At 39.0% G+C, this 123,004-nt stretch overlaps 2 protein-coding genes across 3 annotated transcripts in view; one reads left to right on the plus strand and one right to left on the minus strand.

Annotated features, from left to right (window-relative positions):
* The window catches only part of QPCT (glutaminyl-peptide cyclotransferase), a 24,617-nt gene extending 11,418 nt beyond the window's left edge, over positions 1-13,199 (minus strand). Inside the window, exons 1-2 of the mRNA XM_003984318.5 lie at positions 12,976-13,199; positions 4,965-5,111 (exon numbers count right to left, since the gene is read on the minus strand). Coding sequence (XP_003984367.1) covers positions 4,965-5,111; positions 12,976-13,095 — 267 coding nt within the window. The 5' untranslated portion in view covers positions 13,096-13,199. The remainder of the gene's footprint in view (positions 1-4,964; positions 5,112-12,975) is intronic.
* Positions 13,200-33,615: 20,416 nt separating this feature from the next.
* PRKD3 (protein kinase D3) lies at positions 33,616-119,791 on the plus strand. 2 transcript variants are annotated; one of them, XM_023251955.2, is made up of 19 exons: positions 33,616-33,771; positions 40,832-41,790; positions 75,154-75,292; positions 76,829-76,960; positions 77,935-78,092; positions 83,236-83,428; positions 89,327-89,404; positions 92,160-92,343; positions 93,811-93,934; positions 95,610-95,687; positions 96,756-97,032; positions 99,892-99,944; positions 104,725-104,797; positions 105,850-105,956; positions 112,593-112,754; positions 112,993-113,091; positions 115,796-116,063; positions 118,176-118,261; positions 119,375-119,791. In XM_023251955.2, the coding sequence occupies exons 2-19, from the start codon at positions 41,503-41,505 to the stop codon at positions 119,546-119,548; spliced, it is 2,673 nt and encodes an 890-aa protein (XP_023107723.1). In that variant the 5' UTR covers positions 33,616-33,771; positions 40,832-41,502; the 3' UTR covers positions 119,549-119,791. The 2 variants fall into 2 exon arrangements, with proteins under 2 accessions (XP_023107723.1, XP_003984368.1); XM_003984319.6 differs by lacking the exon at positions 33,616-33,771 and adding an exon at positions 39,633-39,783.
* The last annotated feature ends 3,213 nt before the right edge of the window (positions 119,792-123,004 follow it).

Genomic DNA, 123,004 nt, shown 5'->3' on the forward strand with positions numbered 1-123,004 from the left:
ATCACACAGTGGCTGATAGGAAGCAGATGGAAAAGAAACACCACTTCCGAGACTGGCCGTGTCTTCCTTCAGAGTCTAGACTTCATGGTGTGGCAAGTTACGGGGAGGTCACTACTGTTCCATTCGCCCTTTCCTGCCTTCATTTCTCCTTCACTTCATGTTTCTCAACTAGGTTTCATTTATTTTATTTTATGTTGAAATATTGTGTACATCTTTGTAAGTGTGCCTTAAAGGATCTTTTAAAAAAAGTCAGACGACAAACTAACCATCAACAGGACTGGCAATTTGTTGCACCGTGAATATCCAGTAGGGAAGGACCGTGAGGTGACAAACATATAACCCATAATCACTGGAAAAGAATCGAGGCTTGGTTTTTGGCTGTTTTTTTCCCCCACCCCCAAGGAAATACAAGATTTTCTAGCCTAGCCAACTCTTGTATGGCCTGTCATAACGAATGTGACAAGACACGTAGGCAAAGGCTTTGGAAAAACTGTGGCAGGAAGCTTCCAGGAAAATAACCAAACCAGAACGAGGACACTGATTCCCCATTCAATTCTGTAAAAGCCGAATAAACAAACGGTTCCCTGATACTCATTCCCTGCTTTCTGCAGTGACACGGACTTTGGTCACAATGGCATGTGTACACAGTCCCTTACCTTTTGTATTACAAATTCACAAGTTCTCTTACCAAATAATAAAAAGAAATGTTAATAACCTTTCAAATAATTAAAAGAAATCGTCATTCATATCTCATTCACTTTGTTTTCATCCACAATTCTTAATACTGGGCTTTGCTCACAGTAGGCTATTGCTAAATATGGGCTGATTCTAACTAGTAAGTTATTCTCAATGAGAAAAATAAAATTATATGACATCAAGCTTGGGGAGCTTGAATAGAGACAAATCACTGTGCATCCAAGATCGGCTTTCCACAGAATATGAAAATAAGTTATTCCCAGACTTTAGGGAAGAGAAATTTTTCCATAAAGGGGTCATCTTTAACAAAAAACAAAAAACAGGCGTATATTCCAGAACATCTGGTATCCAGATGATGAACGATTCCAAATCAATAGCAGCCCGTATGCTTACAGAAATGAACTGAGATTTAAAAATATGTATCTGTTAGCTTCATTCAGCTGAAGTCTCACACACAAACTCATTTCTCAACTACTAAATAAGTTGTGGACATAATTTCTGATATCTTATGTTGACACTAAAATCCACAAAAGCCTCAGCAAATGTCCCCAAAAGAGTCCTCTCTGAAGGAATCTTTTTTTTTTTTACTCAGTGTAAATTTTTTTTTAATTATCTTAGCAACGAATTTCTTTATAAACAATCGTATTGGCTCCATAATCTCATTAGGTCACCAATATCCTTTGTTGTGCCTTTGGCTTTCAAGCTTAGTCTGCAAGTTCCCACTGCAATTCTCTAGAGTGGGTTCCCCAAACCACCTCTCTGCTCACGAGAATGCCCTGAAACCAGGTAGGGAGTGCTTCCTGAAACTGAGTAGCAAGAACCCAGGCCCGCCAGGAGTGCAAAGGGCAGTTCAGAATATAGATTGTATTTTGGACTATTCTAGATTTATTTTTTGGACGGGGAAGGGAGAAAAAGACAGAGAGAAAGAGATGGATGGATAGAGAGAGAGAGATGAACACAGATAGACGGACATTGAGTAGAGCCAAAAAGAAAAGGATACAAAGATAAAGGTGGAGGCGAGGAGAGAGAGTGAGAGAGGAAGAGAAAGTCAGACATAAATATGACATTCTACTTCCAGGAGGGAAGGCCCCAGGCATTGTAGGTTAACATTAGTGAATGATCCTGGGTCTAATTTAATTTCACTTAAATTCTTATTTCCAGGTTCCAAGAAACAATAACATTAGCAGCCCAGGTTTGTTTGGAGGAAGCAGATTCTACGATGTTTGTCCCAAGTCTACAAACATGTCATTCTCAGGATGCTGATTCCTGACACGGGGGACGTCAGGTACCTCCTCCTTCTTAGACATGTTGGTCTCCCAGGCTCCATGCTGAGTGCTCTCCACACGGGGCCCTCCACTCAGGGACAGCCCCACCTTGGGCTGAAGAAGGCCAGCTGCCACTTCTCACGTGTACTGTGCATCTACAGGGGATTTTAACCCCACAGTTTGTAGCTTGCCTCTTTTAGACAAAGTTTCTGGCTTGCTCCTTACGAAGATTTCATCATCCTGATTTTTTAGTTATTTTTTTTAATTCCTATCTCAGATAGAAATTACCAAAAAACCCCAAAATTTCATGCCTTCAAATTATTTATTCTACAAATAAATTATCTCCTAAAAAAATAAAACTTATAAAACTCCAATAGGCATCTTTAGGCTCCGGGATGAGAGGCAGTAAAAATGGAGACTCTGGGACATCGTTCTCATATTATTCTCTGAAAAAGAATCCATTGCAATGCACATCTTTATCGTCAACTGCACAGGTCAGTTCAATAACCAACTTTATATCAAGTCCACGTAACTTTAGATTTGAGAGTCTTCTCTAGCTACAACCCTGAAACGCCATAAATTATAAAACATGGAATCCAATGCTCCAAAAGGCCTCAGGAAAAAAGCAGATTTTCCACCATTCTTGTTTGGATTTAGTTCTGAGTGACAGGTCAAATTGAGTGCATTAGTGTGTAATTCCCTCATCAGAACCCAAGTGTCATCTACCTCATCTTTTTTTTTTTTTTAAGTTCATTTATTTTGAGAGAGAGAACTCGAGTGGAGAAGGGGCAGAGAGGAAGAGAGAGAGAATCCCAAGGAGGCTCTTCATGTCAGCACGGAGTCCAATGTTGGGCATCGGGGCTAGGAGCTAGGATATCATGCCCTGATCTGAAGTCGGATGCTTAACCAACTGAGATGCCCAGGCACCCCTACCTCAGTTTTTTAAGTTTATTTTGAGAGAGAGAGAGAGAGAGAGAGAGAGAGAGAGAGAGAGAGAGAATCCCAAGCAGCACAGCTCTGCAGAGCCCAACACGGGGCTCGAGCCCACAAACTATGAGATCATAAACTGAGCTGAAGTCAGACTCTTAACTGACTGAGCCACCCAAGTGTCCCCACCTCATCATCTAAAGTAGAAACCCCTCTCTTTCCACAGCTTAGATAGCAATCCTGGTGATTTTCAGGACACCTGGGTAGCTCAGTAGGTTAAGCTTCCAATTCTTGATTTCGGCTCAGGTTATGATCTCATGATTTGTGAGATCGAGCCCCACGTCAGGCTCTGCGCAGACAGCATGGAACCTGCTTGGGATTCTCTCTCTCTCCCTCTCTCTCTCTCTTTCTCTCTGCCCCTCCCTGGCTTGTACTTGCTCTCTCTCAACATAAATAAAAAATAAACTTAAGAAAAAAAGAAAATACTTGGGAGATGAAGTCCAGGAATATCATTGAAATGAGAGGTATGTATCTCACTCTCCAACTTAGGCAAGAGAAGAGCCAGAGGTGGAGATGTTTATGAGCACACACTGGTTCCCCCCAGCCACGGCTTTTCAGTGATAGGATTGTGAAGTCAAGCTGATTTGGGTCCAAATTCTGGTCTCATCACTATTATGTGTATAACCTTGAACGAGTTAACTCATATACCTAAACCTCAGGCCTTTTGATCTGTAGCACTAGGATAATAATAGTACCCACATGACAGCATGGTTGTGAGGACTGAATGCAAAAGTCCAAAGAACTCCATAAAGTACCTGACTTCAAAAAACAGTGCTCCATGAAAGTCAGCCATTATCATTATTATACCTTGCCCCGCCTAAAGGTTAGAAAGAACTAAGGCGCTCTTTGGGTCTCCACCATCTAATTCCTTAGGAGAAACAGGTGCTTGGTTGGAAGACAGGCGCCTAATGGGGCAGCAGACAATGGCTATCTGGGTTGGATGTCAGAGGCAGAGTCATATACTGGGTACAAGGGATGAGCCCAACGGCTGTGTTGCTGGACCTTGCAGGTGTCACTCTATCACAGAAGTGGGGTGACAAGGTCTTTTGCCTGGAGAGTTAGGCAGATGGAGTACTCTCAGAGGAGGATTTGAGGGGTCAGTCTCTCCCCATTCTTTCCTGAGCTGCCCCTTGAAATAGGGCTATTTTGAAAAACATTCATTCAGAGGTGGGATATCAGATTACTTAGGAAGACTGGCACTAAGGAGGCAGAGACACAAGGTCTAGCCCAGCTATGGTATACTTTACCCTCCATAGCAGTGTCTTTCAAACTGCAGTGGTAAAATCAGTGAATCTCGAAATCAGTTTACCGGGTCATGACCAGTATTAAAAAAAAAACAATACAGAACAAACTAGTAAAGTAGAATTAACAATATCAGAGCAAATCACAGGTAATGCAGGTAATAAGAGTGCGGGGTTTTTTTTTCATGAAACTTTGGTGTCAGTTAAATCTATTTTTATATTTGTGTGCACAAAATGTAAGTTTTTTTAACTTTGCTATTTTTTTTTTTTAACATGGATCAGAATCAGAAGTTTGAGAAACACTGCACTGGAGAAAGTAGCTTATAACTGATCTTGACTTGCCCTCCAGGGAGAATACAATTTTCCAAGAGGAATGAAGGCCTCATAGGACAGTAAACCCACTCTTGGCCAGAAACTGTCAGTTAAGGACTGCTTAGGGCTAGTGACGTTGGGTGGTTAGGGTCCAAGAAAACGTGCTGGGGTGCCTGGGGGTGTATTATAGCAATGACCAAGAGTTGAATACTTAGTACCCTATCTCATGTTGTACCCCAACAGAGATTTCACACCTAAATTGATTTAGATGAACATGTATCACTCAGTTCAGAACAGACATTTACTCTCAGTTGTTTGGTTTTTTGAGTTGCTTATTTTGGTGGATGCTATGATGAGATGACAGGTCTGAATATCAGACAACTCAGAACTTGGGACATAATATTATCTCCCACGTGCAAGCAAAGTGTTCAGCAACCTCCAGATTTGTGTGCTGCGTCCTCACCTGGCGAGCCGCATAGCTTCCAGGGGATCCCGGGTATCGCTCTATCAGCAACGGTCGTAAGTCATTTTGCCACATTGCTGAAATACTGGTGCCTTCTGCAACTTGTCGAAGAGATGATGAATTCAAAATGGCTGGTTGGTGATAATTCTGAGGATTAAATAACATCATTTAACTGGCTATCATTTCATAACATGGTCAGGACTTATCCTGAGACATTTGCAATAGAAAACTATTTCTTTTGAATCTCAAACTAAAGAGATAGGTCTTATGCCATAAAGTAAGTTAAACTACTCAACTTTCAAATTGGCCCATTAGATCTAGAAAGTTAAACTAACTGTTTTGGCAGCTTATTTTAAAAAGAAAATGGGGGCACCTGGGTGGCTCAGTCAGTTAAGCGTCCAACTCTTGGTTTCAGCTCAGGTCACGATCTCACACCTCGTGGGTTTGAGCCCCACATCGGGCTCCACGCTGATAGTGCAGAGCCTGCTTGGGATTCTCTCTCTCTCCCTCTCTCTGTCCTTCCCCTCCCTCTCATTCTCTCAAAATAAATAAATAAACTTTAAAAAGAAGAAAACCTAAAATTACATATGTACTTCTCATTATATATTTTCGTTGTAGAGCTCTAAACTAGATGATCATTGAAATTCCTTTCAGCCAGAGTTTGATGATTCTATAACCCGCTAAATAGTATACTTTTTATCTTCCCTTAAAATTATTTTAAAATTCTATTAACACTCACATTCATAGGAACATTTACATATTAGCTGAATTAACCTTAAAGAGCTAAATAAACATAAAAATTAAATTTCCTTTTTTTTAATGTATATACATATATTTTTTGAGAGAGAGAGAGGGTGCGCGCGCACGCACACACACACACACACACTCACTCAATGTGAAAGCAGAGGAGGGGCAGAGGGAGAGGGAGAATCCCAACCAGACTCTGTGCTGGCAGCACAGAGCCCAATGCAGGGCTCCATCCCACGACCCTGGAATCATGACCTGAGCCAAAATCAAGAGTTGATCGCTCGGGGCGCCTGGGTGGCGCAGTTGGTTAAGTGTCCGACTTCAGCCAGGTCACGATCTCGCACTCCGTGAGTTCGAGCCCCGCTTCGGGCTCTGGGCTGATGGCTCAGAGCCTGGAGCCTGTTTCCGATTCTGTGTCTCCCTCTCTCTCTGCCCCTCCCCCGTTCATGCTCTGTCTCTCTCTGTCCCAAAAATAAATTAAAAAATGTTGAAAAAAAAAATTAAAAAAAGAGTTGATCGCTCAACCAACTGAGGCACACAGGTGCCCCTCAAATTTGTACTTCAGATATAACCTTACACACACTATATTTTCTTGTGACACTAGTAATGATGAATCATCAATTCATTGCGTGTTTATCAGGCACTCAGTAATGGAATGTGTTACTCCTCCCCTAGGTAAGTGAGTGATTGATCAGCTGATTTCTGCCCTAAGGGGAATGATGAAGGTCATATAGGATATTAAGTTCTTCGGAATGCAAACAGAAACTGAAGGAGCCTTTTCTTCTTCACAGTTCTTTCCGGCACCAGTGTTGGTTAAATATGTCTCAGTAATCACATAGGTATTTCCTCTCCAAGTGGCTGGTGAGAAACTCTGGAATTAAAGAATGCTAATTGTCAATTACTTATACTCATCTACACGTTGCTATGTCTCAACATTACTCTCCAGTGTGATCATGCAGAAAACATGGGCTGTGGGTTCAGACAGACCCTCTCAACTCAGCCCCCCACCACTCATGAGGTGTGATTCTGGTGAGTTACTTAACCTCATTAAGGCTCAATTTCCTCCTCTGTAAAGTGGAGGTAATAACACCTACTTCCTAGAGTAATTATAATTATGTGAGCTAACATATATAAGCCACCATAGTAAACATTCAATAAGTTTTCATTCTATTACCTTCTATCATACATGAAAGAGGTATAGAATTTAGAGCTGGAAAGACACTTGGAGATGATCTAGTCCAACCTCCTGAATTTATGTCAGTGGAAACTGAGTTTTTCTTAGAGAGCAAATGATTTTCCCAAGGTCATAGGAGAGCTCCAGGTAAGTCCATGAAAAGATCCGGGTTCCATGGATTCCCCCTCCCATGCCCTTCTGCTCTGCCTCCCTGCCTCATCTATGAACCTCCAAATGTGGATGCTGTGCCCAAACATCTTAAGGTTTATCTTTGTTTACTGATAATACATTTTTAAATATACTTCATAAATTTGTCACCTCAGCCTTTCAATTCCCTGGTATGTTCAGAATCTCAGTACTTATGTTAACTCTCAGCACTTTGAAGTAGAAAGCTGAAGCTAACAGACAAAACAGCAATGTGAAAAGGGCAAAGAAGAACCTGGAGGCAAGAAGTGGGATGGTTTCTATGGTTAATTACTACTTGACCAGGCCAACAGGAGCCTGTCTGATCTCTCCTGCTGCCTCACTGCCCCCAGGCAGGGCCACTCGCCCCCAGGGCACCATGCTTCAGTCACCCTGGCCTCCATCCAGGTCCTGGGACCATCCAGGTCCCAAAGCAGTGTGAGACTCTGACCTGTTGAGGCTTTTGCCTCTTCGGTGATTTCTGGCTTCCAGGCTCTTCCCTCTGTCTTCACTTAACTCAGGTTATAATTTGGAGACCCCTTTCTTGTGTGTTTACTTGTTTAACATCTGATTTCATATTGGATATCAGCTCCATGAGGGCGGGAACTATCTTTACTTTCTAGTCTTCCCAGGGCCACACAGTGCCCTGGGCATATTGAGGACTCGAGAAATATTGGGTGAACTCATCAAATAAGGAATTGACAGAGGAACTACCTCTCTCAAATTGTCTCCACTAAGACGATGCTTATAGAATAATAAAGTAAAATGGGCATTATACATATCAAGTCAGTTAAATGTACAAGCAATCATAAAAACAGGAAAACAAGAAGCTACCTACTGCAAAGGGCCAGGAAGTGCTATGATTCAAGTTTTGTGGTCTTTGCTCTTTTTACATTTCTAACAGTCAATGCTTGTGATGCTTTAGAGTTGGTTTGGCCCGGGGCAGTCTCTGCGATAACCAAGACCTGTTGTGTCGGGAAGGCTGTCTGACCAGTGACTCCTTTTCTGTTTAGTGTCCATTACTCTATCCCAGATAGAGTCACCGTGGACAAGGTCCTTCACTGCATGTCCATAGCGGGAGGAAATCAAGCTCATGTTAAAATGGGCAGTTTATGGAGACTCTAGAGAGTTCTAAAGAGATTTGAGGAAAAGCAGGAACAAAATAAATAACCCTCCAGCATCACTAGCTGTAGCAGATATCCTACATGAAATATAGTTGAGAAACAGCACCAAAAAAATGCTTAAGCCCTTCTCTCAGAACCCAATAAACATAAAAATCTCTGCAGAGATCAGAGGAAGGAAAGAGAGGAGAAACCTGGACAGAAAGTGTGGGCTGGACATGAGGAAAGTAAATGAGGCAAAAACAGTGTTGAGCCTAGTGCTAAATGCAAACCCCCAATTAGTCTAGGATTGTTTCAGTTAAAAGGCACATCGACAAGTTACTTTAGTATAGGCATTCTCAGAGGAATGAGTCTCTATTACAGCCCCTGCTTTGTCTTTTCAGCCAGGCAGAAAGGACAATAAGTCTGCTTTGGGTGACAAGAATCTTTCGGCTAAAAAAGTGTGAACCAGATATCCTGAAACGTCTCCTCTAGGCTAATCACATGATGCTAGGCCAAAGAGGGTTTTAATTACATAATTTGTAGCGCTGGCCCAGCTTGCAGGGGGATCTGAGGTCCCAAGCCATTGAATTAAAGGGAGATCATTACAGAAGCCCAGTGATTTCAATTCTAGTTCCCATCCCATATGAGTGTCTCCCAGACAGCACTCAGGTTAACTCCTGTGTCTACCAGTAAATTCAACCCAGCCAGCATTTACAGACACCCTTCCAGTGTGTCCAAAGCCCCTGGCATGACAAATGCAGTTGTGGAGAAGTTGAGAACCGAATAAGGTAAAGTTCTGCCTTCTTTGAATGCAATGAGCCCTCTAGCTAAAAGAAAAGCAATGTAGGCTTTGAAACGACAATTCAGAATCAAATCCCAGGACCCTGGCTTACTAGCTGTGACAAGGAAAGGCTTACCTATCTGTAAGGATGTCAGAATACTCACCTATCAGGAGGTAGAAACTAAAAAATGGCATATTTTGTCTTTCTTCCCCTACCAACACCCAGCCTATCACTGACCGCCCTGTCCCCTGACTTGGAGTCTCCATTGTTGCTTCCCTAAGAATCATGGCGGGTAGATGGGAGAATGGCTAAGAGCTTTTAAAACCGTGGAAGAGGGGAACCCTAAACACTCAGAATATGTGTGACTCCAGAAGCAAAAGTGTGAAGGGCTGAAGACAGCAGTAGCAGCTTGCCAGAGATGACCATGGAGGAGAACCCCTAGGTGCGGCCAACCCTCCTGTATGTCTGGCCTTGCTTCAAAAACTCTGCCCCTCCACATCCAATATGACTTGAAATTTTCTACGTCACCCTTGTTACAATAAAGGAAGATTCTACCAATACACAGAGTCCCAACTTTATGATAGAGAAAGTTTGGAAACAACCTAAATGTCCAACAATAAAAGGATAGGCAAATTATGGAATGCTGATGATTTTGCAATTATCAAGTGATGCTTTCAATGGGTTTTATCGGTTCAAGGTAACACGCATACTCTTAAGCGACATACTAAAATATAAAACCATATACGGAGCATAATCCCTAGTAAGAAATAAGTATTCACATGTGTTATTTTAAAAATAAATAATTAGTGTTTATTGAGCATTTACCACATGGCAGCACTGTGCTAAGTGCTTTAGATGGCTAGCTCAATTCTCACAAAAACCTACAAGACTGATATAATTGTTGTCCATTTCTATAAATAAAAATACACACATATATACTTGTGTATGTGTGTACATATAAATATGATATATATCTATAGAAAGAAAGAGGGAAGGAGAAACAGGAGGTAGGGGAGAATGAGAGAGAGAGAGAGAGAGAGAGAGAGAGACTAGGAATAAAAACATCAAAACGGTTAACAGCAATCATCTCCAAATGTGGGATTATGGTCACAACAGTTTTCTTTTTAGTATACTTTTCTGTATTTTCCTGGTTTTCTAAAATGAGCACATGTTAACTTTATAATGGGGAGACTTCAATAGAAGCCATACTTTTTAACTAACAGCTTCCTTTAAAAAAAAAAAATGCAACTTTCCTAACAGCCATTCATCTTCCACACCTAAGGGAGGGCTGATTTAACAAGATTCCTTTTAACAGTCAGTTGACAAAGTTGTACCAAAGGAATGGGTCTGTACCAAAGAAATAGGATTGGGGATCAAGGATGGGACAGGATTCCAGAGAAGTAGTTTTGGAATAAGGCCCAAGCCCCAGATAATTAACCTTTAAGCTCCACGAGGGAGATCCAGAAAGGGGCTAAATAGGGAGAGAAGGTTCCAGAAAGAAACAATCTATTCTGGAATTCCATTTAGGATCCACTCTGACCCAGGAAAGGAGAAATAAGCTCTTCCTCTGGTCCCCCCAACCCTCCCACCAGCCCCACCGTCCTTCACTCCCTGGACACTGTTCCCTGTACCCTCAGCCAGGACTCATCTACCTTGGAGAAGAGAGTGGAAGAGGAAAGATGAAGGCTCTTCAGTTCGCTGGTGTAGCCATAGTCAAGTGTCCTCACCTATAAATTGGGGATGAAACTTCTCTCCTCCCAGGGGCACTGTGAGGTTCAAGTGAGATGGTTATACATGAGCGTCCCGGAACCCAGATGCCAATGCCTCTAAATATACACCTGTGGGCCCACCTGAGAATCTAACCATTTATACTACTGCCTCTATGGGAAAATGTTTGCAGGTTTCAAGCAACCCAATCACAGTCCCCCGAACTCAACCACCAAGTAGGGTTGAACTGTTTTATGTAGTAGATGCCACTGAAAGAGACACGCCTTTACTTCAAAGCAAAGGAAACAGATTTCAGAATCAATGTTTTCTTTACTGTACCTCACCTTTTGGCAGACCAGTGTACCAAGGGCACACCTCAGTGATTAAAATAGTTAAATGCCATATATAGCAGGAAGGCATGTGTTTTAATATGGACCAACTCACTTCCCAGGCCACAAGCTGTACCAGACATCTGAAGGACTTTATGTAGGCCTACCGAGTAAGGGAGGAAGGAACCAGAAACTGAGAACCGTCATGGTTAATCTTGTCATTTGCTCATACCATTTGAATGTACCCTTTTTTTTTTCAATGTTTATTTATATTTTTGAGAGAGAGAGACAGAGTGTAAGCAGGGGAGGGGCAGAGAGAGAGGGAGACACAGAATCTGAAGCAGGCTTCAGGCTCTGAACTGTCAGCACAGAGCCCCACACGGGGCTCGAACTCATGAGCGGTGAGATCATGACCTGAGCTAAAGTCAGACGCTTAACTAACTGAGCCACGCAGGCCCTTGCTTACACCATTTGAAAGCATCCGGTTTGCTAGTAGAACAGTAGTTAGAAGCTTCTTAAAATAAACATAAAAGGGATTTACCCTTTCAAAGACTTTTCTCAAAAAGTTAGTCTCATTAGTTTTAAACATGTCCAGAATCCAACACCTTCTCCCCCCTAGAAATACACCCTGCCTACAAATGATGCCTAAAGAACAGCTCATTCAAATACTCCCTATCTCACTTACTCACCCATTCAGATGTATCAGAAAAACACAGTTGGTGTGGCTCCACATTCCGGTTATTAATGCCCCCTTCCCAATTTCTGATCAGGAAGGTACCCAGGATGAAGTGAAGAAGGAAAGGATTTAAGTGTGTATGTAATTCAATGTTCCTTAAGGGACCTTACTCCTTCTGAACGCCCACAGAAATTTTTTCTTATAATGCAGTTATTCTTGAGTTTGCCTTCCCACTTCCTCACCAGGTTCCCTGTGGCTGGTGGTCTCCAAGTGTAGGTCGGGGCACATTGTGGGGTCTGAACCGTGAAGCTAAGTAAGCATAACCCAGAGAACTCAAGCAGGCTATTCATATGCATATGCACGCGGCCGGGTGCGAGTCCACGGGTGACCACACAGGGCCCGTGCAGTCGCCAGTGTGCCCTGTATTCCCAACGTGCCAGCAAATACAAGCATTCTGTAAGCATTTAAAAGTTCTGCTCAGCAACGCGGTCAAGGTTTATAACCCTGGACTGCTTTTTCTTACTATTTTTAAGGGCATTTTACTCCGATATCATTAAATATGCATAATTCCCTAGCAATTTCATGATTTCAAAACTGTTACACAAGAAAAGGAAATAATTTTGAACCTGTTTACTGCACGCAGAGGAAGCTTGCCTCCTAAGTTCCTTATATGAATTTCCACCTACAACCAGATACATTGCTCTGACAATTGCATTGACTCTCTTAAGGGGAAAAAAAAAAATTTTTTTTTAAGTGAAGCTGGTCTCCAGTTAGAGCTGCTCCGCTTAAAAAACCTAAAGCAAACGGTAACACGCGTCTGTCTCGAGACTGCACGGAAACTCCAGCGTCCCAAGGGCGTCCGCGGCTGCAGCGGTGGGGGAGCAGTAGGCACACCCCCAGGCGCGCCGGGCACCCCCGCGCCAGCCGAGCGCCGCGACCGCTGGCCTCCCGGGTCCCGAGTGGGCGGCGGCGAGGCGATGCGCCCTCACCTCCCCGCTCGGCCGCCGCCGGCTAGACACACTTCCTGTGCCTATCACTACCCGCATCAGACCGCAGCTGAGGGGAGGCTGGTGACATCACCCAGCTCCCGAGGCTTCTCCAAAGCAGTCCCGAGGCCAGCGAGGCACCCCGACGAGGACGCAGAGCTCCGATTCCTCCGGGTGCCCGTTGCGGGCACGGCTGCCTGGGCCGCGGACGGCGATTCCGCCTGCCTCCCCAGCCCCCTTGCGAAAGTGTGGTCGCCCGGTCCCCGGTCCCTGCGCGCGCGGCACGAGCCGCCCAGGTGCAGTCGCGCAGCGGCAGCCGCTCACCTTCTCCTGGGTCCAGTCTGCGGCGCCTCGGCTGACCCCCCGGGCAGCCAGGGGCAGGGCAGCCGCCAGCAGCAGCAGGTGGAGGGTGCCCACGGCGCGCCGGTCCCCGCCGCCTGCCATCTCCGAGGCTGTCTAGGCGCCGGCTCCCTGGGCCACCGGCGGTCACGAGCCCGGGAACGCGCGTCCTTCGCCGTCCCCCTTCTCCACCCTTGGGTCGACTGCGCCCGCCTCCCCATCGCCTCCCTGCCGCCTCTCCACTGCGCTGCGCAGGCCGGAGACGCAGCTCTCCTCCCCCCACCCCCAACCCCCGACCTTAGCAACCCGGGGGCTGGGCTGTCCTGGGAGGCGAAAGCTTCCGAAACAAGGGAAGGGAGCCGGCCACTTCCTTGTCTTGGAGAGGAAGGAAGAAAGGAAGAGACAGGGAAGAGGCGTTTTTATGATCTCCAGTGCCATAACTGGGAATAGAAAGGGGAGGGACAGTTCATCACACCCTATGAGGTTATGGAGTGTTTTCCCACAGCTCTGCAGGAAGGGATGGACAAGGAATCCACATTTACTGTACCAGGCACTGTCCTAGGTGCCTGGCTCTTCCCATGTCCCTTTATGTGATCTTCATAACCAACGAGGTAGGTATTAACCCCACTTTACAGATGAGAAAACCGAGACTCAAACCCTGTACAAAGCCTGAACTAGAACCCTCAAAGTATTTCCTTTACAATAGCCCATTATATCTTTTCTCTTTTCTCACAAGTAGTTGCCTTGCCTTATAGGCAACAGATCGTCATACTCACAAACTGAGTATGCTTGAGTGAATCTCCATAATAAATGAGATCGAAAATGTTCACAGTGGCTCTTTACATAGTCATCTTCCCCAGTGCATGCTCCCAAAAGGAATACCTAAATATAATTGTATTTACTTTGTAATATCAAAGATCACTGTTATCAAGATAATCTTAGGGAAAAGAAAAACAAAATAATATTTCAATTTTGTCTGTAGGTATGTAGTCTATGTTGTCAGGACATTTATGTCACCATTCTCTTTTTCTGAGGATCAGGGTGTAACCTGCCTGAGTCATCTCCCGGTAACCTATAGATCCCAGAAAAATCAGGACAAGGACACTGAAATAGATATATTTCCCAGAGATCAAAGGTCTGAAGGTAAAGGAGGCAGTCAGAAGACTCACCTGCTCTGTCTCCTAAACTCTTTTCTTTTTTTAATGTTTATTTTTTTAGAGAGAGATTGCGAGCGAGCGGGGAAGGGGCAGAGAGAGAGAGGTAGACACAGAATCTGAAACAGGCTCCAGACTCTGAGCTCTCAGCACAGAGCCCCACGTGGGGCTCCAACCCAAAGCCAGGAACCATGAGATCATGACCTGAGCCGAGGTCAGACGCTTACCCGACTGAGCCACTCAGGCGCCCCCCCTGTCTCCTAAACACGTGAGTTCAAAATGCCTGGAATCCACTGTTCTGCCCTCATCTGGAGCTGTAGGCGAAGACAGGATGGTACCTACTTTCCTGTTTATGTTTAAAATTACTAATCCTATTCAGGTCTGAGACTTCTAAGTGAGTGTTGAAATCTTTAGGCTTAAAATTAAATACCTTCTTTATTATGTTCAGGGACAGTTCTTCCAATAATCAGACCACTTCATAACTTTCTGTTAGTCTAATGTTCAGAACAAAACCACTGTCACATTTCCCAACATGTTTCCTCACTTGCTGCTTAGGCCAGCCTTGAAATCATGGATTTCCTGAGTGGTCGGGGAAGAAACCACCTAACTGTTTTTCTTACTCTGTTACCTTTTTATCTTTCCACAGTACGATTCCTGTACGAAAGGGGAAGTAGACATAGCAAACTGATAGGAAACAAAGTGTTAAAGTCACGCTCAGCGTAGGCAATTTAAAAATGTAAAGCAATTACAAAATGTAAAGTCATGCTCAGTGTAAGCAATTTAAAGTGAAAGACAAGTGAACTCGAGTTAAACGTTAACACATAATTTTATGATGATTTTCCATCCCCAAGCGTTCTCCAGTTTTCTTCAATTTTGCTTATATTTTAGTCAGTAGATGCTGGTGTAGTTTGGGATCTGCTGGAAGCTGACCCTGAGACAGAGTTTAGCATTCAGGATGTGCCCTTGGGACAAACCCCTGAGGCAGGGAGAAGGAGAGATAGGACTGGGCACGAGGGAAAAGTTAGCAGAGAAGGGGGTCTCCCCTCCACAGCCTCAGCCAACCCCACGGGGAGCCCTGGAGCTGAAAGCCGGGTCTGAGCGGTGAGCCAAAACGTCTAGGGCTTTCTCCCCCCACCTCAGTGGAGTGACTTCCTGAAAGCAGCTCTCTGCTGCCAAAGGAGCTGACAGCTAGAGGCCGGCTGCCAACAGCACTCCAACAGCTGGAGCAGAGTCCTTCCCTGAAGGGGCATCCGAGCAGTGCCTCTCTGTGTCCACCACAGATGCAGCCATGTGATGTATCTCGTACCAATAAGTGAAGCTGATTTTAGCAAACCGTTTCTTACACGTGTAGGCTTTTCTGACAACTCTCCAGAAAACTGCAAGCCTCTATCTGTGCATCCCTACCTTCGTTATTCGTATCTTTTCTTGTGCCTTAGACACTAACTGTAAAGGGACTTTACATAAAGACACTAAATATAAAGGGACTCCTTCACTTTTCCTTCACTCATTCTTCTTTTCTCCCTTCTTTCATTCTAGAAACTGTCAGAAATCTCTCGTATCTACCAGATGTTTCCCTGTTGCAGCCTTTCCTTTCTTCGCACTCTTCCTATGGAAGAAAGCCCATGACTATTATATCCAATAAAACCTTTTCAGGCCCTGTTTTTCGTCATGGAAAATAATCAGTTGCGTATGCAGTGATAGTACTAATCACAGGTGGGATGGTTATCATCTTTATTATAGTTTAGATTCTGTACTGTGATTTGAACATATTAAGGTACCAACTGCTATAAAAGATCATATCTGTGCAGTCGCCATGGTAGGATTTTCATATTGCTATAGTCCCATCATTGGACTAATGCAGCCATAACCACAAAGTTTTGTTAAAGCAATAGTTCTTGGGTGCCTGGGTGGCTCAGTCGGTTAAGCATCCGACTCTTGGTTTCAGCTCAGGTCATGATCTCACCGTTTTGTGAGTTCGAGCCCCACATTGGGCCTTGTGCTGGCAGCGTGGAGCCTGCTTGAGATTCTCTCTCCTCTGTCTGCCCCTCCCCTGCTCGTGCTGTCTCTGTCTCTCTCAAATAAATAAACGTAAAAACATATATTTTTAAAAAATAAAAATAAATAGTTCTCAAAATGTGATTCATGGACCCCTAGGGATTCTCCAAGACCCTTTGAATATCTGCATGATTGAATCAATATTTGTAATAATACTAAAGCAAAATTAGTCTATTTTACTATATTAACTCTACACTAATGATGCCAAACTGCTGGTAGCTTAGCATTTATCAAGAGAGGACACAAAACTGTACTATTAAAAACAACTGTTTACTTAGAAGTATTATTCACTGCTGCACAATAAAAAAAAAAAAAAGGAAAAGGAAAAGAACAGACAAAAGAAAGCAAAAGAGCCAATCTCACTTAAGAATATCACAATGAAGGGGCACGTGGGTGGCGCAGTCGGTTAAGCCTCCAACTTCAGCTCAGGTCATGATCTCGCGGTCTGTGAGTTCCAGCCCCGCGTCGGGCTCTGTGCTGCCAGCTCGGAGCCTGGAGCCTGTTTCCCATTCTGTGTCTCCCTCTCTCTCTGACCCTCCCCCATTCATGATCTGTCTCTCTCTGTCTCAAAAATAAATAAACGTTAAAAAAATTAAAAAAAAAAAAAGAATATCACAATGAAGGGGCATGTGGGTGGCTCAGTAGGTTAAGCATCCAACTTCAGCTCAGGTCATCATCTCGCAATTCACAAGTTCGAGCCCCACGTGGGCTCTGTGCTGACAGCTCAGAGGCTGGAGCTGCTTCGGATTCTGTCTCCCTTTCTCTGCCCCTCCCCCACTCAAGCTGTGTGTGTGTGTGTGTGTGTGTGTGTGTGTGCGCGCGCGCGCGCGCGCGCGCACGCGTGTGAGTGTCTCAAAAATAAATTAACATTAAAAAAATAAAAAATAAAAAGAATATCACAGTGAAGCCATACAAATTGTGGTTATTATGAAATCTCAACCCTTGAGTACCGGTCATTTTTTTAAACAGCTTTATTGAGATATAATTAAAATACATTAAATTATACAAACTTAAAGTACATAATCTGATGAGTTTTAACATATGTTTACACCATGAAACAATCACCATCATCAAGAAAATGAAAATATCCATCTTTTACCCATTGGTTATTTAAATTGTGTTATTTAGTTTCCAAATACTTGAGGATTTCCCCGATATCTTTTTGTTATTGATTTCAAATTTAATTCCATCATGGTCAGGGAACAGACTTGATATGGATGAATCTTTTAAAATGTTTTGAGAATTGTTTTATAGCCCAGAATATGATCCGTCTTGGCAAATGTTCCTTCTGCACATGAAAAGAATATGTATTCTGCTGTTATTGGGTAGAATGTTCTATAAACATCAACTAGATAAGGCAGTTGATAATGTTCTCTGAATCTTCCAATTAATAACTGGTTTACTTCTACTTGTTCTATTGATTACTGAGGGGCTGCAGCTTAAATCTCTGAGTATAATTGTTGATTTGCCTATTTCTTTTAGTTCTATTAATTTTTATACCATGTATTTCTAAGCTTTCTTATTGAGTGCATACATATTTAGGATTGCAGTGTCCTTTTGACAAATTGAACCCTTCATCATCATGGGATGACCCTTTTTATACTTGGTAATATTCTTTGCTCTGAAATCTACTTTTTTCCTAATATTAATGTAGCCACTCCAACTTTCTTTTGATTAGTGTTAGCATGGTATATCTTTCCCCATCCTTTTTACTTTTAAACTATTTCTCTTATTTACATATAAAGTGGGTTTCTTGTAGGCAGCATATAGTAAGTGAGGTCTCACCTTTTTTAGCCAATTGGACACTCTCTGGCTTTTAAATGGGGTATTTAGATTATGTATATTTAATGTGATTATCGATATGGTCAAATTTCAATGTACCACTATATTATTTTTTCATTTGTTCCATCTGTTCTTTGTTCATCTTTTACCACTTTTTCTGTTTATCTTGACTAACTTATTTTTTATTATTTCATTTATCTCCTTTGTTAGCTTGTCAGCATAACTTTTTAGTGGTTGTTTTTGGATTCATAACATATATCTTTAACGTATTACTGTCTACCATCAAGAATTATTATATCACATAGTGTACAGTATGAGAATCTTAAAATAGCATACCTCTATTTCCCTTCTTAGTCTTTGTGGTCTTGTTGTCAGATATTTTACTTCTAAATATTAACCTCACGATACACTGCAATTATCTTTGCATTAAACAATTACCTTTCAAAGAAATTGTTAAAATGAGGTTTTTACAAGTGCTTTTCATTGACCCACATATTTGCCATTTCTGATACTCTTCCTTCCTCTGTGTAGATACATATATCCATCTGGTATCATTTCCCTTCTGCCTAAAGGACGTCCTTTAACATTTCTTGTACTGCAGGTATAGTGGAAATTTTTGTACGCTGAAAAAAAAATTTGTTTTGCCTTCATTTTTGAAAGACATTTTCACTGAGTGTAGAATATTATGGTGACTTTTTCTTTTCTTTCAGTACTTTTAAGATATTGCTTCAACGTCTTCTTGCTTGCTTTGTTTCTGATGAGAAACTGACTGTCATCCTAGTCTTTGTTCTTCTGTATGTAATGTGCATCAGTCTGCCTTAAGATTTCCCCTTCATCACAAGTTTTAAGCAATTTGATTATGATATTCTTTGGTGGAATTTGTGTTCTCATGCTTGGGGTTCACAGACTTTCTTGGATCAGTGGGTTTTAAGTTTTCCTCAAATTTGGAAAACGTTTGCTATTGTTTCTTCAAGTACTTTTATCTGCCTCCTCCATTGGGGACTCCAATTATACACATATTAAATTGTTTCAAGTTTTCCCATGGTTCACCAGTGATCTGATAATTTTTTTGTCTAGTTCATTTGTATATATAGTTTCTATTTCTATATCTTCAAGTCCACTTCTTTTTTTTTTTTTTTTTTTTCAGTGCTTAACCTGTTATTAGTTCCATCCGGTTATTTTTTATCCCAGACATTGCTGTTTTCCTTCTCTGGAGGTTTGATTTAGATTTTCTTTATACCATCCATGCCTCTCCTTAACGTGTTCAACCTTTCCTCTACCTTCTTGAACATATAGAATATAGTTATATTAAGACAACCAGTTTTAATATCCTTATCTGCTAATTTATCATCTGTGTCATTTCTGTGTCTGTTTCTATTGATTGATTTTTGTCTTCATTATGGGTTGTATGTGGCTACTTCTTTGCATGCTTGGTAATTTTTTATTAGATATCAGATGCTGTGAATTTTACCTTTTTTGGTGCTGAGCATATTTGTTTTCCTTTAAATAATCTTGGTATATGAAACACAGTGGAGTTGGAAATAGTTTGATCCTTTGGAGGCTTGCTTTTAAATTTTGTTAGGCTGGAGCAGAGCAGCTCATAATCCAGGTATAATTTGACCCCCAGCTGAAACAATACTCTCTGGGCATTTACTTTTGCCCCTTGTATGCTGGGGTTTTTCCACTTTGACTGGTGGAAACATAAAATATTCCTGACCCCATCTGTGTCCTGGGGCTTATTTTGCCTGCTCCTTTTTGTTAGCTCTTTCCTCCACCTTGAATAGTTTCCTCACCTGCAGTTGCTATCCTGTACTCAGGTGAAGACTTATGGAGAAACCTTAAATGATCTCTGAAGTACTCTCTCTCTCTCTCCTCCACTCCGTACTGCAAATTCTAGCCACTTTCCCATGTTGTCAACCCCATTCTTGCATCTCACAGAGACCACTTGGTTCTGTTGGGATTCCTCCTACCGAGACTGCATCCTGGAAGCTCCTTAAGGTGGGAAGTGGGGAAAGCGCCCAGCTCATTTCACTTCCTTTCCTTCTGCCATCACTCTTCTGTGATATTTGCTCCCCAACATTGGAACAACGTTGTTTGATTCTTGTTTTTTTCAAGATGGGATGATAAATCAAGTCTCTTTTACTCCACTTTGACTGGAAGCATAAGTTGAGAGTATGAATCTTTTTCTGTTCTACATGACAAAATGGGAGGTGCAAATAAAGTACTCCTACCGCATACTGAAGGACAATTGTTGTCTCAAGGAGAAGCACTTGTGCAATTGCTTGAGATGCATAGTGAACTATCTCCTTTTTCAGAAAATTCTACTTTTTCTGGTAGAATGATAAGTTACTAATAACCTATGATTATTCAGATTTGGATATTTGGCAGACATTTGTTTAAAAATGAATAAAGTATAGGGGCACCTAGGTGGCTCAGTCAGTTGAGCATCCAACTTTGGCTTAGGTCATGATCTCATGGTTCGTGGGTTTGTGTCAGGCTCTGTGCTGACAGCTCAGAGCCTGGAGCCTGCTTCAGTTCTGTATCTCCTCTCTCCCTGGCCCTCCCTCTCTCTCTCTCTCTCTCTCTCTCTCTCTCTCTCTCTCTCAAAAATAAACATTTTAAAAAAATGAATAAAGTGTGCTTATGCCTTCAAGGAAACTAACTGGCAGTTTTTATCACCAATGAAAAAACTAGATCTTCCAAATAAACATTCGAATTTTGGAAAACTTGTATATGTTCCCATAAGCCTGACAGTTTCCTTATATGTGACAACTTTTCTGACCAAGTCAGTTATTTTAACAAATGTAATTTTTTTCAACGTTTTTTTTTTTTTTAATTTATTTTTGGGACAGAGAGAGACAGAGCATGAACGGGCAAGGGGCAGAGAGAGAGGGAGACACAGAATCGGAAACAGGCTCCAGGCTCTGAGCCATCAGCCCAGAGCCCGACGCGGGGCTCGAACTCACGGACCGCGAGATCGTGACCTGGCTGAAGTCGGACGCTTAACCGACTGCGACACCCAGGCGCCCCACAAATGTAATTTTTAAATAATACATAATTAAATTTCAACATTTGGAATATCTGTATAACTTAGTGAACCAATATTTTCCAAATGCTCAGTGCCTAATCACAGAGAGAAGATCGATTCAAAGTATAAGATTTTATTTATTTTAGAATTGCTTTTATACCTTTATTCTTCATTTCAAATGTAAAAATGTTAGAAATAGCGTACAGTGCTCAGAATATTATATGTGTAAGAAGGATATTATAACCTTAAATCAGTCTTACTTAACTAAGATAATCAAGATCAACAGATTTTAATGTAATGAAGTAAAAAATGTTTATTTATATGGTCTTAGATTCCACTTTGTGACTTTTACAACATTACCTTCTATCATATTTTGATTGAATAACAAAGATTATCCATAATTATCTAAAGAAGCTATTACAATACTTCTTTCTTTTCCAACTACATGTCAGCATGAGGCCAAATTTTCTTCATATCCTTCAACCAAAATAACGTATTACAGCAGATTGAATGCGTAAATAAATCCAGTTATTTTCTAATAGGTCAGACATACAAGAAAATTGTTAAATATTCAAGAATGTCCATTTTTTCACAAAATTATTTTTGTTTTTAAAAACAGCAAGTTTTCCATAAAAAATGTGTTACTTAACATACAGTTAAGTTTTCATTATTTTTTTTAATTTTTATTAAAAAAAATTTTTTTAACGTTTATTCATTTTTTTGAGAGACAGAGAGAGACAAAGTATGAGCAGGGAAGGGGCAGAGAGAGAGGGAGACACAGAATCCGAAGCAGGCTCCAGGCTCTGAGCTGTCAGCAGAGAGCCCGACACGGGGCTCGAACTCACAAACTGTGAGATCATGACCTGAGCCGAAGTCGGAGGCTCAACCGACTGAGCCACCCAGGCGCCCCTCGTTATTTTTAAATAACTCATGATTAAATATTTATAAAATGCCTGTTTTAATTTTCAATACAAGAGCTATTGATAGGCATAATTCACACAAGCAAAAGTTATTTTTGGTCTTCAATAATTGTTACTAAGGCACAGGAGTCCTGAGACCAAAATATTTGAGAGCTGCTGTATTTAAGCTATTTCACCTGGGAAAGATAATACATTAAGCCAACGGTTCAATGGTTTTAACTTGAGCTACATAGTGAAATCATGTAGAAAGCTTTTTTTTTTTTTTTTTTTAAATAATGCTTGAGTGCCACCCCCTGAAGGTTTTGATATGATTAGTCTGGTGTGTGGCCTGGGCATCAGGTCTCTTCAAAACTTCCCTAATGATTCTAGCAGGCTAAGAACCATTGCAGTAATCCCATGCTCCGAGAAATACATTACCAAAAATCATATAATCAGATTAATGATAACATTAATCATCATGTTGTGAAAGCTCTGAGGGAAATGGTAGTGAAAAAAAAAAAAAGAACTTGGTAAAATGGGACAATCCTAGACAAATTATGAAGTAGACAAGTTTATAATTTTTTTAAAAATTATTTTAGAGAGAGAGAAGGCACGAGTGTGGGAGAGGGGCAAAGAGAGAATCTTAAAGAGGCTCCACACTCAGCACGGAGGAGCCCAGTGCGGGGCTCCATCCCACAACTCTGGGATCATGACCTGAGCCGAAATCAAGAGTCAGATGTCAACCTACTGAGTCACCCACGTGCTCCTGAAGTAGACAAGTTTGGATCCAAACCTCCCGCCCTTCCCCTCGCTTTTTGCCCGCGCACAAGCCTCGCGCTAAAACACCTTGCCCTTTGTTCCTTGAAGAGCCACAGCGACTATAAAGACGCCCACATTATATTCCTGCCCAAATCTGCCCACCACAGCTTTTGATAATGGAACGAAAAATTAGAATGTTTGCTTCCTCAGTACAGAGTCAGACCTTTGCTGTTCCTCAGAAATCTCAGGAATCCAGATTTCCTGTAAATCTTCCCAGCTCCCTTCACCTTATCAGAGGTCAAGTCAAGGTGGCAATAAAAGTTAGGGAAAAAAAATCCCCTTTCCTCTGGTTTTCTGGCCCTCTCCCTTCCCAGCCATTTAGAATAACAACTCACTCTCCTCTCAAAGAAGGGGAGGAGAACATTCCCCTTGACCCCTGATTCCTTTCACTGACACTCATCTTGCTCCCAAACAAAATTCCTCTTACTCCTTTTTTAATTTTATCCTGCTTTTTTAAATCAATTTTTCTCTGCAAGCTCTAAAAACCAAAAGCCTTTAAGATCCAAAGAAATGAATTTCCAGTAAGGAATTTTCATCTCCTCACAGAGATGAGGGCAGAGAGAATCAAAAGATGAAAAACCAAAAAAAAAAGTTCATCTCTTTACTGCTCACAGAATAGACAGCTCTGATCTGCACGCCCAAATTGACTGTGGTTTCAATTAACCGATTGCTATGAAGAGTATGTTTTCATATAGTGTATGTTTGCGTATCCATTAATTTTTTTTTCTTTTTTTGCAGTTTAAGGATTAAGTAGGTGACAAGGCACCAATTTCTCGAAACTATTAATGCTACTATGTGAATGACAAAAAGCTGTTAGTGCACGAACTTGTTTGCATCAAAAATTACTAGCTAAATTTTTTGATGCAAGTTAAAAATATGATCAAAGGTGTTAGGCATGTCAATGATATATTTTTAAAGGTCCTCTAATTCTATATATGAGTATGATGAAAACCATTATTATTATCCTTGTTGTGAATGATAAGAAAATAAAAGCACAAAGAGGTCAAGTAACCTGCCCCTGGCGCATACAAAGCCAACCCAACTGTAGGTAGTGTACTTTTGCTGTAGCCCGTGGACTTTTCCAGTTTCAAAGGAGAAAATTTAAGTAGTCATAAAATCTAGTTTTTAATATGCTAAGGTAAGCTTGTCCTGAATGTAAACCCAGACGCCTTTGAAATCATTTTATTTCCAAGTGTTAAGCAGAGTACTCATTTTGTATTGCTTTCTCTCCTTTCATCAGATGTCTAATACCATACCTATTAATTAGAAGGGGAAATGCTAAGTTTTTTCTAAAAAAAAAATGAAATACTACAATGTAAATTAATACACTCTAAACCCAGGCACCCCTGAAGTAGACAAGTTTAGACCCAAACCTCCCACCCTTCCCCTCACTTTTTGCCCGTGCACAAGCCTCACACTAAAACACCTTGCCCTTTGTTCCTTGAATAGCCACATAGACTATAGACGCCCACATTATGTCCCTGCCCGAATCCATCCACCCCAGCTTTTAATGATGGAACGAAAAATTAGAATGTTTGCTTCCGCGGTACAGAGTCAGACCTTTGCAAAGACTAAAGCACTGGTTATCTTTTGCTTTGGGGTCATTTATGGATTTTCTAAGGTTTTATATCCGATTTATTTATGTTCTAATGATAGGAAATTGTGAGAATTCTCTACTGATGAAGCTACACTGTCTGTAATCAGAGTTAATTGTAAAAGCACTCCTTTCGGTTTTGTAATCCTGCAGCAGTATTAATTGGGGCTGTTAATTAAGCCCTTCAAAAGAACAACAATTCCAAGAGTAATTTTCAAGTCAGAAACAAACAAACAAACAAACAAAGAAAAATTGTTTTTCAGATTCAGGTTAGGCCCAGCGGCGTCAAATAAAGTAGGAAGAAAGGCTCTAAAATCTCTTTTTGCAGGATTCGAAAATAAAATGTTAAGAAAGCAAGTAAATATGATACAAATATACAGAAACTGGCAACAGTCATTAAACAAAAGAGTCAAGTGGACAATGCCACCATAGCTATTAATAATAATGATAGAAAGTTGCAACATGATACCATAACCCGAATTCTGCCTTAAACCACATATGTTCCTAAATATATCTTCATTTTTGCTTAAATTTAGGATGAATTCATTGTTTTATTTATATATCTGAAGACATTAGCAAAGTATTTCAAGTGTTTTAATAATTTTAAAACAGCATGGACTGTGGCCATAAAAAATCCTTTCAACCCTACGATTTACATATACAACATTGTTCAGACCATAATAAATTAGATGAGCTAATCCACCTTCAATTTTAATGTTTGAAAACGCATTTCAAGAGAGCGGCCATTGGCACGAGGCCAAGAGTATACCTGACTTTCCCTTTAAAAGAAGCTTAAATTACGGAGCATACAGTTTTAGTAAGACTAATCCCCTTCTGTCACTCGCCAAACCTTGATTTTTTGTGTGTGTGGTTCTCACTGGGTGAAGTCCCATGCCTATTATGGGGAACGCTAACGTTTGAATTCACAGATCTGTGAGAAAGTAGAAGAGATTGAATAATTGCCTTTCATAATACATTTGTTTAGTCTTTCAAGAAAATCGTTCCAACGGTCTAGGGTTGAATCTGTCTTACAAATTAGGAACAAGCAAAGTTGTAACTTTGGAAAGCAGGCTGGGAGGAAATTGTGCAGGCAAAGGAAGTGACCAGAGAAGAATGGTGCATCATCATTCCACTCTGAGGCAAGATGGTCTTCTTTCAACTCTACTCTTACATTAGAGAAAAGGAACACCAATGAGAAAACAAGCTAGTGGCTGAGACGGGAACTACATGACATTCAGGACCATGCTGTATGCATAGGATACGGTAAAAATTATTACAGGGTTTTTAGAGACGAAAGATATGAAGGAAACATGGGATGGTGGCTACGTAATAGCTTATTCCACGCATCTCTGTGTGACAGTGTTTCACATATTCACCTTTATTATATTCTGCAGCTAGTTATATAATACTATTATTTTACAGTACACACACATCTTTAGCATATGCTTTACATGTGTAGAAGGCTTGATAACATAATCCTTACAAAAACAGGGACCTGGAAGTGTACTAAATTCTCAGTAATTCTCAGTAAAATATTGAATGTCTCTGAAAACAAATACCTTATGATTATTCAGAGTGGTACCTTCCAAAACATATGAGGAAATATTTGACTTGTCATAGTGCCTAAAAACACAGCCCAACCAATAACAACAGGCAATGACCTACCTTCTTTAATTATTGCCCTCTTTCCTTTAGCTTCCATTTTTAATGTAATGAACACCATTAGTTCCCAAATGCCGGTCCCATGTTAACACTTGTCCATGACTCTCCTTAATGAGAAAATTAAGAAAAATGTTTTGTCAATAAGGTAACTGTATTTAATATTTATTATTACATTCTTCCTTCATATTTGATGCTAAATATTTTTAAATTAATGCAACAGTTGGTGTAAGTTCCTGAGTTAGTTTTGCTCTGTTATTGTTGTTGTTGTTTTTAACTGTGGCAAAATATACTTAACATAAAATTTGCTGTCCCCACCAATTTTAAGAGTGCAGTTTAGCATTAAGTACATTCACACTGTTGTGCAACCATCACCACTGTCTATCTCCAGAACTCTTGTCATCTGGCAGAACTGAATCTCTGAGTCCGTTAAATAATAATTCTCCATTCGCTCCTCCCTCCAGCCCTTGGCAACCACTATTCTATTTTCCTGTCTCTATGAATTTGACTACTCTAGGTACCTCACATAAGTGGGTATTTATATTTTTGTGACTGGCTTCTTTCACTTAGTATGATGTCCTCAAGGTTCATCCATGTTGTAGCACGTGTTAGACTTCCCTTCTGTTTCGAGATCGAATAATATTCCATTACATATAACCACATTTTGCTTTTCCATTCATCTGTCATTGGTTATTCAGGTTGCTTATGCTGCTATGAACATGGGTGTACAAATATCTCTTCAAGACTTTCATTTCTTTTGTATGTATACCCAGAAGCAGAGTTGCTGGGTCATATGGTAACTCTATTTTTAATTTTTTGAGAAACTGCTATACTGTTTTCCGTAGCAGCTGCACCATTTTGTATTTCCGTCAACAGCACCTGAGGGCTCCAGTTTCTCCACATCCTTGCCAACATTTGTTATTTTCTGTTTTTTGACAGCAGCCATCCTGATGGGTGTGACGTAGTATCTCATGATTTCGATTTGCGTTTCCCTAATAATTAGTGATATTGCAATCTTGCCTTATTTTAATGTTCTTAGTTGGTAAAACAAGAAGTTGGCAACTCGGCAAGGCTCTCCAGTTTTTCTTGTAAATGTCTTGGTCCTTGAAATCTGAACATCTGAGAGCCATCAATGTCTACTCTGTCTTCTCATCTTCCATTTACCTCCTCAATTCATTACAGTACGGCTTTGGCCCCAATCTTCTCCTGACACCTCTGTCCCCAGAGTCAACACATGATGAACTTATCATCGCCAAATAGAATGGATCTTTTTCAGTCCTATTATAATTGGTGAAAAGCATAGAACTCTGGAGTCAAACCTTAGGATTCTGTCTCCTTTGACATAGTAGGACCCCAATGAATGTAATTTCCACTCCTGGTCTTCCTGCAGGATAATTTCATCCCTTCCCATAGTTTCATTCTCCATCCTATGCACTGACTCCCAAATCTCAGGGAAGTACTAAGAGTGGGCAAAGCATACTGCAAAGAAGATAGGGATGTTATGTGGTCCCTGCTTTTCAGCAGCTTACAGGTGTTTGTTTGCTGAGAGACAGAAAGAGAGAAAGAGAGAGAGAGCGCACACAAGCAGGGGAGGGGCACAGGGAGAAGGAGAGAGAGAATCTCAAGCAGGTTCCAAGCCCAGTGCAGAGCCCAATGCTGGCCTTGAAATCACAACCCTGAGATCATAACCTGAGCCGAAATCAAGAGTCAGATGTGGGACGCCTTAGTCGGTTGAGCGTCTGACTTCAGCTCAGGTCATGATCTCACGGTTCGTGGGTTTGAGCCCCGCGTCGGGCTCTGTGCTGACAGCTCAGAGCCTGGAGCCTGTTTCGGATTCTGTACCTCCCTCTCTCTGCCCCTTCCCCACTCATGCCCTGTCTCTCTCTGTCTCAAAAATAAATAAACATTGTTAAAAAAAAAAGTCAGATGCTTAACCAACTGAGCCACCCAGGCACCCCAGGAGCTTACAGTGCAGTGAGAGAGAGAGTTGTGTGATAAAATGTCACAGGTGCTATGGAAGCAGCACGTCTGGAGCACAAGGAAAGGCATGGTGATTCTCAGTCTGTCTGAATCAGATAGGAAAGACCTCATAGATGGAGCTGGAACTGAAATAAGTTTCCAGGTGGAAACGGGGGAGACAAGTATCACATTAGCAAAAATACAGTGGGAAACTGTCAGTAGTTCACCACCGCTTGAGGTGGTAGGTATGTGAGGAATTGGGGGTAAAGCAGCAAAGGGCACATTAGGCACCATGCTAAAATGTTTGCATAATGAAGGCATTGGTTAGCTCCTGAAGGACTTTAGCCACAAGGAATCATATTCTGCACTTTAGAACTATTACTCTGGTGGCAGAGTGGAGAGTGGGCTAAAGAAAAGATTCAATCAAGGGGGGAAATGTTTTAGAAATCTCTTAGATGGCTAGTGAATCGGGTGAAAGCTAATGGAGGCCTGAGTTAAGACAGTCATAGTGAAAAAGGAGAAGAGGAATACAACACTAGAAATAGGACGGTCTGAAATTGACAGGACTTGGTCGCTAATTGGGTTTGAGAACAAGGAAAAAGAAGTCTAGGCTAACCAAGAAGTTTCTGTCTTAGATGACTAAATAGATAGTAGTACTGTGAACTAAGATTGGAAATATAGGAAGAAGAAAAGGTTTTAAGGAAAAGATGAGTTTAGTTTGGCACACTTTGAATTTGTGATCTTTCTATGGAACATTGAGGTAGTTATATAAAGGGATCAAGGCTATGGATAGAGATTTGTAAGTCTGTGATTGAAGCCATGTGAGGTGCATACAGCAGGTGTCCTGCCAATATTCACCCCGCCCCCACCATTCCCCCCACCTGTCCACTTAAGGGCTTCCAACTGCAAGCACCTGTGACTCCATTGGGAGCCTCCTGGGGGGTCCAGCCACCTCTGGGGGTCATGGGCAGTGACTGCTAACGGATATGGAGTTTCTTTTGGGGGTGATGAAAATATTCTGAAATTAGATAGTGGCAATATTGCATACCTTTGTGAGTTAACTCAAAACCACTTTAAAAAGGTGAACTTTTATAGTTTGTGAATTATATCTCAATTTTTAAATGACTGTGTGAGGACTGTCTGGTCCTATGGCTCAGCCTAACAAAACTATTTGGTCCACAACTATGTGCCATGTTTCATACCTCTGTGCCTTTGCTCACTGTTGCTTCCACTTGGAATTTTCTTTTTTTCCCCTCATTTCCCTCCCCCATATTTTCCAATTCTACTCCTTCAAAGCTCAGCTAAAATCCTCTTTGTCCATATGTTTAGCGTTCCCAGGTCAGACATATGTCTTGTACTTCTTTGCCACCTTCTAACCTTTTATTTTGCTTCCTATTTCTTTTTTACTCTTTTCTCTGTGTGATAGATTTGACATACCTTATTAATAAACGTTAGTCCCCCAAGATCAGTAATTGTTTCACCTATAGGTCCTGTCTAATGCCTTGCACATGGCAGCCTCTCCAAAAATGTTTATTGAATAGAGGCACCTGGGTGGCTCAGTCGGTTGAGCGACCGACTTCGGCTCAGGTCATGATCTCACGGTCTGTGGGTTATAGCCCTGCGTGGGGCTCTGTGCTGATAGCTCGGGGCCTGGAGCCTGCTTTGGATTCTGTGTCTCCCTCTCTCTCTGCCCCTGCCCTGCTCTCTCTCTCTCTCTCAAAAATAAATGTTAAAAAAATGTTTATTGAATCAATATATCAAGGACTGTAAAGTCTTTTTTTTATTTAAAAAATTTTTTTTAACGTTTATTTATTTTTGAGACAGAGGGAGACAGAGCATGAACAGGAGAGGGTCAGACAGAGGGAGACACAGAATCTGAAACAGGCTCCAGGCTCTGAGCTGTCAGCACAGAGCCCGATGCGGGGCTCGAACTCACAGACCGTGAAATCATGACCTGAGCTGAAGTCGGCTGCTTAACTGACTGAGCCACCCAGGCGCCCCAAGGGCTGTAAAGTCTTAAGGGGAGGCTAGGAAAAAAGGCATGTAAGGCAAATTAACCTCAACTAGACTTCAGCTGCACACTTCATCATTTAAGGAACTATGAGTTTAAAGTCTAGGGTTATATAGTCAGAATTCTTTCTGGAGGTATCTGAGATTGTGAAATTTGAGATATATGATCAGAGTACAAATTATAGTAAAATGTTCATCTCAGTAGAGTCTGATTAACTTTATTAAAAACAAAACCAGGGGGCCTGAGTGGCCCAGTCAGTTAAGCGTCCGACTTGGGCTTGGGTCATGATCTCCTGGTTCGTGAGTTCAAACCCCACATCAGGCTCTCTGCCTTCAGCACAGAGCCTGCTTCAAATTGTCTGTCTCCCCCTCTCTCTGCCCCACCCCTGTTCTTTCTCTTTCTCTCTCAAAATAAATAAGCTTAAATAAATAAATAAATAAATAGATAGATAGATAGATAGATAGATAAATAGATAAATAAAACAAAAACAAAACCAACAAACAAAACCATGTAGTGATTTTATCCTGGATGGGACACCTGAAGCTATTAGTGGAGAAAGTGATGGTTTCTGGTCAACTGAGCACCAGTGCAGTAGGATATTCCCTTGATGAAGGGAAAAGGACTTTACTCCATGGTCACAGGGATTCCTGTGTCATTTAAACTCTTCGCTATTATTTTAAATTTCCCTTCACAGACTCAAGCTTATTAACTTTTCTCCCTCTGTGCTTCCAGGAGGAGCTGTGGCACTCTGAAAAGCTCCACCTCTTAAATGTAATAGCTAACATTTATTGAGCATTCACTGTGTGAATTCTTAAAAGCGTCTTCCATTTGTTATGTCATTTAGGTATTGCACAGCTCATGGGATGACCGTTATCATCCAAGTTAACTGAGGCTGAGAAGGAAGCTCACTGATGTTGGCATGCCCATGACCGCACAGCCGTGGCAGAATCGTGATGCGTACCTGGGCAGACTACCTCTGATGCTCTTGCATGTGTGGTACACTCAAGGCATCTCTTCATTCTCACGACCCCATGGTGTACATAATTATCTCCCCTCATTTCACAGGTAAGAACACCAATTCTTAGTGAGATTGAGCGGCATGCACCTGTGACATGGCAGGGACTAGGTTGGATTCTGTCTTCTAAGTCCCATCCCAACCCTCTTTTAACTGGCTCTTTAGGGCTGGTGCAGTTTCCAGACTGTGTGTGAGGGAGCCCACTTGTCTAATTCCTTTGCTCTGACCAGTGTTGGTACAAGAGTTAATTTTAATACTGGCTCCTTATCCAGGTCTGTAGCGCTTGTGTTCTCTTTCTCAGTTGACTTTTAAGATATATTATGGCCAGTTTACAGTATTTCAAAAGCAAGGTTTATAGTGAATATTTAATTAAAATGAAATCCAAAGGCACATTTATGCACTATTTTGTCCTTCTTGGAGAAACATATTTTACAACCACAAAGATAAACAGGAATTACTGGGGATGAGCAAGGTAATTGGTTTTTGATTACAAATTACCTGACTATTAAATTTTAGGGACACCATATAAAATCCTGGGTGGAGTATATGCAGTAGCTTCTCCTTATAGTTACTTCGTTTTTCTAATCCTCCTTTTAGTTGGACAATCCTTTCCGCGATTCTTTGCATATATACTATGTTCTACATATATTTGTAGGTATAAACATGAATATATTTGCAGTTTATTTCTACAAATATCTTAGAACATAGTATGTAATCAAACAGTAAATTATATAAAGATAAATCTAAGTGCATGTAAAGAAAAGGGAGGTGTTATGTGTAATATACAGAGAAGGTGATATAAAAATGGATGAATGTGACTGGCCCGGAGCTGACGTTCAATAAGTGATAAATATTACTCGCCTTTATATCCATGATCTTCTACAAGTTCAGTAGGGGGAAAGACACATTCCTATGAAGGGGGAATCCAGGTAGATCTGATATATACTCAGTTAAAGAAATTGTAGTTTCTGTCAAGCAAAAAATTGCAGCTACAAAGATAGTCTTATGCTAGAATACATTGTTGAAAGATTCATCTGAAGTGGAGGAGACAATTTAGTTTTTAAAAAGAGAAGTAGAACAGTGGAAATAACATGCATTCTCTCTCTCTCTCTCTCTCTCTCTCTCTCTCTCTCTCTCTCTCACACACACACACACACACACACACACAAACCCTTAAATCTCTACATAATACCAGGTTGATTCGTTTAGAAAAGTTACTTCTAGGAAGAGTAACTTCTGTCCCTTTAAGGACCACGAGAGAACATGGAAGTCACTAGTGACATGGGAATGGCTGTAAACTGCTCCAATGAGGTCCTGGGAATCTTGCTGAGAGAGAGAGTATTTGGGGCTGGACTAAAACGTCTGTTGGGAAGTGGAAGGAAGAAAAAGGCAAAGTTAGGTAAGAGCGTTCTTTAAAAAGAATGTAAACTTGAGTGGAGTTACTTTCAATTTTAAAATAAAACAAGAGCAGAAAATAAGACTAAATATAAAATATTAGATCGAATTAGGTAGATACTACTGGATATGATATGGGACATTTAGCAGCTTCCAATTCCTGAGAATGTTTCAGAAAGGTCTTTTCTAAAAAATAGCTTCAGAGTACATTAGAATTATACACAAGCTCACTTGTCCCATCTTTAATATAATTTTTTTTTAAATTCCCATTTCTTAAGTTTAAATACAGGGGCATCGATTAAGATTGACAACTTAGTATAAGAAGAAAGGACCCACTTAACTTTCTTTTCTTTCTATTCTCAAAAGCTGCTTGGGAGCGTCGCCTGAGGATGGATGGATTGTTGACAGTAGCCCATCTAGCTTGTTACAAGATATTTTACTTAAGTATTTTCGAGACAAAATCTTGAGAGAAGGAGAACTAGGTCGTTTCTGGGACAACTGTCGGCTGCTCAGGGTTTTCTCTCACATTAAAGTTGTAATTTACCACATAGTGTATTTTCCCTCTAGATCCTCATCCCGACACCCACCCCTCCCTCTGCCCCTCCCCAGGCATTGTCACTCTCTTTCCCCTGCGCGTGGAAGCCGAGGTTTGTGATGCTTGGCTGCACTTCACTTTGATGGTAGGGGACCCCGTGGAGTTCCATGATGGACAGAGAGGAAACACAAAACACATGGAAAGTAGCCACTTCGATTTACTCTGTTTAGATGGAGGGCTCTTGGATGTTTCTGCCTCCGGGGCGGGATGTCTGGGGCCCCGGCGCCAGGCGGCCACCTGGAAGGCAGGCCCGAGGGAGGGAAAGGCGGGGAGCAGGAAGAAGAGCTCTCAGGGGGGTAGCTGCTCTCTGCTGTGGACCTCTTGCAAGCCTCCCGTCCAAGTTGCCACCTCTCGGTTCCTTGCCCCCGTCGCCTCCATCAGAGCGGACGACAAAAGAGCAAGAGGCAATGATGGGTATCAAGCGCCGTGTGTAACTGGTTCAAATACCCGGTGGCGCCCCGCTGCCGCGCGCCCACGGAGACACAGGGATTTCCGAGCGCGCAGGGCCAGCCCGAAAGGACCCAGCGCTCGCGCTGCCCCTGCACCGCGCGCAGGCTTAGCGTGACTGACATCCCCGCGCGGAAACTACAGCTCCCGGCAGGCCCCGCGCCGGCCGCGCGCCCCCGCCCCGCACGCCCCCGCCCCCCGCCCCCGGGCCTCAGGACGGGACAGGGAGGAGGGCGGGAGGGAGAGGGAGGAAGGGGCGCCAGCGGCGGGCGGGATCGTGCGAGGCGCGTGAAGCCTCGCTGGCGCCTCGTCCGGGACCCAGACGCTGGCGGCCGTGGAGTTTCTCACGACCGGCGGAGCTCTCCCTCTGTAAGTCGTCGCCTCGGGGAGCGCGGATCAGACACCGAAAAAGTTAGCGCCGCGGCGGCCGCCGCTTTGTTCTCGCGGCCCGTCGGGTGAGGCGGCGGCGGCCCCTCCCCCACCCGCACGCGGCGGCGGCGGGACTCCGGGCCCCGCGCGGGGCTGGGCGGCGACCGCCCGGGGCCGGGCGGGAAGTTGGCGGAGCGCTGGGCGGGAGGCGCGGGCGGGGTTGGGGGGGGGGGGCGCCGCGGCGGGCCGGGGGCGCCGGCGCGGCCGCCAGATGGGGCCAAGTTCCGGCGTGGGCGCGGAGGCCAACTTGGGTCCGCGCTCCGCGGGCGACCACCGCGCGTGCGGCCGCCTCGGGAGCGGTCTGTTTCGGGGTCCCTCCAGCTGGCTTCCGACGCCAGACCCGCGACAGTCAAGCTGCCGAATTTGGGATGAGCCTTTTTTTCTTTTTCATTTCATCACTTGGAGTTGCAGCCGTCTCAGAGCGGGGAGTAAATGGTGCTTAGAGCATGGGAGCCCCCACCCCAGTTTCCTGACTGTGCTTAGTTTTGCAAGTTGCAGCCTTGCTCGGAGTTGTTCTTAACCCCGGGAGGTTTTTCTTGAGATGAAACGCTGAGGAGTGCGACTGTTTCTTTGAGCAGCAACCATAACCGCGTACTACTCGATTGCCTGTTGGATATTTTATTTGAAGTCATCGCAGGCAGAAGCATAGGCCTTGCCGACTGCAGGCACGAATATAAATTCCAGGGACAGGCGTAAAACCTGCAGACTTTTCCATACACAGATTGATGGCTTGGACATAACTGTCTCTTCGACCACACCCATCCCCACAGGAAATAAGATATCGGTGTCATCTTTGATTAGGAAGAATAAGTTCCACCCTGAACTACAATTTTGTACTACCCAGCCTTCATAAGCTGTAGCCGCAAATGAAACAAAAAGTTTTCAAATGCCTTAATCTGTACCCTAGAAAATGCTATATTTTGTTACTCTTACAACTGCTTCTACTTAGTACTTAACGCTGCAGTTCTTTCCTACGTTTTTAGCGACTATGATTTTGCTTAGATCAAGCTTACTTACTTACCAACTTGTCATGCCTTGAAGGCTGGGAATACCTCTGGATTTGCTGCCGAAGACGTCCATATAAAGTACCCCGATCTAGGTCTAGACTAGTTTAATTTTATCAAGGAACCTTTTCTTCCTCCCCTGTTAGGATCTGAATTGAGAGCAAGCATGAAAATTCAGCTAAAAAAGAAGTTACAAGTTTTAGTAAAAGTATTTTAAACATGTCACTTAAAGCCTTCACCTTACGTTTTGCTTTTTAGCAGTTAATATCCATGTGGTAGACCTGATCAGATGAGTTTGGAGTATTTGACAAGCCAGTTTACATACAATAATTTGGTGGATAGCATTTCACTTTTTAGGATGATTCATGTTCAAGATATCTGGAGTAATTTTTTAAGCATCTCAGATAGTAGTGAGTCTTTTAGATATACAGATTTTATAAGCTTTCAGTGTCATCAGACGACCTCTTTAAAAGAGAAATTTCTCTTGTGGGTTGTTTTTAATTTAACACTGGCATATGCAAAAAAAAGGCTTTAATCAATTTTTGGGACAGTAAATTTAAAAAATTAAATTAGAATTGAAAAAACCTCATAGAGAAAAAACGAAATGATCATTTAAATGCACTTTTAAGGGACATTTTCTCATTTAAAAAAAGACATTTTAAAGGTGATGAAAATATTACCATATTGAAGTGAATTGCTCATTTTTAAAAGAAATTACTCTTACAGGCCTGGATATATGAGGAAATTATTTGCTAGTACAGATTTTAACTTGATTTAATAATCATTCTTATGGTTCACAATTTTCTGTTACTACTTTGAGTCTCTGATTATGTAATTTAAATTGAACTTGTATGTGCCCTCTTTGGAGCAGTTGTCCTGTTCATCAAAAAATTTGAGATGATACACTTAGGAAATGTTTTTGTTTTAATTTCATTGCAGAAAAGTTTTCTCCACTTGTGTGGTTAGTTTACAGTGACATTGTGTGAGAAATTGCTCGTTGGCTGTTAGCCAGTCAGATTTCTCAGATACCACTGGGGCGAAGAGAGGCGATGAAGGCCCATCAAGCCCAGCATAGATTCCTACAGCATTGCCAGATTGGCAGTCTGTAATCTTATTACCGGATAAACTTGTCAGTGGCTGAGCAGAGAGCAGACATAGTATGCTCTCTGTCCTCTCTCTGAGAGTAGAAGGACTGAGATTCAAATGTCACTGATCCAGATCAACAGAATTTTAGCAGCAACAATTTAGTTGAATGCTGATCTCTTAGGAAAAGTATTATATTAACCTAAGGTAATAGTTTTTGAAATTGTATTTGCCGCAAACTGTGATTTTAAAAACCAAAAAGTTATTTGACTTTAATGCGATATACAGTATAAAAGCAACACTAGGATTATTAAGCCAGATCAAGCCTGTTATCAAGGCAAAATGACCTCAGGACACTGGTCAGTATTGCACTGAAAAAGGGCACATGCTTTTTTACGTGCTAAAAGAATACGTCTACATATTAACAGGAGGGAAAAAAAAATAGCATTCCTAGCACACAAAACTAAATTGAACAAGGACAACCCATTACTAGTAGGAGTCATGGTAAATAATTACGCTGTTCTGAATAAGAAAAGCATTTTACCTCTTTACTTTAGCCCTGATTACAAAAAGGACACTGGCTACACTAAATAATGAGCTTCCTTTTGAAGTACTGTATGTAAGAATTGGATTTGTTTTGTCTTCCCGGAATCCTCCCTTCTCTGCTTCCCTGACTCCTACTTATCCTTTAGGTCTTAGCTTAAGCACTACTTCCTTAAAGTCACCTTGCCTGAGACCCCAGTTAAAATTAGGTCCTTTTGGTATACTCGGTCATTTCACTTTTCATAATTTGTAGTTCCCTTGCTGTTTATGTGAATGGTGTTTGTTTAATGTGTGTGCCCCACATCACACTGTAAGCTCCAGAAGGAACAGTAGCCATATCTGTATCGGTTACTGCTATATAAGCACAGCTACTGTAGTAACAGTCTGGCAAATAATAGGCACTCAGTAAATATTTGTTGAATGAAAATGCTGTTGTTAGAGCTTGTAATTAGAGGCTTGGCCAAGATATGAGATATGTGCATGCAGGGGGGAGGTAAGGGAGTGGGAGAGAAAGGTAGATCAACTTGTGATGTTACTACGAAGTCATAGACTTTGTTTTACCTTGTCTGTAGTAATATGGCAGGTTGGGCTCACGATTCCTTTCATAGTTCATCTTTTGATTCCATTCCGCAGTGGTGATGGATCCTGTAAGCTCATTTGAATGGGATATGTGACAAATTAACTCCCCCCAAAGAATATTTGAGATGTTCCAAGTAAACGTATTAGAAATGCTTGCCAATCCATAGCTGTTAGAAATAAAGATATCTAATTGATACATAGCTTATAAATTAGTAATTGTCTTTTGTCTCTGTTTTCTAATTGAAACATAAAGACAAAGTAAATTACAGTTCTTGGATTTTTTTGATGTTTAGTGTTAATATTTTGAATCCTACGTCTTGCATCTTACAGAGAAAATCAGGGTTCCATAAAATAAAAGGAGAGAGAAAACAGTTGGGATGAATGGGCAGAAGCTTAAAGACAGCTCACTTAGTTTCTTCTATTTGTTTTCATGCTGAAACTGTAAAAAATATTTTTATACAAAACTATAACATTTATATAGTTTATTAACAGTTATCAATAGTTCTGATAAATTGGTTGATTGTATTACTAGACAGTTACAATAAAATGGAAATTTAGTGGGAAGACATCCATTGAAAATAAATTATTATTGAACACAGCAGTATCTTGTATTTTGAAGTATTTGACCTGAATACAGTATTATTCGTAGATATTTTGCTACCTTTTTCATGACAGTTGTTCAGCTTTTGAAACTACTTGTAAGTGACTGACTACTTCAGGAGAAAACCTGGTGGGTAGTTAGGCTGTTGGAGGTGGAATGCAACAGAAAGAACACGGGCTTTGGAGCCTGGCAAACTTTTGTTTGAATCCCAGTTCCATCTCACATTAGCTGTGTAGTTGTGAGCAAGCAACTATAAACTTTGGTTCCTTTTCAGTAAAACAGAGTGGAACAAATCTAGAGTGGTCTTGAGAATGTAATGAAGTATCATATATCAATTGCAGCGGTTAGCATAAAGTAGGACCTTCCTTCTTAATTTCCTCATGGAATCACTGTAAAAATCGTTAAAACTTACTGAGCACTGAACTGTAAGCCGGGTACTGTTGAAAGTACTTTACATGCAGTAGCTCCGTGCTCTTGACCTTCTGTGAGGTAAGCAAGTAGTGCGGTTATCTTCATTTTACTTCTCTGCAGTGATACTGAATAAAGCTGATTATTCTCTTAACACCTTTTCAAATGTTTGAACACCATTATTCTGTTTGGCTTTGTTAAGCATGTATTTGTCACATGACATTGTTTTCACCTTTATCTAGATGCATGCTGTTACTACTATTTTTTAATCAATATGGCTCTTAAAAATGTGGACTGTAGAAATGAATACAGGGGTAAGGTAGGCTGACTGGCAACAGAGTTTACAGGTTGGTGCTGATGTGTTCTCAGTGTCCTGGGGGGTTAGATTTGCATTAGTTCTTTTAGTTGCAGATTAGCAGCTCTCGTTAAACTCTTAGGTGGCTAACTCCCCTTCTGAATACCTTCTAAATCAGCACTTCTCCATTTCTTCTCCATTAACTTTTTGAAACCAAATGTAAAGCTTTACACTCACTGTTGTTACATTTCACTTTAATTTTAGTTTATTTCTCCCGGATCGTACACTCTGAGGATTTTATGAGCATGTTTTCTGTGTCTTTATGTTATGAATAATCAAAAACAATATAGGGCCGAGGACAGAGTTCTGAGGCACTCCCCTAAAGACTTCTTTCATCTAGGCTGATCTAGAGTAGTGAATTTACCCAACTACACTAACATCCAACTCACACTCAAACAACATATTTGCAAAAATAGTGTGAAAAACCATCTTGAATACTGTTTTGGCCAGAATACACTTTTTTCTCCCTGGCTTTGCTAATTGTGTGATCTTGGACAAGTACTTTAATTTCTAAGCGTGTTTTTTCAACTATAAAATGGGTTGTTGCAGAGGATTAAATGAGGTAATGCATATAAAGTGCTTAGACAGTGTCTGACAGATAGTTGGAGCTCAATGACTATAAGTTATTATTTTTTTCCCTTGCATCTGAGAAGTCTAGTAATCCTTCTTTTCCAAGATGTAAATGCAGTTGATTTGGCATTATTTGTTCTGTTTTAATTCATGCTGACATCTAGTGATTATTATATTCTTTTCTAAATATTCAGAAACCATTTCCTTTCATAATCTATTCTCAGATTTGACTAAAAATTAAGTTTATATGTCTGTGATTTCTGAAATCTACTTCCCTACTCCTCCAGCTCCAAAATTCGAAGCAACCCTGACCCATCTCCAGGCCCTGATTATTTTTTTCTGAGCTCTTTCTCTAAGATTTTAGGAGTCAGCTTTGTGATTACACTTGCTAATTGCTTCTGCAGTGTGGAATGAATTGCATCTGGAACCCAAGACTTACTACATAAAGTTGTTTTAGTCTTTCTCATTCACCAGGCTGGGGTTTCGGTTCTCATTGCCCTTCTACAACTTTAGTTTAAAAACTGAGAGAAGATCAGCAAAATACAAGTTGAGCAATTCTGCCTTCTGTACGTGCTCAACCTTAACAACATCCTCTCTGAGCAGTGATTCTCTCAGTTCCTTGTTCTCTTTGAAAAATAGTATGTTATTTTATGGAGATAGCACTTAGTAAGAAAGTATGAAACTTGGGTCCTGATTCCCACCCTGCCTCTTAATTACCTGCGTGATGCTGGGCGCGTTGCTTTATCTGCTTGTGCTTCTATTTTCTCATCTGCAAAAGTCATATTTGTCTCCAAAAAGGTGTGCACGAGGTAAAGTATGTAAAGCATTTATGAGATGTTAAGTGCTGTACTGTATAAGGTGGGTTAATATTTATTTGAATGTAGCTATAAAAGCTTTTGTTATCTTTAAGTAATTTTTTCTAAGCCTTAGTTTTCCCTGAGCTTTCTAATTCCTGATACTACATCTGTATGTTTTTGCTCTTCTCTTGTGTTCATCCTGATTTATTTAGCCCCATTAACTACTCTCCGGAGAGTCATTCTGCAACCACATTGGATGCTTCACTCTTTTTCATCATTGGAATTGTTTACGGTTATATATGGAAAATTTAGAAAGATCTCTTGTGAGCCATTTCACTTAGGCCATGGGGGTCATGCCTTTTGTTTTGTTTTTGAAATGTCCTACTGTAAACTGTGACACATATATAACTGAGTCTAGTGCTGTCTCTCTTTTTACTTATAGAAACCCTTTACGATAAGGTCACTTTCTCCTATGTTCCTGTCTTAAGTATGTTGTTCACATTATAACTGTGCATAGTATGTCCCCTTCTGCTTTCTTGGCCTTACGGAAGAAATCTGTCAAAAAGCAAGTCAGCAATCATATTTTGGTAGAATTAGACTTTTAATATAAAAAAGAATACTCTTAACATGTCTTTATTAGGACAGTGTTCTACTTCTTCGGTATGGCTGAGTGGTACGTGCTTTATTTCTATGACCATATCAGTTTTAACCTTCTTTTAGTCCCTTCTGTTTTTCTCTGTTTTTGTCTTAACTCAGTTGTGTATTGTGGAATAAAAGTGTTTGATCTTCAGATTTTGGGTGTTAGTGAGGGGTGCCATGGGCTTGGTGGTGGTGGTGGTAGTGGCGAGCAGAAGGCTCTCCCTAAAATTATATCTACAGTAAAAAAAAAAAAAAAAGACTGATAACTAGACCTCCAGAACGACTACCCATTAGGATTTATTGGTGAATTGTAAACATGCAACCAAAACTTCTCATTTAAAAAAATTAAAGGGATTCTTGGCATTCTGAAAATAATGTCAAATGAGTATAAAATATTGAGTGTTTTTAAAATTCCTTCCAGGCTGACTACATTTCAGAAAACATCAACTCTTCTCAGCGGACCAATTCTTCAAGTGAAATATACCTGTACTGTTTTAAAAAGCTTTGTGCTTCATCATGGAAAAATTTACCCCCCCAAAAATGAAAATGAAGACATTTGAGAAGGTGATTTAAGGTGTGGATATTTGAGAAAGTATCCCATCAAATCATTGAACCTAAGGATAAGGATTAAATAGATTAATCCTAAACACTTCTCTTTTAAACCAGGAGGATTTCATCTTAACAGAAAAACAACTTTTATTCAATATGTATTTTCTGAAATTAAAAGAGAGAGACAAAAGTAGACTTAAAAGAAAATAGGTGAAAATGGTTAGTAAATAAGCAGTGTCAACTCTTTTCTGATGAGGATAATTCAGTGATGTTAAATCCTTTCCAAATCCCTGGTTGTCGTCCTGAAGACAAGACTGTTTTTTGATGGGACATCTGATACTAGGGGAAGTGGGACCTTCTGTGTATTCAGCTCACAGTTGTAGAAGATGCAGTCATTGGCATGAGTGGCTTAAAAGAGGAAATACAGCAGTTTTCAATTAAATCCAAAAGTACAGTCATTTTTTTACTCCTGTGATTGTAAAAGCCTCTTCATAACCACTGAAAAAGAATTGACAACTATTTTAAAAGATTAAAGAAAGGCAGATGTCTGCAAACAATTCCCCTCCATCAGCCCAGAAGTCTGTATTACCTGCAACTCTTCCTGCTGTGCTTCCCACTCCTTCTCCGTGTTCAAGTCCTAAAACAGGACTCTCTGCCCGGCTCTCTAATGGAAGCTTCAGTGCACCATCACTCACCAACTCCAGAGGCTCAGAGCATACAATTTCATTTCTGCTGCAAATTGGCCTTACACGGGAAAGTGTTACCATTGAAGCCCAGGAACTATCTTTATCTGCTGTCAAGGATCTTGTGTGCTCCATTGTTTATCAAAAGGTACTGTGCATACTATTTATGTCCATACTTTTTCTAATTAACGTTGTTCCTAATGCTTTTCTATAAATTATACATGCAACAATGAGTTAACACGTGAGTCAATTGACTATGTCCTAATTTTGATCATTTAGGGAAAAGTGCTAATAGGCTAGAAGCCTAAGGTCTGAAATTTCAGGTCCTAACAACTGGAGCCTATATCCTAACTTTAAAATACTGCCTATTCAATTTTCCTTTTTAAGAGCATGAAAATCCATATAAAATCAAGAGGACTTAAGAAATCTCCTTTGTTTTTAGAGAAAACAGGAGTTAGAGGGTGCAAGCCATCCAGATGGCTTCCCTAAAGGATAAGACCCAGCTGTGGCTGAGTCCCAGGTGCATACGTGTTCTTCCTAGGTGCGCTGTTTTCCGCCCTCTTTTTTATACTCTCTTCTTTCCCTTTTGGTCTTAATTTCACCTAAACTGCCATCTGATATGAGAAGACCACTCTCTCTTGCTTAAAAAATAGGTAAATGAGTTTTGAATATATGACAATACATAAAAATTTGAAATTGAGGGTAGTTTTTGTTTCCTCTCTACCTGTCTCCTGTCCTGTACTATACCATTTTTGTTTTTGAGAGAGAGGGAGAGCGCGCGCGCAAGCAAGCATGAGAGTGCTAATGGGAGAAGAGGCGGAAGCAGAGGGAGAAGGAGAGAGAGAACCTCAAGCAGACTCCATGCCCAGATCCAAGCCTGACACAGGGCTGGATCTCACAAGTGTGAGATAGTGATCTCAGCTGAAACCAAGAGTCAGACGCTTAACCAACTGAGCCACCCAGGCACCCCTATACTATACTATTTTTTAAGGAACCTTAGCTAAATGTCTTTAATAATCTTGATTTGGTGGATAAGCAGGGACGTTCTCTATTTTATCATGAAACTGTATATTTACATAGTGTGAATTGGGTACATTTTATTTTTGATGGACTGAGCATATGGTTCAAACAAATTAGTATATTTTTTATTTTAAAAATCATTGCACAAGATTAATATATTTGGATTCATGCTCTTTATCTTCCTGTTTTTCTTTAAAAATTAAAAAAAAAATTTAATGTTTATTTTTGAGAGAGACAAAGCACAAATGGGGGAGGAGCAGAGAGAGAGAGAGAGCAAGCCGGACATGGGCTCGAACTCACGAACCATGAGATCATGACCTGAGCTGAAGTCAGATGCTTAACTGACTGAGCCACCAGGGTGCCCCCCAAAGTATTTTTTTAATGTTTATTTATTTTGAGAGAGAGAGAGAAAGAGAGAGAGAGAGACCAAGCATGAGTGGGGGAGGGGCAGACAGAGAGGGAGACACAGAATGTGAAGCAGGCTCCAGGCTCTGAGCTGTCAGCACAGAGCCTGATGCGGGGCTCAAACCCACGAACCTGAGCCAAGATCATGACCTGAGCTGAATTTGGACGCTCAACCAATGGAGCCACCCAGGCGCCCGCCCCTGTTTTTCTTTTAATTTCTTATCTTTGTTTGTTATTATCTTCTGATGTAGATGCATTTAATAGTCTAAAACATGTGATGTGGTTTGTAAAAATAATCTGTGCCTGTGTGTCAACAATAACTTGTCTGTTGAAATGTGGCCTAAAGATTCACTTTCCTTTTGTAGATCTGTAGAGCCATCTGCGTGCCTTTAAGTATTTTTGCTTTTATTTTCCCTTTCATTAAATGTTACAGAGGTTTTTCACAAATATTTTTGCGACAAGGTTTTTAATTTAAAGGTAAGCTTTTAACTTAACTATAGTGTAACTGTAATGTTTCCTTTTTATTTGAGTGCATAGAAATTCTAAAAAATGTTTGTTTATTTTGTGAGAGAGTGTGCCAACAGGGGAGGGGGAGAGAGAGAGGGAGAGAGAGGGAGGGAGAAAGAAAGAGAACCCCACACAGGCTCCACCCTCAGTGCAGAGTCCGACACAGGGCTCCATCACACAACCCTGGGATCATGACCCAAGTCGAAATTAAGAGTTGGACACTTAACCAACTGAGCCACCCAGGCACCCCAAACCTATAGAAATTTATAACCAATGTTTTGGCAGAGTCTGTATTTATTGTTTTCAATCTTCTAAAATTTCACTTTGTTCTTACATTTATACAGAGGCATGCTGATTTCCTACAGGATTATTTTAGAATTCATGTTACTTCTTCTTTAATATAGATGTGAGAAGTGGGTCAGATGGGTTAAACTCTTAGAAAACTTGATTAAAAATCATAATCCATGAAAAATTACAGTGATACCAAGGAAGTAAACAGGATAGAGCTGAAGGAAAAAAAAGATAACTTAGGGTGAACTTTATATAGAATTATTGATTCTAGAAATATCATAGTGAACTGAATTTGAATCAATATTATAGTGATATGGGGATGTATCTGGCAAAAATATGTAGCATATATAGGGCATAAATATACTACACATTTCTAAGAGTTTTGAGCTTGAAACTAGGTCAGCTGTATTGCTTATTTACTGTTTAACTTTGCACAAGTGATTTGACTTCTCTGGATTACAATTTCCAAATCTATCAATGACTGAGTTGGGATGATTTCTAGTGTGTAATTGCAGTGGTGAGATTATGAAACATTTAATCAAAATTGGGTCTTCACTGCTAGAGACAGTTAAAGGAAAAAGGAGTTTTAAAGGATGACCTACTCCAGATCCTAACCAGAGAAAAATATTAAGGCAACCAGCTCAGATTCTGAGATTTTATAGAGACATTTCATGGATCCCTAACTCATTTGGAGGATGGAAAAATCATGTCAGAAGTTCTTTTGTTTTTTCCTTCCCTCTTGGGTACTTGCTCATTAGTCATCCATTTTCATTACCTACATCTCTACAGCTCCAGGTTAGCTGCCAGGGCTCTGAGGGTCACATACCTGCTTTTCTTATATCTATTCTTAGGAAATGCATTTACCTGAACCTTTTAAAAGATGGGGTACTGGTTAAATTTTAGGTTGGGAAGATTAACCATATATCCCTTCTCTCAAAAAGCTTACAGAATACTGAAGGAAACAGAGTAAAACATGAAAAGTAGAAAGTGAGGTTAAGGTAGAGAGTGCTCTTCTCAGGTTAATAAAGGATATGGAAGACTTCATACAGAAAGTAGCATTTTATTTGACATTTAAAGAATGAGCAAGATTTCAATAATATAGGAGGTGAGGAATACATTCCAGGTAAAAGAATTAAGATGATTGAAGATACAGAAGGGGACAAGAGGAAGATTATAATAACATTTATTGAGTGCCTATTCTATGTTGGGAGCTTTACACACGTTTTCTAGTTAATTCTCACAATAGTTTGTGGTGCATCTCAAATTTTAATGTATATGCCAGTTATCTAGTGATTCTTCTAAAATGTAGGTTTTGAATCAGTAGGTTTGGTGTGGATCTAAGCATTTGTAATATGGTCTTAGGGGAGGTTGATGCTCCTTCCCAAGGACCTCACTGAGTGGGAGGAGTGTGGGTGATATAATTGCTGGTGAATAAAGGAGGAACTGAATTTCAGAGACATTTAATTACTTGCTGAAAGTTGGAATTCAAACACAGGTCTTTTTTAAACTCCAAAACCTGTATACTCTTTTCAGTGCACCACACTGCCTTCTTCATGCAAAGGAAATTTTTGCACTTGATTCCTGTAAGAGCAGAGATTTAACTAAGGTCTGCGTGCAGCAAAGCAACATGATCAGATTTGTGTTTGGGAAAGCTTAAATGTGTAACTCAGTGTGACATAAAATAAGGAGATCAGGTAAGAAGCCACTGTAATGAATATCTGAACTGAGATGATGTGGGAAGTGAATATATTTGAAGAGTGTTGGGCAAGTAGTGTTGGTAAAACTTGACAGCCTATTGAAGAAGACGGGAGCGCGGGTGGCTGGATGGGTGGTGATGCTGGTAACCAAGATAGAAAATTCAGAAAGAAAAGTAAGGTTTTTCTGGGGGGAGAGAATAGGACTGATTTTTATCAAACTTTAATAAGATAGAGTTCCCGTGTTCTAGAAATTTTTAAGGATTTGGGCCCTAGTGTTCTGCTGTGACTCTTGAAATGGAATCATTTTTCCTTGAGAAGAACCTTCCCAACTTTCTTTCTGTAGAGAAACCAACAAGGCAGAAAAGTGATGAAAAGAGCTCTTACTTTGAAGGACCAGAGGAAAGTCCTCTAAAAGTTAGTGAAGTAAGCCTGGAGGGCAGTCCTCCTTTTGAATTAGTAGAGGAGGACTGCCTGAGATATGATTTCATGTTAACGATATTTTAGATTTTTTTAAATAATATTTTTAATCTAGTCATAATACCAAATGTGTATTCCATCTATTTCACATTTTTGCCATCCAGTGTTAACAATATATTAGTAATAATTGACCTCAGATATAAGGAATAGGAATTTGACCTCAGGTACAAGAATGGAGTTTATTAATTTGTAAGGCTTTTTAAAGTACCCCTGCAGTGATCCAAAGTGTAGTTTGTGGGATTCTATAAAAGTTTTTGCAGCTGTTAAAAAAGGAAACATTTTGTGTGGACATGGTTGGGGGAGGGAGAGATCTGCAAAGTATATAGGACATATAGATAACATAATAAGTGTAGAACAGGGCATGCTGTGCTATCATTTTGTACTACACACACTTATACATATGTACATGTATATATGATCGCTTGATTGCTTTTTGATTACCTTGGAAGGAGAGAGAGATTTCTTCCAGGAGGGGACTGGTGACTGGGAAACAAGAGTGAAAGGGAGATTTACTTTTCATTGTATACCCTTGTGTACCTTTTAGATTTTGTGTCTTCTGCGTGTATTCCATATTCAGAAATAATATTTCAATATTTTTTTCAAATAACAGCACAGTGATCTAAACGGAATGACCATTACATTTTTAAATTAATTTATTGGCTAAGATTGGATTTTATATTGCTTTATTTTCTAGTACCTCTCAGGCATTAAATAGAAGTATGCCATATATATAGTTTTTTTCCCTTTAATAGCTATTTTAATAAAGTGTTTACTTTTTTAAAAATCAGACGTACTATATATAATTTACCTGTAATAAAATCCATTGATGGAGTTTTAACAATTGTAGGAAGTTTGTGCAACTATCACCCATTCAAGATATAGAGCATCTTCATTACCCCCTAAGTTCCCTCTTGCACTTTTGCAGTCTCCTTTCCTCGTCTTGGTCCTGGGCTACCACTGTACTACACTCTGTTACTATAGTTTGACTTTTTCTAGATTTTCATATAAATGAAGTCATATAATGTGTAGTCTATTGTTCTGCTGTCTTTCACATACCTCAGTGTTCTTTGTTTTTAATTCATCCATGCTGGTACCTCGGTAGTTCTTTTTTGTTGCTGAGTACTGTTCCATTGTGTGCATATACCATAATTTGTTTATTCATCAGTTGATTGATACTAGAGTTGTTTCCAATTTGGGGGAATTTTGAATAAAGTTGCTATTAACATTCCCATACAAATCTTGATTGTAGATAATGTGTTTTCATTTCCTTGGGGTAAATATGCGGGTGTATAATTGCCATATCCTTGCCAGCACTTGGTATTTCCAGTCTTTTTAATTTAACCATTCTGGTTGATGTGTAATGATATCTCCTTGTGACTTTGATTTGCATTTCCCTAATGACTAACGAGATTGGTTATCTGTGCATGGGTTTATTCACTTATTTTCTTTGGTTAAATTCCACACAGATTGTTTATGTCATTGAAGTATAAAAGTTTTTTAACATCTTAGATACAAGTTCTTATCAGATATGAAATGCACATACTTTCTTCCAGTCTGTGGCAGCTTTTCATTTTTTTCTCTCTTTTTAATCTAAGTAATAGTGTAAATAATCATCATTTTAAAGGCTTCAGTTATATTGATGCATAGTAGTTTACAACCAGTTTCTTATTTTAGTCGTTTATGTTGCTTCTCATTTTTTCCAGTTTTATGGAGATATAATTGATATATTTGTATTAGTTTTTTAAAAATGTTTATTTATTTATTTTGAGAGAGAATGTGAGCATGAGCAGGGGAGGAGCAGGGAGAGAGAGAGAGAGAGAGAGAGAGACAGACAGACAGACAGACACAGTCCTAAGCAAGCTATGCACTGTCATTGCTGAGCCAAAGATGGGGCTCAGTCTCATGAACCATGAGATCATGACCTGAGCTGCAATCAAGAGTTGGACGCTTAACCTACCAAGCCACCCAGGCATCCCTAAATTTGGATTAGTTTAAGGTATACAACATAATGGTTTGATATATGTATATTTTGCAAAATGATGACCACAATAAACTTAGATAACATACATCACCTTACATAGTTAAATTTTTTTCTTGTGATGAGAATTTCTAAGGTCTGTTCTCTTAGCAGCTTTTAAGTATACAATAAAGAATGGTTAACTATAGGGGCGCCTGGGTGGCTCAGTCGGTTGAGTGTCCAACTTCAGCTCAGGTCACGATCTTATGATCCATGAGTTCGAGCCCCACGTCAGGCTCTGTGCTGACAGCTTGGAGCCTGGAGCCTGCTTCGGATTCTGTGTCTCTTCTGCACCTCCCCTGCTCACACCCTGTCTCCCTCTTAAAAATAAATAACCATTCTTTTTTTTTTTTTTAAATTAAAAAAAAAATGTTTAGCTATAGTCACCGTGCTGTACATTACATTGCCAGAACTTATTTATCTTACAACTGGAAGTTTGTACCCTTTGACCACCTTCACTCATTTTCCCCACCTCCTGTCCTCTGCCTCTGGTAACCACCAATCTGCTCTCTGTTTCTGTGAGTTAAGTTATATGAGACTCCATATAGGTGAGATCACATGGTAGTTGTCTTTCTCTGCTTGACTTATTTCATTTAGCATAAAGCCCTCAAGGTCCATCCATGCTGTGGCAAATGGTAGGATTTCCTTATTTTATGGCTGACTAATATTCCATTGTATATATACCACAACTTCTTGATTCATTCATCCATGGATGGACATTTAGGTTGTTTCCATGTCTTAGCTATTATAATGATGCATTGACATGGAGTGCAGATTATTAAAGGTAGTGTTTTAATTTTCTTCAGATATATGCCCAGAAATGGAGTTGGTGTGTCATATGGTAGTTCTATTTTTAATTTTTCAAGGAATGTCCATACTGTTTTCCATAGTGGCTGCACAAATTTAGATTCCCACCAGCAGTGCACAGGGGTTCCCTTTTCTCCACATTCTCACCAACACTTGTTATCTCTTGTTGATGATGGCCATAAAGTGATATCTCCTTGTGGTTTGAATTTGCATTTTCCTGATGGTTAGTGATAGTGAGGACCTTTTCATGTACCTGTTGGCCACTTGTATGTCTTCTTTGGGAGAATGTCTGTTCAGTTCTTCTGACCATTTTTAAATTGGATTGTTTGTTCTTGTTGTTTTGCCATTGAGTTATATGAGTTCTTTATATATTTTGGGTGTTAAACCCTTATCAGATATATGATTTGCAAATACTTTTTCCCCCTTCTGTAGGTTGCCTTTTCATTTTGTCAATGGTTTCCTTTGCTGAGAAGAAGGTTTTTAATTTGATGTAGCCCTTGTTTATTTTTGCTTTGGTTGCCTTTGCTTTTGGTGTCAAATCTAAAAATCATTGCCAAGAATGATGTCAAGGAGCTTATCCCCAATTTTTTCTTCTAGGAGTTTTATGGTTTCAGGTCCATTTTGAGTTGATTTTTGTGTATGGTGTAAAGTAGGGGTTCAGTTTCATTCTTTTGCATGTGTCTGTCCCAGTTCTACCAGCACTATTTGTTTAATTATTTAGATCGCACAAGTGTGGAAGGGGGCAGAGGGAGAGAAAGAGAATTTTAAGCAGGCTTCATGGTGGTCTAACATGATCTGTCCTAGAGAATGTTCCATGTTTGCTTGAGAAGAATATGTATTCTGCTGCTTTTAGATGGAATGTTCTGTAAATGCCTGTTAAGTGTCTGATCTAATGTGTAGTTTAATTCCAGTGCTCCCTTTTGATTTTCTGTCTGGATGATCTGTCCAATGTTGAAAGTAGGGTATTAAAGTCCCTGGTTATTATTGCATAGCTGTCTATTTCTTCTTTTGGGTCCATTAATATTAACTTTATAGATTTTATGTATTTAGGTGCCTCTATGTTTGGTGCATAAATGTTTACAAATATTATATCCACTTGAAGGGTTGACTGCTTTATCATTATATAATGATCGTTGTCTCTTTACGGTCTTTGGCTTAAAGTCTATTTTGTCTGATCTAAATTAGTTTGTATACTTTTCATTATAATACACTATATATACTCTTTTCATTCTCTTAACAGTATCATCTGGAGAGCCAAAATTTCTAATTTTGATGAAGTACAATTAATTTTTTCCTTTGTAGATAGTGTTTTTGTTTCATATCTAACACGTATTTGCCTAAATGAAGATAACAGATTTTTTTTGTCCCATGTTTTCTTTGGGAAGTTTCATAGTTTTAGTTTTTCCTTTATGTTTATGATATGTATGTTAGTTCTTGGGGCTACCACAGCTTCATGACTTAACAGAAATTTTTCTGACAGTTCTTGAGGCTGGCTGTCTATAATTAAGGTATCAGTAGGGTTTGTTCCTTCTGAGGGCTACAAGAATCTGTTTCATGCCTCTCTTTCAGCTTCTAACGGTCTCAGGCATTCTTTGGTTTGTAGATGGTATTCTCGTGTCTTCATATTGTCTTCTATAAATATTTGTGTTTATAAATGTCACCTTTTTATAAGGATACAGTCATATGGGATTAGGGCTCAGCTTAATGACCTCATCCTAACTTGATCATCTGTGTATAAAAACCCTATTTCCAAAGATTACATTCCCAGTTACTGGGGTTAGGACTTCGCATCTTTTGGAAGAACACTGTTTAACTCATTACAATCCATTTCAAAACAAAAATTTGTATATGGTGTGAAATAAAGGTTGAGCTTCATTTCTTTGCATCAGACATCAAATTTTTCCAGGACCATTTTTTGAAAAGACTTCTTCCTTCATTGAATTACTTTAGTACCTTTATCGTAAATCAGTTGACCACATATGTTTTGGTCTATTTCTGAACATTGTTTTGCTTTATTGACCTACATGTGTACCCTTAAACTAATTTCACATTGTCTTGAATTCAGTTTTATAAAGACATGAAATCAGGTGCATTAAGTCCTCCAACCTTGTTCTTCTTTTTCAAAATGATTTTTACCAATCTGTATCCTTTGCATTTCCATTGTAATAAAATCAGTTTGACAATTTCTACCAAAAATGTCTATTGAAATTATGTACATCATTTGTTGTCTGTGTTTCATATTTTTGATACAATTATAAATGGGGTTCTAAAAAATCTGATTTTTCATTTTATTATATAGAAACACTATGATTTTTGTACAATGTTATTGTGTCCTGCAACCTTGCTAAACTCATTTATCACTTCTAGTAACTTTAAAAAATTCTGTACAGTTCTGTACATAGATGATCTTGTCTTTTGTAAATAAAGATAGTTATATGCCTTGTCTGCCAATATTTCTTTTTCTTGTTTTGTAATGGAGGCTAAGCCTGTATTGTACTATATTGCATAGAAGTGATAAGAATGGACATTTGTACCTTGTTATCAGTCTTAAAAGGAAAAGCATTTGGTCTTTGACCATTAAATTTGATGTAATTTTTTAGATGTTCTTCATCAAGTTGAGGAAATTCCTGTCTATACATAGTAGACTGAGATTTACTATCTTGAATGATTGTAAATTATATACTTTTTCTGTGTCTATGTATTTTTATCTTTTAGTCTGTTAATATGATGAAGTATGTTGGCTTATACTTTTTTTTCCATTCCTTTATTTTTTATTTTTATTTATTTATTTTTATTTATTTTTCTAACTTTTTTATTAAAAAAATTTTTTTTTAATGTTTATTTTTGACAGAGAGAGAGAGACAGAGCATGAGCAGGGGAGGGGCAGAGAAAGAGAGGGAGACACAGAATCGGAAGTAGGCCCCAGGCCCTGAGCTGTCAGCACAGAGCCCAACGTGGGGCTCGAACCGACAGACTGTGAGATCATGACCTGGGCCGAAGTTGGACAGTCAACTGACTGAGCCACCCAAGCGCCCCAACTTTATTTTATATTTTTTAAAATTTACATCCAAATTAGTTAGTATATAGTGAAGCAATGATTTCAGTAGATTCCTTAGTGCTCCTTACCCATTTAGCCCATCCCCCCTCCCACAACCCCTCCAGTAACCCTGTTTTTCTCCATATTTATGAGTCTCTTTTATTTTGTCCCCCTCCCTGTTTTTATATTATTTTTGTTTCCCTTCCCTTATGTTCATTGGTTTTGTCTCAAAGTCCTCATATGAGTGAAGTCATATGATTTTTATCTTTCTCTGATTGACTAATTTCACTTAGCATAATACCCTCCAGTTCCATCCACATAGTTGTAAATGGCAAGATTTCATTCTTTTTGATTGCCAAGTAATACTCCATGGTATATATATATATATACCACATTTTCTTTATCCATTCATCCATCGATGGGCATTTGGGCTCTTTCCATACTTTGGCTATTGTTGATAGCGCTGCTATAAACATGGGGGTGCTGGTGTCCCTTCGCAACAGCACATCTGTGTCCCTTGGATATATGCCTAGTAGTGCAATTGCTGGATCGTAGGGTAGTTCTATTTTTAGTTTTTTGAGAAACCTCCTTACTGTTTTCCAGAGTGGCTGCACCGGCTTGCATTCTCACCAACAATGCAGAAGAGATCCTCTTTCTCTGCATCCTTGCCAACATCTGTTGTTGCCTGAGTTGTTAATGTTAGCTATTCTGACAGGTGGTATCTCATTGTGGTTTTGATTTGTATTTCCCAGATGATGAGTGATGTTGAGCATTTTTTCATGTGTTGGTTGGCCACCAGGATGTCTTCTTTGGAGAAGCGTCTATTCATGTCTTTTGCCCATTTCTTCACTGGATTATTTGTTTCTTGGGTGTTGAGTTTGATAAGTTCTTTGTAGATTTTGGATACTAGCCCTTTGTCCGATATGTCATTTGCAAATATCTTCTTCCATTCTGTTGGTTGCCTTTCAGTTTTGCTGACTGTTTCCTTCGCTGTGCAGAAGCATTTTATTTTGATGAGGTCCCAGTAGTTCATTTTTGCTTTTGTTTCCCTTGCCTCTGGAGACGTGTTGAGTAAGAAGTTGCTGCGGGCAAGATCAGAGAGGTTTTTGCCTGCTTTCTCCTCCAGGATCTTGATGGCTTCCTGTCTTACATTGAGGTCTTTCATCCACTTTGAGTTTATTTTTGTGTATGGTGTAAGAAAGTGGTCCATGTTCATTCTTCTGCATGTCGCTGTCCGGTTTTCCCAGCACCACTTGCTGAAGAGACTGTCTTGATTCCATTGGATATTCTTTCCTGCTTTGTCAAAGATTAGTTACCCATACGTTTGTGGGTCCATGTCTGGGTTCTCTATTCTGTTCCATTGATCTGAGTGTCTGTTTTTGTGCCAGTACCATACTGTCTTGATGATTACAGCTTTGTAGTATAGCTTGAAGTCTGGGATTGTGATGCTTCCTGCTTTGGTTTTCTTTTTCAAGATCACTTTGGCTATTCGGGGTCTTTTCTGGTTCCATACACATTTTAGGATTATTTGTTCTAGCTCTGTGAAGAATGCTGGTGTTACTTTGATAGGGATCGCGTTGACTATGTAGGTTGCTTTGGGTAGTATTGACATTTTAACAATATTTGTTCTTCCTATCCAGGAGCATGGACTCTTTTTCCATTTCTTTGTGTCTTCTTCAATTTCTTTCATCAGCTTTCTATAGTTTTCAGTGTATAGATTTTTCACTTCTTTGGTTAGATTTATTCCTAGGTATTTTATGGTTTTTGGTGTGGCTTATACTTTGAATGTTACCACCCTTGCATTCCTGGGCATCATATATTCCTTTTTATGCGTTCCTTGATTCAATATATCTCTGTTTTCTTAATATTTTTCTAAGATAATGGGAAATGTATTGGCCTATATTTTTTCCTTCTATTTGTGTGGTTTTGGTATCAAGGTAATGTTGGCCTTACAAAATGAGTTTGGAGGTATTTTCTTCCTGTCTTCTGAATAAGTTTGTATAAAATTGATATTATTTCTTCCTTAAATATTTGATAGAATTCACCAATGAAGCCCACTGTGACTGGAATTTTTTTATGAGTACATTTTTAAATCACTTTCTATTTCTTTAATGAACATAGAGCTGTTCAGGTTATTTATTTCTTCGTGAGTGCAGTTTTTATTTTGTGTCTTTAAAGGAAAATTTTCATTTCATCTAAGTTGGCAAATCTATCGCCAAAAATTGTGCTTTATGTTGTTTTATTATCCTTTAAAGTGATTTTCTTTACTGTCTGTTTTCTATGTTTTTAATTTTCTTTTTTTCTATCTTCTTTATGCATAACTTTATTTTTTCAGTTTCTTAAGGTGGAATGTCGGATCATTGATTTGAGTCTTGTCTTTTCTGATATGTGTCTAGCTCTGTAAGTTTTCCTCTAATCACTACTTTAGCTGTATGCCACAGACTTTGATATGTTGTATTTTCATCTACATTTTGTTTAAATTATTTCCTAATTACTTTTGTGATTTCATCTGCAGTCCAAGGATTGTTTAATTTGGAAGCATTTGAAAGTTTTCCAGATATTTTTCTGTTATATTGATTTCTAGTTTTATTTCAATTTTGGTCCAAGAATATACTTTAATTTCAATTTGTTTAATTTGAGGGTTTTGTTTTGTTTTTTATAGTGTAAGATTCTGTCTTACACTACATTCTGAATGTTACATATGCAAGTTTTTTTTTTTTTTTTAAGTGGAGTTTTCTATAAAAGTTAACCAAGTTGGTTGATAGTGTTTTCTGTATCTTTATGGATTTCTTTTTATTTGTTCTATTATTTATTGAAAAAGGAGTATTGAAATCTTTGTAATTTTAGATTTGCCTATTAGTCCTTTCAGTTTCAATTAATTTTTGTTTTATTTTTGAGACTATTATTTACAGACACATTTAGGATTTTTACAGCCTTTGACATATTGATTTATTTTTCAGTGTAACTTTTCTTTATTTTTGGTAATGTACTTTGTTCTGAAGTCATCTTTGTGTGATATTAATATAACCATTCCTACTTTTTCTAAAAAATTATTGTTTGCATTGTGGTATGTTTTTACCACATTTATGTTTTTGCTTATAACCTCTCATATGTGAAATGGGGTTTTTTTGGTAGACTACATATGCTTGGGTCATTCTTTTTGAATTAAAAATTTTTTTTTTCTTCAACTTTTTTTATTTATTTTTGGGACAGAGAGAGACAGAGCATGAACGGGGGAGGGGCAGAGAGAGAGGGAGACACAGAATCGGAAACAGGCTCCAGGCTCCGAGCCATCAGCCCAGAGCCTGACGCGGGGCTCGAACTCACAGACCGTGAGATCGTGACCTGGCTGAAGTCGGACGCTTAACCGACTGCGCCACCCAGGCGCCCCGGGTCATTCTTTTTGAATTCAGTGTGACAACTCTGCTTTTTAAAGGTTTAGGCCATTTATATTTAATATGATGTTTAGTATAGATGCATTTAAACATACTGTTTTCTGTTTGTCCCTTCTGGTCTTGGGTCATTTTCTCTCTTCTTTGGAATTGAGTATTTTCTGTAATCCCTTTTTATCTCTCCTATACCCTTCAAAAAGTTTTTTCGGCAGTTGCTCTAGTGCCAGGGTCAGTAGACTACATCTGTGGGCCAAATCTGACCTACCTCCTCTTTTTGTGAGTAGAGTTTTATTGGGACATAGCAGGTTCATTCATTTGTATCTTGCCTGTGGCTGCTTGTATGCTACAGTAGCAAAATTAAGTAGCTCTGACGGAGACCATGTGGTATACCAAGCCTAAAATATTAGTATCTGCTTTCTACAGAAAATTTTTGCCAACCCTTCCTCTAGTTTATGTGCATCTTTAACTCATCAGAGATGTCTTCAAACAGTATCGTACTACTCTGCGTATGATGTAATATATACCTTAGAATAGTATATTTCTATTTTCTTTCTGTTGTCACTTGTACTACTGTTGTCATACATTTTATTTCTGTAGACAGTTGATTCTCATTATTTGTGATAGTTATGTTCTATAAAATGACCTCAAAAATTGACTTAGTGAATGCTGAACAACTGCTCCTAGGGGAAATACAGGGTTAGATTTCTGTGAGCATCTCGTCAGAAAACTTTTGTTAACTAGTAAATACGTAACCTTGTTTTATGCACGTACTTAAAAGACATTTAAAGACATTTATGCATGTACTTAAAAGACATTTAAAGACACCGTACTTAATATATATTGTTGATACGTTGGTATTGCTCTCATGGCCAACAGTACTGTAACTCATGCCTGAATGAAGCTTATCTAACACATGTATTTTCTCCATAAGGCATATCATAGGCTACTTGCTCTTAGGAACATTGAATGGCACTTCAGCATGATGCTTGGGGGTTATTTTAAATAGAAAAATCACCATTGAAACCCCCAAATTCAGAACACATGACACTAAATAAATAGCCCATGAAAAGGACATGCGTTTTTGTACTATGATAGTTGAGACAAGAAGTCAGAACATCACCTTGTTTGACTTCAGTTGGGAACGTGCACAGTGACAGATTTTTTTGTCTTCTGTCCATGTCTGCAAATGACTACAAAAGCACAAAATATTGATTTTTGGTTACAAATAAATTTTAGCAAGTTCATAGATACAGAATCTGTGAATGATGAGGATCAACTGTTGCTACTGATCCCCCAACACATTGTTATTCTTGCTTTTAACAGTTAACTATGTTTTAAAAAAATTAAAAGCGAGAAAAATGACCTTTTATATTTTATCACGTATTTAGCATCTGTATTACTTTGTGTTAGATCCAAAGTGTATGCAATATCTTCTTTTCTCTGCTTCATTTATAGTTTTTCTCTTCTTGGTTTTCAGCAATTTGAATATGATATGCCTTGTTGTGGTTTTCTTTCTGTTTTTGTTGCTGGAGTTTGTTGAAGGTTATAGTTTCCTCAACTTGGGAGAATTTTTGTATTCATTAAAGCTTCCTTGAATCTTTTCCTGTGTCCCATTTTTACTACCGTTACAAATTTTCCTGAACATGTTCTTGTTTGCTTTCCTCCTTATGTTCTTTCTAATACAGGCTTTCACTTGAAATATACAGTGTAATGGGAAAGCTGTATTTGAATTACTTCTGGGTTGTGCCATGACCACATCTGAATGAATGCATTATTTTAAAACATTTTTCATTCCCAGCCTACTGTTGGAAATAGATTGAAGAAGTGTGAACCAAGCTCCTTGTTAAAGTTTTCCACCATTCAGTAATTTTTGGTAAGATAGTAAATTGTTGTAACCAATTTACTTATCTTGATTCATTCAATCAAATGAACAAGCTCTAATACGTGTACTTTGATAAATGTACTTTATTTCAACGTGTGTGCCTATTTTTTTAACCTATAAAATCTTATATACAATCTACTTTTAAAAGCCCCCACAAGATACTTTGATTACTCTGACAGTGAGCATTTTCTGATAACCAGCTTTTTAAATTTTTAATTAGGAGCAAAATTTTCAAGCTTTGTTTTGTCATATGTATATGAAAAAGTGGCTACACTTCTAAAAATCTTTTATCACAGGCCACGTGTTGTGAAAGATCAAGATTCTTAAATGTTTACAAACTCCATGTATGTGGTTTCAAGGTTTTATGCAACTTTGTAACAGTGATTTTCAATTCTGGCTGCCCCTGAGAACAACCAGGAAACTTAACAGACCCTTTCCCAGACCAGTTGAGTCAGGCTCTCTGGGCGTGGAGAGTCTAAGAGCTCTGTCTGTGGTTCTAAGAAGTATCCAGAGTTGAGAACCTCAAGTATAATGAAAATCAATAAACTTAAAGGGCCAGATAAGTATATAATCTGAAGAGATTTTTTCCAAATACTTAAATTGTATATTTTGTTATGAGTTTACCATTATATAAAATAAAATTATATATTTTTTGAATCTTGCATGCAAATTAAAAAATTCAGTGAGGTCTGCATCTGATTGTAGGTTAATATGATAGTTGAAAATTTTAGATAGAAGAATAAGTACTAGTGATTTCATTTCTTTTACTTGGCAGTTTGCAGAGAGCTAAATAGTGTAATACAGTGACCCCTTACCTAGGTGCCGTTATCTGTTACGGCTTCATGCAATTGAACAAATATTTGTGGTGCACTTACTCTGTTCAGTCACTGTGCTAGAGACTGTGGAGTTACCAAGATGAAAGATAAATTTCCTGCCCCAGTGATTTATGCTTTGGGAAAAGAGAAGTTGAGTGAATGTAAAATTACTTTAGATCATGGTAAGACCTGAGGTGAAAGTACAAAATGGTAAATGACTCAAGGAAGAACTACCATGTCATTCAGGAGTTATGAAAACTTGTTTTAAGCTTACTTTTTGCTTGTATTATCACCAACTATAGCCCTTCGCCTGGGGAAATAAACCTTAGCAGCTGGTACAGTTCCCTGCTACTACTTTGATAGCTTGTGGCATGGATAAAGCAAGATGCCTTTAACATCCTCAGTAGTCAGAAACCTGTGTATTTATGTAATGTGGACCTTTTTTTTTTTTTCATGGTTAAATGAATAAATCTGTATGATTGTGCTTCCTTGTGCTCTAAATTTTAGGTGAGTTAGACCTAATTATTTAAGAAATTCATGGTGATTTCTGTTCTGTTCATGGTAATCCCTTTACAATCCCCCCTATCATTTTTCTTATAGTACATTAAACCATCAGTTGCCTTTTATGGAGATTATGAGAATAGTAAAACATAACATTTTTTGTATATCCATTTAATTACCATGTGCTATGCTCTTTACTCCTGGACAACTTATATTTAAAGTTTTGTTGTATTGGTTGTGATTGTTCTTTTACTTGAATGTAAAAATCATAAGCTCTGTAAGGTCAGACATTGTGTCCACAATAGATGTTCAACAAATATTTTTTGGTTGAATAAACAAAATAAATTCATATGAAACAGTATAGTATGGTTGTTAAAAAAAATACGAGCTTCGAGGGGCAGGCACCTGGGTGGCTCAGTCGGTTAAGCGTCCAGCGTCGGCTCAGGTCATGATCTCGCAGTTCGTGAGATTGAGCCCCGCGTCAGGCTGATAGCTCGGAGCCTGGAGCCTGCTTTGGATTCTGTGTCTCCCTCTGTCTCTGCTCTTCCCCCGATTGCACTCTGTCTCTCTCTCAAAAATAAACTTTTTTTAAATAGGAGCTTTGAGGTCAAATTTGGGTTTTATCTCTAGCACTTACTAGTTGTGTAACCTTGGTTTCTTATCTAAAAAATGAGGTTTAAAAGTGCTCATTTCATGGCTTTGTGTGTGTGTATGTACACTAAATGGTACATTTATAAAACAGCCCCGCACCTAGCATAGCAATCTCATTGTTAGTTCGTCAATAATATTATTTATTAATCTGATCTTAGTGGTTTCTAAAGTGAAAAAACTTTAGTCACACATACTTTGGGAACACTTTTCTGTGAGTTTATTGGAAATTAGTAGTGATCCAGAAATGAGTGAAAACTACTAGTAGTTGAGTTTATGTTTTGCTTTTGTGCTTTACAGAATATACACGGGTCATAAACTATTTTCTGCTGTGTAGAAGGCAACTGAGTTTTCTTAATCTGTATAGGTAAATTATTCACAATTTTCTGTTCACTCTGCAAATGCTCCTTTTAAAGGTACAGAAAATTGGAGGTTAATGGTATATCACCTATGGTTTATTTAATCACCTATTCTTGGGCTGTTAGTGTCTATTTCACGTGCATTCTTTAGCTCCTGAAAACCTGTGTTTTTGTCTTAGAATATTGTACTATATTCCTCAGGGGATGAAGTAGTTCTGTGATTCTTTAGATTAATGGTGATTACAGATGTGACTTCAGAATAATAATTGTGAGTTCAACAGATTTAAGTACTTAATTACTATTATTGAGCAGTGAGTAAACATGCCTGTCGGTGTTTCTATACCCTTAGACTGTTGTATCTAATATAATGGAATTAGGATATTCCTGTACAGTATGCACATTCCCAAGAATAAAACTGGCAGAAGGAGCCTATAGAGCTACTTTAAAGGCATAGGGATAGTTAATTGAAACTTTTGATATCAAAAGAAGGACATGTGGGGTGGTTCAGTCAGTTAAGCATCCGACTTCAGCTCAGGTCATGATCTCATGTTTCGGTTTGTTTGAACCCTGTGGTGGGCTTTGTGCTGACAGCTTGGAGCCTGGAGACTTGCTTCCGATTCTGTGTCTCCTTCTCTCTGCCCCTCCCCCACTCACATGCCCTCTCTGTCTCTCAAAAATGAATAAATGTTAAAAAAAATTAAAAAAGGACATGGAAACTAACCAAGAATACTATCTCCATTAGGAAAAAAAATGATCAAAGTATTTATTGATAACTGTCTTAGGAATGGATGAATCCAAATATAAATAAAATTTAAAAATTTTGTGAAATAGTTAATAAAAGACTTTGTGAAATAAATGTATACTCATATTCCGGAAAAAGGAAGACCAATCATATATAATTTCTACTTCCCGAATTAAATTAAATTTTCCATTCAAGATTTTATTGGGATTCTTTTTACCATGACAGTATTTTTCTAAAGTTTATTTAGGATAAAAAGTAATCAAAAGCATTAAGTTAAAAGTCTGAAAAATAAGAGAAAGAGAGAAAAAAAAGCTACAGTAATGGAAACTATATACTACTTAAACAGTAATAGAACCACAGTATTTTTATGTGGCTAAGGAAATGAGGAATAAAGGAGAATCATTTTTCAGAAATGGAGTTTAGAAGAGATGCCTAGTTGGCTCAGTTAAGCATCCAACTATTGATTTTGGCTTAGGTCATGATCTCATGGTTGTGAGACTGAGCTCCTTGTCAGACTCCTTGCTGGGTTGGGTTCTGTGCTGGGCATAGAGAGCCTGCTTAAGATTCTCTCTTCCTCTCTCAGATCCCCTCCCCTGCTCATGCTTGCATGCACTTTCTCTCTCTCTCAAAAAAAGTGTTTAGAAAACAAGTTAAGCAGTGAAAGGGGCATTAACATAGACCTGGCACTTAATATCTGGTACCAGGATAAATTTCAGAGGAATTAAAGGTTAAGTATGAGATTCAAATCAAAGGAAAATTAGAATAAAATGGAATTGAATATTCATCATACTTACAGATATCTCACTTTCAGATCAGGAAAAGGAAACACAAGGAAAAAGAACCATTTATGCATCAGGCTCTGTGCTGACAGCTCAGAGCCTGGAGCCTGCTTCGGATTCTGTGTCTCCCTCTCTCTCTGCCCCTCCCCTGCTCACGCTCTGTCTCTCTCTGTCTCAAAAATAAAAACATTTAAAAAAAATTTTTTTTAAAGAACGATTTATAGATTTGAGTTGAAAATTAAAGTATTTACATATGTTAAAACAATATAAACAAAAATAAGATTGGGTAAATACTACACAAGTATTCTATAGGTTAATATCTTTATTCTGCAAAGAGTTCATGTATTGGCAAGAAAAACACTGACCTCTAAATATTTAGTCAAGGGGCGCCTGGGTGGCGGTGGCGGTTAAGCGTCCGACTTCAGCCAGGTCACGATCTCGCGGTCCGTGAGTTCGAGCCCCGCGTCAGGCTCTGGGCTGATGGCTCAGAGCCTGGAGCCTGTTTCCGATTCTGTGTCTCCCTCTCTCTCTGCCCCTCCCCCGTTCATGCTCTGTCTCTCTCTGTCCCAAAAATAAATAAAAACGTTGAAAAAAAAATTTTTTTTAAATAAATAAATAAATATTTAGTCAAATGATACAAAAATAAACTTCACAAAAATTTTAAATTAGTAAACAGGCATGCGGGGAAATGTTCAAAATGTAGTAATAAATACAGGTTAGTTATGTTGTTCAACCGGGAAAAATGAAATTGGTATTTCCAGTATAGATGAGGGTGTGGTAAAACTTCATAGAAATAGAGAACAATCAATGATTTCAGGCTTATAATTAGAAATGGGATTGAATTGTAACTAACACAGATAATACATATACACCAAAGTTTTTGTTTGTTTGTTTCCAAGAAAATATCTACAGATCATTTATAGTTGAGCTTTGCTTAAAACTTGGATGTGACCGAAAGTGGTCACTCTTTGAATTCAGTCCAATTTCATGACACATCCAGAGGGTGGAGTGGGTGGAGTTTCTTTTGTTGTTGTTGTTGTCTTTAACATAAGCCAAAAATTCAGCTTCCTTTCCTTGAAGATTTGAAATGCGTCCAACATTTATATTACATTGAGATTGGTTCTGTTTTATTCACCTTTCTGTCCCTGCAAATGCCTTAGTCTCAGTAGACATTTTTTAAAGGACACACTGTACTTTTACTGCTGAAAACAATACTGTAGATAATCTATAGTGGTAGTTCCTCTAAGAAATAAGCAGATAAGCACCAATATTCTTTTCTGATCCATTTCATGTATCAGTTCCTTAGTTGGGTCCAATCTGCTCTGACTAGTTTAGATTTTCAGATATTTAGTTCAAAGAACTCTTTCTTCCTGGGATTGTGCAAAAGGCCAGCTTCTTGAAATACTTGAAATTCTCAAAGTTATTCACTCTGAGGACATCAGTGAACTTTTTCCTTTTTCCTTGTAAGAATGTAGATTAGCACGATTTAAATAGCAGATATTATAGCTCCAATATCTAATTTTAATGTAAGAATGTAGATTAGCACTACTTAATTGGCAGATATTATAGTTCCAATATCTAATTTTAATGTATAAGATTAAATTAAACCAGTGATTTTGATCCCTGACAACCTTTAGCAATATCTGGAGACTTTTTTTGGTTGTCACTAATGGGGAGAGAGGGAGTGCTACTGGCATCTGAAGGGTAGAGGGCAGGGATGTTACTCTGATGTGCCAGGAAGCCCCCCACAGCAAAGAATTATCTGGCCCCAAATGCTAGTAGTGCTGAAGTTGAAAAACCCTGAGTTAAACTATGTAGAAATAGAATTTCTGAACTTTGGAGAAATAAAAAAAACTTCTGTTACTATTGTAGGGTTATATTAGGGGTGACTGGGTGGCACAGTCTGTTGAGCCTAGGACTTCAGCTCAGGTCATGATCTCACGGTTCCTGTATTTGAGCCCCGAATCAGGCTCTCTGCTATCAGCACTGAGCCTGCTTCAGATCCTCTGTCCCCCTCTTTCTCTGCCCCTCCCCCACTCACACTCTGTCTCAAAAATAAACAAACATTAAAAAAATTGAATAAGTAGTGAATATGAATATCTTGGAGTGAATTGTAGCTTGAGAGCTCTCAGGTAGGATTTCTAGTTTGGCTTGGGTGTGTTTAAGTATAGTATACAGTTTCTGTTGTGAGCATGGAAATAATTATACAATGTAAATCTTAATTTTTATTGAAATCTAGTTGACATGCAATTTATATTAGTTTCAGGAATGAATGTAAATTTTTAGACTTACACATTAGATTCCTCTATCTACATAGTAGCTTATAAAGCAGACTTAGCAACAGACAGTATCTCTGCCCTCTAGGAGTTTATCCACTGAAGAGAATTCTTAAACTGGTGAAACTCAGAGGGCTAGTGAGAGTGGCTATCAGGAGAACTGAGAAGGCAGACAGATCTGACCAGGAGGTAGAGTTGGGGTTGAGCCAAGCAGAAACCGGACCTCTGCTAGGAGGTCACTATCAAAGAGTCAAATTACAATGAATGAGCAAATCAAAACAGAGGGAACAGGTCAAAAGCTTTGCCCATCTTACAGTGATTGTGCATGGATTCTCAATGTCAAAATTACATTAGTGTTTAAACCTGTACTGTTATTTTTTGTTATTGGCATATGTTTAAAAAAATAATCCAAGAAAGAGGTAGCCCTGTTCTAAAGCCAAAGAGACAGACTCAGTTGGAGATTTTGAATTCTTTCACTTTCTTGCTTTATGATTATAGACTTTTTTCGGGTCAGTTACTTCAGATTTGTGTGTGTGTGTGTGTGTGTGTGTGTGTGTGTGTGTGTGTGTGTGTGTTTTATTTTGGGGGAGGGAAGGGCAGAGAGAAAGGGAGAGAGAGAACCTTAAGCAGGCTTCACACTGTCAGCACAGAGCCCAACACGGGGCTCGATCCTATGAACTGTGAGATCTTGATCTGAGCTGAAATCAAGAGTTAAACACTTAACCCAACTGAGCCACCCAGGTGCCCCTTCAGATCTTGATCTGCAAAATGGGGATCATGATTCCTACCTTCATTAAAAAGTTATGGTGATAAATGTAAAGCCCTTAATTCAGTGTCTGGCATATAATTAGTACCCTCAAAATAGTAATACTCAGTTTTAAAATTTCTCTGATCTGGGAAGATCATCGATACTGTAGTGTTCTTAAATTTTTAGTAAATACCAAAGCATGTATAGCATTCTTTCAATACACTGACATTGCTTTACTTATGCTTTTTGATTTTAGTATTTAGCAATGACAAACTATAAAAAATAGAGATTAAGTGTTTATTAGAGGACTGGGATTACTCGTTTTAGGAGTTTTGAGGAAATTAAATGAGGTAGCCTATGATGAGTGCTTTACATGATGCCTGGTGCATAGTAACTACTCTCAGTGTTAGTTCCCCACCTTCTTGATTTCATATTGCCAAGAAGCTTAGAAAATAGCACTGTGATGCTACTGCTATTGTGTTAATTTGTTGAATGAATATAATAGATGTAATAGGAGTAGGAAAGGAAATTGGCCAACAGCAATTCATTTTAAGCTGTGATGGTGTTTACTGAAATTGAAATGAATCTTACTAGAGCAGACTCTGCTTTTAGCTGATTTAAAACATTTGTTTTTAGTTTTGACCATTTACATGACACTAGACCTAAAGAGTCTTTGGTTATGTATCCTAGTTTAGGAGTGATTTTGGTCTACTTGCCAACTGAATACATTGTTTCTGCAGACATGGATTAGGTATAATTTTCAGGTCCTGCCAAAGTAGAGCGAAAACCCCAGCTGTATCTTTTGTCTTCTGGAAACCGGTTGTCATTATGTGTTGGTTTTTTTTTTGTTTTGTGTTTTTTGTTTGTTTGTTTTTTTTTTTTCCTGCTCTATTCTTTCTACTACAGCTGTGTTGCAGTGGCTAGGTGACATCTAGCCTGCATTTTTGTCTTGGCAAAATAGTGCCAGGCAACCATTACTAATCTGGAGGCTCAAACCGGAAGAAAGATTTTTTTTTTTTTAATTCTTCTGGATATTCAGGTTAAGATGTTGGATAGACTAGAAAGTTCCAGGAAGTTTGAATGAAAGATAATCAGAACTAATAGCAAAACAAGGAAAAAAGGTAATGGAAAAAGATCACTCTGTTTTGTGTCAAAGAGAAATGGTGTTAAATGGAGCAGCTCCTCTACTATGTCATATCCAGAAAATCCTGGGTTGGAGATTAATAATGAAAGTGAAGAATAAGTTCAGAGTACGGGCACCTGGGTGGCTCAATCGGTTAAGCGTCTGACTTGTGCTCAGGTCATGATCTTGGGGTTTGTGAGTTCAAGCCCTGTGTTGGTCACTGTGCTGACAGCTCAGAGCCTGGAGCCTGCTTCAGATTCTCTTTCCTTCTCTTTCTGCTTCTCCCAGCTGGAGTGCACTCTCTCTCTCTTAAAAACAAATACACATTTAAAAAAAAATTTTTAAGAATAAATTCAGAGTAAACATTGAATAATTTTCTCATTGACTCATCTAGACCCTAGTGCCTACTATCTGTATATAAAAATAGTCATTGGGAGCCCCTGGGTGGCTCAGTCAATTAAGTGTCCTACTCTTGATGTTGGCTCAGGTCATGATGTCAGGGTTTGTGAGTTCAAACCCCGCATTGGGCTCTGTGCTGACAGTGCAGAGCCTGCTTGGGATTCTCCCTCCCTTTCTCTCTGCCCCTTCGCTGCTTGTACTCTCTATCTCAAAAATAAATAAATAAACAAAATACATGAATAAAAGAAATAGTCTTTGAAATTCTTCTCTTCAACTACATACTTTCCCTAAAAATGATGTTAAATAGTATATTTGTTTCTGGGAATTATATTAGTGTGAAACTCGTTACCTTTGCTCTGTAATCAACAGGTTTTTTTTTTTTTCCAGTAAGTTAAATACCAAGTTCTAGGTACTGGATGTCCAGTAGGGAGCATGAAAAGAGAATGCCCTTGCCCTTGTGGAGCTTATTTACTATGACCTGGTTTATTATTAGACTTTCTATGATTTACTTGACATCAGACTTTAAAATTACCTTAGTATTCAGCTTCTCAAATTAAGTGAATACAGATAAACCTGTGGCACTGAGAATGTTCTATATCTTGAGCTGGGTGGTAGTTACATGGGTGTGTGTGTGTGTGTGTGTGTGTATAGTTATCTATTCTAATTAAGATGATTGCATTTTACTCATTATGTTTCCATGTAAACTGTTTTTATTAAAATTAGATGTCCATTGAAACACTCCAGTGGTTTCCCTTTGCACCTAGAAAACACCATAGTCCTTTAAAAAGGTGTACAGTAATAAATTTTTGTTCAGATAATTTTAAATTCTGAAGCTTGTTAACGTGTAAAAATTGTATTTGACCAAGTAGAATTAAAAACTTGAAAACTTCTACCTCATCTAACATTTTACTGATAGAATTTTATGACATGACATGAATTTTATGACATGAACTTTAAACTGTTCACATTAAATATCTCTCAAGTTATAGTATTGCTTGAAGGAGTTTTATTTGCAAGTATTGGGAACTTTTTTATTTATTTTTTTTTAATTAACGTTTATTTTATTTTTGAGACAGAGAGAGACAGAGCATGAACGGGGGAGGGGCAGAGAGAGAGGGAGACACAGAATCGGAAGCAAGGGAACTTTTAATTACAAACAAATTAATACTATCAAAAGTAGCTTCCATAAAATGGCTATCGAAAGATAAGATCTGTTTTTTATTATTGAAGTTGTCTTTACTGCAAAAGTAAAGATGTACAAAATGTGAAGTGGGCAAAGAGAGCAGTGCATAAGGGGTGAGAATTTCACTTACAATGAAATTCCATTACTCTCCCATATGGACTGGAAAAAGACTTCATTTGGCACAATCTGTAGAAAGCAAGTGTAGAAATGCCTGGGCAACTTGGAATGAAGTCAAATTAAAGGCCTATTTTGCGCTACCTTGCTAGCTCTTTTGCTGTTTCTTTCATTTCCTCTTTTCTTCTCTTAATCAAGGCTGAGGTAGGCTAGGGAAGGAAATATGGGCATGTCTAGTTTTCAGAACTTTGTTAACTTCCTTCCACATTTTCCAGTCTCTCAATATTCTTGACCCCTTTGTTGCCCAGAGCAGGGTTTCTCAGTTTCAGCACTATCAACATTTCAGGATGGATAATTCTTTGTTCTCTGAAGCGTCCTGTGCCTCAGAGGATGTTTAGCCACACCCCTGGTCTCTACCCCCTTGATGCCAGTACATCACGTTGTAACAACCCAAGTGTCTCAAGACATCACCACATACTTTCTGGGGGAAAAAACTGCCCTGATTGAGAACCTTAGTTTAGGATATGCAATAGCCCTTGACAATAACTGACAGTTACTAAGCGTGTTACCACCTCTGCTGCTCTTTTAATCTTGTTGCAAAATTGCTTTCTTCCCTATGAAAGTAGAATGCTTAGAAAGCATTATACCATTTTATTAGCTAAGACTTGCATTCTGGATGATAAAGAGAAAGCCCAATAAAAACAGTGGATTCATAAATATAGTCAAGAACTGATTTTCATTAGTTTGCTAGAATATTTCTTCCTCTTAAAATTATACAACTTTGAAAGGGAAAAAAAGTTCTCTTTTGTTCTTTATTCTGCTGGAGTCTGGCTTAGGTAAACACGCTGTTGCTTTGGTAAAGCTCCCTTTTTCTGTATAGGATGTTTTATTGCATCAGATCATTTGAGAAATTCAACATATATACTGTTAAATAAACAGGGTGCTTTGTGTGTGTGTGTTTGATATGTTGTCCAGGACTTATTAAGTATTTCCCACATAATGAGATGCATTTTGAAGAATGGTTGGATTTGGAGTTTTAAAGATCTGTCAATCCATTAGAAATGGGTAAAGAATATGAATAACCAGTGTAGAGAAAAGGAAATACAGATGTCCCTTAAACATGTAAAAAAAATGTTCAACTTCTTGGGGCGCCTGAGTAGCTCAGTCATTTAAGCACCTGATTTCAGTTCAGGTTGTGATCTCATGGTTCCATGAGTTCCGGCCCTGCATCAAGGCCCCACATCAACAGTGGGGAGCTCTCTGTGTCCTAAGAGTGAAGAGCCTGCTTCAGATCCTATGTCTTCTTCTCTCTCTGCCCCCTCTTGCTCATGTGCATGCACTCTCTCTCAAAAATAAGCAAACATTTAAAATGTTCAACTTCTCATAATTAAAACTATACTGAAATACCATGTTTTACCTAATATTAACAGATTTGCTAAGGATTAAATTGTGTCTCTCCACCCCAACCCCCTACATCCATATGTTGAAGCCCTAACCTTCACCTAGTGTGACTTTGGAGATAGGATTTTTAGGAAGTAATTAAAGTTAAATGAAGTCATAGGGTTGTAGTTCGATAGGATTGGTGGCTTTATAAGAAGAGGAAGAGAGAAAGAGGTTTGTCTCTCTCTCTCCCCATGTGCATTTTGGAAGGAGAGCTCATCTGAGCACTTAGCGAAGAAAGCTGCTGTCTACAAGTCAGAAAGAGGCCTCTCACTAGAACTTGACCATGCTAGTACCCTGGTCTCAGGACTCTAGCTCCCAGCAATTTGAGAAAATAAGTTTGTGTTGTTTAAGCTACTCAGTCTATATTTTGTTATGCGGCCTAAGCTAATACAACACTATAAACTAGAATGTGGAAAAAACAAGCACTCAGTTTATTACTTACGGAAATATAACTTGGTATGACCTCTATAAAGAGAATTTTGGCAATATCTAAAAATGTCAAATGTGGATGTTCTTAGACCTAGCAAATCTACTTTTAGGAAGTAGTCCTAATCATATACTCAAAAAGTAGAAAAAGTAAGTATGTAAGATTATATATTGGGTGTTGTTTGTAATAAAGGATTTGAGGGACACCTGGGTGGCTGTCGGTTAAACCTCTGACTCTTGATTTTAGCTCAGGTCATGATCTCACAGTTGGTGGTTTTGAGCCCCACATTGGGCTCCACTCTGAGTGTGTAGCCTACTTGGGATTCTTTCTCTCCCTAGCTCTCTGCCCCTCCCCTGCTCGTGTGTGCACATGCACCCACACACACTCTCTCTCAAAATAAATAAACTTAAAAAAAAGATTTGAAACAGTAGCTAAGATTTATAGAGTGCCCAAAATGGATCAGGAGTTCTAACTTTTTATGTGTATTCATTCATTAATTCTGATGACAGCCTTATGAAGTGGGTACTATTTTACAGATAGAGAAAATGAGGTTAAGTTAGTTAGCCACAGTTAAATAGTAAGTGAAATGATCAGGATTTGAACTCAGCAGTTTGGGCTTAGTTTTATTCCTTGATCCATATCCCATCAGTGGGAAACTGGTAAAATAAAACTATGCAATTGTAAAAATAAATTAAAAAATAGAATAGGAAAGAAAGGAAGAAAGGAGAGAAAGAAGGAAAGAAAAAGGGAAGAGGGATGGCTGGGTGGCTCAGTTGGTTAAGTGTCCAACTTTGGCTCATGTCATGATTTAGTGGTTCGTGAGCTGGAGCCCCACATCGGGCCCTCTGCTGTCAGTGCAGAGCCTGCTTTGGATCCTCTGCCTCCCTCTTTCTTCTGCCCCTCTCCTACATGCGTGCCATGCACTCTCTCTCAAAAATAAATTTAAAAAAGAATAAGAACATTTTATGCATAAAATATCTTCAGAAGGATGCTAGGGAAAACTGGCAACAGTGTTGGCTATGGCAGGGATAACTGGAAACTCAGGCACAGATTTTGCACTCTACTCTTCTGTACTGTAAAAATTTTGAACCATGTGAAAAAATTGCCTATTAAAAAATAAATAAAATTCTATTTTTAAAGAGTGTATATTGTATCCCAGAGTATTAGTAAATATCTGTGAGGCCGTGCGTGTGTGTGTTTAAAAATGATTAGATGAATAAATAAATGGGCGAAAATAGATAAATCTCACATGCAGAAGAACTCCCAATAATTTATATAGATACTCTGCCTTCAAGGAGAAGGAATGTAACTTGCCATTCCTTAAGGGTGGACTGCACACGGCGACTTCCTTCCAAAGAGCACAGTATTAGGGGTTCAGAGGAAATAGCTTTGCAGTGAAGAAACTTGACAAATACTACCTTAGCCAGATAATCAAGGTCTACATCAGTAGCAATAAATCATGTTGGTAGTAGGTACACTTGATATGATGTGAGGAGAATGGCACTTTACCTTTGTGGTCTTCTTCCCCAAAACTCATAATTCCATTTTAATTATGAGAAAAACATCAGATATATTTTAATGGTGGCATCCTCACACAATACAGCAAAGTCTGAGAAAGCATTGTCACAGCCAAAAGTGGCCTAAGAAGACATCACAGTGAAAGATAATGTGGTATCCTGTGTAGGATCCTGGGACATAAAAAGGAAATTGAGTAAAAACTCAGGAAACTTGAATAAAGTATGGACTTTAGTTAATGAGAATGTATCAATATTAGTTCATTAAGTTGTAATTAATGTACCATACTAATATAAGATGTTGATAATAGGGGAAACTAGGTGTGGGGTATATGAGATCTCTATGTATTATCCCAGTTTTTCTGTAACTAAAACTGTTCTTAAAAACAAAATCTGTTTTGAGGCGCCTGGGTGGCTCAGTCGGTTGAGCGTCTGACTGTGGCTCAGGTCATGATCTCATGGTCCATGAGCTCGAGCCCCACATTGGGCTCTGTGCTGACAGCTCAGAGCCTGGAGCCTGTTTCAGATTCTATGTCTCCTTCTCTCTCTGACCCTCCCCCATTCATGCTCTGTCTCTCTCTCTGTCTCAAAAATAAATAAATGTTAAAAAAAAAATTTAAAAAAAAACCTGTTTTTTAAAAAGAGTATACATAACAAATGTATTGAATAATGTAAAAGTAAACTTGAAATTCAGATGTCCATGACTCATTCCACAGAACTTAACCATAAACTTGGGAAGAGAGCCTTAGCATATTTCATTTTAAGGTCCACCGGTGATTCTAGTGTATGGTTAGAATTGAGACATGGCTTAAGAATTAACTCTTGCTTGAAAATCTTATTTCTGGGGGCGCCTGGGTGGCTCAGTTGGTTAAGCCTCTGACTCTTGATTTTGGTTCAGGTTATGATCTCACGGTGGGATTGAGCCCCATGTTGGGCTATGCACTGACGCGTGGAGCCTGATTCTCTCTCTCCCTCTCTCTGCACTGCCCCTGCTCACTCATTCTCACACACACACACACACACACACACACACACACACACTCTCTCTCTCTCTCTCTCTCTCTCTCTCTCTCTCTCTAAAAATAAACATTAAAAAAAATCTTATTTCTGAATTTTTAAAAATGATGAATAGTCAATACCTGTATATTCAAATCATTTGGTTTTGGGGTTTTTATGGGGGCATTTTCTCAGTATAATCTTTTTTAGATCTTTTAAACTGTGTGTTCATGGTTTATTTCCCTGTTTCTTCTTTTTAGATGTTTATCTTTAGTGTACACATGCCTTAAGACTTCAAAATGTTTTTAAAGCTTGGGTACATTGTTTCTCTGATGGTCAGTATTTAATATTCTCTTGCTTTTTTTCAGGCCCTACTTTCTGTTACTTCATTTTGTGCTGACTCTTCACTTTCAGATGATTCTTAAATATTCCACGAAACACACCTATAAGTCATAATTGGTGAATAGCAGAAATCTATTTTTTACAAGCTATTTAATACACTTTCCTCTCTTGGAACTCTGTAATTTCTCAAACATATAGATGAAGAAAGTATGTAAACATTTGCTAGTCCAGAAAATTACTTCATTCTTTATCATTGAGGGCTTTCCAACCTGGTACACAAATGCTTATTTCAAGTAAATATTCTTAATACTCCCTATCATTTTTTTTATTTGCTCTTCAGTTTCTTAATGCCAGTATGGATTCACTAGGTCATGTGTTTATTAAGAAGATTATTTTATACACATTTTTTTTTTCTCAGCCACACATTTTTAAACGTTTTTCTTCTGTCATTAATGTGTTTATTTAGCTCTTTAGTTATTGGGACTTCTGGGCTGGTCAAAACAATGCTAATGATCCCTGTAATTTGCCAAAGATAGATTTTAGAAGTGTTCTTTCTTGTCTTGCTTTCCGTCTTCTTACTGAGTAGTCCAGACCCTGATGCCTCTTTCCTGACCAATGGCTTCAGCCTTCTTTCGGAGCTTGCTCTGGTCTCATCCTGTTTCTTTTTAAGATACAGATTTGATCATGTCACTGCCTTGTTCTGGTATTCTTTCTCTCTCCTCCCCACCCCCTAACGTATGGGATATGAGCCCCTAGCATTTACTGATCATGGTACTATTTTATAACATCAAGTAATTTAATTTTAACAAGAATCCTATAAAGCCAGTACCCTTTTTATTCCAAATTTATAGACAAGAAGGTGAGCATAGGGAGGTTAAGTAGCTTATCTAAGGTTCTATAGTTAGTAGGTGGCAAAGCCTGAACCCCATTCTGTTGACTCCCGAGTTTCTTTAAGGATAGCCCCCTTTGAGCTCCTGTGTGCATTTTTGCCCTCTTTCTGCACAGCCGTCCCCTCATGCTTCAGTCATAGAGGTCCACTTACTTTGTCCCATTTACCTTGTATTTTCTCAGCTATGACCCTTGTACTTTCACTTTCACTTTCTGCCCATAGAAACCCTGCTTTTCTTTTTATGATTCTCTTCAAATATCACTGTTAAAGTGACATTCCACCTTCCCAGTTAAAGTTTTTTATTCCCTCTTCTAGAATTTTATTTATTTTTTGTTTTTGTCATTTCCATTATCAGGTTATATATTTGTTTTATTTCCATCTTCCTACTAGATTGTAAGTTTCTGGGAGGGGAGGGGCTGTCTTACCTTTAGAAACCATGGGGCCAATGCCTTGCACATAGAAGACATGCAGAAATGTGAATTTTTAAAAGGAATTTTATTCATACAAATATTTTGTTAGATATTTTTATAAGGATGGAAAGTGGAATCTTTTTTGTTAATACTTAAGAATTGTTGCAGCTAATTTATGGAGATTTTCTAATTTGATGATACTTCATAACATTTTAATTTCAAGTTTTAATATTAAATAAAACTCCATTTTTGATTCTGTACTTTTCTTTTCTTTTAAGTTTGTTTATTTTGAGAAGGGGAGTGGGGAACAGAGGATCCAAAGTGGGCTCTGTGCTGACAGCAGAGAGCCTGATGCGGGGCTTGAACCCACCAACCGTGAGATCATGACCTGAGCTGAAGTAGGGCACTCAACAAACTGAGCCACCCAGGCACCCCTACTTTTATATTTTCAGTTGAAAATTATGTACTGTTAGGTATATGTTTAAAGCATATTATAAAGTTTTGGAAGTATTATTGGTAACTCAGATAATTGAAAGGAGAACTAATATAAAGATTCTGAATATTTCTGTACTTTTTCATTATTTACTCAGGCTTAAAAAAATTCAAATCAACTCAAATTTCTAATTAAGTCATTATTTTAAATTTTTTTAATTTAGTATTTTCCAATAAAATTTAGACCTTTTTAGAGAAATATACAAGAATTTTTAATGGGAAAATTAAATTCAGAAGATAAGGAGAAGGTATCTCCACCTAAAACACATGCCTAAGATCCTAGACTCACGCTGGAAGTGAACTACATATTTGACTTTGCTTTTTCCAGTGGGCAAAGTAAACATGATTAGTTACAAGATCAAATTGTTCATATTCTAAATGAGTCCTCACAAAGAAGGGCTACCATATGAAGTAGGTCCGTATCCTCAGCAACATCCCTGCAATAGATACATTTATGGTTTAGTATGACATACATATCAGACCATTCAGTGCAGGCCAGTGACATACTATATAGTCCATCAAAGGATACTCTGTGAGGAGCCAAAATAAGTCAACGAGAGTGTACAATCCTGAGATAAACTAATTTGAAATACTTTGAGCAGCATTTCCCAAGGCACTGATATTTTAGAAGATGGTCTTGATTTTGATTTAGAAATTAAACAGTTATTTTGTGGGGCGCCTGGGTGGCGCAGTCGGTTAAGCGTCCGACTTCAGCCAGGTCACGATCTCGCGGTCCGTGAGTTCGAGCCCCGCGTCAGGCTCTGGGCTGATGGCTCAGAGCCTGGAGCCTGTTTCCGATTCTGTGTCTCCCTCTCTCTCTGCCCTTCCCCCGTTCATGCTCTGTCTCTCTCTGTCCCAAAAAAAATAAATAAACGTTGAAAAAAAAAATTTTTTTAAAACAAAAAAAAAACCAGTTATTTTGTGAGGCAAAGACTTACAAGTTTCTCTTACATAACTTTATTAACTATAAAAACTTTTAGAGCTCATACCTTCATATTTTTAGTCCTTGGTATGCCAGTCCCCAAAGTGTCAGCTCTGTAGTCACAAACTGTAGAAGCCTTGAAATAATATACGTAGGGTATATATGAACAGATCTGCAAGTCTCCTGCTCTGGCCAAAGGTTTTTAAAGAGGAAAGTATTAGGTAAATGCTGGAGGCTGTAGGTGCATTGTCAAAAATGTTGGAATTGATACTTTTGTGACTATAGTTTGGGAATTGCTAACCTTCTACCAGCACTATTCAGTAGAGTTTCCTGTGATGGTGAAAGTGTTCTATATCTGCACATTCCAAAATGGTAGCCAAGCCAGCAGCCAAGGTGGTGATTGAGCACATGTAATGTAGCTAGAGTGACTGAGGAACTGAACTTTTAATTTTATTTAATTTTAATTAAAATAACTGCATGTGGCTAGTAGCTAGAGAGGAAGCTCGGTTCTAGAGGACAGGAAAGAATGCTGATCTCTCAGGGTGTGTGAGATAGAGTAGCAGCTAAGTTCAAGATTATATTCTTCATCCATAACTGAATAAAGAAATCCTGTGTTTTTAAGAGACATGAGCTTTTACTAAAGATAATGATTATATTTAAGTTTGCTGTTTTGTTTTTGAGCTTGACAATTAACCAAGGATGCTTGAGTCCATGGTTGATCTTTTAGATATTAATACAATTGTTTTCAGACCGTGTTAGGCTAAAAACTACACTTAAAATTATTTCATAAGATTGAGACATTTACTTATAAAACTGGAAACCTGTGGGTATACTGATATAAGACTGTTTTCTTGTAGTTTCCAGAGTGTGGATTCTTTGGCATGTATGACAAAATTCTTCTCTTTCGCCATGACATGAACTCAGAAAATATTTTGCAGCTGATTACCTCAGCAGATGAAATACATGAAGGAGACCTAGTAGAAGTTGTTCTTTCAGGTAAGTAGCTTCTTTTATTTTGTTGCCTTTTTTTTCCCAACAAGCATTATTTTTTGTGCTGAATGCTGTGTTCTGTTATACTTAGTCTTTATACTATAGTTGCTTAACTTCTTTCATCTATTATAATGGCTACCAGGTGATTTTTACTTTCAGGAAGGTTATATCACAGATGACACAGTAGGAGAATAAGCCCTGAATTGTTTGAGTGTTACTAAGCTAAGGGAATTATCATTTGAACTGGCAGAAGAATATATACTCTTTGAAATAAATTGAAATAAAACAATTATACTAAAATTCAGTTCGCTTATCCCCATTTCTATGAAGAGCATGGAAGAGAATTGAGGCTCAAAAAAGAAAATCAGGAAAAAAGGAGAAGTAATGAAGATGTGGAAGAGAAAACTGCAGTGCTGATCATTCCCATGATTTAAATAATGCTCCTTCCCTATGTGTTCTCAATGGACATTTTCTTACCTCCCTCCTTCCCCCCCCACCCATTCTTGCCACCTGTTGTTCCTTAGCTCCTTCTGTTTCTGATCTCATCCAATAGCAGGTGGGCAGGATTTAGTGAGGAATGTAAAGGAACAAAGAGTGCACCTAGTAGGTCTGCAGAATTTCTTGTTTGACAGGAAAGGAGGGAGGGAGAGAGAGAAGGGTGTGAGAGGAAGGAAGAGAAGGAAAAGGAAAGCCAGCCAAGAGTTCAGAGTCCTGCCACCAATTTTTCCTCTTTTCAGACTCATCTTTGTCACCTGTTCTTGAGATCCTCTCTCCCCTCACCTTTCCTTATTAGTTCTCGATCCTTCCCATTTAATAGCTGCTGTTTTTTTTTTTTTTTTGAACGTTTATTTATTTTTGGGACAGAGAGAGACAGAGCATGAACGGGGGAGGGGCAGAGAGAGAGGGAGACACAGAATCGGAAACAGGCTCCAGGCTCCGAGCCATCAGCCCAGAGCCTGACGCGGGGCTCGAACTCACGGACCGCGAGATCGTGACCTGGCTGAAGTCGGACGCTTAACCGACTGCGCCACCCAGGCGCCCCAATAGCTGCTGTTTTTTAGAGTCTCTTTTTCTTAACTACCAGGACTATGGAGAACAGACTCTGGAAAGAGCTTATACTGAGATCCTGTTAGAACTCAGAGTGTTTACCATTGAGGTTAAGTTCCACAGTTTTATGGGTTTTTTTGTTTTTTGTTTGTTTGTTTGTTTTTACTTTAGTGTTCTATTTCCCAGTGTGTTATAAGTTAAACAGTTTTAGACCTAACAACTATTTGTGATCTTGTCACTATGAGAATATTCTTTTGGAGATTGAAATATCTACCCACAGACCTCCTTTTGGAGCTCAAATTATTTGGACCTGAGGAACTTCCTAAAATAGTTTGAAACCCACAATATTAAATGCCGAGAATAGTTTATGATGAATGAAACTTACAAAGAAAAAAAGATACAACATACTTTGACATAAATGAGTATGGTCAACATTCTTAATATTATTGTAATTGCAGATATACGTTTTATTTTGGTACTTGTCTTTTTTAAAAGCTTTGGCCACAGTAGAAGACTTCCAGATTCGTCCACATACTCTCTATGTACATTCTTACAAAGCTCCTACTTTTTGTGATTATTGTGGTGAGATGCTCTGGGGATTGGTACGTCAAGGACTGAAATGTGAAGGTATGTGTTCTGAGTTTTGGTGTCTTTTGAAAGGGGATTTTGCATTTGCATTCTCTAATCGTTAATGAAAGAATAAGATCATTGGTTGGTGACTAGGTAGTAACCAGTGTTTAGAACTGGATAGATCTAGTTTTTCTACATTAGAATTGCTAAGGGGTAGGAAGCAGGTGCACATTTCTGATTAGTCTTCTGAGTACTCTAAGGTGGAGGGTCAATAAAGTTTTTCTGCAGAGGGCCAGAGAGTAAATTTTTAAGTATTATTGGTTAATAGTCTCTGTCACAGCTACTTAAATCTGCTTTGGGCCAGGGAAGCTATAAACAAGATGTAGAGAAATGAACAACATGCTATGTTTTAATAAAATTAATTATGAACACTGAAATTTGGATTTCATACAATTTTTACATATCATGGGAGGAATTTGGTACACAGTCTACAGTTTGCTGAAGTGCTTTAAGCTAATTGTTCTCAAACTTTATCATGTATCAGAATCACTTTGAGGACTTGTTAAACACACTTTGCTAGGACCTATCCCCAGAATTTCTGATTCAGTTGGTCTGGGGTGGAGCCCAATAATTTACACTGAATTTTTTGGCTTCTGCTTAGTTTTTCATTCAGGTTCTTAATTAGGATAACTATTGCTGCCAGAGAAAGTAAATTAAATAAAAGAAGCATCTTTTTTTTTTTTTTCCAACATTTATTTATTTTTGGGACAGAGAGAGACAGAGCATGAACGGGGGAGGGGCAGAGAGAGAGGGAGTCACAGAATCAGAAACAGGCTCCAGGCTCCGAGCCATCAGCCCAGAGCCTGACGCGGGGCTCGAACTCACGGACCGCGAGATCGTGACCTGGCTGAAGTCGGACGCTTAACCGACTGCGCCACCCAGGCGCCCCAAGAAGCATCTATTTTTTATGTAACATACTTATATATTTAAGTTTCTTTAATCTATTTTTTTACCTTTTAAAATATATTTAGGCTGTGGATTAAATTATCATAAACGATGTGCCTTCAAGATTCCAAATAACTGTAGTGGAGTAAGAAAGAGACGTCTATCAAATGTATCTCTGCCAGGACCTGGCCTCTCAGTTCCAAGACTCCTACAGACTGAATATGTACCCCTTCCCACAGAGGAGGTATGTATTTTAAGGCAATAAGAGGGCATTTTACTACTTGTTCCTTATGTTTCTATGAGGTATATGACATCATCCTAGGACATAAATTATACACTAAAGACTACAAACATTCCTACACTTAAGAAAATTAAAATATATTACTGGAGACAGAGTTTACCAGTAGTAATGAGTTGCGTATTCTCTTCTTTGGGACCACATTATCACTTAGACCACTGTGTTAACCTCCTAACCAGTATCCTGGTTCCCATACTTTTACCTCATCTTTTACACTACAGTCAGATCATCTTATTTCACTAGAGCTTAATACACAACTCTGATTATATCGCTCCCCACTAGGAAACCTTTATATATTCTCTTGTTTCCAACAATCCATTCTATTTAGCATTCCCTGAACACCCGATTGTTCCCTCTCCCTTTGCTCTTATTGGTGTCCCTCCTCCATGCTTTTTTCAGACCTAGCTCAACAGCTGCCTTTCCTGAATTTTCCTCTTACCCAGAAGTTATTTTATTGGTCGAATGCCAAACCACTTTTCAGACCTGTCTAATGGTGTGTATATCATTCTACCTTAATATCATGGTGTCCTCAAGGAATTCATGATCTGTTTAGAGAAGACAATGCTCATGGTCTTTTGTGTGCCCTACCGTGCCCAGCACAATATGTTATACTCTGTATATGTTATACTCACTGAATATGTTATATTCAGTGATGTAAGAATGAGTGAATGAATGAACTCAGTGATTATCACAATATTCCAGTGAGATATTTTAGTAGATCTGTACATAATGAGATAGTTGAGACTTATAATGGTTAAGTAGTACCTTGACTCAAGTCACCGAGCAAATTCGTAAGCAACATTAGAATTAAATCCAGATTTAATTATTTTTAGATCAGGGATTTTTCCTAATGTATTGTACCCGTGAAGAGTAAAATAGTAGATCAAGAGAGAAAGAAATAACTCCCTTGTTCTTTTGATAGTACTTAAAGTGACCTCCATCCATAGATTGCAATCTTATCATTTAGTTGTTTCTGTAACCCCTTTGGTCTTCCATAAATTAATGGCAAAACCAAGCCTTTGGGCTGTTGGCTTGATATCCTGGTCACAAGATTTTGCTATACTGAGGCACCTTAGAATAAAAGCTTCTGAAGTTCTTTCACAAAAATCCCATATTTCCCTGTTGCTTAGCACTAATGTGAGATGTTTAACTTAGAAAAAAAGAGTGCTGTGGCATAAGAACTGAGAGCAAAGAGTTATTAGAAACATATACGAGAGCTTGGGAAAGGACTGGTGATTGAAAAGTGAGTGTATTTTATATATGAACTACACAGGAAACTTAGGTCGCAATGGGGTCTGTAGGATAGAGGCGTGTTGTTTTAAGAGCCCCACAACTGATGCTGGGATGCCAGCTCCCCCTAGATGAGGAGTACTAGATTAGGAAATAGGACAGAGCAGATGAATCAGGTTAAATTTAATTCATTAGTTTCTGTTTTATCCTGAAGATGAAAATTCCTTAGGGAAGTGTATGAAGTAGAGTGACATGTTTGAATTGGTTAGATCGTGCAGAGTATTGTAGAATGAGTAGAAACTGTAGAGTGGAATGTGTGAAAAAAGGCTGCTTCTATCAGTCCACGCATGCAGTCTCAAAAAGGAAAAAGGTACACTAAGAGAAGAGCTCATGGAGGAAAATCAGAGGGAAGCGTGGGAAAAGAGGACACACTAAAGGAGTATAGGCGATACCAATGAGGAGATGAGTGCAGCCTTGAATCTGAACAAAGGTTAGAGAAGAGCTGACTCCAAATGGCTGCCCGGTGAGAGCCTCCTAAGTTCCACGTGCCAGGCTTCATGATGGATGCTTTACTCGTCTTTTCTCATGTAATCCTCACCACAGTCCTGGAAGGCATAGCAGCTCTCATCCTGATTTCTGAGATAAGATGTGAGGAGGAAAAGTTTCTGAGTAGTCGAGATACTAAACTTCACTGACCACTGAGATAAGTTGGAAAAAAGGCCAGGTGGGAATAGAAACTTCTGAATCTGACTCTGGGGTTGTCATTGTTTACATGTAAGAAGGCAGTTTCTGTTGCAGTGCCTGAAGTCATTGTAAGGGAAGTGAGTAAAGAGACAGAGGAGCAGAAGCTAGTCTTTGGGACTAGAAGATGGTCACTGAATTTGGTTACAACAGGACCACTAAGACTGGAGAGACCAGACTTGAATGATGGCTCTTTGGAGATGAGAAGGAGGAATATTCCTTGCAGTACATTTGGGCAGAGGCCTGAGGGGCCAGGACAGGACAGAATCAAGGTAGAAACTGTTGGAACTAAGCGTATGCATAAAAGTGGAGGCATTTTTTTACTGAATAATACTCCAAAGTCAAATATGTATAATTAGGGAATTTCCCCCCTTTGAATGCTTTTATTGCTTTTATTATTACATCTGATTGAGAGTTGGCAACATGTTATAAAGTTTTTGTAGGCAAATGTTCACTTTAGACATTAGTTGAAACCCATGCCATGGAAATAATCGGATTACTTTTAGAGAATTTCTGGCTTCTCATTAATAAAGAAGTAAGAATTTTAGTAGTTTGTAAAGAGGGGCCATTAAATCAAGGTAAGAGAAGAACTTTCACTCTAGTTACTCTAGTCTTAGTGGTCCCATTTTCACCAAATGTTCCACAGGTAATTTTACCAGTATCCTCCTTCCTCCAAATTCTGGTTCAGTCTTCCATACCTTTCCTGCCTTCCTCACTCAAAAGAGTGGTAAACCATGGTCCCTGATGAGATTGTAGCCTATGCTCAGGTGTGTTTGAGATGGGAAAAAGATGGGACTGGACTTTCATGGAGAAGACCTGGGGCTAGGGGCGCCTGCCTAGGTGGCAGGGGGTGCGGGCAGTTAAGCGTCCAACTCTTGATTTTGGTTTACATCATGATCTTACGGTCGGTCATAAGATCAAGTCTCGTGTCAGGCTCCGTGCAGTGCATGGAGCCTACTTGAAATTCATTCTTTCTCTCTCTCTGTCTCCCTATCACGTACATGTTCTCTCTCTCAAAAAAAAAAAAAAACCAAAAAACCCACAGACAGAAGACCTAGGGCTAAGTCTTGATTATAATGCTTGCATTTAAGTAATACTAATCCCTTTGAGCCTGTTTTTTCATATTTAAGTAACTTTGTACTAAACATGAAAAATTAGGTGGCTGCTGTAGCCCAGTCTCCTGAGTAGCTCCTTGCACACATGCTTTGTACCATGTCCCTAATACCCAGTCCCAGGAGGGCCTGACCAAAGGCAGTCAGTCACTCGCTGGCCACTGGCATATGAAGGGATTTGTTATGACAGTTCTTCCTTACAGGGGTGTCCTACATATTTGATGATGGCTGGCAAAATCGATCTTCTTCCATCTTGTGTGCTTTAAACTTGAGACAAACCGAAAGTGGTAGAAGCAGGAGCAAGAGGAGCAGAGTGTTGAATCACCACTAGAGTAGGGAGCCAGGGGTGAACAAAAGCCTACAACATCTGTTTCTCGTTCCCGCTGGCTTCCATTACTAGCTTTGCAGGATCGCTGCGGTGCTCAGTACCCAGCGTCACGGTGGAAGAAAAGAGCCAGGCTAGAGCGGGAGATCCTGAGAGCTGAAGCAGGTTTGGTTTGGGTTTTAACATTGTTTTTGTAACTTTTCTTAAACTGCTTCCTAATATGCTTTGGGACATTTGTGGCTACATAGTAGTGAAAAACTATCCATTTTTGTGTTCTTTTTATAATGTTCTTCTCCATTTGTATGTCCTTTTCTGTTTCTTCTTAACCTTCTTCCTGCTTTCTTCCAAACAGTCTTTTTTTTTTTTCTTCTTCCCTTCATTTATTTCATACAGTTCTCTGTCTCTAGGTTTCTTCTGGCTTCTTTTGCTTTTATGGGTTGACTCAACTTCTCTGAGTTAGATATTACAAGTTATGGAAGGCGCATGAAAGGTCTCAGGACTTCAGTTCTGGCAGTGAAGATACAAGCAGCTACAACAAAATCTATAATATGTCTAGATGATAGGTGTTTTGTGCTTGAGAATGTGGACTATACTGTATTCATTTTTGTTTCTGCAATACACAGCAGAGGGTCTGGGCTGTAGTATGATAATCAGTGAATGCTGAATGAATGGGATGAGCCATATTGAACTGGCCTATAATTTAACTTGATTATTTTCTTTGTACATATAGAAAGTATCATAGTTAGAAAAATCTAGTTATCTCTCAGGTTACACAAAAATTTTTAATCAACATCTTTAATTTTCCTCTTTGCTCCTCTGGGGGAGTAAAGCCCAAATAACTAGAAAATACTTAAAATATCAAGGGGCTTCCTAAAGCATCAGTACTGAGGGGTAAAGTTTTAGCTAATTTTGTATCTGCCATTTTTTATGTCATCATCATTAGACTTAAGTTTTGTTTTGTTTTTTTAATTTTTTTTTTAACGTTTATTTTTGAGACAGAGAGAGACAGAGCATGAGCAGGGGAGGGGCAGAGAGAGAGGGAGACACAGAATCCAAAACAGGCTCCAGGCTCTGAGCTGTCAGCACAGAGCCCAACGCGGGGCTCGAACTCACGGACCGTGAGATCATGACCTGAGCCGAAGTCGGACACTTAACTGACCAAGCCACCCAGGCGCCCCTAGACTTAAGTTTTTAACAAACATATTTTAGTATTTGTAAAAATACATTTGAAAAACCAAGACTTATTTCAAAATATTTTTAGACATGTTCAGTAATTCAACATGAACAATAAACTTTCTGAATTTATTATTATTCAGAAAGGTTCATGATTATGATTCATTTCTTGGTTAGGTTTTTCAAGGGATTTAAACATGTCATAAATTCATTTTAAGGCTTTTGTTTTTTATTTGTAAAACGCTACATATGTCTGGCAAATAGTTCATCAATGAATATACATATGTGAGGATGAAAAAAAATTTTTTTTGGTATAAATAATAGCAAAAAAATCTGCACTGTTCACATTCAAGTGATGGTAAGTTAAGCTTCCAGAGGAAACTGCTGAGATGCACATTTTTAGATTTTTGGCTTTAGTGTTCAAAATAAATGACTTTGATCTCAAGTCCTGCTCTTAATACTTTGTTTTTAATATACTTAATACTTATGGAAATTACTTATGTTTTAGTCACATGTTCACCAAGAACCAAGTAAGAGAATTCCTTCTTGGAGTGGTCGCCCAATCTGGATGGAAAAGATGGTAATGTGCAGAGTAAAAGTTCCACACACATTTGCTGTTCACTCTTACACCCGCCCCACAATATGTCAGTACTGCAAGCGGTTACTGAAAGGCCTCTTTCGCCAAGGAATGCAGTGTAAAGGTAGGATTGGATGTTCTTCTTAAATAAAATTCATAGGTTTTTGTTAGGAAATTTGTTTCAAAATATTTATATTTCAGAAGCATAGGCAAAGAAATTGGTTTCATAGTTGTTAATTTAAAAAAAGAAAAAAATGCATACATACACAGACATTCATATTTATCAACAACTATTGCTCTCTGCAGTATATGTACTATGTACCAGGAACTACAATACAGAAAAGCTAGAATTTGGATCTGTAAGGTATGGCTGCTCTACACCTATCAGTATGGGGCAGTTAGTAAGCAGGTGAGAAGATATTTGAGCTTAAGTCTTTCTGATTCCAGAGCCAAATGCTACCCAAAATATAAAATAATGCTTTCCTCTTTCCCTTAAACATTCACACACACACACACACACACACACACACACACACACACACACACAAATATATTACAAGAGTTTTCTTGTTTTTATTTATAATTATGTAGCTAGGAAAGCTGTACCAAAACTGTTATTCCAGAGACTAATCATACTGAAATAGGAAGAATATAAGTAGAAGCCACTGGAAATGTGATAGGGATTATCCATATTCGGGTACTAACCCAGAATACTATCATGATATTCTAAAAACATCTCTCATTGAACCAGGCTTTTAATAGAATAATGGAATATTTTTTCCTACAGTTGTGTTATTTTTTATGTTTTTAAAGATGATTTTAACATTTGTTTCATATCTCCTTCACAACACTCCTGAACAATATAGTGAAAACCAAAACAGTTTAAAATGTGTTATTAATTATTGAGCCAGGATGGGGTGTAAGTAGCCTGTCTATAATTTTATGTACTTATTTTTATGTGATTATTTTAACGGTTCTTGGTAACATACTTTTTATATAATAGAAGTGATGTGGAATTGAATTATCTAGTTTTATATAAATAAAACATTAGAATTGAGGTCTTTGCAACAATAAATCCTATTTACAATACAGAATAAAATAATTGTACATAAATTTAACTTAAGTATATGAGAAAACTTTTCTTGGCAATATATGGCAACATGGGAGAACATCAGATAGAGGACAGGTTGTGCGTTTTTTGCCAGGTAGTTAATAACTATCAGGCAGGCATAATTAAATGTTGAAATTTTATTTCAACAGCTTACTTTTAAATATGAGTTAATATATAAATTAATACTTTAAAATATCAACACTAAAGTATATTGGCAAGCAGCCACTAAGGAATGTTTTGGGAAAGAACATTAATAACAGATGTACAAATTCTAGCCAACAGATAATCTTAGAAAAGGTTGTAAGTAGTGCTGCTCTGCTGAACAGAACAGAAACATTCTAAAACCATATGCAGAGCAGTACGATAGTTTGTAGAGGATCTAACATAAATATGTAGATTGATGAATTTTGAAATAAAACCAGTTAACTCTGCCACTGGGTTATTGATTTAATTTCTTAGCTCTAAAAAAAATAATGTTTCATGCTTGTATTGGTTCAGAAAGTAGCATGTATTGGTTCAGAAATATATATATTTCTGTATAACTAAGCTATTTTAATGATCAGTCAGAAACAATCACTTATTTCAGTGACTTCTTTTTTGTTTTTTTAGTTTTTTTAATATTTATTTAATTATGAGAGAGACGGAGTGTGAGCAGTGGAGGGGCAGAGAGAGAGGGAGACACAGAATCCGAAGCAGGTTCCTGGCTCTGAGCTGTCCACACAGAGCCCGATGTGGAGCTTGAACTCATGAACCTGAGCCAAAGTCAAACTCTTAACTGACTGACCACCCAGGCACCCCAGTGATTTCTATATTTTTAAGATATGAATTAGGATATTAAAAAGTAAAACAGTCATTTTCATCCACTTGTGAAGCTAAGAAAGAAAACAGTAATTTAGTTAAAACAGTTACGCTGGATCATTTGAGAAGATACACAGTTCCAAGAGCAGCTACTCATTCAATCACCTGTTTTTTTGTTTAAAAAAATTTTTTTTAAGTTTATTTATTTATTTTGAGAGAGAGAGAGAGCGGGGAAGAGAGAGAGAATCCCAAGCAGGCTCCATACTGCCAGTGCAAAGCCCAATGTAGGGGCTTAAACTCACAAACTATGAGATCATGACCTGAGCTGAAGTTGGACACTTAACTGACTGAGCCACCCACGTGCCCCATCACCTGCTTATTTTCTGCTTTGTAATATTAAAACTTCAAGACAGCTTGAAAGCATATATAAAATATAAGAAAATATGAACAAGTTAATAAGAACATGAGTAAGAGTACAGAGAAATAAAAATGCCTGCCATTAGAACCTACCTACTTGCTGCCGACAGGCCACAAATTTGGCTCTACATTTTCAAAGCGAAAATGGAAATCTTGTTATTGTTACAGTTTGCATACCTCATGAGATAAAAAGCAAATCAGTTACTTAAGATAAATGGAAGATGTTAATATTAATATCATATATGAATTTCTAGGGCCTTTCATTTAAAAAGACAGTGTTATTTAATACAAGTTGGGTCACCCACCAAATTATTAATCATGGGACTTTTTCTTTTTTTTTTTTTTTAATTTTTTTTTTTAAACATTTATTTATTTTTGAGACAGAGAGACAAAGCATGAATGGGGGAGGGGCAGAGAGAGAGGGAGACACAGAATCGGAAGCAGCCTCCAGGCTCCGGGCCGTCAGCCCAGAGCCCGACGCGGGGCTCGAACTCACGGACCGCGAGATCGTGACCTGAGCTGAAGTCGGACGCTTAACCGACTGAGCCACCCAGGCGCCCCTGGGACTTTTTCTTATAATAACCTTTACCTTATGCCATTGGTGTGATACCCAGAACTTTCTTGAATCACAAGGGCTAAAAAATCATTCTAAGTCAGGACTTGAAATTATTTTCTTCTGGATATTGCTGGAAGATGGAATTCCAAGGTGGAAGGGCATAGTAGACAGTAGTAATAGCAGAGGGTCTCAGTTTTGGTATCACCTAAAAAACACTTTTAAAACACATTTCTCAGCCCCACTCCCAGAGCTGCTGATGTAATAGGTTTGGAATGGCACCCAGGAATTTGCATTTCTAACAAGTTCTTTGTAATGCTGATTCTGCTGGTCTGGGAACCAGAGTTTGAGAACCACTGAGTTACTTGTAGTATCGAATAGCTTGTACCTGACATTCATCTGCAGTGCTATCAACTCTGATGTTCTTGCAGGCTGAAGAGAACTATATATAAAGGTGGGAGACGTTGTGCATGAGAAGCTCATGCCTTTCCTTACAAGGTTGTATAGGAAAGCCCTTACTAATTCCTAACAAAAGCTTGTAGAATCTCAGTCTCTCTTCTGCATATGCACCAGGTCCCAATAATTAGGAACTGAAAGTAAGTGCTTGACATATATTGGAAAGTAGTCAGCCTGAGAAACTGTCAAGGGGAACATGGAAAGATGAGTATGAGTTAATGGAGCTGCCAGCAACATTTTGGCAATGGTTATATGAATAGTATTAGCTTCATTTTACAGATAAAGAAACTGAGCCCTAGAAGAATTGGGGAAGATGGCAGCAAAGTAGGAGGAACCTAGGTTCGCTCATCCCACAGATACAACTAGATAATTATCAAAGCATCCTAAATGTCCCAGAAATCTACCTGAAGACTGGCAGAACAAACTCTACAACTAAAGGTAGAAAAGAAGCCACAATGAAGAAGGATGGAAGTGTGGGATGTGGTTTAGGGAAGAAATGGATCTTGGCTGCTGTGGAGGAGAGGGAGCCATGGTCATGAGAAGGATGAGAGAGAATGCACAAGGGAATGCCCAAGGAGATTGTTTCCTCATCCATTGGCTTGGAAAGCAAGAGGGGCTGAATTACTTGAGTTCTTGCAGTCAGCAGAGATTAAAGCCTGAAGTTTTAAGCATCAGCAGACTGGACTCTGGGAGTCTAGAGGTACTGGGGCTGCCTTCAGAGAGAGACAAGACAGGCAAACAACCTGGGGGCAGACTGTGGAAGCAACAATCTGAAGAATGCCTGGGGCACACAGTGAGGAGATTATTTGCTCTTCTTGGAGCATGCCCCTGAGAAGCAGAGTTCACAAAGAGCCCTTTCTGGGAACAAAGGAGCTGGTGCCATTTTTTTCTCCTGCCAATTAGTGGTCATAGATCAGTGGAATAGAATGGAAAACCCTGAAATGAACCCACAACTGTATGGTCAGTTAATCTTGGACAAAGTAGGAAAGAATATCCAGTGGGAAAAAGACAATCTTTTTAACAAATGGTGTTGGGAAAACTGGACAGCAACATGCAAAAGAATGAAACTGGACCACTCTCTTTTACCATACACAAAAATAAACTGAAAGTGGATTAAAGACCTAAGTGTGAGAACTGAAATCATAAAAGTCCTTGAAGAAAGCACAGCAATAATTTCTCTGATATGAGCCATAGCAACTTTTTTCTAGATAGGTCTCCTGACCGAAGGGAAACAGAAGCAAAAATAAACTGTTGGGACCACGTCAAAATAAAAAGCTGCTGCACAGCAAAGGAAACAATCATCAAAACTAAAAGGCAGCAACCTATGGAATGGGAGAAGATATTTAAAAATGACCTATCCCATAAAGGGTCAGTACCCAAAATACATAAAAAACTTATACAACTTAACAGCCAAAAAATGAGTAAGCCAATTAGAAATGGGCAGAAGACATGAATAGACATTTTTCCAAAGAAGACATACAGATGGCCAATAGGCATATGAAAAGATGCTCAACATCGCTTATCATCGGGGAAACACAAATCAAAACTACAGTGATATATCACCTCACACCTGTCAGAATGGCTAAAATCAACAACACAAGAAACAAGTTTTCGTGAGGATGTGGTGGAAGGGGTACCCTTTTGCACTTTTGGTGGGAATACAAACTAGTACAGCCTCTCTGGAGAACAGTATGGAGAAAGTTAAAAATAGGGGCACCTGGGTGGCTCAGTCGGTTAAGCGTCCAACTTTTGATTTCACCTCAGGTCATGATCCTACAAACTGTGAGATTGAGTCCCATGTTGGGCTCTATGCTGACGGTGTTGGAGTTTGCTTGGGATTCTCTCTCTTCCTCTCTCTGCCCCTTTCCCACTCGTGCTTTCTCTCTCAAAAATAAATAGACTAAAAAAAACAAAGTTAAAAATAGAACTACCCTATGATCCAGCAATCCCACCAGAAGTGTTTACCCACAGAATACAAAAGCACTAATTCATAGAGGTAACATGCACTCTTATGTTTATAATAGCATTGTCTACAATAGCTAAATTATGGAAACAGCCATTATCAACAGATTGATGAATGGATAAAGAAGATGCGGCATATATATACAGTGGAATATCAATCAGCCATAAGAAAGAATGAAATCTTGCCACTTGGTAGATGGGGCTAGAGAGAATTATGCTAAGCAAAATAAGTCAGAGAAAGACAAATACCATATGATTTCACTCATATGTGGAATTTAAAAAACAAAACAAACGAGCAAAGGGGAAAAATAGAAACAAACCAAGAAACAGACTTAGCTATAGAGTTAAACATCTTAACTGATGGTTACCAGAGGGAAGGTTGGTAGGGGAAGTATTGGAAAGGTTATAGGGATTAAGGAGTGCATTGTGATGAGCACTGGGTGATGTATGGAAGTGTTGAATCACTATATTACATACCTGAAACTAATATTACATCATGTTAACTAGCTGGAATTTACATTAAAACTTAAAAAAAAGAAATTAAAAAAAAAGAAATGGAACCCTGAGGAGTTGAATACCTATTAAGAGGTGGCATCAGAATTTGAAACCAGACCTTTATTCCAAGACCTGAGTTCTTAGTAAAGGAAAACTTTAAAAAGTCTCTAAGCATATCTGATACTGCCTGACTTTTTACATACATTAATAAACCAAATATTTTATTTCAGATTGTAAATTCAACTGCCATAAACGCTGTGCATCAAAAGTACCAAGAGACTGTCTTGGAGAAGTCACTTTCAATGGAGGTAAAATTCTTTTTCTTAATTTGCCTAAACGATCAGAAAAGGTCACAGTTCTTTTGTGTATATCTTTGTATAAGGTTATATTTGCATATTTTATTTTGTTTACTTTGTTTCTTAAACTTTGGCTTTTTAAATTTAATAATCAAGGAAAATACAGATAATCAGTAAAGGTACACTTTATTTTATTTTATTATTTTATTTTATTTTATTTTATTTTATTTTATTTTATTTTATTTTATTTTATTTTATCTTATCTTATCTTATTTTATTTATGCCTTCTCATTTTTCCTATAGCCACCTACCATTTGTAGTCTAATGTTGCCAGTGGTGTTGCATATTTTCTTCCATCCTTAGACATAAAATACTTCTTTTTACACCCTGCTGTTGTCCCTAGAGGTGTTCATAGTTCTAATACTGACTGCTTCTGTGTGCCAGGCACAGTTCTGTACTCTTTACATACATTGATATTTAAACCTAAGAACAGCCCTTTGAGTAAAGGGCTCATGAGATCATGACTTGAGCCAAAACCAAGAGTTGGTCGCTCAACTGACTGGGCCACGCAGGCGCCCCTGTGGCATGTTTTTTATGGTTGCTATTTAACACCATTGACAGATCGTGATTGGTTTTCTCATTTGGGTTACTCTGAATTAATGCAGCTTTGCTATAGACTAAAGTTTCCTCCAGATTTATGGTTCATGTATTTTTGTACTTTACTACTGTTTGACAGATGAATATGAAATACTATTTATATTGGTTTTAATGTATACTAAGTAGTTTGAACATCTTTCAAATGGTTACTGGTTCTTAAGGGTTTTTTTTTCCCCCTATAAATTATCTGTTCACATGTTTTGTCCATTTTTCTGTTTATTTGTTACTGATTTGCAGGGAGTTATTGATAATTCTACCTAATAGTTCTTTGTCAGTTATACTTGATGTAAATACCTTCTCTGAGTTCTGGATTATCATTTTTTTAAGCAGTGTTATTGAGAAACTTTGCATACTTGGCACATTTAGTTTATTCAAAAGTTAGGCATCTATCAGCGCAGTCCAGTGTTAGGACATTTTTCATTACCCTGAAAAGAAACTCCATACACATTAGGAGTCACTCGTCGTTCTTCCCCACTAGCCCATGGCAACCACTAATCAACTTTCTACCGCTGTGGGTTTGTCTATTCTAAGCTTTTCATACAGATGAAATCATAACATGTAGTCTTTTGTGACTGGTTTCTTGGACCTAGCTTAATGTTTTCAGGGTTCCTCCATGTTGTAACATGTATCAGTACTCGTTCTGCTTTGTTGATGAATAGCATTCCTCTGCATGAAGATACCACATTTTATGTATTTGTTCACCAGCCAGTTGATGGACATTTGAGCTGTATCCACTTTGGGGCTATTATGAATAATGCTGCTATGAACAATTTGAGTACAATTTCTGTGGACATATGTTTTCATTTCACTTGGGTAGATACCTAGTTGTGGAATTGTTGAGTCATATGGTAACTCCGTGTTTTAAAATTTTGAGGACTGCCAAACTGTTTTCCAAAGCAGCTGCACTATTTTACACTCACTTTACCAGCAGTGTATGAGGATTCTAGTTTTTCTGAAAGCTCACCACCACTTGTTATTATCTGTCATTTGGATTGTTGCCATCCTACTGAGTATGAAGTAATACTTCCTTGTGGTTTTGATTTGCATTCGTGGATGGCTAATTGATATGCACATCTTTTCACATACCTGTTGGTCATTTTACATCTGCTTTGGGAAATATCTATTACTCTGGTCCTTTGCCCATTCAACTGGCTATTTATTTTTTTATTATCGAGTCTTAAGAGTTCTTTAAACATTTGAGATACAAGTCCCTTATTTGATATATGATATGTAAATACTTTTTTCCCTTCTGTTGGGCAGACTTTTTGCTTTTTTGAGGTATCATTTGAAGCACAAAAGTTTTTAATTATAATCAAGTCCACTTTATTTTTTCTTCTGTCACTTATATTTTTGGTATTCTATCTGGAAGGCTTTGCATAACCCAAGGTCACAAAGATTTACTCCTATGTTTTCTTCTAAGAGTTTTATAGATTTAACTCCTACATTTAGATCTGTGATCCACTTTAAGTTAATTTTTGTATTTGGTTTACAAAAGAGGTCCAGTTTCACCTTTTTGCATGTAGATAATCCAGTTCTCCCAGCACCATTTTTGGAACAGACTATTTATCTTTCCCCAACAAATTGCCCTGGACCAGTTAACCCAACATACAATAGTGGTGGCTAATTTTTTGCCTTGCTTCTAGTATATTTTGTCATACAGAAATTTAAGTTCTAATTATTAAAAAAATTTTTTTAAATGTTTTTATTTTTGAGAGAGAGAGAGAGAGAGCAAGCGGAGTAGGAGCAGAGAGAGAGAGGGAGACACAGAATCTGAAGCAAGCTCCAGGCTCTGAGCTGTCAGCACAGAGCCTGATGCGGGGCTCGAACTCACGAATTGTGAGATCATGACCTGAGCCGAAGTCAGACACTCAACTGACTGAACCGCCCAGGCGCCCCTAAGTTCTGTTTAAGCAAATTAATTAATTTTCTGCCTTAGGGTATGTGCATTTTATATCTTCCTTAATTAAATACCTCTTTATCCATAAAGATATTTTCCTATTTTCATTAAGAGTTTTAAAACCTTTTTTTTCACATTTCATATACTTTTTCTATTTACATGTATTGCTCTCCCATTAATATGAAACTCTGAATTCATTTAAAACTTTGCCAGAACCTTCCAGTCTGGGAACAGATACAGATATACCAATGGATATTGACAGTAGTGACATGAACAGTGATGGTAGCCGGGGCTTGGATGACATTGAAGAACCATCTCCTCCAGAAGATAAAATGTTCTTCTTGGATCCGTCTGATCTTGATGTGGAAAGAGATGAGGAAGCTGTGAAAACCATCAGGTAATGCACGTGTGTGTATTGCAAGCTACTTCCAAATGCAGGATTAGTCCAGGTGCTTCATTAAGAAAGAAAAAGCCACATTTCTTTCAATGGAACCTAGAATGTAATTTACAATCCAGTTAAAGTATTGCTAATTCCTTTACATGCACCACAGTATTTCTGAAATAAATTATACACTCTTCTGAAATAAATTATACACTCTTGCCATCTACTCAAGATGGGAAAGTATGAGAATCCTTGTTAAAGAGAAAAATGCTTTATTTAAATGTAGTCTAGATATTATATCTGGCTGTGGAACAGCCACCACAAGGTGCCAGAATTAAACTATCAATTAAAGCAACCAGCTTCTTCATTTAGGCAAATTATCAGACGTTAGAAACACCAGTGAGAATATTGCCCAGAGAATATTGCCCTGCCGAATGTTGCACAGAGATGATGGTGACAAATTTGGGGGCAGTTTTCATTTTACCACAATTAGACTGTTAGCACTTTGCAAAATGCTATTGGATTATAAAACTTATAAATATCCCCTGATGTTTATAGAAATACAGTTTTTTGTGTATACAGCTTTGTAGGATACACTACTTTGTAATAAAATGTGAATATTTTGGCAGGCTTTGTTCTTCACTGGCAACAAAGAAGTATTTAGAGAAAATGGATCATTTAACTGAGTGGTCATTTATTCATTTTGGCTTGTCATTAGATTACAGCTATTATCATTATCATTATGAACTAAAACTTACTGTTTACCCAGTTTGGAGACTGTGAAGAGAACTTAGCTAGCTTCCTAATCATGAATATTTCATAATTTAAGAGAAAATATTTAACTGAGATTCAAATTGAAAAACCATGTATTCTTCACACATATCCCGTCAAATTGTTCTTTTACTTCCAGCTGTGCTGTTTCTGACCCATGTTTCAATATTACCTGATTTGACGCAGTACTTTCTTTTATTGTCTTAATTGGTAGCTATAAATCATTTTATTAGTATCTATTAGAAATACTTTTTCCTAACAACATGAAAAATGGAATTTGACATTTGAACCATGTGATTTTGTGAATAGGTATACTTGCTTTTTACCTTGTTACGAATTTACTAATTAATCATGCTGCCTAGGGCAAAAGAACCTTTCTCAACAGCAGTCCCAAATGAGACCCTCTTCCAGGCTCCAGATCTTCCAGTTGGGGAAGATTCTTTCTGCTCTGTTCATTGTTTTGTGTTGGGACCTTCCAAAAAATATTGATGACACATAATGAGGACTTTCAGGATTGCCTTAGTCTTTTATAAATCAACTGTGTATCATCATGAAAGGATTAATATCTTTTTCTTAACCTATTTCTGTAAGATATTTTGAAAAAATTTAGCTCAGTTATCTTTAAAAAGGCCAGTGAGCTTACAGTATTCATAGGATTTTTTAAAAATTCAAATTATCAATATTTTATCATAAATGTTAAATGTTTTGTAGTCCGTCAACAAGCAGTAATATTCCGCTGATGAGGGTTGTACAGTCCATCAAGCACACAAAGAGGAAGAGCAGCACGATGGTGAAGGAAGGGTGGATGGTCCATTACACCAGCAGGGACACCCTGGTCAGTAGTCACAGATATTTTAATATGGTAGTGAAAGTTTGTTACGTACTTTATTTTGTGCATTTTTAAAATCAAAATGAGGATGTAATATGTATTAAGACAAAGTATATTGGAACTGTAGTTACATTTGTAAAGAGTTCTCAAAAGACAGAACGTTGAAATATCTTTACAAACCAGTAGAGCAGTAGAGATTCAGAAGAGGTCTGGGGATATAACATCAAATACAAAATCCATGAAAGAAATAATAAGAGGGACTTCATTATAATTATAAACTCCTGCTCTGCGAAAGACAGTATCAAGAGAATAAGACAACCACTGGCTAGGAGGAAGTATTTACAAAAGAGACATCTGATGAAAGACTTCTCTAAAATATACAAAGAACACTTAAAACTCAACAGTAAGAAAACAAACAACCCAATTAAAAAATGAGTCAAAGACCTTAACATATACCTCACCAAAGAAGATCTGTACAGATGGCAAACAGGCATATGACGAAGATGTTCCACATCATATGTTGTCAGGGAGATGCAAATTAAAACAACAGTGAGATACCACTACACGCTTACTGGAATGACCAAAATCTGGAACACTGTCAACACCAAATGCTGGCAAGGATGTAGGGCAACACAAACTTTCATTCATTGCTGATGGGGATGCAGTGGTATAGATACTTTGGAAGACTGGTGGTTTCTTACAAATTATGGGCTTTGTGATTATGATGTGTCAGTGTAGGTTCATCAGTTGTAGTGGATGTACCACTCAGAAGAAGGATGTAGGTCACAGGAATGCTCTGCATGTGTGGGCACAGGGGATATATGAGAAATCTCTGTACCTTCCCTTTAATTAGGCTATGAACTTAAAACGGCCAAAATCTTCATTTTACAAAATTATTTTAAGAAACATTAAAAAAAAAAAAAGCCACGTGTCAAAAAAAGCAACAACAAATGACAAACTGAAAAAAGTATTCTGAAGTCATGTGCTAGACAAGGATTCATTTCATGATATGTAAAGGATACCAACAAATTGATTCAAAAAAAATACAAACAAAGAATGGGCAAATAATATCTACAGAGTTCACAGACAGGAAAATACAAATGACTTTTAAAGATGAGAGCTTGATCTCATATTTAGTAAACAGTACAATTTAAAATTTCACTGAATTACCTTTTTTTTTTTTTATCAGTACAGCAAAGATCAAAAAGTTTAGTGACATACTAGATTAGTGAAGGTTTGAGTAAATAGGTACTCATGTTGCTGATAAAACTATAAATTGGATCAAATCATATGTAGGATAATTAATACTGTCAAGGAGAATTACATGTGTACATATCTTTTGACCTGGCAAGCCAATAGGTAAATTAGAAATGTAGCCTACAGATGAATTACATATCAGTGCATGTATACCACACGTGTATTTGCACGTGCTCACATAAAGTTCCCTAAAAGGATTCCCAGAAACCTACTACCGTTGCTTACGTGGGGTAGGGTGGACTCGAGTATGCTTATGGCTACATATCCTTTTTCTGTTCGCAGAATTTTGACCCCCGTGAATTTTAAACCTATTCAGACATACAAACTTATGAGTAGAAATGAAAGGAAAAGGAAAGAAAGGCACAGGTACTTTGGAAGAATCATTATTTTTATACCTAACAGTTGTATGCCCTTTATTTTATAGAGAAAGAGGCATTATTGGAGACTGGACAGCAAATGTCTCACATTATTTCAAAATGAATCTGGATCAAAGTATTATAAGGTAAAGATTCCACATTTAAAAAAATAACATACATTAAAATATTGTATGTTTTCCAGGTATATTAAAGTAATATTTGTTAGTTATTATATTGGCATATACTGTGTATTATGACTCTGCCTAATATCGCTTATAAGTCACTCTTGAGTTCCTTGTTGAAACAGTTTTCCCCCACCCTCCATTTCACCCCCCACAGCAGCCCTGCTACCAAAGGATGTTTTTTGTTGTGTGTTCCTTTGGTCTTGGCCTGCCTGTCAGGTTGCTGCTGATTTCCTTCTGGACACCATGATTTAGATCGGGCTGTTCATGATCATTGCCTGTCCAGAAGAGGCCGGTGTGGTATCCATGTTCTCCCTGCTCCATTTGATCTTAGGCCCCGATTCCCACATGCTGCTGCTTTGCTTTTGCATAGTCTTCTTTGCCTGGCTTGTTCCACACTTGGCCATGCCACAGACTGACACCAAACAAAATTGTAAGCGGAGCGATTGTATCCTTAAGAGAGAGATCAGAAACTGATGACTTTGAGCTGGTTGGGTTCTTTTAAATAGGTTTTTTTGGTGTGTTTTGTTTTTTTTTTTTTTTTGCCTCAGGGAGTAGACTACACATGCAGAGTTGTTACAGTTGTGGGCAGAACCAGAATGGAGTGCGTGAACAACCTGTGCTAGCATTCTCCTTTTGCTGTTGTTTTTGCTTTGTTTTCCTTTGAGGGCTGCATCTTGCAGACAGCAGCTGGCAGAGAAGTAATTGTTGAGTTGATTTAATGACAGTTGGAAAGGGACAAGTGTTGGATACAGTGGCGGTTAACTCTCCCCAGTCCTCTCCTTCCTTGCATTCTAACAACCTGCTATATGCTATAGGCTGGAACACTGGGTTAGTACGCTCCAGGCTCTGCCTTTGGCAGATCACTGATGGCAGATACTACTGTAAGACTTGACTGCGTGCTCCGTGTACCACATACTTGTGTTCATCTTAGTGCATTTGCTAGAAATGTGTATCTTTGATTGTTTAGCGTATTTGAAAATAAAAACAAAGATGTATTTATATTTTTTAATGCTTGATTTTTTACTGCAGGAAATTCCACTTTCAGAAATTCTCCGCATATCTTCGCCACAAGATTTCACAAACATTTCACAAGGCAGCAACCCACACTGTTTTGAAATCATCACTGACACTATGGTATACTTTGTTGGGGAGAACAATGGAGACAGTTCCCACAATCCTGTTCTTGCTGCCACTGGAATTGGAGTTGATGTAGCACAGAGCTGGGAAAAAGCAATTCGCCAAGCTCTCATGCCTGTTACCCCTCAAGCAAGTGTTTGCACTTCTCCGGGGCAAGGGAAAGATCACAGTAAGCAATAAGCTTGTTGATGGCTTTTTCCCCCCTTTGGTTCTTAAGCGTTTTGTGGGTGTGGTTGTGTTTATGTATTTCTAACGCTCATTTTAAGCTTCATCGTTAGTAACCAATACTGCGGGTTAATTCCTTTATACAATTCACGTTGGTTATAGTGTATACATACAACCCCCAGTATGAAAGAAAAGGTTCCAGAGTCAGTCTCCCTCTCCAGGCTCTGCCAACCTATTAGGTGATCTTAGGCAAAACTTCACCTCTCTGTGATAGTACCTACTTTGTGGGGTTGTCAGCATTCGAGGAAAGAGAACCAGTAAGGAATAGAACAGTCTTTGGTTTCCATGAACTCTCAGTGGATTAAAGTAAATTGCTAGTATTAGTATTTTGCTTCGTGGTCGGATATAAACAGGTGATCAAGAATTACGGTTCATGTCATACTTGTGAAATCTATGAAGCCAGAAATGCTGTCTTTTAACTGAATTAAGACATTCAGAAATACTAAAAAAAATTGTTGAAACACATGTTCTTTGCACCAACAAAATTTATAAAATAAAAGCTAAATTTTGCAAAGGATCAAATGAAAGCCATAATATAATGTCACTTTTACGCCATTGGTATTATGTTATTTCTGGGGAAACACCATTTATTAGACAGATATATTTAAATTGAAATAGGTATCAACCAGTTCCTACATGTACTTTATTTCTGTTCAACTGTATTATTTTGTGCACCTGTTCTTGGCATTATGTTAGGCTCTGAGCTAGAGTATGAAAGAAACACAGAAATTAAGGGAGATAGGACACACATACATAAGTAAGCGTTAGGTAGCAGCATAAAGCAGTAGTGCGCAAAAACGAGTAATGCATTACTTGGAGGATGCGGATATGGATAGAAGGAGTAAGCAGAGACTTCATGATTTGGATCTTGACCTTGGATCCCAAGTAGGCTAGGATAGGAAAAGCTAAAAGGGAAGGGTAGAGAGCTAGTGTTATTCTAGTTAAGGAGACAGGTGTGATCAATGGGATGAAGATAATGACCGTGACCATGTTTGGTGTTTAACATTGATTCTAAGAGGATGAATTAATGGATATTTACAGTGCTGCTAAAGTTTTGGGGGATTTTAGACAGAACTCTGATAACCTAACTAAAGCCATGGACCTATTCCCCCAGAAAATAATACAGGAGCATACATACAAATTTTATGTATAACTGGATGTGGGAACCTCCTCTAGCCCATCATCCATGGACCTTCTCCCTCGGGTTGAGAATCTCGAAAAGCAGAAGGGTTGCATGAGAGTGCTAGAGAATGATGCGCAGTCGTGCCGCTTACTGTCTGTGTGACCTTGGTCTCTACAGTCTCTCATCTAAAGTGTGAATCATAATAAATGCATACAATGCACGTAGCACGGTTCCTGATGCACTGGTAATACTGTTGTTGTTGCTGCTGCTGCTTTTTGTGGTGTAAAGTTCTGGGAAGCAATAGAAATTAAAACTGGGTGGAGCTGGACAGTGGAGGCCTTTGAAACAATCTGCGTTGACACTAGGAAACCGGAACAATTGGAAAGCAGTGTTAGATACTTCTGTATCGTTGATGCTGTGCCTTTTTGTTTCATTGATATTTAATATTTTAATTATTTAAAATATTTTAAGATTGATTTAATATTTTTAAATGCAGGCTTTGACAGTCATTTTTTGATGCATAGTTTGCTTACATTTTGTTAATTTTTATATTTGGGATTGTAAAGGAAATTTCATATTGTCTTTGAGTTGTCTCCAAGATTCTAGATGTTTGAGACCTAACCTCTTACTCACTTCCCATGCTGCCCTTTTCTCTTGTCAGTTACTTCCGTTGCGTACCAAAATAATACAAACATTTGAATTTTACAGCATTATGGAATATAAGATGAAGAAGTCCTTCCTATACACTTGTAACACCCCCCCCCCCCCTTATTCCTGGTCCTATACCTCCTCCTTCAGAAGACCATTATGAACAATTTGGTGTATATTTCTTGCTTTGGGGAGAAGGGAAGCTTATGCTATCTGTGCTGTATTGTTATATTTTATTTTTGTAGAAAAGTGTGGTCATACTCTTTGTTCTTTTTGGAACTGGCTTTTATCCACTATTTCATATATATCAGATATATTTCAATGCTAGTATATGTAGATTTGTCTAATTTTTAATTTTAATTTTTTAATTTTTAAAAAAGTTTTTGTAATGTTTGTTTTTGAGAGAGAGACAGAGAGCATGATGGGAGGGGGGCAGAAAGAGAAGGAGACAGAATCTGAAGCAGGCTGTCAGCCCAGAGCCTGACACAGGGCTTGAACTCATGAACCACGAGATCATGACCTGAGCCAAAGTCAGACATTTAACCGACTGAAGCACCCAGGCACCCCAAATTTTATTATTACTAAAGTAATGCATGCTTTTTATGTTTTAGAAAATGAAGGCAGTATAGAAGTGTATAAAGAGCAGGCTTTGTTCCCCAACCCTACTTCTCTCACCCATCGGAAGTATCATTTTCTTCATCAAATGCTGCTACTACCTTACAACTTGCCTTTCTAACTTAATATGCTGTGGATAGCATTCTAACTCAGTATTATAGCTCTACACCATTAAATGTTTAGATAGGATTTCTTTGTGTGGATGTTTCATATTTTATTTAACCAGTTTCCTGTTACTGGGTTAGTATTATATGTGTGTGGATAAATTTTTTTAAAGAACATAATTAGCCAATTTTTAATTCAGCCAGTTTATAAAACTTAATGTACTGTGGGCACTTGCATGTCAGCAGATGTTAATATTATTAAGTCCTATAACAATTTTGTTCTTTGCTCATACATCGTTCTTCTGTTTTACAGAAGATTTATCTACTAGTATCTCTGTATCTAACTGTCAGATCCAGGAAAATGTGGTAAGTAAAAATTGAAAATTATAGCTAAGATATGCAAATTGGATAATTAAAATAGGTAAATGAAGATGTGAAAATCAGTTCAAGAGATAAAAAACAAACTCTTAAACACAGAGAGCAAACTGGTGGTTGCCAGAGAGGAAGTGAATGGGGGGATGGGGAAATAGAGGGGATTAAGAATGCATTTATCCTGATGAGCACTGAGAAACATATAGAACTATTGAAACTAATATAACACTGTATGCTAATTATACTTGAATTAAAAAAAAATATATGGGGCGCCTGGGTGGCTCAGTCGGTTAAGCATCCAACTTCGGCTCAGGCCATGATCTCGCGGTTTGTGGGTTCGAGCCCCACGTTGGGCTCTGTGCTGGCAGCTGGAGCCGGGAGCCCGCTTTGGATTCTGTGTCTCCGTCTCTCCCTGCCCCTCCCCTGTTCATGCTCTGTCTCTCTCTGTCTCTCAATAATAAATAAACGTTAAAGAAAATTCAAAAAAATAATTCTTAGGCCAAAGTATTGACCAGTTGGCCTAAAGACACCAGGCAGGCTAGACTTCGGGGCTGATAACTTCTTTAAGGAATTCTGCCTTACGAAGGAAAGTGTGGCAGATTTTTTTAACTGTGAAAATAAAGTTAACTTTTTCATAAGTGTTAGTAGACTATTACATAGTGACAGACTAGTTCAAAGAGAAGGGAGAGACCACTTCTTTCTGGGTCAGCAGAGAAAGCTTCCTACAAGAAGTGAATCCTGAGCTGTGCCCAAGTTGATGGAAAGGGATTTTGACTCAAGGGCTGAGAGGGTGAGGGCAGGGAATACTACTACATACAAGACAGGGACCAGGATGGGCACATAGAGAGAAGCAGGACATACAGGACTTGTAAGGAATAGTGAATAGGTTCAGTTTGGCTGGTGTATATATGTAGGTATGTGCTGAGGATTGTAACAGGGGTCAGCAAACTTTCTTTTTTTTTTTTTTTTTTAAACATTTATTTATTTTTGAGACACAGAGAGAGCATGAACATGGGAGGGTCAGAGAAAGAGGGAGACACAGAATCTGAAACAGGCTCCAGGCTCTGAGCTGTCAGCACAGAGCCCGGCGCGGGGCTCGAACCCACGGACCGCGAGATGGTGACCTGAGCCGAAGTCGGACGCTTAACCGACTGAGCCATCCAGGCACCCCAGCAAACTTTCTATAAAGGGATAGATAGTAAATATCTTAGGCTTTGTGGACCACACCCAATTACTTGATTCTGCCATGGTAGTGAGAAAGCAGCCTTAGTACAGAAAGGAATGAGCATGGCTGCGTTCCAATAAACCTGCATTTATGGACCCTTGATTTTGAACTTTATGTCACTTTCATGTGTCGAAAGATACCATTATTTTCTCTTTTTTAACCATTTAAAAATGTAAAATCTATTCTTTGATCAGGAGTCTGTACAAAAAGACCCAGCAGACCTACCAACTAGTTAGCCAACCATGGATTAGAAAGAAAAAAGGCTGGAAAAAGAAGTCATAAAATATTTCATTGACTATATATAAATTTCTCTGATAAAAATCTCTCACCATGTTCCACCAGAGGCATCCAGCTGTTCTAGCTCTTAGCATATAAACGTTGCCTATCCTAGGATTGCGACGAAGACACGTTATCCAGTGGCGCTATGGGAAATAGAGGGTCTCAAGGAGATGTAATCTGTGTATCTCTTGTTGTAGTGGCAGGTACGAGAGATACCAGATTCTCAGGGAGGGAAGGAGGAGTAACAAGAACGTGAGGTCACTAACTTTGAAGGAGCTTGAGGGACATGCACATTCATAGCTGAAAAGGGGAAAGGTTTAGAGCTGATCTTTGTGAAAAAACCTTTTCTGGCAGCTATTATTTGAATCGCACATGTCCCCTCATCTAATTTGATTAGAACCAAAATTTAGTTGGTTAAACAAAAAGTTGATTAAAGTTAGGAAGCATATAAAAATGATTCTTACAAACCTTAAAATTTTCACTATAACTTAAAACATACCTATGCACATTCATTTGCTGTTGTCACAGGACTGAGATTCTTATGGGTCTGCTAAGCAGACTTGCACTTTGTCTTTCTTGTGTCAGTCACATCTGTAATGCAGTTCCAATGCTAACCACCCAGATTTCGTGCAGACTTCACAGACTAAGGGTACAAGTTCCCAAAAGGCTGCCCACACTTGAGACACCAGCCACAAGTGCAGGGGTCTCCAGGTCACCCGTACTTCTGACCAACTGGCTACAAATCCAGAGGATTCCCAGGAACCCACACTGAGGTTCAGTAATTCACTAGAGTGACTCTGAGAACGCAGGAAAGCTCTGGACTTCTGATTACAGCTTAAGTATAAAAATCGGGACCAGCCAACTAAAGACACCTAGGGTGCGGTTTGGGAGGGTTCTGAATGTAGAGCTTCTGCGTTCTCTTGCTGAAGTCCGGGTATGCAACCCTACCAGCACATAGATGTGTCACCAGCCCCGAGAGTTACCTGGATTGTGGTGTCCAAAGGTTTTTTTTGAGTTTCATTAAGTATGATTGACTGAATCATTGGCTACCTGATTGAACTCAGTCTCCTGCCCCCTCGTGTCCTCCCCTGAGTTTGGACTGTTCAAAGCCCCAATCCTCTAATCACGTGGTTAGTCTTTCCAGTGATATTTCCTCATCCTAAGTCATCTTGTTAGCTTAACACAGGTGTGATCCAAAGGGCTCATGTATTACATGAATGAGATATTCCTGTGATTTGGGAAATTCCCAGGATTTAAGAGTCTCTCTCTAAGAAACCAGGGGAAAAGGCCAGTCAAATTCTTATTATACAACACCCATAATATCTATAATTTCCTATTTTTGTTTCTTTAAAGTAGAGCCAGGGATACTTGTGAAATATTCTGAGAACAGAATCCGCACTCCCCCAATCTGGAGTTTGTAAAACTACTTAGTTTTCATAGAAATCTTGTGTGTTTCGGGGCGCCTGGGTGGCGCAGTCGGTTAAGCGTCCGACTTCAGCCAGGTCACGATCTCGCGGTCCGTGAGTTCGAGCCCCGCGTCAGGCTCTGGGCTGATGGCTCGGAGCCTGGAGTCTGTTTCCGATTCTGTGTCTCCCTCTCTCTCTGCCCCTCCCCCGTTCATGCTCTGTTTCTCTCTGTCCCAAAAATAAATAAAAAACGTTGAAAAAAATTTTTTTTAAGAAATCTTGTGTGTTTCATTGACTTATCAAATATATTTATATTTTTGTGTAATCTATAACAAGTACATTTGGCAAAATGGTGTGGGGAATAAATTCAGTTTTAAGAGCTACTCATTGGGATACCGGCCACAAGCATTTTGTTAGGCTGTGGTAGACATCAGTCAATGTATGCTTTTCAGGGGCGCCTGGGTGGCTCAGTCGGTTAAGCGTCCGACTTCAGCTCAGGTCACGATCTCAACGGTCCGTGAGTTCGAGCCCCGCGTCGGACTCTGGGCTGATGATGGCCCAGAGCCTGGAGCCTGCTTCCAATTCTGTGTCTCCCTCTCTCTCTGACCCTCCCCCGTTCATGCTCTGTCTCTGTCTCAAAAATAAATAAACGTTAAAAAAATTAAAAAAAAATATATATATATATGCTTTTCAGAGGGAGTGGAGAGTGTAGGTTATTCTGGTGAGTTAGTAAAAGACAAGGTGTTAGGATAGCCTCTAATGTAGTACTTATTTGACCCTGATATGTCCTGAATTCCTTATCTTTTTAATAGATTTTTCTGCTTCCCAAATACATCATAAGGCTCTTAACTAGGTCTCTTCCACAAATTAGCTACCTTTTGCAAAGCCCTGTGTACAGTTAGGGTTCAATAAATGTTGATGATAATCATAAAATCATAGGCATTTTTTAAATTAGGAGGAACCTAGGGATGTAAACCAATACTTTTTTTTACAGATGAGAAAACGTCCCAGGGGAGTCAACAATTTAAGATTATCTAATTAAAGCAAATTAGGGAATCAGATTTATGGAATTACTGATTTTTATATGCTAAGCACTGGACTTGACACTTTGTAGATATCTTTATTTACTTTGCTTAAAAATCCAGTGAAATAGGTGTTACTATATTCCCTTTACCAATTGAGAAAATTGAGGCCTATGTGATTCTATTTGAGTTACTACCGTGAGACAGGCACTGGCTGGGAATGTAAGAGCCACAGAGATCGAGCCCCTGACTTCATGCAGACTGGCACAGACCCCAAACAAAAGGGAGACCGGGATCGAAGAGCTGTGGAGGGGACCGGGGATTGCCCTCCCAAGAATAATCCGACAGCAGTAACCACCACCAAGAGAGAGTGGGGCAGGGGAGAAGATTGGGGAGTGGGTCTCACTGACAGACTTTCTCACACATACGCTGTCACCAGCCTTTCAAAATTAGCCTAATTTCGATAATATGAACCTTGTAAGTTTTTCTCTCAAATCAAAGATAGCAAATTTCTTTGATGGTGAAATAAGTAAAATACCGTTCTTAATTTTTTATGTTAACTTACTGTTTATAGATGATTACTTAATAAATGCATGATGTCTTTTATTCAAGGCATTTCCCCCCCCAAAGATCTTGCTGAATATATTATACTTGCATATTAAGAGTCATAGTATTAAAACTGGGCTTTTCTAGGACATGGGAAGTCTATATTCATAAAATATTTGTTATGAAAATTAGCTGCCTCATAAAAATAAAAATGCGTTTAAGTGTTAGAATGAAGAGTTAGAGATGCTGACCGTGTTTCATAGGGCAAATAATGCTGCTTACTCCTTCCCAAATAGGACATTAGTACTGTTTACCAGATCTTTGCCGATGAGGTGCTTGGTTCAGGCCAGTTTGGCATCGTCTATGGAGGTGAGTGACTGCAGCCTGCTGCATATTATACATACTCCAGAAAATTGTGAAATTTGAAAACCTCTGCTAGCTGTTACGTCTTGTCACAATTTTGTCTAGTGGCTTCTTTCTGCAGGGTTGACTTGCATTCTTTCAGCTAAGCCCTTTTCACTGTAACTGAGTATTCTTCATTTCAACCGCAGACTTTACAAAGTAACAAAGAATCAGGAAATTAGTTCCACAGTAGTCTTACTTTATCTCTTCTTGTAGCATAAAGATGTTTGTGAGGGAAAAATCCGTGGCTCAGAGCTTTTTTGGGCGGCGTGTGAGCTCGTTTATTGGAGGTTATGCCCTCCTGGATGTCCAACACAAATGGCCCCGTTCATCTGCTGTTGGCATGAATGTTATATCACGTCTGAGGACCTGAGATCTCGCTGTGACTTATGATATTGGCAGAGTCATTTAAGCTCACCATGCCTTTGTATCTTCATCTGTTGAATGGAGTTAATAAACCTTTACCTGCATAGTTCACAGGGTTGTTAATTAAACCTAATTGTACATAAAAGTACTTTTATGAGCTATGATCCGAGGTATAAAAGGAAGGTAATGTTAAATCCTAGTCCTCACTTGCTGACACTGTTTAAGTAGTCTCCTCCTCGGCCTTTCTGCCTCCAGGCTTGCTCTCAAGTGTGGTTAAATAACTTTGTGCTGACTCAGTGAACCTAGTAAAATTAATTCATTGATACAGTGTTTCTATCTTGACAGTCTCTGAAGACTAAGAGTAGTTAACTAATAAGGTAGATTATTTTTCAGTCCCCAAGTTCATTCAAATTTCCTGCTGTTTTGAGTAATGAAGCTGTCATTAGGGACAGCTACTATTAAGGGAAAACAATTTACTTCTTAAAATTAAAGGTGAGTGAAGGAGGACAAAATCAGCCAAAGAAAAGAAATATAAGAGTAAATACATATCAGTTTTGGTCTGAGGACAACTTCCTGATAAAGCTTTCATGTTGTAGATGAGCTGACAGTTTGCTCCTTCTTACTTTTCTATACTTTTTTTTTTTTTTTAATAGGAAAACACAGAAAGACTGGAAGGGATGTGGCTATTAAAGTAATTGATAAGATGAGATTCCCCACAAAACAGGAAAGTCAACTCCGTAATGAAGTGGCTATTTTACAGGTAAAGAACAAAAAACCAAGTTGCTTTGTATTGGTTTTAATTTTGATTTATGAGTTTTTAAATACAGGTCTGTTTACTGTGCTGATAAGAATAAGGCTTGTTTTCTGTTTTATTTTCATATTATGCCTTTTTGGCTTAGTGAGAGGTTGGTGGACATCTGCATTAAATCCTTAAGTCTTTTTTTAATTTTTTTTTTTAAGGAAAAATTAAGTTACAGTAACCTAGGAGTTACAAGAACTGCCATTATGGTAGTAGTTTGTTCAGAACACATTTTCATAAGTAAAATCTTAACAACAAAACTCTTAATTCGTCTCTCCAGAAGCTCAAAACACTTGATAGTTCTGTATCACCACATTTGATTAGGAGATCAGTGCTATACCCGTTCAGTTCTCACAGATGATCTGCTTGATGATTATAGCAATTGCTATTAAAAAAAAAAAGTCGCTTAAAAATTGTGGACTTTTTAACAGTAGCATTTGCTATTTTATTAATTCACAACTCCAAAGATTTAATTTTATAATGGTTTAGTCCACTAAGGTGTGTTTTTAAAGATATACTGACAATGACTTAACTCCCATAAAATAAATTACTGTCTTCTTATTTTCATGTAACATTTTTACCTCTTTTGGGGGTCATCTAGAAGACTAAAATGTAGCTTTATCTTTATTTTTATGAATATCCTAAATCATTTATAATATGCAAATATCTATTTACTGTGTAGCTTTTGCATAATATTTAAGAAATCATGGTGATATAATAGTTAATGCTGTCAGAGCCCCCATTTGCTTGTGGGTGAAGTTCAAGAAGATAGTCTACTGAACTTAGGCTTCCTTGAAGAAGCAGGTAAGAAATGTATAAACAAAGGATTAATTTTACATGTATTACATTATCAGTTACTAGCAGTAATGTTTGCCTCACTTCTTTTTCAGAGGCGTGATAATCAAAAGATTATGATCAGCAAGCTACCTGTGGTCCTTTCAAGTTGCTTCCTCCTATAAAACTACCTTCATACAGAATATTAATAGCATTCAGAGTATATTAGGATATGGTTAGAAATCTTTTTCACATCTAATTTTGGAATCTTGCTCATTGTCCAACTAGTATGCAAAAAAAAAAAAACCATTAAGGATATATATTTTTTAAGGTTTTTTTTTTAATGTTTATTTACTTTTGAGAGAGACAGAGACAGAGCGTGAGCAGGGGAGGGGCAGGGAGCGAGGGAGACCCAGAATCTGAAGCAGGCTCCAGGCTCTGAGCTGTCAGCACAGAGCCTGACGTGGGACTTGAACTCACAGACAGTGAGATCATGACCTGAGTTGGACACCCAACTGACCGAGCCACCCAGGTGCCCCAAGGATATATTCTTAAGACTTGATTCATCCTTGTCGCTTTGATCACGAACACATCTTTGAATTAAACACTGAAGCTTTTTTTCGTCGTGTTATGAACTGTGGCTCATAATAGCTAAATTTAGGGGTTTCCAGGTAATGCACAGTGCAAAAGCTGTATTCTGTATTTCTGGGTTTTTTCATTGATATTGCCCTATGGGGAATACAGTTAAGTGATTATAGTATGTCTCCAAATATACTATTTTCATCTTAAATTTAATACCATAGTCTTTGTTATAGATTCTGTTCAAATCGTATGTCGTGAATGGCTTACTTTGTGCCAGAAACTAAACTTAATTAACATCATCCAGCAGGAAGAAGACAGGTTCAGAGTGTGAATCTAAGTCTGTCTCCACACCACATGCTCTTTCTTCTCTGCCACATTGGATCTCCTGTGTGTGTGTGTGTGTGTGTGTGTGTGTGTGTGTGTGTGTAAAATTGTGACTTCAGTTTCTTTGCAATGTGTAAGTTCAGCGAATGTTGAGTGTGAGGACCAGCTTTAGGCTACTTTATATTTGAATTACAGTTCTCTTAGAACAATGTGAATATGGTAAATACATTTTTTTAAAGCAGACTTCTTTCAGATAGTAACTCATTTGCTGAAATTCATTCCCCAAGATTTGGTTGTATGAGCATTTCAGCCAGACCCTTCCACACGGGTCACGAGGCACTTCTGTACTCGCTCACTCGCTCCACCCTTTGGTTCCCGCCTCCCCTGGCAGCCCGGTCATCCTTACTTTCCAGTCACTGCCCCTGATTCTTCTTGTACGTAGTCCTCCTTAAACAAATCTAAAGGTCTGGGTGAACGCAGCCTGGTAGTTGATCCTGGTACTGTAAATACCCTGCAGCTCCACTGACAGCCGTAGTTTTTCTTCCCCATGTCCTCATCTTTTTTTTTTTTTTTATGAATTTTTTTTAATGTTTTTATTTATTTTTGGGACAGAGAGAGCATGAGCAGGGGAGGGGGCAGAGAGAGAGGGAGACACAGAATCTGAAGCAGGCTCCAGGCTCCGAGCTGTAAGCAGAGCCCAACGTGGGGCTCAAACTCACAGACTGTGAGATCGTGACCTGAGCTGAAGTCGGACACTTAACCGACTGAGCCGCCCAGGCGCCCACCGTGTCCTCATCTTTATAAAGAAAGGATGGGGTGAAGACCAAGCATATTATTGAGACCATACTTTTGGCCTTTCCAATGGCAGGGAGAGACAATTATAGAATCATTGACTTAGGAGTGACCTTACAGTTTACCCAGGAACATCCAGCCTCTCTCTTGAGTGCCTGGTGACAAGCTCTATATTTCTATCAATTTAATAGAAATGAGAACATGACATTTTTGGACATCTGCACATATTCTATTCAGCTAAATCAAAATCTCTTTAAAAAAGTTCCATCATAGACACCACACTCAACACATTGAGTCTCTTTTCCAGATGGTGGCCACACTGACTTTCTTGCTGTTCCTCAAACTTGCCAGATATGGTCCTGCCTCAAGGACTTTGCTTTAGCTATTCCCTCTGCCTAGAATGCTGGCACGCCCCATATCTGCATGGCATATTCCTTTATCTCCTTCAAGACTTTGCCCAGATGTTATTTCCTCGTGAGGCCCTTGCATTCCGTTCAGCATTATCCACCCATCTACCCCCAGCGCCCCTTCCTCTTCTTTCCATAGCATTTACCACCTTCACACTGGGTCATTTACTAGTTTATTACCTAGTGTCTACCCAACCTTGCTAGAATTAATAAGCTCAGTGAGATGAGACGTATTTGTCAATTTTGTGTACTCATGAATCCAGACTACCAGCATAGTACTGGCACATAGCAAATACTCATTTAATATTTATTGAATAAATGTTTATGTGGGGAATTAACCCATAACACATTGTTAAAATTTTGAATGGAAGCGTGGAATGGTTTCACTTGTATAATTCCTTAAGGTAATGTGTTACTTTGTAGATGTGTACAAGCGGTTATGCAGAGAAAGGGTCCGTACTACGTAAACTGTTAACACGGCCACATCTGGGGAGCGTGTTGTGGGGCAGGAAGGAAACGGAGGATTTTTACCTTTGTTTCATGGGGATAAGGTAATATAAAATGTCTTTTGCCCCTGCCTGAAGAGGGTAGGTATAGAGTAGTAATGGGGGAAAATGTGTGGCACTCTCACGGCTACTGTGTTAATGGGAAAATGTCATCAGAAACTTCAGAGAGAAATTTCTGGTTATACGCTGTGGTATAAATTCAGCATTTCCCCCACCTCTTCTTGTAAATTACCCAAAAGCTACAAGAAAAATGATAAACAGAAATGTATACTGTGTCTTTAATAAAAATAGAAGAGAGTTCAGACCTACAAAATAGGTAGGAGTTTTCCAGAAACACTGCAGGGGGAGCCAGGGGTGCGTGCAGGAAGAGGGGCCGCAGTCAGAGCAGGTTTTGCGGGCTCTTTCTGACCTCTCCAGTCATGATATCCTCTCCAGGTCCCTCCTCAAATAGAAGGCCAAGGGGGTCATGATCTGGTAAGATTTAATTCAAGGGAAAACAGTAAGTGAAGTGAAGAAGGGCACTTTGACAGTGGAAGAATGCAGATCACAGCAGATTAACAGTGGCAAGATTTATAAAAGGAAACTAGAGCCAGGGAGGAACTGGCAAGCACTTAGTGGTCCTGGCAGATGAAGTAGCCAAAACTAACAACGTAGAAGGCCTAAACAGTAGAAGCTAATCTAACCACTTGATACTGACATCTGTGTCCTAAAAACAGAGAACAAAGAATACCTCATTAATTCAAAAAAGCCATAGGATAGTGTTCTTTGATCCTAATGCAATAAAACTAGAAATAAATTACAAAATCAGAGAACAAAAAGCTCCCACCTCCTGAATTTTTTTTTCTTAAGTAGGCTCCACGGCCTGCGCAAAGCCCAGTGTGGGCCCGAACTCCCAACCCTGAGGTGATGACCTGAGCTGAGATCAAGAGGCAGCTGCTCAACTGACCGAGCCACCCAGGTGCCCTCTGAAACAAAGTTTTTAATATCTTAATTCTTAAAGAGCAAAGTCAAGATGTCAGAGTATTTAGACAATAATCATGAAAATACTGTATATCAGCTTTTAGACTATTGCTCAGAAAAAAAAAAAACTATAAGCTCAAATATTTACACAAGAAAGAATGAAAATAAATGAATTAAGAATCCAACTTGAGAAGTGAGAGAATGACGGGGGCCTGGCTGGCTCAAGTGGGACAGTGTGCGACTGACTCTTGATCTCGGGGTCGTGAGTTGAAGCCCCACATTGGGTGTAGAGATTACTTTAAAAAAAAAAAAGTTAAAGAATGAACAATAAACTTAAGGAAAGCAAAAAATAAGAAATATGACCACAAATACTGAAAAAAATGTAAAGGCATTTTGAGATTTTAAGATGCTGCTGTGACCAACTTGATCAGATAAATTTGAACACCTGGAGAAAATGATTCTCTATGAAAGTATAACTTCCCAAAACAGACTCCAGAGGAAATAGGACATCTAAACAAATAGAAGTTAAGAGACAATAATGTTACAGCGTACTTCTGGTTTTGTATGTGTATACATACGGCTTCACAGGAGAGTGGGAGACAGACAACTACAGCATGGGGACAGCCAGCCACACTACCAACTCTTAAGTTGATCAGAGTTGTGATATTCTGAGTCTTCCCCTTGCTTACCGCTATTATCACACGCATTTCACTTTTGTTTATTCATAAAGCTGTGACACTTTATATTTTGCTATTTGGAATACCACCTCATTAAGTTGTTTTAAACTGATTAGTAAACAGTATTTATTTCGTACTTGCTAGTCATTTTTTAAAACACCAACCATGATTCAGACATTGACCTAAAATGACTAAGAGTCTCTGCTCCCAGGGAACTTCCTAGGCTACAGAGTAAGATACACATGACATAGTAGCATGGGGTAAGTATTGCTACATGGATAGACGGTGTTTGGTGGAAAATACTGCAGTCGTCCCAAAGAGAGGTAACGTGAGCTGAAATTAAAGCAGTTACAGTGGGAATTGAGAGATGGCGGCAGGTTCAAAAAACAGAGATGGCACTCAGCCTCACATAAGCCAAAAAGAAGTTTGCCCTTTTGGCATAATTAGGTACCCATAATAAGGAAAACAGCGTAAGAAAAATAGATTTCTGGGGCGCCTGGGTGGCGCAGTCGGTTAAGCGTCCGACTTCAGCCAGGTCACGATCTCGCAGTCCGTGAGTTCGAGCCCCGCGTCAGGCTCTGGGCTGATGGCTCAGAGCCTGGAGCCTGTTTCCGATTCTGTGTCTCCCTCTCTCTCTGCCCCTCCCCTGTTCATGCTCTGTCTCTCTCTGTCCCAAAAATAAATAAACGTTGAAAAAAAAAAATTTAAAAAAAAAAAAAGAAAAAAAAAAAAAAAAAAAAAAGAAAAATAGATTTCTATAAATAAAGAATAAAAGTTAAATCACTTGGGCCAATAGAGCATATTTAAAATTGAATAGGGCGAATGAAGCCATGTTATTGAAGATGTGAAAATACAAGCAGAGGAATAGATTTATGTCCAGAGTAAAAAGCCATTGAATGTTTTTGAGCATGACTGACTTCTCAAATTTACTTTTGAGGAAAGTTTTTTGGGTTTTTGGCTTTTTTTAAACCGGTAAGATAGATTGCTTTTTTTTATTAGCAGAAACCGTATCACATTCAGCTTTCTATTTCACTAGCCCTGGTAACGTAGTGGTGCTCAAGAAACCTGAGGTGATGGAGGTAGAGATGCTGAGCCCGAAAGAGGGAAGACCAAATCGAGGCGTGATGGAAGATCCGGGCTTAGACAAAAAACTACCTTAAAAACAGAACCATTTCTTGAGCAGAGATACAGCCCCAAAGAGCCACAGCTCTGCGTAATTGACCATAAAGTTTGATTGGCAGTTGGTGCCCACTCGTGGACAACATAAACTTAGAGTAGAGGCAGAAGACAAAAGATGAGAAGGAAAAGGAGTAGTAATGGACAAGGGCAATTATGTAATCAGTTAGGAGGACCTTCCTTCCCCTCAGTGCATCCACTCTCCACTCTCCACCACAGATCTTGGCAAATCAGAATCCGTGATGCTGTTTGTTTGCTTTTAGTGCCTGTTGCCCTGAGCTGATTTTCTTCCCATTCCATGTGTTGCATACAGTTAATCGTAGCACAACGCTAGATATTTGCATAGTAAAACCATTTCTCTACTTAAGTTGGTCATATAAACATCCTGCAACTCTTCAGAATTTGCACCATCCTGGGATTGTAAACCTGGAATGCATGTTTGAAACTCCGGAACGAGTTTTTGTAGTAATGGAAAAGCTGCATGGCGATATGTTGGAAATGATTCTGTCCAGTGAGAAAAGTCGACTTCCAGAACGAATTACTAAATTCATGGTGACACAGGTATTTTAACTCTTTTTTGAAACGAGAATACTTTAAAATGAGAGAATTAAATAGCAGTGCTTTTTACATAAAGGGATATGGTGGGAATTATTAACCGTGGAGAACAGAGTAACTTAACACTTCGGTTAAATCTTGACGAACTGTGGTGGACTTCTCCAATTATGCCATTCGAGAGGTCAGGTGGGGGTGAACTATGATTTTTTCCAGGCACTGAAAAAACTGTTTTCTTCAATAACAGATCCTTGTTGCCTTGAGGAATCTACATTTTAAAAATATTGTGCACTGTGATTTAAAGCCAGAAAATGTGCTGCTCGCATCAGCAGAGCCATTTCCTCAGGTGAGATACTCTCCGGAACCTTGAGCGTCTGACGTTACAAAGCACCCGTATAATGAAAGGCGGTGGTGTCGGTTCGGATACATAAACATATTGACAGAAGTAATTAGCCTGTAACTGCCAGTGAGGATTAATCCTTGAATAATTTGAACTCAGAACTTACTCATATTGTTTATTTTCATGAAGACTTTTTAGACTTCAGCAGACCTTAAGGAGTATCTTTTTTGCATGTAGACTGTTTGCAGGTCACTTCTCCTCGTGGGCAGGGAATGAAGTTAGGAGAGGCCACCTTGGTTGGTGCCTGGTGCTCAGGACAAACTCCCCATAAAATGAGGCAGAGGGGTGACCCTACGTTGGGGGACATAGATTTTGAGGCAGGCAGCCAGCTCCTCTTCCTCTTTAGGGCACTTTATTTCAAACATTTTCACCAAAACCTATGTCAGAATTACATTTCCCATCACTGCTATCACTCACATGTGTATCCCCTTTGTGTGTGTGTGTGTCCTGTGTGTGATGCACTGATTGTTTTACTTGGTGAAACTTCATTTCACTGAAGAGTGTTGACCTTGATCCAAAATTATTTAATAACCTACAAAATGGTTCATAAACCCAAAGTTTGAAATATTTTCCTGTGGAATATGTGTTGGCAGTGCCCATAACTATCAGCTAGACTCTCCTTCAAACTGTTGTTTATGTAGATTTGACACACGCACAATTAGTTGGCTACACTAAGGACAAGTAGCTGTTTCACTTGAGTCAAATACAACTCAGATCGTCCTTCAAAGAAAAAGACGTATTTTTAAAAATTACTCAACTCTTTTAAGGAGGTAATCCTATTCTTTTACAATGCCTGTATGCTTAAAAGTGATTCCCTATCATTGTGAGGCCAAAAAAGGTTCCCTGATAGTTGGCGTGATGTTTTAAATAAAGTGCTTCCGTACGTCGTTACCTCATTTGATCTTCAGAATAGTTTGGGCAAAGGACGCACACCCCTACAGTGAGGCTAAAACTCCGTCTCTCTTACCTCTGTTAGGAACAAAGGGAAAATCACATCATTTACTTGACGTGTCTTTTTGCCTAAGTGCTAGCCATGGCCACACTTTATTCAGTTGCCAAACTGCCAAGGCAACTTTTCTTTATCAAGATGTTAGCTGAAATGTGGCATCTAACAACAGAAGAGTTCATATGTCTTCATGGTCGATAATCCTATTCTTCCAGTACTCAAAGAGGGAATCACATTCAATAATGGCGTGGAACAGTTACCATAAAAACGTGCGTGAGGGTCCATGTCCTAGAAAGCCAGCAGCATTTGAATACACCTTCATCATACACTCTCCAGGCACTGTTGGTACCGTTGGTTTGTAGAGGCCAAATCTCTTTTTTCTCAATGTATCATAATGCTTTTTGTGAAGACAGTTTATGAGGCAGGGCATTTCCTCCGGAAAGTACTTGGCATTTGCTTGTTCGGCATGGATGCATCATTAATCACCAAAATCTGAACATCACTAGAAGATGGGCAGCAGAAGTGCTCTGAGCTCTGCCAAGCTCATCACACTTCCAGAACTTTCTTCCCAAAAGGACATTGTAGTAACCGCGACTACCTTCAGACAGAACTTTTTTCAAATCTAAACATCTCACTAGTAATAATTTATTCCACAGTCACAGGAAACACCTTTGCTCCTCTTTCAAGCAGCCTCGTAGTTCTTTACTACACTCAAGTTATTTGCCAATTGACAGTATCCCTGGGAATATAGGTTCTAGGATTAAACAAAATAAAGGGTAAGTTTTAAAATATCAACTTATTTTTCACTCAGCAAACATTTACTGAGGGCCTTTATGTTTTCAGGCGCTGTGAAGTCACTGAGGATTTAAAAACGAAACCTATAATTCCTTTTCACAGAAAATTATCTCCTTTAAAGTCAGATGCTGAAAGATCAGCACCCTCCATTTCATCAAAAAACTTTGTGACCAGGGGCGCCTGGGTGGTTCAGTCGGTTAAGCAGCCGACTTTGGCTCAGGTCATGATCTCACCGTTTGTGAGTTCGAGCCCCGCATCCGGCTCTGTGCTGACAGCTCAGAGCCTGGAGCCTGCCTGGCATTCTGTGTCTCCCCCTCTCTTTACCCTTCCCCTGCTCATGCTCTGTGTCTGTCTCCCAATAGTAAATAAATGTTAAAAACAGACGAACAAAACTTTGTGACCACTTACAGCACCCAGCTGGTATTTGACATTGTGGAAGCTAAAACTTCAAAGTGGTTTTTTGAAATAGGCACTAGGGAAGTTTTTCATACCATGTTGGCAGAAGATCACAGGATCATAAATGTACCTGCCTTTTGGGAAAAGCATATTTTACAATTTCGCTATCGACAATCATTTGACATTCGTGATCAGTACAGTTGGCAAGTGTGTTGAAATGATACAGTATCGGGGAGCTTGGGTGGCTCAGTTGGTTAAGGGTCCAACTCTTGATTTTGGCTCAGGTTATGAGCTGTTTGTGGGATTGAGCCCCACCTAGGGCTCTGCACTGACAGCACAGAGCCTGCTTGGGATTCTCTCCCTCTCTCTGCCCTCCCCTGCTTGCTCGCTCTCTCTCAAAATAAAAAAAAAACATAACTTTTAAAAATGAAATGATACAGTATCATTTAGGGACAGGCAGAATAGATTGACACATAGATAATAATACAAAACTAACATTTTTTTAATTTGCAGGTGAAGCTATGTGACTTTGGTTTTGCACGCATCATTGGTGAAAAGTCATTCAGGAGGTCTGTGGTGGGGACTCCAGCATACTTAGCCCCTGAAGTGCTCAGGAGCAAAGGTTACAACCGTTCTCTAGATATGTGGTCAGTGGGAGTTATCGTCTATGTGAGCCTCAGTGGCACATTTCCTTTTAATGAAGATGAAGATATAAATGACCAAATCCAAAATGCTGCGTTTATGTACCCACCAAATCCGTGGAGAGAAATTTCTGGTGAAGGTAAAAAAAAAAAAAAAAAAATTATAGCTCTGTGCCCTTTAGTCTAAAAATCTTTGTGATCCCAGATCAGCCTATTTCTTCTGACTTCTCTTTTTCTCATACTCCTCTTCCAAATTTAACCAGTTATCAGTTCGTGAGCACTCTTCCTCCTGACGGTCTCGTCTCTAACTTCCTTAAAGTTCCCACGCCTAGCACTAACCCAGGACCCAAGTTCCTCCCTTTGAAGCTACTAAAATACCTAGGGTTCTACCCGTTAGACTCTTTGACGGTGCTTCCCAGTCACCACCGCTGCCAGATCCGTCTTCAGGAAACCCTCCTTCCATCTTAACTGTGCCCTTACATCTTGGCCTCCCTTTAACCACATTGCATCTGTAGGTCTCTCAGAGATAGCCCAAGTTCACCTTCTGCCCTCCCCTCCACTGCTCCCGATCTAAAACCTAGCTGCTGACTCTTCTCAGCTGCTGTCTGCATTTTGCTTAGACCTTTCCCTGCCTTCATTCCCTCCTCACTATTGAAATCCTTCCAGTCCTTCAGGGACCCCTTAGCCTGTGGCTCATCTGTGAAGTCTTCCCGGAGCCCCTCCTCTGAACTGTGTAAGATCTACTTAGGCTACTAGGAGGAGATATTCTCCCTGAAGTATTCTTTCTTTTCAGAATTACTTATTTTCAGAGACCTGTATTTCAGGTTCTTTATACCTACAATGAATGATAGAGACATTCTTCAGTTGTCAGCTCCCCTGTGGACCAATCCTAGGAGGCATGGTAACATTTGTTTTCCCTGCCTGGTGAAGGTTTTTGAGCTTGCGGGCCCTGGTTCTGTACCCATCAGGAATGCCTTGGTTGGGTCTCTTTAGTTTACGGACACTGACAGGAAAGGCACACACTTCTTTAACAGCCCCATATTGAATAGAACCCTACTGGGGAATACCCCCACCTGGATTTAGCCAACCTTTGGAACACGGGCCTTTTTTGTTTTCCAAAAGTACCAGACCTAATCTTGGGGATTTGACAGTCCATTAAACTGGGAAGGTTTGAGGAACAACATGTAAAGGCAGTAGCAGGCTTTCTTTGTAATGAATACCTAATTGAAGAATATAGGAGGGTCTGGGTGTTCCCAGAATCCTCTTAGAGTTCCTGGGGCAGTGTGGTCTGTAGACTTCAGAATAATCAATTGGTGAGCGTACTAAAGCAAAAACCTGTGGCTAGATCTCAGAGGTTCCAGTTCACCAGTTGAAATGACACCCAGGAATGCATTTTAATAAACACCCCAAATGACTGTGATGCACATGGTGGACAACCATTTAAGGAACAATGGATAAAAGTTTGAAGTATTGGACACAGGGAAGTTCTTACTTAAATACTGTGGTGTGCAGAAGAGAAACAGACTCTTCTCCTTGGTTCAGCCCTGGGTCCAGGCCTTAGTGTCGGTATTTCACGTGTATCGTCATACAGGTGGAAGTCAGTATGTAGCTACATGGTGGTTTTGGTTTTGTGGTATTCTGTTTCTTCAATAAGTGGGCAAAATAAGTATGCCAAGATCTCCCCACTCACACCAAAACACCATGAACATATTTGTATAAAACCTGTTAAGTATGCACTTTTGATGAGAAGTGATCGTGCAAGTCCGGCCACATCTGTAGGGGCAAGGCAGTAGCTTTGGCTCCCTTGCAGACCAAGCCGGGGACTAGAGAACGGTGTCACTGGAGGACAGCAACAACACGTCAGTCTGTAATCAGTTTTTTAATTCATTTGGAAATAATAACACTTATGTGCTAAGTAAGCACCGTTCTAAGCCCTTTATGTGTGTTATTTCATCTTCTCAATAACCTCATGTTACAGAAGAGGAAAGTGACCCTCTGGCACACGCAGTAAGTCTACACTGTTAACCTGTACTCGACACCGCCTCTGTAACAAAACAGGCACACTTCATAAAATAGGTGCTCTAAATTCAGTGAACGTTTATGGGCCACTAACGTGTCAGCGGGAAGGCCATGTTCTTGAGAAAAGTCGCCCACCCTGTATTTCTGTGGCTTGAATGCCTTCCAGGCAGAGTCACGGTATGTGTGGGTGCCCCATACACCCAGTTCACCGGTTGGATTTTCTCTCCTCTTAGCAATTGACTTGATAAACAACCTCCTTCAAGTGAAGATGAGAAAGCGCTACAGTGTGGACAAATCTCTCAGCCATCCCTGGCTGCAGGTAAAAAAACAAATCTCTCTCTGGTGATCCCCATTGGAGCCATTCATTGTAATGTGTCTCACCTAATCAAACTACTCTAAGATCAGCAGATTCTACACGTTTTAGAATATTGTAAGTGTTCTTCAGTGATTACTTTGTACTATGGCTGAATCTCTGGAAGGTTTGCTGTATACCATTCACATGCAGAACTGATAGGCAGTTCAACTCCCATAAACTGAAAGCAATGATTTAGCCTTTATATAGGGCCTTTTATGCTTCATTTCCCCTTCCTGTAAAATAAGCATGTTATTTTGTCAAATAGATTTTGCTTTTAAGATGCCCACTTAAAAGATTCGTATTTGCATTAATGATATATGAAATGCCATTTAAAATGTTTGGCTCAGGGGCGCCTGGGTGGCTCAGTCGGTTGAGCATCCGACTTCGGCTCAGGTCATGATCTTGCAGTCTGTGAGTTGGAGCCCCACATCGGGCTCTGTGCTGACAGCTCAGAGCCCGGAGCCTGTTTCAGATTCTGGGTCTCCCTCTCTCTCTGCCCCTCCCCCACTCATGCTCTGTCTCTCTCTCTCTCTCTGTCAAAAATAAACAAACATTTAAAAAAATAAAATAGTTTGGCTTAATTCCCCCAAAAGCTATTGCATAGATTTCTTAAAAGGAACCCCCGAGCTTCAGAGTAAAGAGAAGCTTTACAACTACTCTAAAGGGGACTGGGGTGGAGGTTGGCAGGTAGAATTAACTTCAAAACAAATGCACAGTTGCAGTGATTTTTAAATTATCCTGAGAGTAGATTCTAAGTACTTTCCTCTATTTTGAGGAGTAAGGTGGGGCATAAGGTCAGAATTTAGAACAGAATGTTTTAGTGATTATTATTAGCCATCTCAGAAGCCTCAGGCAGTTTTGTTTTAGTTTTAGTTTTAGAAACTAGTTACTCCCTTCATTAGAGACTCTAAATTTGAAAAAGTATCTTAACATTGCTAATTTAAAATATTACGAATGGAACTTACTGTATAGCAAGTACTCATAGTAGAGACTGTCAATTTTGCAGCTATGGGGTTAGGAAAAAAAAGTTCAGCGTATTTTATTTCTTTTATAGTTTATAATTCCATTTTTTTCTAGGACTATCAGACTTGGCTTGACCTTAGAGAATTTGAAACTCGCATTGGTGAACGTTACATTACGCACGAAAGTGACGATGCCCGCTGGGAAATACATGCATACACCCACAATCTTGTGTACCCAAAGCACTTCATTATGGCTCCCAATCCAGATGATATGGAAGAAGATCCTTAGTTGTCAATGAGCTAACGTCAGTAAGGAAGGATTTCACGTTATGAACTGATACTTTGCCGCACAACTGTTGTTCTTTGTAGGTTATCATCTGCAAGGATGCGAAGATACGGGGAAATGTGATAAGGAATCCGTGACACCAATACTGTAGTTCATCGTGAGAAGGTACAAGAGGGGAAACTGAGTAATAAGAACACATAACGGAACCAAGATGAAGCTTTTCATAAATTTTTATAGCATAAGCAATGACTGGTTTTTATATTTTTTTCCTAATCCTTCACTTTAATAGTATAGTGGCATTTAATTTATCTTCCCTTTCCTGTTACATTATTTTTTAAAAAGAAGAAAAAGGCAGGCTTAGAGTCCAGCCATTGTATAGCTTGACCAAATCACACAAGAGTTTTAAAGTTGATTACTAAATAGGTTTGCATTTAAAGAGAGAACTGAGGAAGGGCTCCCAGCATGCGATTTCCTGTGAGAACTCTAAATATTTGACCACAGAGGCATTGAGGGGGTTTTCCTGCATGCCTAGAAGAGGAGCTCTAGAGTCTTGTACCTTTTTCTTTTTCTTTAGGTCAGTCGACTCCAAAACAGTGATCCCTAACATTTTGGAGTTGAAATTCTTAACGTGCTCTCTACAAGATAGAAATTAAGTTGTCACCTTTTGTGAGTATATTGGAAGGCCCTCTAAGATAATTTTGGGGTCAAATGATACTACAAACCTGGGGGGAGAACCCACTGGTCTAAGTGCGGAGGTAGTAAGTATGTCTTTTCAGAGCCCAGCCCCCCTATTGCGTACTCGAACTCCCGTATCTGTGACCCACAGCTCTGTGACACCATGGTTGGTTTCTGACATTCAGTAGGTTTAGGTGGGAACTTTCATTACACAGTTTATCTTTACACAGAGTTGAATAATTTGAGGAAGAAAATTACTAGAAGTAAGGCCAGTGCAGGATCAGTTAATGCTGCAGGAAACAGCAAAGAGCGTATCCAGTTTTTCTTCCCTTAGCTTATTGGAAGGTTTTACAAATATCCAGAATGTTTGTAAATCAATCATCTCAAGCAGTTTGGGAGAGTGGGTGGGGTAGAGCATGAAACACTTATTCTTTCATCTGCTCTGCTGATCACGTAGCCCTGCCCTTATAAATTGTGGGGGGGGGGGGGGGGTTGTTTTGTTTTTTTTACATTTCAGCACTGGCAACCAGCTAACGAAATGTTTTTCTACTCAGATATAATATTTAAGAGGTTAGATTTTTCCATAGCTTTTAACAAGTCCCCCCCCCCCCCCCGGCAAAAAAGTTTAAGATCTAGCACCACCCACTTAAAAAACTAGCGGCTTTTTGTTTTTTCACTCCTCAGTAATCACTGTAAGTTTTTTTCCTACAAAAAGAGCAACAAAAGATTGGGAGTCAGAAAATCCAGTCTTTTTTTTTTTAATTTTTTTTTTTTCAACATTTATTTATTTTTGGGACAGAGAGAGACAGAGCATGAACGGGGGAGGGGCAGAGAGAGAGGGAGACACAGAATCGGAAACAGGCTCCAGGCTCTGAGCCATCAGCCCAGAGCCTGACGCGGGGCTCGAACTCACGGACCACGAGATCGTGACCTGGCTGAAGTCGGACGCTTAACCGACTGCGCCACCCAGGCGCCCCAGAAAATCCAGTCTTTTACGTCTTGGCTCCAATCTATCTAAGCCTCAAGTTCCTCATCAGTCTAAAAAACGAAGATTATAACCCCTGCCTCTACTTTCCTCACAGTGTTGTGATGATCAGATATAGAAGAACATATCCATATTCAATAAACTAAAAACCATAAAAGCGTTAACTATCACTGCCCACTGAATTTGAGGTGGCAAAGGAAAAGAATGTCCCTGTATACAGTGTAAGAGAGGGTCTTAAGAGATCCCTGAAGCTACTCCCTTACCTAGGACTAAAATTACTGTGGAGATAGTAGCAAACGTGGTTCCCATGCTTTCAACTCAACATGTCTTTACTTCCCCTCATGACAGCCACGAGGGGGAGTACGTTATGGACTCCATCTCACAGATAAGGAAACTGAGGCACAGGAAAATTAAGTACCTAGATGCTGGAGGTCACAGTTGGTATGTGGATTTGAACTCAGGCAGTGTGGCTCTAGTCCCTTTCCTCCCTCCTAACCATGTTGCTGCACTGCCTCCCATAAACCTCTCCAGGAAACATTCCACAGTGTCTCCTGGTATTTTCTTCTCCTACAGGAGTTTAAAAAATTAATCCAAATTAATTTCACAAAACCTTTTAGAACTATAATTTCCCTGTGGGAAAGGATGGCTTCCCAAATGTGTCCAAACTAAGTCTGTTTATATCAATGTGCTAAAATGGAGTAGTTCTAAGTCACTAGGCACCCTATTGTGGTTTTACTACAGAAGGTGAAAATTAACTGGAATGGTTTGCTCTACTTATGTAATCAAACTACAAGCCATGAAATTAATTGCACTCTTTGTGTCTGTGTTGTTGAATGCCTAAGAGGTTTTCTTAAAAAGTTTGTAAAGGCACTGTCAGATAATTTGGAGTAATTTACTCCAGATACTGTATAACCTGCATAACCTTTTTGTCTTGAAGTTGTTTTTGTATAAGAAATAATTGTTAGAAACATTTGGTAATGTACAAAGTAGTCTATAATGACACTGTTCAGTACATTTTTATATTTTTTGTTACATCCCACTTTTGTAAATATCCTCAAAGAAACCTGATAATAAAATGTATTTCCATATCACCATACTTTTCTATGTGAAAACCTGAGCTTATCTCTAGTAGAGGTATCCAAAGAAAATTTTATTAGATTGTGTTGTTTTCCCAGGCCTTGGTAAAAGAACTATTTTGGAAATAGTATTTGTAAATGGAACTAATGCTATATTTAAAACACTGATTTTTTTTTTTTAACTACCTAAAATAAAAAACTCATTTCAATTTATATGAAATCTGAGGTAATTATCTGGAGGTCTCATTTCTTGGAATGAAAGTTTAGAGTAATTACAACTACAGATTTTTCGGGAACTATCATCAAATATTCAACTACTGCCACTGCTAGAAGACTTACCATTCAAAGTAAATGTTCTAAGTTTTAAGATACAAGGCATTGCCTGATTCCTCCCATTAAATGTAAAACTACTAGATAATTGAAAGGGGCCAATATGAGGCATTTTCACCTTCCAAATTCTCCCAACCAAGTTTTTGAGAAAAGAAAATGCGGGGGAAAAAAAAAATAAGGGTGGCTATGAATGGCCCAAGGCTGGGCAGCACGTGAACAATAAGGCCTCCATCTTCATTTTAAGAGTGAGATTCAGAATGTTAGTCCTGTTCTGAGGGAAGCCAGAGAAGCAATAAAAAACCAAGGGTTGATCACTCCACCAGCAAACTTCGAATACAGTTAAGCTGTAAGTTCAAAACATGGCTGGTATTCTTTTCCTTTAATCTCATAGGG

Source organism: Felis catus, chromosome A3 (genome assembly GCF_018350175.1).
Source record: "Felis catus isolate Fca126 chromosome A3, F.catus_Fca126_mat1.0, whole genome shotgun sequence".
NCBI classification, from domain to species: domain Eukaryota; kingdom Metazoa; phylum Chordata; class Mammalia; order Carnivora; family Felidae; genus Felis; species Felis catus.

Bases quoted from the DNA above. Each gene is read 5' to 3' on its own strand.
- PRKD3 (XM_023251955.2), top strand. From the start codon at position 41,503: ATGTCTGCAAACAATTCCCCTCCATCAGCCCAGAAGTCTGTATTACCT. The intron at 83,429-89,326 runs GTAGGATTGGAT...ATTTTATTTCAG, and splicing joins CCAAGGAATGCAGTGTAAAG to ATTGTAAATTCAACTGCCAT. The intron at 89,405-92,159 runs GTAAAATTCTTT...AAACTTTGCCAG, and splicing joins AGAAGTCACTTTCAATGGAG to AACCTTCCAGTCTGGGAACA.